The sequence below is a fragment of the Miniopterus schreibersii genome, assembly GCF_964146895.1.
Source record: "Miniopterus schreibersii genome assembly, chromosome: 18".
NCBI classification, from domain to species: Eukaryota; Metazoa; Chordata; class Mammalia; order Chiroptera; family Miniopteridae; genus Miniopterus; species Miniopterus schreibersii.
This window is the reverse complement of record NC_138121.1, coordinates 31,142,786-31,281,670: the sequence shown is the minus strand read 5'-3', so window position 1 is coordinate 31,281,670 and position 138,885 is coordinate 31,142,786. Positions and strand designations below refer to the sequence as shown.

The window sequence follows — 138,885 nt, the reverse complement described above, 5'->3', positions numbered from 1 at the left end:
AACATAAGGACATAGAAAGTTTGAAAGTAAAAGTGTGGACAAAGATGTGCTAGGCAAAAACTAACGGCAAAAAATGCAACAAAAACCAGATTGTGGTTACATTAAATATCAGACAAAATAGTTTTTAAGGCAAAAGATAGGGCCAGAATCCTCTCTGACCATGGGTCTCCCAGCCCCAAAGCAAGGTGAACCCATTCTCAGCATCACCGCACCTCCTCTCCCTGCTCCGCGGAGTGTTTATTGCTAACCCTTCAAACTGAATGCTATTTTGCTTCCTGAGTGTCACAGGGAAAGATGGCCTCCTTGCTTCCCAAGCAAATTACTTCTTTAGTATCTTCTTCCTCTCCATTTCCAGCTGAGAGAGAGAGAGGGAATGAATTAGTCTCCTAGGAATTTTGATGTCTCAGAAGCTCCTATAGGAAAAGTTCTGAAGTCTCCATGTCCCCACTGGACAGGGCACTTTGTGAGGACAGTGACATTATCTGTCTTGTCCACCATTGTGTCCCTAGCACCTAGAACTGTGCCTGACACATGGTAGATGCTCAACAAATATTTGACAGTGAGTGAATGGCTATATAGACTGGAAGGAGAGAGCCAGCCTGCTTCATCACAGAGAGAGGAAGCCTGAGCCTGCCTCTGAGCGTCTCTAAATCCTGCTCAGCCTGGTTGTGGCCTTTCTCCTCAGCGTATCTTTGCATCTTTTCTTTTTTTTTCTCTTGCCTTAAGACATTGGCTTGAACACAAGTTTCTCAGCTCCACTTTTGCAAATGGGAATTTGATTAGGCCTGAGGGGAAAGCAGGTCAAGCCCAAGGTGAATTCTAGACGTCCAGTTCCTTGATACCATGCTGAGCCATTCAAAGAAAACCTGTCGTTTGGGGTGTGGTAACAGAAGGGGCCTGACCTGGGCCAGGTAACTAGGATTCCAGGCCCAGCCATGCTTCGGATCAGTGTGACTCTGGGAAAATCACTCCAAGTCCTCTCAGCATCAGCATGATTTCTTCTGCACCGCATACAACCAGCGATCTCACCAGAACTTCCACAATTCCCAGTGTGCTGCTTGCAGATTCACCTTTTCTCTCCCCCTGAAGAAAGCATATGTACATGAGATTTATGCCGCTCAAGAGTCACCTTTCATCTCCTCTAACTTATCATTAAGGTTGACATTTAAAATAAAGCTTTGAGTAGTTAACCTGCTACTGGTAACAAATGACTGGCGCCCATCTGTGCAGCTCACTCCTGAACTGGAGGATTTCGTAGAGGGCCAAGGGAAGTGGGGGGGCTCCCACCCGGGTGGGACTGAGCTCACCCTTGTTTTTCTCCTGCTCTCGCCTGCGCCCGGCCCTCACCAGCAGCATCTCTCCATTGCCTTGTCCTTGCCACTTGCCAGTTCCTATGACCCCTTCCCTCCCATCTTTGAGAGTAAACCCCACACTCTGCTCCCCCTTCCTACATGCGTTCCTTCTATCCCAACTCTTCCTAGGGTCGTAATCCCAATGGCCAAGGTCTTCCCTAAGCACAGGCCAAACTGGGTACCTTGTCTTTTCCTGGAGGCAGACAGATGACATTTCAGATACACCAGGTCTCAGAAGCAAGTGGAACCTTGGCCAACTGGACCACCTTTTCTTTCCATGAACAATAGGCTTTTATACTCAGAAGAGTAACCTGTTCAAAAAGAGGAAGGTCAATAGTTGAGCTCTTTACAAGGAAGCTTAACCCTCCAGGTCTCCCTCCAACTTTTGTCCCCACCAAACTTATTTCTTCCAGAATCCGATCACAATGGTTCCTTTGGGCTTCTTCCTTCTTCTGTGTTCCAAGTAATCCGTTCTGTTTCCTTCCCCTGGGCAGCTATGTCAAACAAGTTTGCACATGCATCAACTTTCTGCCCCCTCTGCTTTCGTCTCCTGTCCCTCCCCCATCTTTTCCTTCAAGGCCCCTGGCTTCTCCCTGGTCCGCATTGTTCCCTGAGGGTGTCTCGAGGCAGACACTTGAAGATACAGAGGCTGCTTTGTCTCTCCTCAGGGAATGTGTGTGTCTTGCCGCTGGTTGCCTGACCCCGCCAACAGAGACTCTTGCTCTTTTCCTTGGAGGAGTGACCCTCAGCCCAATTTCTCCAGAAGAAATGATGTCATCTCACTTAGCTCATCACTCCCCACCCTGGTACCCAAGTGGTCTCTCGACATTCCTGCAGCCTGGCCCTTCCGAACCCGCAGAGGGCCTGTCCTAAAATGGGCACTCAGGGAAGTGGTTTTGATATACATGGCTTGAAAGCAACCTAATAATCTTGTCCTCTACCAAATGACCGTGCCGTTTTACTGCCTGCATTTGATTGAGGAACAGAAACTTAATGGAAAGACAAAGATTGCTGGAGAGCGCGGCTCTTATCTTAAAACCCTAGGGGCGGGGCCTCTCTTCTCCATCACCATCCACAGCCATGCAGAGCTGATTCCCAGGTCAGGAACAGAGCTGCAGAACCCTCTCTTCTGGCAGGTTCCAGGACCATGGGCAATCTCTAAGACTAGGGAATCTCTCATGAAGTCCCCTTTCAGCCTGGAAAAGGGCAGTGCCTCCTGCGGTGGCCCACCCCTTCTCAGGGGGTGCTAGTGTTGAGTCTAGGTAAGATTGGCTCTTCTGGAAGTATTTAGAAATTTGTCCTTAGAAAAAACCTAGCATAGTCCCTTGCATATAATAGGCACCTGAATACATGGTGTGAAAGGACAAAAGTTGAATGTACCTGTCAGAGCTGAGCTACCTGATGATACAAGCAAAGAGTAGGTCAGAGCCTGTACCATCTGACCCAACAAGTTGACCTCTATGAGTTTATTGCATAGATACACTTTCCTGTGTTCACCAAGAAGAATGTTTATCACAGGGTTTTCTCTTGGTTTGTTTTGCAATAATAAAAGACCGGGAACAACTTATATTCATCAATAAAGGGATTGCTTAAATAAAAATTATGGGGCATCCAATAGTGGAAATACTATGCATTTGTTAAAAGAATGAGGCAGAGCCCGGCCGGGCGTGGCTCAGCGGTTGAGCATCGACCTAGGATCCAGGCCATCGGGGTTCGATTCCCGGTCAGGGCACATGCCCGGGTTGCGGGCTCAATCAATGACTCTCTCATCATTGATGTTTTTCTCTCTCTCTCTCCCTCTCCTTTCCTCTCTCTGAGATCAATAAAGATATATTTTAAAAAAAGAAAAAGAAAAAAAAAATGAGGCAGATCTACATATGCCAGTGGAGATCAAACTCTGAGTTGTATTGTTAAATGAAAAAAGCAAAGTATAAGAATAGTGAGTTGTAAGAGAAGGGGACTCATCCCCGCACATGCCCTCAGCGAGTGCTTGCAGAGCAGCCCCCAGGGGACAGCACTCACTGATGCTGGGCAATCAGCGGTGAGCAGGCCTTGCTGCTTGAAACCGATGTTCACTGAGGCAAGACAGGCAATAAATTGAGGAACAGATACATAACATCAGGCCAAGGGCTAGGCCAGAGCTATGAAGGAAGACAGAGACTGGAAAAACAGAGTAAGGGTTGAAAGTGAGGGCAGTCCTAGGAGGCCTCTCAAGGGAGGTGATGTTTGAGCAGAGACCTGCAAGAAAGAAGAATACTAAGTGTGAGGCTGTTACGGGCATTCAAGCAAGGGACAGCAGGCCTGAGATGAGCCACAGTGTGTCAGAGGAGGTCAGGGAGGCCAGAGTGACTACAAGGGGACTGAGTGAGGGGAGAGTCATGGAAATGAGGTCAGGGCAGTCAGCAGGGCCCAGATTGTGAGGCCTTGTGGCCATGTCAGGATGTAGAGTGACATCCGGAGTGCAATGGGCAGAGGTGTGCTGTAGCCGGTCGGCTTCACATGTCCAAAGGATCCCTCTGGATGCTGGGTGAGGAGTTGATAGGGGAAGGAATATCCAGAAAACTATTAGCAGCCTGTCTTTGTATAGCCTGTTAAAATTTTTTTTCTGAGTGTGAGTAATTTGCTCAAAAAGTAAGTTAAAAGCAAGAAAAAATATTCACAGCTAACATTTATTGACCACTTATTATGAGCTATGTTGCTCATCACAGTGAACACCTGGAATTAAGGGGAGATAATTTGTGAAAGTGGTAAGCAGTGTGGCCCACGCGGCCCAGCCACAGCCTTTCTTTTGCTGGGTGGCCCAGAAGGGAGGGTGGATGGGACTCAAGTAGACAGAAAAAGGAAAAAGGGCAGAGCCGGCAGCCTCACAGACATTGGAAATCTGAGCCACACTCCCACCCATACTTGGCATTGTCTAGCTTCTCGGGTCTTTGCCAGCTGAATGGACATCAAGCATTGCCTCTTTGCTGTTTTAATGCAGCAAAGAAATTACTAATGGGTTGAGCATCTCTCATTAGAATGCAGGTTTTCTTGACTCATAATCATTACTATGGGTCTTAATTGCAGCAAGAGAGGCCAACTCTGGCTAATTTAAGGATTATATGATGAAAATGTTAGATGGCTCAGAGGTTTTTCAAGGAAAGCTGGGGAACCAGGAAGATATTTTAAAATGCTAAAGATAAGAAGGTAAAGGAAGATAAAGGAAAATAAAGGAAGACAAAGGAAGATAAAGGAAGCTGCGCAGCCAGGGCCCAGAAAAGACAGGCCACTGACCCGCTCCAATGGGGAAGCAGGAGCCTCTCCCCGCAAACACCCCAAACACGCACACGCTGAACACCGGACCCCAGAGCCGTGTTCTATCGGCGCTACTACTGCCACCACCGGAATTCATTCTCCACTGTCCCACCTTCTTGCACCATTCTGTGGCTTCAGATTTAGAATTTGGGCAGGTGCACTGGGTTGCATAGACATAGGAGGGATGCACAGAAAACGAAGTCCCAGCCTTATCAGCTTCTCTCGTGGGAGCTGAGCTCTGCTTACCACCAAGATTCAGACTTCATACTTGGGTGGTTCCCTAAACACGGGATGTGAGGCAACCAAAGGATGACCGATGTCTTAGAGCAGGGCCTCCCAGAGGTCAGGCCAGGCCAGGCCAGACCACTTCCATTTTTCGAGGTTCCTAGTATATGAAAAAAAGTGATGAAATGCCAAAATGGGGTTATAAGAGTAGAGCAGCATTCCCTAACATGAAATAAGAAACGTTATTATATTGTTCTCAAAGTAGTTTTAGGATTTTATTTGTTTGTGTTTGACAGAATTCGTTGAAATGTAAAGTCAGAAATGAGCCACGGGTTTAAAGTTGGGTTCTGGCAAGATATGTCTGCAAAGTTGTATGTTCAACCTTATCTGGTGGCCAGGCCCAAAGAGTAATTGTGAGACTGGGCCTGATGCCCTCGGGCCTGTGCTGAGCTGCCATGCTCCCCTCCACCCTCGGGCAGCACCCTCTACATCTGTCTCTCAAGGGCCAAGAGCTGCCCTGGATGTCATGCAGATGCTAAAAGCTAAAGAGGCCAATGCCTGCTCCCTGAGGCTGTCCAGAATGGAATATAATCTTGCTATTGAGTGAGCTGACTTGATAAGATTCAAGTACACCCTAGTCTTTCTGCAGCTTGCGTGGCTCCCGTGGAGCCATGGCTTCTTCAGACACTCTTTAGACAACAAGAAGTCCTCCTCAGTTTAATAATCACACAGCTCCAGGCCAGTGTTATATCCAAATTCCCAATTCTATGTGGTTGTAATTCTCCCTTCCAGCCCTGCAATGGCTCAGGCTCACAGCCTGCAGAGGAGGGCCTGCCACTGGGGTTTCTCTTTCTTGGTTCCATCTCATCTCATCTCTCCCACTCCTTAGCTTTTATTTTGAACCCACCTAGGGCCCCACCCTATGGGCAGAGAGTAGGTGTGAGGGGTGGCAAATGTCTAGCTGGCCCGGTGCAGTTATGACCTGAAGCCGAAGTCCTCTGGTTGAGGCAGACATCTAGTGCCGGCTTATTCTTCCACGGGAACCTTTTGCAGGCTCTTGGCCTTCCCACCCGCACCTGTCTCTGTGCCCCCATGGATGTGGAGTGCCTCCTCTGCTCGGCCACATTTGGCCCTCTCAGCCCTGGGCATCCCCTCTTTTGGATTGCATTGCTCCTCCAGGCTGACCTTGGGTGGTACTATTTTTAAAATTACTCTAGGCTGACTCCTCAGCAAAGGAGCCACGCACCTTGTCCCATTGCTGGTGGACCAGCGGCTGGCTCACTCCCAATGTAACCTTCGCTCTTATTTTGTTCGGCCAGGCCCAGAGAGCCACGTTCTGATTTCTCCCAGCAAGCATCTGGCACCAGCCTGTGTCCTCTAAACTTCAGGGCCATGTCAAGCCGTCCCAGCTGCTATCTTGGAGTCCCTCTACTGTGCTCTCCTCGCCTTCCCACTGGGTCGGAACACAGTGCACTGCAGAACAGTCCTCAGTGTCTGCCTCTTCCACTTTTCAGCTCCTTGTATTTGGCCTAAAGGGGGTCTGGTGTGAGAGCTGACAGAACTAGTTTTCGAGCCTGCACGGATTGTCTAACACCTCCGAGTGGGTCAGGCTGCGGTGGAGCTTGGTATCTATCAATTGTTCTTGGCTGCAACTAAACAGCAAAGGCCCCCTTTTTATACCCTGTATAAAATATCATTTCACAGATGTTATCCTCAGTGCTGTCGTCCATAAAGTCAGCAGAATGATGCCAACCCCTCGAGATTATTTCACAAGTGAAAGAGATCATCTACGGGAAAAACCTTTGCCAAATTGAAAGCACTCTCCCAGCTCTGCTGCTGTGCTGTCTCAGGCCAGTGCAATGGTCTCCATGTGTGTCAGCCATACCAGGCAGGAGGAATGGCGCTCCCACGTAGGATGCTGGCCTTCACAGACACCAGTTTTGAGCAACTCCTAGTGCACTAGGTAGAACTTCCCCTCCTCTCCCTTGCTGAAGAAAGCTTAGGAGCCAGACTCCGTGCTGTAGGGACAGCCTGGGCTCTGTGCCATTTTTCTCTAAGTTACCATTTTTAAAATATAATTAATGTATTATTTAAAAATATATATATATATATATATATGTTTTTATTGATTTCAGAGAGGAAGGGAGAGGGGGAGATAGAAACATCAATGATGAAAGAGCCATTGATCGGCTGCCTCCCTCACCCCCCTGCCGGGGATCGAGTCCTGAAACCCAAGCATGTGCCCTGACCAGAAATTGAACTGTGATCTCCTGGATCCTGGGTCGATGCTCAACCACTGAGCCACACCAGCTGGTCTCTAAGTTACCATTTTTAAATTTCTCCCTAGCTGTTATGATAGGAGGCTCCTCACAAAAGAGTATGACACTGTAGCTCAAAGGCTGTTGTCATGTGTCTCAAGGGTCACAGGAGCCCTTTAATTTGGGGAAAATCCTGTGCCTGCTTTTGGGGATATCTAGAGACCAGTGCGGGAGAGACTGAGAGCATAGCCAGAAATCTGATCATGTTTTGAACTCATTGCTGATGATTCCATGTGACTGGCTCGCAAAAGACCGGTCAGACAGGGCTCTGTCTGCGTGTGATTCTCCTGATAGTCACTCTTTGGGTATGTTTTTTGTTAACCCTCACCTGAGGCTATTTTTCTATTGATTTTTAGAGAGAGTGGAAGGGAGGAAGGTGGGGAGAGAGAAAACACTGATGTGAGACACGTCTATTGGTTGTCTGCTGCATGCACCCTGACTGGAGCCGGGACTGACCCTGCAACCCAGCTGTGTGCCCTTGACCGGAAATCGAACCTGCAACCCTCTAACCACTGAGCACACCAGCCAGGGCTAGGGCACCTTTTTGGCCTTATATCAGGGAGAGAAATGGCAGTGTCCAAGGGCATGTGCTAGCCCCCCTTGAGGGGGAGGCGGGGGTGGTGAGACCCTCCCACACGTCTCCTGCACATCTGCCATGACGGTCATCCCTTGATGGCTCGTCCTGCCCCCATGCCCCCATCTCCCAGTGACACCACCCTCCTTTTCCGTAGGGGAGCCCTGCCTCCTGTTTTCAGTGCCTGAGGTTTGAGGGTTGGGCACTTGGAGGCCGGCTGGTGTTAAGTGATTTACCCTCTTTATTCCAGGGAACCTTCCAGCATCCCTCTGGTGTTTCAGGCAACTTGAATTGCTGTGCCCTCTGCTCAAGCTCGGTCCGAATCGAGGGGGTGAATGTTCTTCCATTATCAGTGCTTTAATTTTTAAAAGTTGTGTGATAGTGCGCGACGATATCGCTATTATCAAGCTTACAGCAATAGAAAGGGAGCTGTGAGCGCCACTTTGCTTCTCCCTTCCGAGAGACGAGCTCTCTTTCCTTATACCCATATGTGCGCACCATAAATCCACAGTTTTTCAATAGGCATAACTGGAATAATGCTGCATATATTGTTTTGAAACTTAATTTTTCACCTGGAAGTGATCTTTCCATGTCAGAATTTACAGATCCACTGTATTCTTCCTAATAGCTACATGGCACTTTATTTTAGGACCATCTTATAATTTATGCAAACATTTAGGGTCCATTTTCATAGTTCCCAGTTCTTTTGCTATAATAAACAGTGCTTCAGAGAATATCCATCTATCATCTATCTATCTATCTATCTATCTATCTATCTATCTATCTATCTATCCATCTATCTATCTATCTATCTATCTATCTATCTATCTATCTATCTATCCTCTATCTATCTATCTATCTATCTATCTATCTATCTATCTATCATCTGTCTGTGTATCTATCTATCTAATCTACATGTGAGAATTTTGGTTAGATGGATTTTTACATATGTAATTGATATCATTCCTGGATCAAAGAGATGTACTTTAAAAATTTTGCTAGATATTTCCATATTACTTTCCTGAAAATGTTCAGTAATTTACATTCCCACCAATTGTGCATGAGAGTATCATTTCTATGCACCTTCTCCAACACTGGATATTTTGAATCTTTAATGTTTTTGTTGATAAGATAGGTAAAATGATGCCTTGTTGTAGAAACATTTCAAAGATTCTTTCTAATTAAATGATCCAGGTCTATTTCAGCCAATGTGGGAAAGGATGGATTATTCAATAAATAATGTTGGGATAGTTGCCTCTTCATTTAGAAAAGTTGTAATTAAATAATAAAAGTAAAATCCAGGGGTATTAAAGGTCAAACATATTTTTTAAAACTATAGAAGTTGTATAGGTATTATATAAAGTTACTTTTCAGTGTTATAAATGAGAAGCTTTTTTTCTAGCATGACGTACATGTAGAAGTCATGAAAGAAATAACAATTTTGGGCATATAAAAATATAATGTTATGGAAAGACTATTATTAACAAAGTGAAAGACCACTCTCTTTCTACAAATATAACTGATAAAAGGTTTACATATTAATATTCAAAGAACTCCAGCAAATCAAATAAGAAAGAGGCAAAGTATAGGAAAAAACATAAATGACCATATACAATATGCAAATATTTTCTACCTCACTTCTTATCTGAGAAATTAAAGGTGAAATAATACTGAGTGCATGGCTAATTTTCTGTGTCAACTTGGCTGGGCCCCAGCGCCCATATATTTGGTCAAACATTATTCCAGATGTTCCTGTGAGGATGTTTTGGATGAGATTGACATCCGAGTTAGTAGACTTTGAGTAAAACAGATTTCCCTCCAAAGTGTGGGTGGGCCTCCTCTCATCAGTTAAAGACCTGAATAGAACAAAGGCTGACATCCTCCGAGCAAGAGGGATCGCCCAGCAGAGCCCCTCAGGCTTCATAGGCAACAACGGCCCTTCGGAGTTTGCCAGCAGGCTGCCTTTGGACTTGAACTGCAGCTCCTTTGCGTCTCCAGCCTGCCGGCCTCCTCCATCAGATTTTGGACTCACCAAACCACCACAGGGACGTGACACAAGTCTCTGTCTATGTATATACACATCCTACCTGTTCTGTTTCCCTGGGGGACTCTGACGAATACACCGAGATACTAAATTTTAAATATCAACTTAAAAAAATTAAAATATGATATTTTCCCTGGTTGGCAGAGTTATGGGGTTTCTTATAGACTGTTAAGGGAGAGATGGTTGATTTCGTGGGGAGGGTAATTTGTCAGCCTTTTTACTATTTCAAATGTATGTACCATTTAGTACAGCAGCACCACTTTTAGGAAATGTTCAAGTGCACAAGCATTTATGTAAAAGGGTGTTCCTGTAGCATTTCTAGTGAAAAATAAGAGATGTTTTTTGTTGTTGTTGTTAATCTTCACCCCAGGCTATTTTTTCCATTGCTTTTTACAGAGAGTGGAAGGGAGAGAGGAGGGAGGAGAAAGAGAGCGAGAGAAACATCGATGGGAGAGAGACACATCAATTGGTTGCCTCCCGCACGCAGCGGGGATCGAACCTGCAACCCAGGTATGTGCCCTTGACTGGGAATCGAGCCCGAGACCCTTTCGTTCCAAGGCTGGCGCTCTAACCACTGAGCTTTTCATTCATTTGTTTATCAGATGTCGAATGATACCCTCCTTTACGTGCTGTTTTGGAAACCTGGGTGGGTAGCAATGAATAAAACAGGCCTGGTGACTGCTGTCGGAGCCTCCCAGTCTAGAGGGACGCATCACACATTAAACAGATGGACAGACACAGGTAAATCAAACCGTCGTAGCGCAGTGTGAGATACCATCCAGGGCGAGGGCCGCTTAAGATTGGGTGGCCGGAGAAAGGCTACCTAAAGAGCGACACTGGCGGGCGACCACTTCGTAAGTTATATAAATGTCTAAGCACTATGTTGTACATCTGAAATTACTGTATCTAAACTGGAATTGAAATAAAAAGATTATTTAGCCCTGCCGGGCGTGGCTCAGTGGTTGAGCATCAACCTAGGATCCAGGAGATCACGGTTCGATTCCCGGTCAGGACATGTGCCCGGGTTGTGGGCTCGATCTCCAGCGGGGGGGGGGGGGGTGTGTGTGTCAAGAGACAGCCGATCAATGACCCTCTCATCATTGATGTTTCTATTGCCCTCTCTTCCTCTCCCTTCTTCTCTCTGAAATCAATAAAGATATATTTTTAAAATTATTTAAAAATATATATATATTTTAAATAAATATATATATGTTTTCAAAAGAGAGAGAAGCAGTAAAGGAGAGGCACCAGGAGTGGCTTTCTCACCCCTATAACCCCTCAGAATGGCTGGAATCAAAACACTAACACCATCAAGTGCCCACGAGAATGGGGGGCAACTGAACCCCTTGTTTGTGCTAGAAGGCCGGCAGATTGGCACAGCCGCTCTGGCAGGCAGATGGGCGGCATCTTAGAGAGCCCAGCATATGATAACCTGTGACCCCACCATCCCTCCCCTGGATGTGTGACCTAGAGAAATAAAAGCTTATGTCACGCAGAGACCTGCGCGTGGCCGTCTAGAGCGGCTGCTCGTAACCGCCCCAAACTGAGGCCCCAGTGCCCTTGGGCGGCTGTGTGCGGGCACATGTGGCCCGCACACCACGGAACGAGCTCGGCGGTGAACGGAGGCGAACTGGTGCATCTCCAGGACGTCATGCCGAGTGGGGAGCCAGTCGCCAGAGGTTCAAGACTATGATTCCAGTTATGTGACATTTTTGAAAAGATAAAACTGTCGTGAGGACGGATCTGTGGTTGTCAGCGGTTGGCGGGAGGGGCAGATGTGACTGTAACAGCTCTTTATCTTGATTGTGGTGGTGGTTACAGGAATCTATGGGTGTTTAAGTTCACAGAACTGTATTCGTGAAAAAGCGTATAACCGAGAAGCTTCCTTTTGGTTCTGTGATATTTTATTATTTATGAATTTATTTATTCTTGACAGTATTACAAATGTCCCCCATTTTTACCCCTTCTGCCCCTCTCCATAAAAAGAAATTAGATCTTTTTTTAAAAATGATGCCTGGGGCCCTGGCTAGGTGGTTCAGTTGGTTGGAGTGTCATCCTATACACCAAAAGGTTGAGGGTTCGATTCCTGGTCCAGGCATGTATGGGAGGCAGCTGACTGATATTTCTCTCACATCAATGTCTCTCTCTCTCTCTCTTAAGTCAATAAAAACATATCCTCAGGTAAGGATTGAACAAATAAAACGATGCCTCGGTTTCTGGCCTGAGCAGATAGGTAGATGGACTAGGCTGGGAAGCGAGGTCAGGTTTGGGGGAGCAAATGAAGAGTTTGGTTTCAACTTGTGAAGATGAGATGTCCCTGTACACAGGTGGATACACAAGACTCTGGGGCTGGAGATAGATATTTGGGAATCATCAATGATCAAAGCTCCTATAATGGATTGGAACACCTGGGGAGAGGGTGTAGAACAAGAGCAAAAGGGGAGAACCTTCCAGAACAATGCCTGCAGAACAGTGGGGCAGGAGGAGGAGCCAGGGTGGAGAGAGGAGGACCTGGAATTGGGGGTCCTAGAAGCTCCTCTCCTCTGCCTGGCTGTGTCCTCCAGAGACCTGCCTTGTGCCTCTTGGAGAAGGGCTGCTGGGGTGGGCCGGGACTTTGAAATTAGAAGAGGGACTGGTAAGAATGATTTTCTAAAGTCATCAAAGGTACCTGTGAGCTGTGCTTATGGCAAAATGACCCTAACTCTTGCCTCCTCCCTCTCCCATCCCAACATCTGAACCTTCCTCAGCCTCCACAGCCTGGAAGCCTGTGAGCCAATCCGCACCCCTCAGTACTTAAACCACACACAGTACTTAGACATTCTGGACTGGTCGTCAGAACATAAGATTTCAAAACGGCAGTAACAGCTGGACTTCCAACTGGGGAAACTGGGAGGTAAGGCAGCACGAGCGCGGCCTGCCGGGAGTTACACTGAGCTGTTGGCCACGGTCCCCCTGCTTCGCCTCCAGCGCCTGGAGAGCCGCTGCCATCGATCGCCCGCTGGCTCCATGGTTTCTGCCCTCTTGCGTAACCTGGGTTATCCCACAGCAGTCCCGGCATCTGCAGAGTGGCACAGCAAGAGCAGGTACCTGCTTGGCTTGTTGAAACTTAGGAAGATTGATTGACGATTTTATGTACACCCATAGGATGGGCAGAGAAGTGAGGTGACACAGCTCTTTTTAATCAACTTTTTTTAATTGAGGCTTAATTTACATACAATCAATGCACCTGTTTAAGCATATAGTTTGATAAGTTTTGACAAATGCAGACATCTGTGCAACCCCTACCTCAATCAAGTTATAGAATATTTTTATTTCCCTAAAAGGCCCCCTGGCATCTTCCCAGACAATCCCCTCCCCTTGGCAACCACTGATCTGCTTTCTGTCAGTAAAGAAGTTCCGGCACCAATTCTAATCTGGGGTGGAGTGGTTTCCACCACACTAGCCAGTAATCCTCCAGACACCAGCTGGGTGTCCTACAATTTAATTCAGATCTGACACTGTCTACCCAGAGGCAGCATCAGGTCCCACAGGTTAAGGGTTCAGTCCTGTAAGACTGCCCCCCCCTTATACTCCAGTCCCAAGCCAAGCTGTTACCTGTGCTTCTGACTGGACTGGCTGTAACTCAGAGGTTCCCATGACCCCCTTCTCAGGTTTGATGAATTTGCTAGAAGGGCTCACCGAACTCAGGAAACATTTTACTTACTGCATCACTGGTTTATTATAAAAGAATATAATTGAAGAACAGCCAGGTGGAAGGGATGAATAAGGCAAGGTATGAGGAAAGGACACGGAGCTCCCATGCCCTCCTCAGGTGACCCACTCTCCCCAGATCTCCACGTGTTCGCCAACCCAGAAGCTCTCCGAACCCCTTCATTTTGGGTTTTTATGGAGGCTTCATTATAGAGACATGATTGATTACATCATTGGCCACAGGTGATTGATCTCAATCTCCAGCCCCTCTCCCCTCTAGAGGACTGAGGGTGGGACTAAAAGTTCCAACCCTCTAATCACTTGGTTGGCTCCACTGGCACCCAGTCCTCATCCTTAGCTGAGGTCCAAAAGTCACTTCATTAGCATAACAAAAGACAACTTTGCTGCTCTCATCGCTTAGGAAGTTTCAAGGCTTTTAGGAGCTCTGTGCTAGAGCCAGGCACAAAGACCAAATATATATTTCTTATTATAAACCACAATACCACAGTCAGAGGCTATACAGTTACCTATGTCAGCAGTTCATTATTTTTTATTGCCGAGCACTATTCCATTGCATGGCTATATCTCAAGTATCCATTCTCTCTTTTTTTTAAATATGTTTTTTGTGTGTTTTTTTCAGAGAGAGGAAGGAAGAAGGAGAGAGAGATAGAAATATCAATGATGAGAGTCATTGATCCGCTGCCCCCTGCACGCCCCCTACTGGAGGTCAAGCCTGCAACCCGGGCATGTGCCCTGACCGGGAATCGAACGGCGATCTCCTGGTCGATGCTGAACCACTGAGCAACACTGGCCAGGCAAAGCACCCATTCTCTTTTGATGGATACTTGGGCCATTTCCAGTTTTGATCTACTATGATTACAGCTGCTATTGAGACAGGCCAGTAAGCCAGGACAAGTGGAATAGGGAAACTGAGCCAGAGAGCTAGACAAACTGACAGAGCAATTTACAGCAGATACAGACAGTCACCTCCCTAGAAATAACATCTAGGTCTCAGTTGTATTTCAACCACAGACTCAGAAAAGCACCAAAACCAGGTGGGTGACACTAGGACCAGCTACAATGACTGAAGGAGCACACCCAGGAAACTGATGAATATTCTGTTGAAACCCTCCCCTGAGGCCTTGCCTAAGATACCTGCCTGCAAGAGAGAAATAAAAGCTTTAAGACAAAGGGCCCAGAGTGTGCTCTCTGTCTGGGGAGCAGCTCCCACCATTCCCTTTCTCCTCTTCTTCCCTCACTTTTCCCCCACAGGCACGCATCTCTTAAACCCTAAAGGACCCCAAGAGGCTTGCAACCAGGGGAGCAATGGGCAGCGGCCCCTTGTCCCAGGCTAACCCCTGAACCTGATCCCAAGGCCCCCTTTTCTCTGACTTCCCAGAGACCTAAGGCAGCCCAGCCTGGGCTCTCCTGTTGCTGCCTCTGTGCTAAGCCCTTTCTTGTTTTACGTCCCCAGCTTTAATAAATGTACCCTCATAGTCATCTGGACTTGTGCTGTGAAATTTTTCTGCACAAAGTCAAGAACCCACACACTACTGGCTGGCCCTAGGCAGACCCGCCAAGGTCCAGGTCCTCTCTCTGGTCACACTCTGAATATTTGCTTATAGTCTCTGTGTGTACAAGGATGATCTCAACCTCTTGAGTAATACCTAGAAGGTTATCACTGGGTCCTAAGGTCAAAAGTGCTGCCTCCACAGCCCTCTTCTGTTTCCCATTTCAGAGAAGTTGGTCTGATTTCTCACCACGTGGCTGGTATGTGGCCGCTTGCAGCAGCAGGAGCCTTGCTGGTACCCCAACCAGTGCCCCAGCTTGCTGGTTTGTTTGTTCAGTTCATTCTGCAGGGAACTTTCCTGCTTACATCTTTTCCAGTTGACCTTTTGACTCACAGCAATTTATTTATTTATTTATTTATTTATTTATTTATTTATTTATTTATTTTTGTTCAGCAGTTTATTTTGTTTATTACATTCCACATATGAGTGAGATCATGTGGGACTTGTCTTTCTCTGACTGGCTTATTTCACTTAGCATAACACTCTCCAGGTCTCTCCAAGCTGTTCCAGAGGATAAAAGATCCTTCTTTTTTACAGCTGCATAGTATTCCATGGTGTAAATGTCCCACAGCTTTTTTATCCACGCATCTACTGGACAGCAAATAATTTAATTGCTTTCCAAGGATAAACAAACAGGGAGTTATTTTAAAGGACACATCTATGGTATCAAAAAGATAAGCATAGAGAATTAAAGAAAACAGTTATTATAAAGGGGGCAGAAATGGAGGGCATCAACAAGCAGCAAGCCCTAGTTGTGTGCGTTACGCATTAGTAGTAAATTAGCATCCAGGAGCCCATATCCCATCATCATGTGGGCTTTGTGTACTTTATAGCGACTCCAAGACAAGAAGACTGGATCGAGCTCCTGTTTCCAAGAGCACTGAGGAGGGCCAAGTACCCTTCCACAGGACAACATCTCATGAGCCTCACCTCACCCATTCAACCCTCTCTTGTTTCCATGCCAATCAAGATCCCATAATAAGCATAAATATTTTCGATGGTCCTTGACCTTCAAAGGGTCCCATCCAGTAGGTTTGTTTTTTGCCTTGTAATGTTGTTGCCATGCAGCCACAAGCAGTCAGCTGTCAAACGGCCCTTTCTCAGTGAGGGGAGCCCCGGCATCTGGGCACCAGAGCTACTCACTGGAACCATAAGAAATCTCCCAAGTCCAAGCATAATAGATAAAGTGAACACTAAGATTTCATAGCTCCTACAAAGTAAATAGTCAGACTTTTAAAATTCCAGGATTGTAAAATAATTTAAATTAAGAAAAGATGTCATTAGGTAGATTCTAGTAGAACATAGGGTGCTCAGATATAGGCTTATCATTACAGTTAAGATGCATTTGGAAAAAAAAAAAGAAGAAAAAAAAAGATGCATTTGGCTGCAAGTTAGAGACTAGGCAACAGCAAGCCAAACATAAGCATGTCTATTAACAGTGAGTTGGGAGGTGGTAGTCCCAGCTCAGTAAGGTCACCAGGGCCCCGGGCCCTTCATCCTGCTCTGCCACCTTAGCTTACTAGCTTTCTTCTTCAACTTTGTGGCCTTGTGGCCCCCAAATGGCTGGTATAGCTCCAAGTATCACATACATAAAAGCTTCCAAACCAGGAAGGGAGAGGAAAATCTTTCCCAGAGACTCCTAGCAGGCCTCATACTTTTGTTGGCCAGAATAGGGCCATGTGTCCATCCTGAAACCAGTCACCTTAACAAAGGGGAACAAGATGATCATGATTAGTGGCAGTTACGATTGACCCCTGTGGCTGGGGGATATGCAGCAGGGCTGACTGATTGGGTTGTCTCGCTGTACCTTCTAGTCTAAGCCCAGGAAAATCACCCCCTTCAAGAAATATTTTTGTATCCCATTTCCTCTTCTGCAACAGTTTCTCTCCCTTGGTTCCACGGGCCCGGGGTGGGGGTGAGGGGGTGAACTCTGTGCACCTTCCACTTCCACCAGTGTTTATTAGATCCCATCCCTTCTATCCCATGCTGTTTCTGGACTGTGATCCCAGAATCCTTTTTCCAGACACGGGCCCCCATCTTGATGCCTTGATCTCCCTCCAAATGGATTGGTTTTCAGAACTGGCTTAAAGGGAAGTCAGCAGGCTTCTCACAGACCTTGCAGAGTTTTAGGGGCCACAACTACCTGTACAGCTCCGGGCTTTTTTAAAACCAAGATGAAACAGAGGCAGTGCTGTCAGGGAGATCCCGGTTAGAGAGCTGAGTGCTTCCTCACCCTGTAACACTCCATCTGCCTCCCCACCCAGACTCTGTCTCCCACCCCTCTCCCCTCTTCCAGAATCTATGGCCTGACTTTTCTTCTTTTCTGCCTTTATTGCTGTTCCGCTCCCTCCTTTTGGATGATTCTCGCAACTGATTTTGCAGACTCCCAGGCCTCTTGCTCTCTCCCCACTGTCTTCGCCTCCCTCCCTCCTCCCCCAACCTTGACCTGCTCCAGTGTTTGCTCTTCCCAGGAGCCAGCTGAAGCAGACTTACCTCTTTTGCTCTGCATACAGCTTCCCCACCAGGCACATATGCAGGCGGAGAGGCCACTTGCTAAGGTATCCAAAGGCCCAGACCACAGGTGACATATTCAACTTGTGTCACCAGGAGGCATCAAGCGGCCTGCCTCCTGGCTGAGCTTCCTCTCTGCCTCCTGCTAGCTGCTTTATGAACAGTCTGAGCTTGTCAGGGCACAAGCCTGTAGTGGTCTCACAGCTCACTGCCTGCAGCCAGGCCGCAGTGAGCCACCTCTGCCAGGTTCCTCAATGACTTCCTGGGTAGCTTTACTAGGTTTCTGGTCACATTTCGTGATTTAAAACTTCTAGCCACCTCCCTGTTCTCCTATAAGCTGAGACTTGACCTGTGGCCCAGGGAACCTGTGGCAGGGTTGAGTTAAGGCTGCCCTTCCTCCTGTCCTTCTGGGTTGTGCTGCTCTAGCTTTTAATGAAGGGAGACCCTTCCTTCTAGAAAGGAAAGCTCCTCCTACTTCAGGGCCATCAATGAGTTCATTTGATAAACCTTTATAAACTGACTTTATTAATTAACAAAATCATATTGCTGGGCAACCTTGACTGCTTGAAATCAGATCAGTAAGAATGAAACACCCCACTGCTGCAGTCCCAGAACACACCCCCATTCTCTGAGCACCCCTTTCCCTTGGCTTCTGAGAGACACGGGAAATGTTATCACACTCCCTCCCCACCACCCAGGCAACTGCCTGAGCCTCTGATGACATCTGCGCCCCGCTCAGCCTTTTGCTTACACCGACTGCCTCTTATTCCCCATTATAAGCCCCGGGGAAGGGTCAGACTGTGTTGTCCGTGGCTCTCTTTAGAACATAAGGTTTCATTTCCTCTCAGTCTTGGGTCCTTGTTACCAATTCTGGAGTCGCAGGACTCACCCTGGTTCCATTTGTTCCCACGTCATCTTTGTTGCTTTTCTGAACCACACAGACCCATGTTCACAGTCATTTTTAGCAACCACCAGGCCTGAGCCTTGGGACAGATAGATGAGCCATGGGACAGAGAGACAACTCATGCCTTCATCTCCACACACAGTAGGTGCACAGTAAATGTTTCTGACCTGAAGCTGAGCGCGTTTCTCGGTTGCCTTGCTGGCAGAGGAGGCCCTGAGCGACTGTTCCTCCTGTACCGCCCATCAGTGGCAAAGGAAGAGTTACTAAATGATTACATCTCAATAAAAATAGCTCTTGAGAACACACATCTGTCCTTCAGGTCAACTGTGCTGAGTAATCTCAATTTATTTTTTCAAGAAGCTTTCTTTACTGGGAAGAGGCTATATCAATAGACAGTCCATCTGTTTTGCATGTCGTTTTTTCTCACTGTGGCCTGTTGCCTTTTGTCCTGGCCAGGCTGCCTCACTGACTCTGGAAGGTGGACTGGCTCGGTCACTGCAGATAACACACAGCTGGAGGCAGAACAGCAGAGTGGGTGAGGGGCACAGGTTCCAGAGTCAGCTAATCCCACCTCCAGGTCTTGTTTTAATCACTTACTGGCTAGAGGATCTCAGGTAAGAGACTTCACCTCTCTGGGCCCATTCCCTCCTCTGTGAAATAGAAATATTGCTCGCCACGTGGTATTGAGAGGGTCGAAGCAGACAACACGCAGCTATTATTGTCACCCCCAACCCAGAGCCTCTCCCGGCATCCAGGCCTCTCCCTGTTTGGTTGTCACCCTTCAGGGCTGAGGGGTTTTGCCCTTCCATCCACACATACACCCTAAGGAAACAGAACAAGAAAAGACCATCGCTTTTTGCTTGTTATCAAATGTATTTCGGTAAATTTGTTCTGTCATTTTTCATAAATGTCCCTAAAAATCTGAATTTATTGAACAATGGAAACTTTCTGGAAAAGTCCCCGTGAGAGCAGGATGCTCCTTCGTGCCTGGAGTCCTGACCAGGCCAGCCTGTTGCCGGGTCAGTGGCTCTGAACGATACATTCTTCTGTCCTATCCTGAGTCACTGGGCAGCTCCCTCGGACCCTGGACACTGCTCTCAACTCCTCTTTCACACTCAGAAAAGCACAGCCCAGCCGGGGGTAGCTCAGAGGTTGAGTGTCGACCTAGGATCCAGGCCATCGGGGTTCGATTCCAGGTCAGGGCACATGCCCGGGTTGCGGGCTAAGCAGCTGATCAATGACCCTCTCATCATTGATGTTTCTCTCTCTCTCCCCCTCTCCTCTCTCTGAAATCAATAAAGATATATTTAAAAAAGAAAAAAAAAAGAAAAGAAAAGCACAGGAGCTGGCCTGCTGCCGTGGGCTGCTCGTTTTTCTCAGGAGCGCTCTCGCCCAGGGCCTAATGCACAGCGTGACGGAAGGTGGGAAGGGAGGGCGGTGTGCGGGATGGAGAGCTGGGCTTTGGGGAGGGCTGGGTGCCTGCTCTGTCCCCGTTCTGCCACTCCCAGGTCCCTGACCTGAGCTAGGGCTGCCCTGTGGATGAGATGGCTTTCAGCTCAGGCCCCTTGGCCGCGGCTCCACAGCCCTCCCAGGGTCACTACCTGTTCTCTAGGGTGGACAGCTCCTGAACTGAGCCCTCTCTGTTCTTAGCCGTCCGGCTCCCGCAGCTGTCCCGCCCGCAGGGCCTGCAGGCCCCAGCCAGCCTCTGCAGCAGCCTCCGGAAGTCCGCCTGGAACCCCGAGGACGAGTAGTAGTAAACCAAGGGATCGACGCAAGAATTCAGGGTGCTGAGGAGCAGCACGTAGCTTCTCCACACTGGGCTTTTGTCCTGGAGGTAGCCCACGACGTGGGACACGTTGTAGGGCCCAAAGCAGACGAGGAAGTTCAGCATGGTGGCTGCCACGAGCCCCGCCACCCTCCTCCGCCGGTGGCTGGGCCCCCCGCGGAGCAGGTAGAGCAGGCGGCTGTAGCAGCAGCTGGTGATGAGCAGGGGCACCCCGAACAGGACCACAGCCATCTCCAGCCGCACGGGCAGGAGCACGGCCAGCTGCCCCTCGTGGAACTCCAGGTAGCAGGTGCTGTGCGACGAGTTGCTCGCCAGCTCGGTGACGAAGACCACGCTGCAGTGCGCCGCGGCCAGCAGCCAGCAGGCGGCGCTCACCAGGCCGGCCTGCAGCAGCCGCGGCCTCGTCTTGTACCACAGCGGGTGGGCCACGCTCAGGAAGCGCTCGACGCTCACGGCCGCCAGGAAGAGGGACGTGAGGTAGACGGTGGTGAAGAAGAAGAATTTGGAGAAGGGGCAGAGGAAGACGGGCAGCGGCCAGAGCATGCCGCTGGCCGCCTCCACCATGCGGAAGGGCAGCAGGAGCAGCAGGAGCAGGTCCGAGACCGTCAGGTTGAGCAGCAGCACGTCCACGGCCACCGGGCGGCGCTGCAGCTTGCGGGCGAAGACCACCAGGGCCATGAGGTTGAGGGGGAGCCCCACGAGGAAGGTGAAGAGGTACACGGAGAAGTACAGCCAGTGATTGCCCGGAAAGAAAGAGTCGTCCTGGAGCGCGTCCATGGGGATGGCCACTGGAGAGAGAGAGACTGTGAGAGATCGTGTGTGTGTGTGTGGAGAGAGAGAGATCGAGAGAGATTGTGAGACAGAGGGAGAGACAAAGCCTGTGGGTGGAGATCTTGCACCGGCAGCCTCTCAACAATCCACAGAGAACATGGTTCCCACTCCACTCGCCCCCTGATGCTCTCCCCCGCCTGTCTCCTGTTCCTCCCCCCGTAAAGCAAGCACCAAGCGGCTCCTCCGCGTAGTCACCGGGGGCCAGCGCTCACCTGCTTATTTGAGACCAAGTGCTTTGCAGCTCGGTACCTGGCCGGCTCCCCCAGAACAAGTGCAGTTGGCTATTAATAGGGCAGAACTGATAAAGACCTGGCTCATCCTGTGACGTCACTCATTGCTGAGCCCTAGCACAAAAGACGCCTTGAGCTCTGCGAGCAGAGCTGTCCAGTATGCAAACCGGGGAGCAAATTCCACAGCTGTGGGCCTGGCTCCTCGGGCAGCCTCCGACGGCATGCCCCAGCCAGGCCTGAACAGCCTGCATCTTTCCTCCCCAATTCTCCTCTTGCCTTTCAGCTGCTCCTCTAGGACAGCGCTCATCCAGCTTGCCTTGTACGGGCAGAAAGCGAGGTGCAGCGATGGAGAGCGTGGCCTGGGTTCAATGGCGGCTCTGTCACTTATTTATTCCAATACAGGGCAAGTGACTTAAACTTTTCGAATCTCTCTTTTCTCATCTAAAACAGAGATGATCCCAGTACCAATCTCATGTTATTGTGTAGATTAAAGCATGAAGGCATGCCAGATGCTTAGAAGGGAGCCCGGCATGTTATGATGAACACTTAACGAATGTTAGTTGCCATCATCCCAGTCGCTGGTGTGGGCTTGGGGTGATGGTAATAATAGTATTAATAATAATGCCCAGCCAGCGTGGCTCAGCTGTTGAGCACTGACCCAGGAACCAAGAGGTCCCTGGTTTGATTCCCGGTCAGGGCACATGCCTAGGTTGCGGGCTCGATCCCCAGTGGGGAGCGTGCAGGAGGCAGCTAATTGATAAAGTTTCTCTCTCATCGATGTTGCTATCTCTCTATCCCTCTCCTCTCCCTCTAAAAATCAATAAAAACATATTTTAAATAATGACTGTAATAATAAAATGATGGTGGCAATGATGACAGCAGCTACCAAGACACATAGTCTCTAGCGGATTCTCTGCGTCTCGGGGTGTCATCATTATGTGTTGAAATCCTGGCGCCTCACAGTGCAGAAGTGACTTGCTCCAGGCCACACGGCTTGTTAAGAATCACCACCAGAATTCAAACTCAAGTCCTGTCCAGCTTCAGAGATTATTTATTCATTCATTCAAATAGTTATGGAACACAACGAGATAGCATTTCATTTGGATGCCACTGGAATAGCTATACATAAAAACATCAGATAATATCAAGTGTTGGCGAGGATGTGAAAAAATGAGAATCCTCACATGCTGCTGCTGAGCACACAAAATGGCAGGGTCACTTTCACGCAGTGTGACAGTTTCCTAAAAAAGCAAACATAAACTTACCACATGAACCAATTCCTTTATAGGTAGCTACTTAAGAGAAATGAAAACATGTGTCCACACAGTCTCGCTCATAAATGTTCAAATAGCATTAGTCGTAATAGCCAAAGAAAATGGAAACCTCACTCGGTGGTCTATCAGCCAGCGGAATGGGTAAACCAGGTGGCATATCCATGGCATATGCCAGACAGTGGACCACTACCTGGTGATAGAAGGAATGGAATACCCACGTGTACTATAAAGTGGATGAACCTCAAAAACATTATGCTAAGCCAAGCAAACCAGGCAGAAAAGACTAGGCATGGTATGTTTTCATTTATATAAAATATCCAGAATGGGCAGATTTATAGAGACAGCAAGTAGGTTATTGGTTACCTGAGGAATGGGGGGTGAGGGGGGGATTCACTAGTGAGCCTGAGGGATCTTACTGGGGTGATGAAAGTGTTCTAAATTAGATTAAAGTAATAGTTGCACACCTCAGTAAATTTACTACAAATCATTCACTTGTACACACAAAATGGGTTAATTTTATGGCATGTAAATATTATTTTAAACAAGCAGTGAACAAAACAAAGTTTTTGCTGTCGCGGCGCTTCCATTTGGTAATGGAGGTGGGCGGTTGAGTGGTGGGAGGATAACGCAGAGGCAGAGAACCACTGGAGGGAGCAATGCAGGCAGAAGGAATGGCGGGGGCACAGGCTTGACCTACTGGGGAGCTGGTAGAAGGTTTAGGGCCTAGGGCGCGGATCACGCAAGGCCCACGGCCCCAGGGAGGAACTGAAATCTCCACTACAGGGAAGAGGCACAAGTAACCGGAATAAGTGGCCCAGCAGCAAGTGCTCTGGAGCAGTGGGATAGAGAAAGTCCCTGGCATTATGGGAGGGCCAGTGGGGCCACCTAAGCTTTTACCGAAATTCTCTGGTCTCACCACTGTGCAGGGAACAAACTTGTTTCTGCTTCCCGCAGAGCCTCCGGCAAGTTACTTAACTTCTCTGGCCTGTTTCCATATTTACAAAACAAATAATAAAACTATCTTGGGAGTGCTATTGTGAGCATTCAGTTATGCAGCAAACATTTACTGAGAGCCTACTGTGTGCTAGGCTCTCTTCTAGGTGCTGGGGATTATCAGAAAATGAAACAAAATTCCTTGTACACATTTAAGCATGGAAAGAGGTAACATGTATAAACCAGCTCGCACATGCCGGGCACGTAGCTACCACTTTTGATGCTCTATATGTTCACGGCATCATTGCAATCAGAGGAACAAATCTGCTTTCTACACCTGGCCTCGTCAGAGCAGATGCCCAAGTGTCTGTCCCCTCGGTGGCCTCTCTCCTCTGCCCGCTTTCTTGGGGGTTCAGGGTGCCACCATCCACCTTCATAAAATGGACCCCAAGGATAAGCATTAACCCAATACCTTAACTTTTCCAAATGTCCCCTGACCCTTGGGGTCCTGCCTTGAAAGATCACATCCCACATCTACCCCTTCCTTGCTGTAGGGCCTTGGGAAAATTTCTTTGCCCTGAAAAATAAAGATGATACCGGCTTCAGAACTGTAGCTACCTCCTGCGGCACCTTGGTGCCGATTAGGAAAAGATGCCCCCTCCAGGCGAGCACAGCCTTGCTGTGCACTAAGGGGTGCTGCTGGAGGAGTGGGTGTTGTTTCTGTTCAAATGATAATAAGACGCTGCTTCCCCTAGACGGAGGCCCCCCTGTGCCAGGCACTTGGCTTGGTGAGCAAAACACAGGCTAGAATTTAGTCAGTGTTTGCCCCTCCGCCAGGCACCCCCGGGCAGTGAACACTTGGCCACCTGTGCCGCAGCTGCACGGCTACATCAGAGGATTGTGTGGGGATGAAACGCGACACACTTGTAACGCACTTGGCCTGGTGCCTGCCAAGTACTAAAGACTCTGTATCTGTCTGCGACTATTTCTGGTGCTAGCATTTCCCTCCCGGTGCGAAGCATCCCTTCCTCCCAGCTTCGCGTTCACGGCTCCCGTGCTGCCCCCTTGTGCGTTTCCAGCGGTATCACAGTGTCACCCTTCGCTTCCTGCTTCCCGTCTCATTCAGAAATGAACTTGTTGTTTTCTAGGAAAGGACTCTGGAGTCGCATCTCCCAAAGTGTATCATCAGAGTGGCAGGTCCTCTAGATGGGAAGCGAGCTTCCCTCCTCCTTCCCCCCTAGGAAAGGGCCTCTGCCCCGAGCACCTGGCAGGCACGCAGGAAAGGCAAGGGAAGGGGGGCAGCTGTGGGGGTCGCGCTGTTTGTGCAGAGGCACCCTTACCTTGCTCGTGCGACGTGGCTCCTGGTCTCCATTCTCCTCCCGGACTGGCATGCGATCTTGTCAGGCTCGGCTCTTCCCATGAGTGGCTCCAGGGGTGCCCCCAGGCTAGGCCACCCTGCAGTTCCTTTGGAGTGGCCCCCACCAGCGGCCTAGAGAAGCAGCTGGGTTCTGCTGCACCTCCCTTCTCCCCAGCAGTGGCTACTACTTCTGAGATGTACCCGCTTTCATTCTTGCCACACATGATGGCCCCCGGCCACCCCCCCCTCCCAAGTAGCCGGTCACCAATGGGTTGAGCACCACGCTCCAAGCGCCTGTGAGGAGCCCCAGCTTCCTCCAGCGGCCTCCCATGTCGGGGTGCAGGAAGCCAGCCACATTGGAGGCATTGTAGGGTCCCAAGCAGAGCAGCAGTGTGAGCAGTGCCCCGCCGGCCACCCAGGCTGCCCTTAGCTTCCGTCTGTGACTCAGGCCCGAGCTGGCCAGGGCCCGGAGGCAGCCCACGTAGCAGAAAGCTGTGACAGCCAGGGGCAGGAAGAAGAGCAGGAGAGAGAGGCTGAGGCGAGCAGGGCCCGCTGAGGCTGGATCCCAGGCCTCCAGGCAGACTGGAGAGCCATTGACTGGGGTGTTGATGCCCAGGGAGCTGGTGGAATTGTCCATCCAGCCTCCTGGAGCCTCCAACCCAAAGACCAGCCCCAGGTGACAGAGGACAAGGGCCCATATGGCCACACACACGCCCCAGGAATAGCAGGGCCTCCTGGCGGCTTGGTAGCCCAAAGGGAAGGCGGCTCCTAGGTAGCGACCAACACTCAGGGCAGCCAGGAAGCCGCCGCCCGCATAGAGCGGAGCAAAGTGGGCCAGGGCAAAGGCAGGGCAGAGCGGGGCCGGCAGAGGCCAGGCCCCCGAGGCCAGGGCCTCCACCGCCTTCAGCGGAAGGGAGGCAGCCAGCAGCAGGTCCGAGCAGCCCAGGTGGAGGGCATAGACTAGGCTGGGGGTGAGGCGGAGCCGGGCGTGGGCCACGGCGCCCCCCACGGCCAGGGCATTGAGTGGGAAGCCCAGGGCAAAGGCGGCCACATAGAGGGCGAAGGAGAGCTGCGGGGGCAGGTCCATGGGGCCCCGTGGCCTAATTGGCTCCTGCCCTTAGATCTCAGGCCTGAGGAGGGGAGCTCTTGGAGTCACCCCAGGACATTAGAAGCCATCTGGAGACAGAGGCCCACAGAGGGGGGTGGCAGCCAGTTAGCAGGGGAGCCTGGATTAGAAGTGAGACCGCCAGCCCTCAGTCCTCTGCTTTCTTTCCACTGTATCACCTCTTAAAATGGAGTGTGGTCGCGAATGAACAGGAGATAGAAGCGAAGCCAGCAGGTCCCAGAAGAGCGAAGGCTACTTATATTCTGACCCTGGGGAGAGAAGGGGGAGAGAGAGAATTCAGAGTTGGATCCCACAGTATGTGCTTCTTTTAGTTAAGACTTCTGCTTTCACTCCCCTGCCCCCAGTTCCCTGGAAAGAGAAGTAGCTGCTCCCCCACAGTGGACCACCTGTCCAGCAGCGGAAGGTTGGCGGCAACCCCTAGCGAAGGGAAGAAGAAGTTGGGGGTTGGGTAGAGCGGAGATTGTGGCAAAGGGCAGGCAAAGGGGATCCCCAGCAGAGAGCCCAAGGGAAGCCAGGTCCCATGGTTTCTCTGGAAATGACTTTAGCTGGCTTCAAGGGCACCCTAAGCAGGGGGTTCTGGGAGTCTGGGGAATAATCATTGGTGTAGAGAAGAGCCACAGAAGGAAAGACTCACCTTTTAGTGCGGCCAGATGTCTCTGAGGCTCAGGAGTCCCGAGCTGGGCTGAGGGAGGGTGCCTGGGATGGGCAGTGAGCCGGAAGGGGGAGGAGGGTGGGGTGGCAGGGCCATTAGCCCAAGGCACTAGCAGCCTGGGTGAGCAGCTAATGGGGCATCTCCTGCTGGGGCTGAGACCAGATGGAAGGAGGTGAGGGTCATGGATGACAGGATGACACGAACACAGGAAGGGGAGAGGGCAGAACTGAGGACTTTTTCTGAGCAGAGTGAGGAGTGCAGAGCCAGCACCGTGGAGGGGCAGGACTGGTGGCATCAACCAGAACAGGGCTCTATCTCCCCTGCCCCTGCCCCAGCCTGTTCAAACCTGCTCAGGGGCCAAGTCTTCCCTAGTCCTGGAGTAGCTCCTGGGCGGGCTGCAGGCCCTGGTCACCTTAGTCACCCACACTGTCTCCTTTGGTCACTCGTACTGAGACAGTGAAATAACTCTCTCAAGGCATGGCCTGTGCCCCCCACCCCAACGTGCACAGATGCAGGCACATGTGGTGAGGAGAGCACTCCTCCCTCTCCTTTCCTTTCTGGCTTGATGGCCCTGGCTTCGGACCCTTCCAGTGTTGGCAGGAGGGCAGGAGACACAAGGTCTCGTTTGGCGGCACTGGAGTAACCAGGTTGTGGCCTCCACTCTGCCTCTCTGGGCTGCATGGATGTCATCGGGGACTCCTCCTTGGGCACTTGTAGGGACATTGGCCAGCATAGTGCTTGCCCCAGCGGCTGCTTAGCTTTTTCCTCTCAGTCTCTGTGACCTTGGCCGTTTACTTCCAGTTGGGGTCACCTTCCCTTCCAGAAAGACTGCCTCACTGAGGTTTAAAGTGGCCCGAGGTTGCCTCTGTGGTTCTCTGTCTATCTCCAAGTGTGCATGTGTCTCCCTGTCTGTCTCTATCTCTCTCTGCTGCCTCAGACTGACAGCAGACTTGACTTCAGTTTTCTTGGGCATTTATGTCGGTCACCAAGCTACCCTGCCCCTCCCACATTCCAAGTCACCCTAAATAGGTAAATAAGCTTCTCTGGGTGGTTTTCTGGGAGTGCTTCTCACCAGGCTTCAGGTGGGGCCGCATGTCAACAACCTCCTCCAAAGAAATAATCTAATTTCCTTTCTCTACCTCAGTCACTAACTTGATTCCTGGTCGCCTCCCTTCCAAGTCCCACGGATGTTGCTCAGCCCCTCTCTTGGAATGGAGAAGAATTTGCCACCTGCTGTATAGTATTTTCTCTTTGGAGAAACTGCCAGAACCAAGGGAAAAGTCAAGAGGAGTGCCATTTCACCTCCTGTGACAAGCATTTGAGAGACGAGCAAAGCTGGGTGCAAAGGAAGACAAGGGTCTTCAAGATCTCTGCTCTGGCCCTGCCCCCCCCCCCCAGGGGATCTGGCCTCTGGCCAGTGCCACTTCCTCAGGCCCCTCCATCCAAACAGGCCCCTCCCCTCTCCAGTCTGTGTGTTCCTCCTGTGTGGTGTTTTTTCAAGGCACTCAATGCTCGAGTAATCAGAGTTGCTGGCTCCTCTGCTAGAATGCTGGTCAGTGAGGGCAAGATTTCTGTCTGCTTCGTCCACTGCTTGTTGCACACATAGTAGCCGCTCAGGGAGTTGAATAGTCAATTGTCTGGGCTGGGGCGGGGGAGATCTGGGGCAGGATAGAGGGCTGGCTGCCTGTGGTCTGGAGTCTTTGGCCCCAGAGCTCCCTGGCCACCTGCTGTGCACACCTCACTGATGCCTGTTGATGGCCACATCTCTTGGTCAATTGATCATGAAGTACATTTACGTCAGCAGCCAGGCTCAGGGGCAGGATGGAAAGGAATCTACTGGTTGCCAGGAAGCCTGCGCCAGGCCGCCTCAGACTCAGGGCTGACTCCAGCCTCTTCGAGGGGAACCCTGCCCTAAAGCCCTTTGGGCACCCCAGAGATCTCCAAATGAAAACTATGTCATATCTTTTTTTGTACCCCAATAACTGGCTCTGGGCTGGATGCATTGACGTGTGCTCAGTAAATGTTTGCTGAAGGAATGGCGGAATGATACTGGATCTCGTTTTCAATTCAGAACCCCCCAAACCCTTCCTGCTCATTTAAGCAGTTCTTGGAGTCTCTTCTTCCTCCCGATGGTGCTCACAGGGAGTCAAACTTGGGACAAAGAGGACTGAGAAGAAATCAGCACCTTGCCCCCGTAATTCCGAGGATGACCAGAATCTCTTCCTTTGCAGAGCTTTCTGGTACTGAGCAGATGGGAAAGTGGAGGGGGCAGGAAAAAGGTGGATTAACCACGGTTCCTGCTCCCAAGGAGAACAGCCTTTGCCCATTGGCAGAAGCCAGAGAGTGGGGGGGGAGGGGTTCAGACCTGACAAGTGGGGGGAAAGCTGCAAGGACCTATCTGGAAAGTCGGAATTAGTGACAAAATAGGGAACTGGTGGGAGCGACAGCGCATAGTAGAAAAGCTAAGAGGTTTCTTTTTTTCCTGCTTTTACTTTTATTAGTATTTATTTTATGTTGAATTTACTCCCAGGCCACAAGGTTTTGTTTCTCCAGTTTCCTCTGGGACATCTTTTCCTTCTGTGCAGCGTCTCTTCTGGTTCAGGAGCCATCTGCTCCTTTTCAGGAGCGACCCTCTGGGTGGCAGGGGGAGCTCCCGTGGGTTACCCCGCCCATGAGCTCTGTAAGCTCCACGCGCATCTTGGGAGCTTCGTCACCTGGATGTGCTCCATGACCAGAGGATCGACATCTAAACCCTTAGGTTCAGCACTGCTCTGTGCATTTTTAAGCGTGTGCAGCAAGAATTCAGCAGTCTTTTTGGGCCACCGACCCTGTGTCCAGACCCACTGTTTTGCCTGGGCCACCTACCCAGTCTGTCACTGTAATGACGGAATGGCACACATGGCCTCTGTAAAGTGACACCCTTCAGATACTTGGTGGCTTTTTGGATATGCATACCCTTGATGGCCTGGGCAGTTTCACTAGTGTTCTTAAAGTGAACACGAAGATTTGAACCTTTTGATTTGCATGAATTTGTGGGGGTCTCTGGGCCAAGTGAACAGTGAGGCATTTTCAGAGGTCACCTCTGGCCGCTCTCGGGAAGGGGAAGCTGAGAAGTTTCTTAAGGCAGCTGGCCTTAGAGCTCTTAGACATCTGTGGATTATAAAAGAACTTGGCAGGGTCACTTTTGAGAATAGCTGTGTAATGAATTGGCTTCCCCTTTTCGCATTCTCCAAAAGATGCAAATAAGATGGGCATCTGGTTTGGGGGACTTTTGGCTATTGCATAAGGCTTCTTATAACAGAACTCCAGCAATGTGAGATTATACATCGCTTCCTACCTTGAACCACATGCACAATAGGTAGCGGCATCTCCATTTCACAGAGGAAGAAACTGAGGCTCAGATAAGCTGGTGAACTCCGCCCAAGGTGGCTCGGCTAGTTCAGTAGAAGAGGCAGACCCCGGCTCCGACCCAGTGCACTCTTTGCAACAAGCTAACAGACTCTTCAAGCCCCTTCAACCCTCTTCAAAACTCTTCCAGGCTCTTCAACCCTCCTCCCCAAGCCCCATCCATGATGTGTTCTCCAGGTCCCGGTCCTACTCTGATTCCACAGACGGGAAATAGCTGATTGATTCTTTGAGGTAACATCGAGCCATTTTTATTGTGCAACTCTGTGCTTGTTACATGTTTGTGTGCACTGGTGTATGTCTCAGACCACCAGACCCCTGAGGGTGGGGCTACAGCCTCGAGATCCCCCCCGTGGGATGCCTCTCTCACGCAGAGGAGAAACCAGTGCCAGACAGTTCCTTTTTCTACCCCATTTACGTCCCATTCTCTGGACTTTGCTCCAGAGGCAGAAATTAGGTGTAAGATTAGTGAATGGGGCTATCAGAGTGGGGTGAGAGGGGGGTGTCAAGGGGTTGGGGAGGGAAAGAAGGAAAGCTAGCGAGCAGCTGATCCCCACTGGGATAGAGACAGTGGGGAGTGGGGTTTTGGAGGGGGTGGCAGATGGCTGGGGTGGGGCAGGGGGATATGTACAGCGCAGGCTGAGTGTTTAGATGAGTTTATGGGAGGGAAGGAGCATGGGGAAAGATCAGGGCCTGGCCTTTCGGATGGTTGTGGCTACCAATGCTGAGAGGGAAGACTGTCTCTGGGCCATGCCCAAAGGTCTCTGTACCGACTGGATGCAGTAATTGTGTGTGTGCGCATGCACACGTGTGCGCATGCATGTGTATGTGTATGCATGCGTGTGTGTGTGTGCGTGTGCATGCAAGGGGAGCCTGTGCAAGTTCTCAGCTGAGCAGCAGGAGCTGCAGGGGCCATGACTATCCTGTCCCCTACAGCCCCTGGGCACCTCCACCTCAGCCAGTTGGACCCATCAGTGCTTGAGGGTCACATATTCCACTCCTTCTTCTCTCAGAGGCCGCTCCCCGAACCCCAAGTGAACCAGCTCTGAGTAATGTATCCCGTCATCTTCTGCAACACCTGGAGTCACGTTCTCATAGTCGCCCTGAGAGAGCCACATCATGGTCAGCTGGGCTCATGGTCACCAGCCTCTGCCCCTCTCTCCTTCACTCCACTGGGGGATCAAAAGCCCGAGCAGGAGCACTCTTGTCCAGAAACTGGCTGCCGCTGGCATCTCAGATTGGGAGGTGCCTGCCCTGTGCTCAAGAGGCCCCCCCACTGCCCAGCCTTTGACACCACTGAGTCCTCCCAAGTGTCCCCATCTGGGACTCAGAGCTGGGGCCAGGGCCTCCACCGCCTCCCTTCCATAGCCCTGCCCTCTTACCACTTGACGCTTCTGAACCACAGAGTAAGTGACTGTGTCGTCCCTGTTTAGGGAAGGTCTCTGTCCCTCTGAGGTCCCTGCGTCCCTGAGAGGGGGGACAGATAGATGACCACAAATGAATCATTTCTCACGAACTCCTTCCTCCCCCGTTAGCTTCCCTAGACCCCAAGAGCACCCCAGCCTCTCAGCCTAATGCTCACAGTAGGAGCTGAGGTGTCAGATGAGTGAGCACCAGTCCTACCCTCAGTGATAGAGACTGACTCTGGGCATACATTCTCCTGGCTGAAGGGGCAGCTCCAGCTCCTGAGACCATTACTTACCCAAGGGGGCGGGTAATAGGAATGTGGTGCTGCCTGGCACGGGCTTGGCACAAAGATGGCAGGTGGGACATGGGCTTTTCCTCCCTCCCACCGCACTCCCAGGGTGCAGATGTCACCGTCCTGGTCCCCTCAGTACCCAGTCCTCGGTGTGTCCCCCATAGGAAAGCGCAGAGTAGCGTAGTTGATGGTATCGTCCGCCACGGGATTGTAGCAGCCCAGGGAGTGGGGGCCTTCCGACAGGGGGGCTCTTCTAATCTGCAAGGGAGACAAGGTCTCAGCTCGTGGCCCTCCTCTCCCCACCACGGTCCCCTCCCCTGCTGCTGGCTGCAGGGCTTCTCCAGGGGCTCTCCCTCCCCCCCACTCCCACGTCACTGGGTTTCTTTGCTTGACTGAAGGTCTGCCCTCCACTCCCTCTGTCTGCCACCCTACCTTTTTATTCCTCACAAAGAAGCTCTGCCCACTGGAATTTTCCTGAAGCCCTTGCTGGCTCTGAATTCTCTTCCAGCTAAGAAAGAAAGACCCGCTCTGTGAGGAGCAAGGGAATGGGGCAGGGCCCTGTGGAGTGGCAGCTGTGGCCTGCGGGCCGGGCCAGGCCAGGCCAGGACGGAGTAACTGGAGTCACTCCCTCGAATGGGCTGAGGGCGAGCAAGAGGGGGGACAGGAGAGAAGGACGGCAGCGTCAGGAGCTCACCTTCCCTGAATCTTGAATCCCAAGATTGTCAGGAGGAGGAGGGCCAGGATGAGCCCCAGCGCCAGGCCCACTCGCCTGCCGATGGTCTCCGGGCTGTCTGAAGGAGAAAGGAGGGCCCTCCGTGGATGCCGTTGTCTCAGTCACATGCCTGCCCACTCTGCCCTGGACAGTCGCCTGGTCTCTCCGTAGAGCCCTGTCCTTTCTCCTGCATGATCTCCTCCAGTGGGGAAACGATGCAGACAAAGAGGGAGAAGCCAGTCCCTGCCCTCTGGACCTGCCCAGGAGGCCCTGCTTTGTGACAGGCAGGGGCATACACAAAGCATGTAACCCTCATAAATGGGTACAACTTCTTCAGGGGGCACTTTGACCATACTATCAGGACTTCAAAAAACTGTCCTCTGGCCCAGCTATTCCATGTAGGAATTTCTCCTACAACTATCCCTGCAAGGGTGCCCCGAGCAGGAGACTACACACACCTTGAGGAGGGCACTGGGTAGTAAGTTAGGCAGCAGATACAGCACAGCCCTTAGGAAAAGAGGCAGGTCTCCAGGGTGTCTGCAAAGTGGAGAGCCAGGGAACCTGTTCTAATACAATGTGTTACAAGCTCAGGCTAATTCCTTTTAGTGTCGAGCCTTGCAGGCAATGATCCTCTAAATTTAAAGCCATAGCTCCACTCATAAATCTGAAAAAGTATAATAAATAAATATCTTCCCTATGTTTCCAGACTCTTTAGACACCCTGAATACACACTCTCCAAGTGGTGTTACGACATGGGGTGGGGGAGCTCAGGGTGTGTGGACATAGATATATAAGTGCAGGTTGTGCACACACAGAATTCTCCGAGGAGACGTAAACAGCTGCCAGCAGGGAAGGCTCCGAAGGAGGGGGCAGAGTCCTCAGGGAGCAAGAAAGGAGAGGTGTCTTCATTTCCACTATTTACCTTTTGTGCTGTTTTAGTTCTTTACCATGCACTCGTATGGTCTTTAAAAAACATGCACTTGCCAAGCTGGCTTGGCTCAGTGGTTGAGCGTCTACCTATGATCTAGGAGATCAAGGTTTGATTCCCTGTCAGAGCGCATGCCCAGGTTGTGGGCTGGATCCCCGGGGGAGGGAGAGGGGGGGTGTAGGAGGCAGCTGATCAATGACTCTCTGTCATCACTGACATTTCTCTCTCTCTCTCTCCCTCTCCCTTCCTCTCTCTGAAATCAATTTTTAAAAACATATTTAAAATTAACATAGAGAGACAGAGAGAGAGAGGGACCCAGTGGGAGCTCAGGATGTCTGGAAGGTGGAAGCAGCCTGCGAGGGATCCTCCTGGAGAGCCAGGAGAGACTGGGCGGGAAGGAGGGGAGCCAGGGGAGCTGGTGGAGCAGGGGGTGCCTTTGAGCACACAGGTTGGGCTGGCCGGACAGGCTAGGGAGAGAGAGGGGAGGAAGAAGGGGTACGTGGTCTGAAATGCACAGCCTTGAAGGAAAACCACGGGAGTGGCCAAGGCCAGAGAAGAAGAGGAGAAGGGGCCTTACAGTAGACAGTGAGGGTGCTGGGGGGTGACCGGTCCACACCCAGTCGGTTGGCCCCCTGGCACCAATAGGCTCCCGAGTGCTGGATTGTCACGGGATCCAATCTCAGCGTCTGATGTTCATGGTGCAGGTTTTGGTTATTCCCGTCAAACCAGCTGTAGCGGGAGACGGGAGGGTCGGCGTCACTCTCGCACGTCAGGACCACCTTCCTCCCCTCCATCACACTGCCGTTGGGGCTGATGGACACCCGCAGCCTCCGCGGTGCATCTGTGAGGAGAAGCGAGGTCAGGAGCCGGGTGGCCAGTTACCTGCCCCCCTCCGCCCTCAGCTGCAGCCACTCACATAGCACTCGGAGCACCCAGGCCTCGGACGTGCTCTGTCCCAGGGAGTTGTTGACCAAGCAGTTGTAATTTCCAGCATCTTCTGGCGAGACGGAGCCAAAGCTCAGTTCTCTCCCTTCCTTCAGAAAGATGCCGTTTTTCATCCAGAAGAAGCGGACGTCAGCGGGGAGGCTGCTTGAGAAGTCGCATCGCAGGAGGACTGGGTGCCCAGAGTGGATCTCAGAATGCAGGTCGATCGGCAGGATCTTGACACCTTTGGGGGCATCTGGGGAAGCAAGGGCCTCAGTCTGACCTCCAGGGTCCCGCTCCCTCTTCCTGTCCCCAGGACTTCCTCTCCCCTTGGTGCTGACCCCTGACTCTTATCCCTCAATTTTCTGTACATTTTCTGGCCCAGGGTCCAGCCTCCTCGCCCTTAGAGCTCCATATCCCACCTGAGCCACCTCCCAGATGCCCCTGCCCGGTCACTCACACTGGACCTGCAGGCTGACAAATGGAGCCCATGAACACCACTGGTTGCAGGCTGCACATCTGAGTGGGCTGGCATCCCAGGCAACTTCTGGAATCAGCAGCACCCCAGGTGTCAGCTCTTTCCAGGGGCCTTGGGGATGCCATCTATATGTGGTAACGCTGGGGTTACTGGAAGTATAGTTACAGGACAGGGTCACACTGTCTCCTTCTTGGATTGGTGTGGGGTTTTGAATCACTATGGTGACATTCTTGGGAGAATCTGGGAGAAATGAGAGAAATCAGTGAAGAAAAGTTAGCTGTTCATAATACCTTTCCTTCCTCTTCGCCATCTACCTGTCCCCTGCATCCACACAGTCCCTAAATTAACCACAGGAAGGCTCGCACGCCCCTCTTGCCTCTGTGTGAGGACAGAAACCCTGCCCTTCTTGTTTGGCCTGGCTGTGAGAGGCAGGTGCGGCGGTGAAGGGCACAGCTCTGGCAGAGAGCACGTGGTGCTGTGCGGGGGTCTTTGCAAGGGTCTGGGGCACACCGCTGGGTGGCCGCAGCATCAGTGCTAATAACAATTCACCACCACCACCACCACCACAATAGTAAAAGCACAGCTCTGGAGCCAGGCTGCCTCTCCCTGCCACTTAAAGCTGCAGACCTCAGCTTAAAGCTGCAGCCCTGCCCTTAAAGATGCAGGCCATGGGCTGCAGACCTCAGTTTACTCATCCGTCATTGAGGTCCTAAGAGTATCTAGCCTTGTAGAATTGTTGCCAGGACAAAATAAGACGATGCCCTTAGAGCGGTGTGGTGTGTGGTAAACACTCAACAAACAGGCGTCGCTGGGGCTGTCACACATGGGGCTGTCTAGAAGCTCAGGATTTGTGCATTCCGGTCAGCCTGTCTGGCCCAGACGATAAGGTTCCAGGGTCCAAAGATGAAAACTATAGATTCTCTTTGTCCTGGGCTCGACTCGGTGACAAGATTCACTGTGTTAAACAGGGTCTGATGATGGAGAGGTAATGACACATTTTGCCCCAGTTCTCCTCGAAAACTTCAGGACCCCTCCTGGGACTCAGCCACTGCTTAGTGACGCCAGGTCTCTGTGTCCCTCATGGGGCCCTGGTATCTCGCAGTTTATTCGTTCAACAAACATCTACTGAGCACCTACCACCAGCCAGGCCCTCTTCTGGCGCTGAGAATACAACTGTGATCAACAGCACACTTGCCCCAAGGAGCTCACATGTCAGGAGATCCTGGCTTCTGCTTGCTGTCCGTCCTAGGAACCCAGGGATGCCCTGAGCTCATCTGCCTTCCTCCACCACCCAAGAGGAGGAAGGTGGAAATCTCCTCCCTCTAGAGCCCCGAGGCTCTGTGACTACTCACATTGGACATCCAACTCAGCCTCCTGGCCAACTCCTCCAGTACCTAGACTGTTTTCTGCCGTACAGGAATAACTTCCAGCATGCTTGCGGAGAACCTTTGGGATCTGGAAGGTGTTGGTTGTCCCTCTTGACACTTCAATATTATTGTGATACCAGGTATAATTGGTTGGAGGAGGATTGGCCCCTGATATACAAGTCAGCGTTACTGTATTTTCCTCCTTAGCTGGTGAGGGGGAGATCTGAACCCTGGAAGGTTCCGGAGCATCTGGAAAAAGGGGCAGAGGCAAGTGGGGGAGTTGAGCAGAGGCCTCAGCTGTTGGCCTCTTAAGGGCCTTGGCTCCACCCTGCTAACTCCCTGCCTGCCCTTCCACAGTTCCCAGGAGGCTCACAGTGCACTTGGAGGACCACTTCTGACGTTGTTGAGCCTATATAATTGTAGGCCTCACAGTGATACATTCCACTCATCTGCTTGGTCGTGCTGAACAGAGTTAGCATGAGAGTCTTCTGTTCCCTCTGCAGTGTGTCCTGCCCTCTCAGGCGCTGTCCATCCTTGAACCAAGATAAAGCCTGGGCCTCCGGGTTACTGCTGATGATCTGGCACATCACGGTCACAGGGTCACCCTCTTTTACAATGACTACTTCAGGACTGACCTTCAACTTTGGGGAGTCTGGAGGAGCAGAGGGACAGGGAGGGAGGGAGGGGACAGGCAATTCTCAGAGGGTGTAAAGCTGTAAGAAGTTGCCAGGCTTTTCTTCTGATAAAGCAGTGGCCTGCATATAGCATGTAGGGTGTGCAGCCGCTCACTGTTCTGTTCCCCTTGTCAACAAGCGTGAGATGGCAACTGTCACCGCCTCCTAACTCCTGTGTCTGCTCCTCCCAGCCCCAGTCCCCAGAGGTCTGGTCTCCATCAGCAGCCAGCAGCACTCCTAATACTGTCAATCAGGCCTTGTCATTCCTTTGCTTGAAACCATTCAGTGGAGTCGACACTTAGAATAAAATTCAAAACCCGGACTATTACTCACAAGCTCAAGTGCACTGTGTCATTCCGGAGCTGGCAGGTCAGATTCTTGCTGTGGTTAGTCCATCATCCTTTGCTACACTGAGCCCCTCAGACATGGTGCCAAGCCTCTGTGGCCCCTTGCTTGTCACAGACACACCAAGTTCCTACCTCAAAACTTGGCCCTCACTCTTGCCTCTTTCTGGAATCTTCTCAAAAATATCTGCCTGCCTCAGTCCCTCCCTTCACTCAAGTCTCAGCTCAAGTTCACCTGCCTCACGAAGTCCCCCTCTCACTTCCTCTGTCCAAGCCCTGCTTTATTCTTTTTTCAACACACTTGGCACTACCTACTGTTATGTGCTCTATTTCTTTGTTGATTTCTTTATTGTTTGTCTTTCCCACTGCAATGCTAGCTCCACGTGGGCAAGAATTTTGCTCACTGCTGTCTCCCCTGCAACCATAAATAAGGCCTGGCACCTAGTAAGTTTGCAACAAATATCTATTGAACGAATGAATGAATGATATAAAAAAGTCCTTCACCCCCTAAGCAGATGATCCCAGAATCATGTTATTGCTTGATGATAGATTAAAATATTTTATTCTGTTGGACCAAAGCAGATGCTAAAGCGAATCCGTTTCCTGACATGCCAGGGCTCACAACAGGGATGGTGGAGGAGGGAACCCAACTCAGCCTGGACCATTCCCGTTCCAGGGGCCCGTAGACGGACTGTGCTCCCTTCTGTGGAGGCTCCTGCTACCCTGGGCGCTCACTGGGGTGTTGGGAGAAGAGGCCAAGTCCCTCATCCTGCCCATAGGAGCCCTGGAGAGACTCACGCTTCACATTTAGCTGCACGGTCTTCTGAGAGAGGAGCCCGTCCCCTGTGTCGTTCAGGAGCTGGCAGGTCAGAGCCTTGCCGTGGTGAGTCCACTGAGGCTGGAAAGTGAGCCGGCTGGAGGTGGAGACCATCTTGGTGGACAGGGAAGTGGAGAGGACAGAGGAAAGTGGCTCTGATCCCTCCAGGGCCCACTGCAGTTTGATCTGGTACTTGAAGCAGGCGAAATTCAGCTTGCAGGTCATAGTGACTTCCTGGAGCTCCCAGATTTCTCCGGGAAGCTCAATGTGAGGCTGAGAAGGCGTCTCTGCAAAAGAGTAGGGAGCCTGCTGGCAGCCTGGAGGACTGAGGGCCGCCGCACACTAGCCTCTTACCCCTGGCTGCAGACGCCCTGCCCGAGTCCCCTTACCAGTCCACCCACCTCTCGCCAGGCCTGCCTTTCTCTGTTAAATCACTTTTGCTCCCCCGAAGCACCCTCTGAAAGGTCTTGTGAGTGCTGAACCTCCTTAGGACTCACACGGCATATTTTGTACTTCCTCGGTTCTCACTCCCAAATGTTTGCTTTCTAAACATTTGCAAGATGGCACTCCCCACCGCCCCTACGTGAATTTCACCATTTTCTTAGCTTTGACGACAAGCCTGCTTTGTTTAACGGCCTCACTAGTGGAGGCACCCCAAGCAGCGTTCCTTTAGGGGGTCCCTGTAGTGAGCAGGACTGGGGCAGCCAATCCCAGCTCTCCTGGGCCCAGGCCTGCAGACTGCAGGGTCCAAAGCTACATATCTTACCCCAAACACAGGGCTGCCTAGACCACCCACTGAAGAGAGGCTATAAAACCAGCGAGCATGTGCCCTGAGGTGAAGGCCCCAGCCCTGTGATTATTCCACTCCCACGCCCACGAGTGTGTCACTTAGCTGTGAAGGGCCAATTAGAATGAATCACCAGCATTAACGCATTGCAAGATTTTACTTAAACATCTAGAGTTTTATCTCCTCTTGTAAAATCAGGTACCCTGGCATTCCGATTCCAGAATGGGCAGGATCTGGTGGCAGGTGGGTTGCTCGAGGGGGAAAAGCGCTCATGCTCCAAATGCCCACAGCCTATTGTCTTGTGCTGCTCAAGTCATTCACTGGCCCCCTGCTTGCGGCCCCTGTCCCAGGAGTCGGCGTTTCCCACTTCCCTCCTTGCCTGAGCCCCAAGCAGGGGACACCCCCCCCCCCAGGGCCTTACTGGAGACTTGGAGGGACATTATCTCCATCCATTTGCCAGCCTCCGATACCATCCTCAGCCCCAGCTGACCATGGTCTTGGGCTTGGACAGGGTTGATGAGTAGGGTGCAGTTGGATGTGTCGTCTCCCAGGAATTGTACCCTTTTCTGATGGACAGGCATCTCCAACTTTGTCTTCTTGTAGAGGACTGTCCCTGTGTACTCCTTGGTTTTTTCGTCAAATGTAGAATTGTGGTACACAGTCAGGTTTTTCAGGGTATTTTTATTCCCTGGGATTGTGTAGCGGCAGGGAATCCAGAAGCAGCTCCCCTCCCAGGCGTAGAGGGTGGCCGGGTGCTCAACCTTCCAAATTTGTGAGTCAGAAAGAGCCAAGTATTCTGGAACCCACCACAGTGATCAGAAAGCATTATTGAGGGGCATGGAGAGCTTTCAGAGGTGTAAAGAATCCCCTCTGAAGAGAGAGGGAGACACACACACACACAAAGAAAGCAGCACATATACACGTGCCCACTGCCTGTCCCTCCCCTACCCCACATTTGCTCTTCTCTGCCCCAGATCTTTCCTCCTCCCCCAGCCCCACAGTCACCCCAGAACCCAAGCACCAGCCCAGGCCACAGTCCTTACCGAGGAGCAGGAGCCAGGGGCTGAGGAGACGCATGGTGATGTATCTAGGTGGGAGCCTGGGGTGGAGAGAGTGTGTCTGAGCCACCTGGTCGCTTACTTCTTCCAGATGGCTTTTCTTGCTCACCCACTGAGCTCCGACCCCTTGCCCCTGATCCTGGGAAGCCCACGTCTGGCTGCGTGGTGGGATGCAGGGCTCTGGATGCACATGGGCTTCCCTGGTATCCAGGCCTCTCGCATCAGCCTGCACGCCCTGCTGGGCTGGCCTCTCTTCCAGCGCTCCTTCTGTTCTCCCATCCATCCACCCATCCACGACGATAAACATCCTGCCCAGCTCTCAGGCTTTGAGTCGCACCAGACGACAGCACCGCAAGTGCCTGGCCCTGGGAAACTTGGAGCTCGCCTTGGGGGCAACTAGTGAAGGGTTTTACATAGGGGAGAGACATGGCCAAAACTTGATTTCAAAGACTAGGAAAAAATAACTGTAAAACCAATAATTAAGCATGATATAAGGAGAACATTTAAAGGGGTCTGAAAGGACTTAGGAAAAAGATGCTTCCAGGGGCTGGGTAGGTGGTCCTGGGTCTAGCCAATTGCTGCCCAGTGGGAATGTGGGCTCAGCACTGCCTGATCTTCCACTGTTTTAGGAGAAATAAGAAGCCAGATTGCCCTGTGAAATGCCCTGCTTTCAAACAAATGAACAAGCATCCTGTCTGTGGACCTGAGACAGTCCAAGGGCTGCCAATGTGCAACTGCTTCTCTCTCTTCTCCGCCCCCATGCCCCCCCCCCCCCCCCCAGCGAGCTGGCCCACCACCTTACTATACTTTTACAAAGTTACATTTACATAGAGTTAAATTTAAGTCCCAATTTGCATGGCTGTGCCCTCAGTGCCATCCCCTGGGAGCCAGGCAGGATGTGTTCACAGAGTGTGTCTCCGTTCTCAGCACAGATCCGTGCCCCTCCCACCCGCCCTGCAGACATTTCCCATGCATCAGTGTCCCCACCCACCCACCAGCTGTGTGGCTCCTGCCAAAGGCTGTTGTGTATCCAGTACCTGGTGTGGGGAAAGCTAAGCTGCTTGCTGAGAGCAGGAAAGGGTCTGTCCCCAGGCGTAGTGGCTGTGCTGGCCTGGCCCAGGCAGGGAGTAGGGTCTTATAAGAGGTCTGAACTGGGGCAGTCTCTCCACGCAGAGCCGACACCAGCAGGCTCTGCAGGTGTTACACACAAAAAAGTCTCCAAGGTCAGATCCATTTGAGAGAAGCTGGGTTTAAAGAAGTTCAATAAGACACTTCGCTGCAGGTCTTTTCAGACCCTTCAGTTATGGTCACTGGATGCCCAAGAGGGAAGAATGAACTACTGGAGACTAGTCTTTGCAGGAATGGACTACTGGAGTCTAGTCTTTGCATCTTTGCTCACCAAGCCCAGCAAGAGAGATGCTCAAAGGCAAGTTTCTACAACCTGCTGTAACACAGCAAGAGAGGGAGGGGGTCCCCACTGTACTACCAGCCCCAAGAATTGTGCCTGGAACACAGTAGCTGCTCCATACTTGCTTCTTAAATGCAAAAGAAAACAAAATAGTTTTTACCTGTTTCCTGGTGTCTTCCCTCTTCAGAGATCCTGGCAGCATCTGAGAGTGAAAGGAGAAGCACAGCAAAACCTCCAATAACTGATTTTCACCCTCTTTGGCCACACCTCCTGCCTCTCTGTGGCCCTGAGGTTGACAGAGGCCTGGCGATCTGCGGAGTGGGGGAAAGGGGCAATGAGGGGGATATGGGCTTGGCGTCAGGTCAGTCGAATATCTAGGGTGAGTTTTTTTGCCTCAGTGTATGGAGTTTCTCCATCAGATGAGTTTCAGAGGGGGCTCTTCCACGACTTCCCCTCCATCCAGCTCTTAGGTAACTCTAATGACTCAATCCAAGCAGATTAGAACTGCCAGGCTGCTGAAAAAGGCACAGGTCAACTTGGAAGTATTTGTTGTTTAGTTTTACCATCCAATTGTTCTCATTCCAGTTACTTTCCCTCCGTAGGCTTGAAAAGTGGGGAATCTGACCCTGACATTGACGTCTCAGCAGCCCCCAGGGGTTGAGAAAGAGCCCAGGGATATCAGAAAGGAAGAAGGTAACTATGTGAAGCCTTATTAAACCGGCCGGTGTTGAAACTAAAACCTCACTGCTTTTATCAGATGTCTAGTGTGCGAGTGTTTGAGACCAGAGCCGGACAGCAGGCAAGCCACGCAAAGCCTCCAGATGATAAGGGAAGCTTCTGAGAAATCTGCACTCTGGCCCTTTCATATTCTACTGACTGCTGGGCATTAAGAAGGAAATAGAGAGAGCGAGGGACAAGTTCTTCAAAAAGCAGTGATGTTCTGAGAGGTCCTAGCTACCCTCGCTGCAGCAGCTTTGCTGCAAGAACTTTTGCCACAAATGTTTTTGCCACATAACTACTAAGGCAATTTTGCCATAAAAAAAGATAAAATCATGAAAAATAAACGAGAAATATTAAAAATAAAATGAAGCATAAGAAAATTAAGACTTTATTAAGAAATACAAAACATTTGAATACATTTAAAATATATGTAGATTCATAGCCACACTATGCAAATAACTGACTTTATTTTGTACCTAAGCACTTGTCATTGTTTTGTGGGAAATGTGGGTTCAATTCTGTGCCCTCAAAGAGAGTCCTTGGCCTCCTTTTTCCTCCTAGTGTAGCGTGTTTCAAAACAGGAAACCAACTTTTGTGGCAAATTATCTCCTGGAAGAATTGTTAACTATTTTAAGACCAGCACCATGTTTCCTCATCACTGTACAGACCACTGTGAGAGCTAAGATTTATTTATAATACAGAAATGTGAGTAATTATGAAAACTTTGTCAATGGAGAAATGAAACCAAACAAACAAATAAAAACACCAACTGTCAATCAGTTACTTATTTTTTTTTACAATGCTTGATTGATTAGTCAATAAAGAAATGAAACCAAACACACACACACACACAAACTGTCAGCCAATTATTTTATCTTTTTATGGCAAAACTGCCTTATGGTCAATTAGTTATGCGGCGAAGATAGTATGGCAAAAATACCGGACACAGTTCTGGGAAGATGGGGTAGGTGTACTTTCCCCTATTTCTTCTTCTAAGTACAACTAGAAACCCCGGGCATTATAAAACAGTCATGGGAAGACTGAAGGGTAGAAAGAAAGCACACTGGTTAGGGACCCCAGGACCTGAGGAATGATATGGCAGCGAATCCCATGGGTTTTCTCTTTGCTTCATATATCCCAGACTGAATTCTGGAGAAGCCAGCAACTGGAAATACCAACGGGCACAGACCAAAAAAGTTTCAGCAAAATCTCGCCCTTCTAGCCAAAGAGCCAGGAAAGGGGCAGTGTAGACAGAAATCTTTCAGGCAATAACTGCTCGACTCCAGGAAAACCTGAAGCCTCACCCCCACCCCCTGACAGCAAAGGCTGAGTGGGGAGCCTAGACTTCTGTAGCCCAGATCCTCAGGCCACCCCCTTGTACCCCACCTAAGTGGTGCCAGAGGGGGCTGAGGTGAGTCTGGAGCTGGGCCCTCATCTCCACTGGGCTCACCCGCCCCACAGTGTCAGTGGGGACCCCATGGGGAGCCTGAACTTCCACCGCCCTCTGTGGTGATGAAACATTCCTCCCCTCCTCGCTGGAGCGGTGTGGGAGGCCTAGTGGGCAGTCAGGGCTCCCACCTCCTACGGTGGAATCTGTGTGGGAGCCACATGGTCGCCCTAATAAAGTACACCTCCCCCTCCCAACTAGGGCGATAATAGCGGGGAACCTGAACTCCCACCCCTGTCCAACAATAACAAGGAACCTTCACCCGCCGAGGCCAAGGGAGGCTGAATGGAGAATCTGGGCTTCTCCCCTAGTGATGGGGCCCCACTTCATTCCACTGGAGCCGTGCCCGGGACGCTGGCTATAGCACAGATTTAAGACCCAGTCCTATAACATAATGCCCCAAATTCCAGGTTTCAATCGAAAAATCACTTGTCATACTAAGAAACAGGAAAGTTCTCACACTGAATGAAAAAAGATGACCAACAGACACGAATGCCAAGCTGATGCAGATGTTAAAATTATCTGACACAGATTTTGAAGCAGCCATCATAAAAATGCTTCCGTGAGCAATTGCAAACATGCTTGAAACAAATGAAAAACCAGAAAGTCTCAGCAAAGAAACAGAAAATATAAAGAGAGCTAAAAGGAAATTTTAGAACTAAAAAATGTATTAACTGAAATAAAAACCTTAACCAATGGCTCCACAGCAGAACGGAGAATATAGAAGAAAGAATCAGTGAAATGGAACATAGAATAATAGATAGTACCCAATTTGAACAACTGAGGACAAATAGACAGAAAAAAATGAACAGAGCCTCAGGGACATGTGTGATTATAAGATCTAATATTCATGTCACTGGAGTCTCATAAAGAGAAGAGAAAGAAGGTGGGGCTGAGAAAGTATTCAAAGAAACAATGGCTAAAAATGTCCATAATTTAAAGGACACAAGCAAACAAAATCATATCTACAAATTCAAGAAGCTGAGAGAATCCCAAATAGGATAATCCCAAAGAAATCCATGCCCAGACACACGAGACAAAGAATCTCGAAAGCAGCCACAAAGGACTGACACGACACCTATAGGGAGAAAGCCCCTTCAAGTGATGGTAGTTTTCACATCAAAAACCAAGGAGGCCACAAGGAAGTGAAACAACATTTTTTGGGTATTGAAAGAAATTAACCATCCACCCAGAAACCGGTACCTATGAAAACTATCCCTCAGGAAGGAGGGGAAATCAAGATATTCTCAGACGAAAGAAAAGTAACAGAATTGTTAACCAAAAGAGACCTACTTTTAAAAAATGCTAAAAGGCCCAGCCGGGCGTGGCTCAGCAGTTGAGCATCGACCTAGGATCCAGGCGATCGGGGTTCGATTCCCGGTCAGGGCACATGCCCGGGTTGCGGGCTGCATCCCCAGGAGAGGGCCTGCAGGAGGCAGCCGATCAGTGACTCTCATCATTGATGCTTCTCTCTCTCTCTCCCTCTCCCTTCCTCTCTCTAAAATCAATAAAGACATATATTTTTTTAAATGCTTAAAGAAATTCTGTAAACATAAAGAAAATGATTTTTTTTTTAAAGAATCTGGGAACATCAGAAAGGGAAGCGAGAACATGGAAAGACAAACCTATGGGTAAAGACAATAGACTTTTCTTCTTGAGTTTTCTAAATTGTGTTTGACAGTCAGAGAAAAACCTTTAACACTGTGTAATGCTGTCCTCAGTGTATGTAGAGGGAATATTTGAGACAATTATATTAGAAGCAAGAAAGGGTAAAGGGATGTAAAGGGAGGTAAGGTTTCTACACTCCACTTGAACTGGTAAATGTTGAAACCAGTAGACTGATTAGTAATATATAATGTAATAGAGCAACCACTAAAAAAGCTATATGATGTGACATACTAAAAAGCACTATAGAGGAATAAAAATGGAAGTTTAAAAATTGCTTGAGGAATCCATAAGAAGGTGGGAAGAGAGAAATTAAAAACAGAGAAAACAGGAAGTAAAGTGGCAGACTTAAGCCTTAGCATTAAGTAATCGCATTAAATGTAGAAAGTGTCCAAATACAGAAGTGAAAAGACAGAGATTGACAGAGTGGATGAAAAACATGACCCAACTATATGCTGTCTATAAGAAAATAATTATAAATATAATTATGTAGGTAAGATAAAATAATATTATATAAAAGGTATACCATGCAAACATTATTGAAAAGAAAGTAAGAGTGGCTATATTAATAACAGATAAAGAAGACTGCAGAACAAGGAAAATTACCAAAGCCAGAGAAGGATATTTTATAATAAGGAAGAGTCAATCCTAAATGTCTACGCACCAAACAACGGAACTGCAAAATATGTGAACAAAGACCAATAGCAATGAATGGAGAAACAGACAAATTTGCAGTTATAGTTGGAAATTTTAACACTCCTCCCTCAACAATTGACAGACCAACTAGACCAAACAATCAACAAGGATACATAAGAGCCCAACACCACCCTCAACCAACGGGGTCTAATTGGCATTTGTAGAAGAAAGTAACCATGAAGTTCAAAATCTCCAAACACTTGGAAACTAAACAACATACTTCATAATAAGCTATGGGTCAAAGAGAGAATCTCAAGGGAAATAAAAATACATTGAGCTAAAAGAAACTGAAAATAGAACTTATCACAATCTGTGGGACAGGACAAAGCACTTGAGGGGAATGAATAGTAGTAAATGCTTACAGTAAACGAAGAAAAGTTTCAAATCAATAATATAAGATTCCATCTCCAGGAACTAGAAAAGTAAGAGGAAAAAAAAAAACCACACAAGCATAACAAAGAAAATCATAAATATAAAAACAGAAATCAATGAAACAGAAAACAAAAGTAATAGAGAAGAGAAAATATCTGGTTCACTGAAAAGATCAACAAAATTGACAAACGTCTAGCAAGACTGACAAATTTAAAAAAGAGAGAAGACGAATTGCTCATATTAAGAATGAAGCAGGTTGTTATCACTACAGACCCTGTAAACATCAAAAAGATAATAAGGAACATTCTCCACCCACATAAATTTGACAATTTAGTTTATATGGATCAATTCATCGAAACGTACAAACTACCACAATTCACTTAATATGAATTAGACAACTTGAATAGCCCTATAACTACTAAAGTAATTTAAAGCCTGAAAAAAAACCTCTAGGCCCATATATTCTACTCAACATTTACAGAACACCAATTCTACATAATCTCTTCCAGAAAATAGTAGAGGGAATGCTTGTCAGCTCATTCTATGAAACCAGTATTACCATGAAGCCAAAAAAGAAAAAAAAGCACCCAACCAAACAAAGATAGTACAAAAAAAAAAGACTGACAGACATTCCTCATAAATATAGATGTAGAAATCCTTAACAAAATATTAGCAAATAGAATCCAGTAATGTATAAAAAGAATTATACACTCTCACCAAGTGTATTATTCCAGGGATGCGGGGCTGGTCCAATATTTGGAAAGCAGTTAATGTAATCTCATGTTAATAGGGAAAAGGGAAAAAAATCACATGATTATATAAATTGTTGCAGAAAATAAATTTGGTAATATTCAACACCCATTCATGATTAGAACTCTCTGAAAACCACAGCACTGAAAGATCGAACACTGTCTCCCCTAAGACTGAGAACAAGGCACCGATGTTCACTTCTCACCATTCCTATCCGAGATAGTACTGGAACTTCTAGACAACACAGTTAGGTAAAGAAGGTAATAAAAAGCGTATAGATCTGAAAGGAAGAAATAAAACCATCCCTATCTGCAGATAACACAATGTTCTATGTAGAAAATCCCAAGGAACCTACACAAAAATTCTCAAACTAATCAGTGAGTTCAGCAAAGTTGCAGAATGCAAGTTCAACACAAAAATCAGTCACATTGTTTGTACTAACAACGAACATATAGAAACTGAAATTTAAAATACAATTCCATTTATAATGGCTTAACAGAGAAATACTTAGGTGTAATCAGTCCAATAAAGCACATATAAGATTTGCATACTGAAAAAAAAAGATTTGCATACTGAAAACTACAAAATATTGCTGAAAAAATCAAAGAAGACCTAAATAAATACCATGTTAGTGAACTGGAAGACTAAACATAGTAAAGCTGTGATTTTCCCCCAAATTTCTATATGATTTAATCCAATTACTGTCAGAACCCCAGAAAGATTTTTTTTGTAGTTATGAACAAGATTATTCTAAAGTTATACAGAAAGACAAAAGAACTAGAATAGAAAATATTTCTGAAAAAGAAAAATAAAGGGGGAGGAATCACTGCCTGATTTCTAGGCTTAGTATGGAGTAATATACGGTACTCAAAGCTGTGTGATCTTGGGGGGGGTGGTATAAACATATAGATCAACTGAACAGACTAGAGAACCCAGAAACAACCCCACACAAGAATGGCCAACTGATTTTTGATAAAGGATCAAAAGCAATCCAGAGGATGAAAGATAGTGTTTTCTTTTTCATTTATTTTATTGTTGAGAGTATTACAGATGTCCCCCATTTCCCCCTCTTTGCCCCCCTCCACCCATCTCCCCCCCACCCCAGACCTTCACCTGTCTGTCTGTGCCCATGGGCTATGCGCATATGCTTGTAAGTTCTTTGGTTAATCTGAAGGATAGTCTTTTCAACAAGCCGTGGCCAGCAATTGGATATCCATAGGCAAAACACGAACCTCAACCTAAACCTCACACTTTATACAAAAATCAACTCAAAGTGGATCCTAGATTCACATGTGAGACATTAAATTATAAACTTTAGAAGGTAACACGGGAGAACATTTTGGGGCTTGGGCCTGATAAAGTGCTCTTAGACATGTGACCAAAAGCATGACCTCTAAAAATCAATAAATTGGACTTCATCAAAAGGAATCTTTCCTTTTTTGCTCTGTGAAAAACCTTTTTAAGAGAATGAAAAGATAAACTACAGACTAGGAGAAAAATATTTGCACACCACGTATCTGACGAAGGACTCAGAATGAGTATATAAAGAACCCTCGAAACTTAACATTAAATTTAAAAAATCAAGCCATCCAGTCAGAAGATGGGCAAAAGACATGAAGAGACATTTCGTGGGCGAGAATATACAAATTGCAAATAAGTACCTGAAAAGGTGTTTAACATCACTAGTTATTTCTGAAATGCAAATCAAGACCATGATAAGATATCACTACATACCTATTAGAAAAACAGCTACAATAAAAAATAATGACACCACCGAACGCTGGTGAGAATGCGGTAAAACTGAATCAACAATACATGACTGAGGGGACTGTATACGGCAGAGCCACTCTGAAAAATAGTTTGTGAGTTTCTTGAAAAACCAACAAAATACTCCTACCACATGATTCAACAATTGCACTCCTAGGCATTTATCCCCAAGACATGAAATCTTACGTCCACCCAAAAACCTGTGCACGATTGTTCATGGCAGCTTTATTTGTAATAGCCTCAAACTGGAAACAACAGACATGCTCCTCACTATAATCCATCCAGGGAGCGCCACGGAGCAGGAACAAGGAGCAGAGCAATACATGCAGCAACCTGGGCGATTCTGAAGGGCATTGTACTGAGTAAAAAAAGCCAATCTCAAAGGGTCCCAGAGCGAATGATTCCTTTTATGTAATATTCTTGAAATGACAAAATGACAGAGATGGAGAACAGATTACTGGATGCCAGGGGTTATGGATAGTGAGGGAAAGGGAAGTGCATGTGACTACAGGGAGATCTTTTGTGGTAACAAAATGGTTTTGTAACCTTTAAAATATATATATATATATATATATATATATATATATATATATATATGTTTTTATTAATTTTAGAGAGAGGAAATGAGAGGGATAGCGATAGAAACATCAGTGAGAGAGAGAGAGACATCAATCGGCTGCCTCCTGCACCCCCCTTCTGGGAATCAAGCCAGAAGCCCAGGCATGTGCTCTGACCGGGAATCGAACTGGTGACGTCCAGGTTCATGGGTCAAAGTTCAACCACTGAGCCACACTGTCCTGTCTGGTTCTGTATCATGATTGCAGCGGCGGTTCCACGCATTTAGATGTGTGATAAAAGGACTGACAACTACACACATACATTGGACCAATGCCAAATTCCTGGTTTTGATTTTTTTCACTATAATTATGTAAGAAATGACCATGGGAGGAAGCTGGGTGGAGGACACATCGGGCCTGTTTTCTTTGCAACTTCCTGTGCCTATAATTATTTCAAAATGAGAAGTTAAAAAATGAGACAGCCATCCCAATGGGGGCTTCAGGCTGGGGGACAGGGTTCCAAAGGTTCTTCAGCGGAGGACCCACTGGGGACTTAAATCCCCACTCATCACCACGAAGGAGTGTCTGAGGCCCCTGCTGGCACAGCTCCAGGCTTTCCTCACTGTCCTGTAACAGGAGGAAACCGGGCAATAGGCCCATGAATGTGCCTTGATTTCTGGAGGCCTAGGGCTGCTTGAAGAAGGTAAGGGTGGGGGAGCAGAATTCCCGAGAACAGCAGCTTTGGCGCCTTCGCTCTTCCTTCCAAAGGGGTAGATGAGCTCCGTTTGGGGTGACTTGACTCTCACCACTCCACCCCCACCAAGGAAGCGATGGGGCCAGGCAACTAGGCCACTGAGAGGCCTGGGCTCTCACCCTCTCCTGGCTGTGTGGCCCTCTGAGCTCCCTGCTCAAGACTGAAAGATGGAGATAATGATAGCGCCTTCCTCACAGGGTCGGTCAGGTCACACTCGTGATGCCGCACGCACAGCATATGACCAGCACATGGTAAGCAGGCCCGGGTTCAAATTCTGGTCCTGCCACTTGTCAGTTTCCTTCCTAATGGTGATGCTGATATGGGCAGTACTGACTTCACGGGCGTGCTGTGAGAAGTCACCTGAAGTGCTTTCAGGGTTGCCCGCATGGCATGAGCTCTCTGTGAAAGTGGGCTGTCACTTATTGTCAATCAAGCACATCACTTACTCTGCTTGACCCACACACTCCATCGTGACCTTGAGTCACACACTTGTGGCTTCTCAACCCTAGCCTGAGCTTCACAGAGAGGCCCTCTGAGACCAAACTGTTGTTACCCTCCCACTCCCCAGGAAGTTGGGAACCTCAGGCAGACCAAGCTCTGGGGGTGAGAAGGGGCCTTCTGCTTGGCTGCAGCCCAGCCAGCGAGCTGAGGTTGTCACCTCCTGCTCAGGGAGCAGGCTGGAGCTGAGAGTGAGGTGGGTGGAAAGAAGGCTTGGAGCTTTGCTACAGCAGTGCTGTGAGAACCCAACCCGGGCCCAGGGGAGGGCACTGAGCAGCCAGCCAGACCTGGGGCCCTTTCCCCACTGAGAATGAATGACGGAGCTGCTGCCCAGGCATGGTCCTCAGGACAAGGTCATCTCAGCCACGAGTGACCTGGGAGGGTGGTGGGAGGAGAGGGACAAAGGTCTGTGTTGCCCTGACCCTGGCCTGGTGCCTGAGTGTCCTCCCTCCTGCACCGGATGGCTTATCCCTCCCAACAGATGGGACATGAGATCTGCTCACCCCTGTTCCAGCCCGCAGACCTCATCCTGCGCGTGTGCCCTCGTCACTCTAAGTCTCTGGGTTCTGACTCTTCTTCAGCTTAGATATTCCCATGGAAGGGGTGCCATCAGGGCTTCCTGACCTTGACCATGGCCAGAATAGAGCGCGCTTGTGTTGTTCACTGGATGTGCTCCCTCTGCCTTCTTTGGCATCAATTAAGTGGCCAGTCATCTTGGACTCCTCTCTTTCCACCCCCTCCAACATTAGCAAGCCCCATGGGTTCCTCCTCCAAAACAGGCCCTGACCCTATCCCCTCTCACCGTCTCCACTTCCTCTCTTTTGGCTAACTGCCTGGCCTCCTAAGCCCTCTGTCTGTGTCTGCTGATCACCTTTGCCCACTGTCCACACAGCTGCCAGCGGGGCCTTTGAAGCCCAAGCCCCTCCATAATGCTCCAGCAGCTCCCCAATTCTCATGGAGTGAAGGCCTGAGTATGGACAGTGGCCTACGAGGCCCTCTGTGATCAGGTTCCCTTGGACAACCCCTTGGACACCATCGCCTTGCTCCAGGCATGCCGCTTTCCTTCTTGATCCATGAACGTAAGAAGTACATCCCACTGCAGGCCTTTGCACCTGATCTTGGCTCTACCTGGACCTATATTCCCCACAAATCGACAGAACTCCCTCCCTCACTTCTTTCAGTCTCCGCTCAAACAGCCTCTTTCGAAAACAGCAGCCTTGGCTGGGCCGGTGTGGCTCAGCAGTTGAGCATTGACCTAGGATCCAGGAGATTTAGGTTCCATTTCCGGCCAGGACACATACCTGGGTTTTGGGCTCGATCCCCAGCAGGGGGTGTGCAGGAGGCAGCCGATCAATGACTCATCATTGATGTTTCTATCTCTCTCTTTCCCCCTCTCCCTTCCTGTCTCTGAAATCAATAAAGATATATTTTAAAAATACAACAACACAGAAAACGGCAGCCTTGCACAGCACACTCTGTTCTATCTGTCCAGCCCTTGTTTATCCTATCATCTCTTCCACAGAATGTCAGCTCCCTGAGGTCAGAGTGTTTCTTCTTGGTCACTGTGGTGTCCCTAGAGACCAGCATGGGCCTGGCACACAGTAGGTACTCAGTAAACATGTTGACAGAGCAGAGGAATTCTGGGGTTGGGGGACTGGTGGAGGGTCCAGGGGCTAGGTGCTGTGTGACACTTGGATGCCAGTCCCACCTGTGTGTCATCACTGACTTTTAGCCTTTGTATCAGAACACTTCATTATCTCCTAGAGTTTATTTTATTTTATTTTAATATATCTTTATTGATTTCAGAGAGAGGAAAGGAGAGGGAGAGAGAGAGATAGAAACATCAATGATGAGAGAGTTATTGATCAAGCCCAGAACCCAGGCATGTGCCCTGACCAGGAATCGAACCCCGATCACCTGGATCCTAGGTCGACGCTCAACCGCGGAGCCACGCCCAGCCGGGCATCTCCCAGAGTTTAGAGGTTTACCCAGGGCCTCCAGGACTTCTGCCCTATCTATGAACCACCTGAACTATTTTTATTTCATACATTTCTTTAAGTCAATTCAATCAATTGGTTTTTTTTAAAGAAGCATAGCCTTTTCCTAAGCTTTTATAGAAAAGAATCACCAGGTTAGTATGCTGGTCTCCTTTTGTTCTGATACATACTAAAGAGAACATAAATATTAATGGGAAAGTCGCTCCCAGCCCTCTCTCAAGTCACCTGGCTGTCTGGGCGGTGCTGGGGTGGGACTTCTGGCAGCAGAGGGTTACTCAGAGTTCCTCATTATTGACACTGCTCCGCTCCTCGGGGCAAAGTCCTTCGGGCCATTCCTACCAGGCCAGACCTGCTGGAGCCAGGGGCTGCTGTCAGGGAACAGGTGTGTCAGGGCGGGGCCTCTGCGTGTGCAAGAAATCTGGTCAAAATTTCCGCTGGGGCTGCCCTGAAGCCACCACTGTTCTCTGCCTCATCTCACACCGCCTGGCCTCGGTTCAGCTCCTGGAGTTTGGCCAGACACGGTCCCACTCGAGACCTTCTCGCAGGGTGGTCCCGGGGAACTTTCCTTCTACAGGGACCCCTGACCCCTGAGGCCCTAGTGCACACTTCTATCCTGGGCTCTAAAAGCACACTTTGCACTGACCTTGGGAGCGGGTGTCCCAAGTGGCAGCCGGGCACTATGCGTGAGGTTACTTCTCTGATGTCTTTCTCCCTGCGAGACTGCCAGTCCTGCGAGGAAGGCCTTGGGCAGGCCGCAGGGCAGGGGCCCTCCCCACTGCTCACAGCCTGCTGCCACCACATCTCTTCCTTTCCCCGCACAGGGGCAAAGCAGCCTCCTTCCGTCACCTTCCGACCCAGCCTGGTTTGATTATTTCTGCCTCTAGACCTTAACTTTGGCCTCTTGTATCCCCCGCCTTCTTGGAAAACCAGAGGACATCTGCCTTCTTCAGGAACCACTCAAATCTTGTGCAGCCCTGAAGCTCTTTTTACTGCTCCCTTAGCACCTTTGGGCCCTGGGGTTCCTGGGGCTTCTCGCCAAAGCTGCAGTGGAGCACAGTGGTAAGGGCATGGACTGAGGAGCCAGGGCTCTGGGTTCAAATCAGAGATGCACCGTTACCAGCTGGGGGACCCCAAAGAAGTGATTTAACTTCTCTATGCCTCACTCCTCCAAGCACCTGGAGCCCTCATTAAAACAGCGTGCTGGGCCCACTCCAGAGTCTTTCATTCCTGCAGTCTTGTACGGGGCCTAAGAATTTGCCTTCCAGACAAGGGCCCTGGTGATGCTGTTGCTGCTGGTGCAGGGACCCCACTCTGAGAACCATTTCATAGTTGTCACGGAACGTAGGTGGAGATGAATGAATGTGAATCAGGTAGAATCATGTGGCACGAAGTAAGTGCTCAACGACTGTTAGTTATTAATACCATTTATACCAGAGGATCTGGCCCTTTGTATTTTTTATTTTTCTTGTTTATTTATTTATGTATTTATTTTTAAAAGAACTTTATATTTTTCAATCACAGTTTACATTCAATATTATTTTGTATTAGTCTCCAGTGTAGACTAATTAGCCGTGTGAAGGGAGGGCTCTGCACAGAACAGTAGTGCTGTTCGGGCGTGCGTGCGAGGGGAAAATGGCCCAGCCCTGGAGCCACACAACTGTCTCCTCCCCAGTCTGCCCAGACCTCCTCAAGAGTCCACAGGCCCAGGCTGTCCACAGCCAGCTGACAATTTTGCAAAGTGCAACCTCGACAGAGCGGGGCCCCCGGGAAGTAGGGAGGGAAAATGGGTCTAGTAAATCTCCTGTGAGGGTGCCGCTCAGGGTCTTAAATTCTTAACAGATATTATAGAAAAAGAAGATCTGGGTCCAGAGCCTGGCCACACCCTTTCCTAGCTCTGGGACCCTGGAAAAATCACCTAGCTTCTCCTAGCGCCAGTGTTTCCATCCTCACGGGGTTGTCCTGGGGTCTCTTCCCAGGGTAGCCTGAGCCTCAACACACAGCTGGTGCCTAAATAATGTTTCTTGAACCAAATGAACTGAAGTTTGAAGACCGAAGTTGCACAATGCAGCATGAATATGAAGGATGGCAGTCAAATCAACACAGGCTCATGAAAAGACCTGGGGTCCTCCCTGACCTGCAGGGCACAGGAGGGCATGTCAGTCAGTGAGTGAAGCCAGCCAGGTGTGGGACAATAGGGAATGGTGGGAACTGTGGCAACCAGGGAGCCCGTGCCCTTTAAGAAGGGGCAGCCACCCTCTCTTGCAGAGTGTCACAGCTGTGGTCAAGTGCCAGCGCAGGACTGTTAGACGCTCTGACCGTGGCAGAGGCAGGAATGAGGGTTGTTATGTGAAATCAACCAGAAGTCAAATAAGGCATGTGGGGGCCGGGGCCAGGGCCAGCCCCAGCTCCGAGTGGGAGCAACTGAATAGTGGTTGGCCTGGGCTCAGGGCTAGAATCCCCGGACCTTGCCCACACACAGGCCCAGCAGAGGGTAAGGGGGGGATGCAAGGCTCCGGCAGGGACAGGTCAGAAATCATCAGGACCTAGACAGGCATTTGGCTTCGGGGCATTTATTTCATGTCCCTTCAGCACAGACCCTGGGGCTAGGTGTCGGGGAGGAGACCAGGCAGGGGATAGCAATAAATAACACGGACAGACGGAACTCCCCTCCAGACAATGAGGTTAAAGGAGGTTAGAGGGGAGCCACACTGTGAGGGTGCGGTGGTGGCAGGGCGGGGACAGCTGGGAAGATCGGGGAGGCCAGGCCCCCAGGACCTCACTGTCACCTGTCCCATCCCTTTCCTGCCTCAGGCCCCTCTACTTTGGGGAGGAAGGGAGCCCGCAGCCAGTGGGGGCCAGCAAGGGTCCTGAGGGGGTGGTGGCCATGTAGACTGTCCCCAGCTCCCTCACTTGACACGGATTTCAGCATACTCGGCCAGCTCCTCTGTCAGGGTGTAGCTGTCCTTGGTGGGTCGTTTTCCCAGGTCCGAGTGAGAAAAGCTCAGGTCCAGCTCTGGGTGCTCCCCTCGAAGGCCCAGAAGCCTCCTCTCAGATCCTAGGCGCCTCTCACTCTACGAAGGGAACCAACCCATTAGAAGGGTCCCGTTCCACCTTTTCCAGATGCAAAGGCTGGAGTTGCTGGCACCTCACAGCTCCAGAGTTGAGTCCCAAAGCCCCGTGTGAAACTCTTTTCTCAAGGACCCCCAGCCCAGTCAGCCCCACAGTCCCCACGTCCCACTCTGGGGCCTTTGCCCATGCTGATCCCCCTTTGCCACACGCTCCTCATTGCTTAGCCTGAAAGCTGCCTACACATTCAATGTCTCAGGAAGCCTGCTTCAACATAGGAATTGGGGGGCACACAATTCAATCCATAAAACTTTCCCAAAGTAAAGCCACCTGGTCGGATCCCACCTTTCCAAAGATTTGTTCATGTCACCCCTCAATCTTGGTGATCCTGCAGGTGTGACTTTGGCTTCCCCTTCAGGCTTTCCACCCCCCACCCCCACCACCCACCTATACACACGAGTCTTTGGACAGACACATAGAACAGTGGCCACGGACAGACAGAAGGGAGCAGCAGTGGGACAGAATAGACAGGCCAGGAGTGCTGGGCAGGGAAGACTTAACCAGGGACAATCCTGGACTTCTGACAGGGACGCACACACATGTATGACAGCCCCAAGGCCCACCGAGGGCCCAGAGGCGGGGACACTGAGCGCGCCCCCAACCTACCTCCTGGGGTGCTCATTCCAGGGTAGAGACCTCTTTGGACTATTAGAGAAGGAAATGTGGTCATAGACCCAGATGCGGGCTTCCCCTGGGCCTGAGCCCCATAGCCCTCTTCACAGGCTCAGCCTCGGCGCCCCTCCCAGCCCAGGTCTAAGCCAGCCCTCTGCACTCCCTCCTTTTCAAGCCTCCTGAGGGGCATGGCCTCCCTTCTGCCCCTTGGGCCAGGCCCCTCCCAGGCTCCCAGTGTCCCTGACATTTAGGTTCTCCAACTAGCCTGGAGCCGCAGGGATCTGGCCCTCACCTCATACTTCTCAGGTGCCCCAGAGATGCGGAAGTCGCTGCTGAACAGGACTGGGGGGTTGTCCCCTGCCGAGAAGCTGGGGCTCTCTGTCACATTCTTTCTGCAGGTCAGGACAGACGTGGCAGCCCCAGTGAGACTCCCAGGCTTCCCTCCCCTCTCCCTTTCTGTACCCTCATCTGCCTTAGGAATTTGGTCCAAGGGCCCCCAGAGTTGTCCCCAACCATCTCTCTAAGTGGAGGAGATGAGCTCTTCGAATGACCAGCCTCTGTCCATCCCTCCCTGCTTTGTGGCTGAGGAGGAGCCACCCAGCCCCTGGTCTCTGCCACTTTTCTAGACCCCAGCTTGGCTTCTCCGGTTCTGTTCCTATGCTCTGGGTCTATCTGTCCCTCCTGCTGCCAAGATGTGAAGCAGGGAGATTAATTCATTTTCAGGAGAGCCACAAGGAAGAAAAATAGCAGCACAGTGTGGCAGGTGGGTGTGGTTTGGGGCTGGGGGGCGTTTTTGTTGCCACAGATGTGCGTAGGCATGGGCACACCTGGAACCAACTGTGACGGATGCTGTAGCTGCAAGCCAGGGGCAGTTGGCTATCCCCACCCCACCTCCTGGAGGGCAGGAGGGCACAGCAGAGAGACAGGAAAGACTGGTGGAAAGTGCTTGGCCCAGGCCCTGGCACCTGCTGACCTACAGGGGCTCACCTTAGCACTGCATCCAGTTGTTCTCCATCCAGCTGAGCCTTCTCAGAGCAGAGTCCACCCTCCCACATACACACAGGGCTGCCCTTCCTTGCCTGCCCTTCAGCCCCCCCTCCCCACCTTTGGAGCCTCCCCACCCCAGGTCAGCCCTGGCGGGGCACTCACTTTCTGCGTGTCTGGGTAATGTAGCAGACGATGGCAATTAGGATGGCAAAGGCGACCACAGCTCCCACGGGCCCGATCTTGGCCCACATCAGGCGGTCTGAGGACAGAGAAAACCCAGGTGCCCTCAGGGCTGCTGGTGGGAGTGAAGTCGCCTGGTTTCTTAGGAGATGGCCTGGGGCATTAGTGATAGTGCAAATATCTGCACAGCTGGCACATCCTTGCACTGAGGGCCTGGGGAGGGTCTAGTGCAGTCTGGCAAACTCAGGGCAGCCTCCCCTTCCTGCCCAGAGGGCCTCTGTACCATTTGACCAGCCTGCGTAGCCCAGCCCATGCTCGGTGACTGATGGTCAGGCAGCCTTGGGGAGAGGAGCCTGGATCCCAGAGGAGCCCCCTCTGTTCCTGTGGCTCCCAGCCCCAGGCCACACCACTCACGGGCTCCCTGGAAGGGCAGCTCCAGGCTCTTGGTGCCATAGAGGTTGCGGGAGGTGCAGATGACCCGAGGTGGGGCCTGGGCCTGTCCCCGAAGTGTGAGAATGCTCGTGAGCAGGAGGCCACTGCGCTCCGAGTACACGAACTCCCGCTCCGTCTCATTCACGGTCACGTTGCGCGAGGGCAGCTCGAAGGCCACAGAGGGCTCTGGGTTGGACTTCACCACGCACAGGCACTGCACCGTGTCCCGGGCCGCCGCGCAGTGGGACTCCAGAAGGATCACTGGGGCAACTGCAGGGGCAAAACCAAGACTGAGTGGGCTGGAGACAAACAGTAGCCAGGCCTTCTCCGCTGAGGGCCAAGAGCAGGGTTCAGCTGCAATAGAGGTGAGCTGCAGTCTCTCCTTCGCTCGATCCCTTTATACCCTCTCTAAGTTTGTTCACCTTGTAAAACACAAATCACATCCTGGGGCTCCCTGCTCAAACCTATTCTCCAGTCGCTCTGTGTCACTGAGGATAAAATCCAACTTCTTTGCCTTGGTTTGCGGGACCCTGTGGGACTGAGCCACACTCTATCTCCTTCCCCTACCCTGAAAGACTCATTCCTCCCCAGTCACACTGGCCTCCTTGCTGTTTCTCAAGTTTACGGAGCTTTTTCCCAGCCAGGTATTTGTGTTTCTCCCCCAGCCTGGAACACGCCCTGAAGGTACCTTCCCAACTCGCTCCCTCGCTCCATGAAGGTTCTTCTCACTCACACACTCTCTCCTCCTGCCACCTCGCTTCACTAACGTCACTCCTGCCCCGCTAAGTTTCCTGCCCAGCACTCATGCCTACCCGTGCTATATATTGATACTGCTTGTCTCTCTTTTCCATCAAGACAGGCTCTCATCCTGTCTCCACTCTGTTGCCCACAATTAAAACGTGCCTTTCGTGCAGCAGAGCTCTGGGAAGGTTTATGGAGCAAGCTTTCGAATTCTGCCCGCTCGCCTTTCAGGCCGTCCTGCAGGTGGCCCTGTTGACTCCCCAGAACCCCCTTGCATCTGACCCTCCCTCCCTCCCGGGACTCCCCAGTGCCACTAGAACCAAGCACCACCCTCCACCCAAGGTCATTCCGTTGAACTTTGCTTTGTTGCCATTTGTATTTTTTAAAGTGGTACAGGGATGATGATTTTCTTTCATTTCCCAAAATATAAATTATAATCGAACTTTGCATGCTGCTTTTTAAAGCTATATTTTCTTTCCCTCCTGGAGAGGCCAGCACTCCCCTCTGCTCACTCTAGTCTGAGTTCTGCTTCTCAGTTCTGACCAAAACCCACATACACACGGGGAACAGACCCTCGCCAGCTCACCAACCCCACTTATTTTCAATTTCCAACAAAAGAGAATATGTAGGTGACAGTGATGGGCCAGGGAATCACGTGACCGGGTATATTCATAATAGAGATCATTCTAACCAGAACCTCAATGTGTACATGTATCTAAGTCTAGTAAATTAAAAGTTATATACCCCAATTCTGTTCCAGCAGACATACACCATGCTCGCTGTGGTGTTAACTAATTAACACACCACAGAGTAAATCAATAACGACAAACCCAAACTGACAGCAATTAAATTTTTTAAAAACCCTTTTGTTGAAGACCGGGCACTGCTGGTGCTCCGGTGACAATGTCTGCCCTACATGCTGGGGAACGCCAGCACCCTGCCTGCATGTGCTCAGCATTTTCGAAGCTTTGCAGGAAGCTTGGGAGACCTATGACACCCCAATTGACACCCGACAAACCTCAAGTGGCCATCTGCTGGCTGGTGGCCCCGATCAGGCCCTCAGCTTCCTTGGGCCTCCAAAATGGAGTTCTCATCTGTGCAAACAGGGGCAGTGTTCCTAAACTCACCAGGGGCTACAGGAATTCGGAAGATAGGCACATGAGTGCGCTGTCGAGGCTTAAATTAGCATCCACCCGAGGACCGGTTAGAAAAATAGAATCATTCCAGCAGAGGGAGCATGTGAGCAAAGCCTTGGCTCAGACGCAGGGCAGGCATCCAGCCCCGAGTCCGAAAGAAAGATGGTTGGGAAATGATGAGGGCACCTGAGCCACGTGGGAAGCGCCAGGCGCTGTGGGCCCTCACCAGAATTTCCTTAGTCTTCACACCCATCTTTGGAGTAAGGTACTGTTATCACACTCGTTTTTCAGAGGAAATAATTTAGGCTCAGCCAAGGTGAAGTCACTTGTGCAGCAAGACACAGAGAGAGCTAGCAGATTGACCCAGGTTGGTTCAGCTATGTCCGGTACTCAACACCAGTAACACTTCTGTTTCCTTCTCTTAAACTGGTTTGGGGTGAAGAACAACAGTCCCCTCCCCCAATCACAATGAAATAGGGCAATACATGCAAGAAGTTCAGACTCAGCGCTTGCATGTTGCAAGCACTCTGTAAGGGTGAGAGCCTCCTGCAGTGCCCACACCATGCCAGGCTCTGGGGTGGGCAGGTAAGACAGGGGTCCCTGCTCCAGGAATATCCACCATTGTCAGTGAGAACTAAAGCCAGGTGCTAGGGGACATAGACTGTAGGGACAGAGCGGAGCTGAGGCTGCACTCCCAGAGGGAAAGCACTGAGATGAAGGCCATGGAGAAGCTTCAGGAGCTTAGCAGGTGGGGCGGGGGTGACAGAAATGCCATAGCCTCATAGCTGCTCCTCTACTCCAGTGGATTGAAGGCTTTATATTTCAAATCTGTTTGTTTTTCAGAGAAGCCAGATTGAGTCCTTGGGTTCTAAGGCCTGTGGGGGAGGTGAAGCTGCCAGAGGTTTAACAGCTGGGGCAGATAGGAGTCCAGAAGAATCCTGGCTCTGACCAACCTTCCTAGCCACACGGCCATGGGGGAATTCTGACCTTCCTTTCTACTTAGTTAAGGATTAATGATAACACACACCTGCTTCACAGGGCCCCAGAAGGGGGCAGAACAACATCTGTAGAGAATGTGATCATGACCCAGAGTCAGCCCTTAATGACCATTTGCTGCAACCACTCTTACTAGGCAGGGGGTTCCATGACTGACAATGTAGGAGAGATGGTGTATGTTCAGGGGCTGCTATCAGATTCTCAGAGGGTTCTGACTCTTAAATTTAAGAGCTACTGGTGTGGGGTGTGACAGGGAAAAGGGGAGAGTGGAAGAGGGAAGCTGGGCTCAGGAGGGCGCACATGGGGAAGAGAGAGTACCACACAGCCCATACGCACTGATCACATTGGATGCTGTGAGTGACAAGAGACCAGAGGAAACGTGGCCAAAGATAAAAGGTTAGCGAAGGAGTGGATGGCCATGGCACTGCCCTGCAAGATGGCACTCCAGAATAATCTATAGCTACCGTGTACTGATTATCACCATAAATACAAAATATTGAGTATGGACCGTGCTCAGTACCTTCTGGCAAGCTCGTGTGGTGGGGACTGTTATAGTAAAGCAATTGAGTCTGGGAGTAGTGGAGTTTGGAGACTAGTGCCACAGGTGAGATCAGAGCTGAGGAGGGAGCAAGAGAAATGGAAGTATTGAGGTGACAGTCCAGAAGGAGTGGCTGGAGGATGGGGAGTCAGAACTGTGACTTGGGAGCTACAACCCAGGATGGTGACCAGGGTGGGTGTCCGGGTGCTGGTGGTGCTGTCCATAGAGAGGATGCCTGGAGAGGCGCTAGCTGGCAGTAGAAAAAGGAGTTTCATTTCCAAGGCTGTTAGCTTTTTATGTGCTTCTATCTCGTCCCTCTGGCTATATATCTGTCACTAAGCTTGGTGTCCTCGTGGGCCTCTCCCTCACCTCCCACAGAGCCACACAGCCCTTTGCACGTAACAACTACTAGACCACTGACTGTGTGCTGATGTAGTAACACAGGATGAAGTCAACTTTGGGCAGTACTGAAGAGTGGGACCAGACCTCCTAGACTTGAATCTTAACATTCTGCTTAAAATTTTCTAGCTGTGTGACCTTGAGCAGCTGCATGTCTCTGGGCCTCAGCTTCCTTCTCTAGAAACTAAGGACAGTAACCCTGCCTCATAGGGATGTCATAAGGATGAAATGAGTGGGTCCCCGTACAGAGCTTCCAACAATGCCCGGTACATAGTGATGTGCCACAGGGTTGGATGTCGTTGTTATTATTTTAGTTAATGCAAAGGGGCAGTGGCCACAGGATCCAGAATCGCCCTGGTTAAAAGCACACTCCAGGATGTGGAGACACAGTGTTCTCAGGTGGGACTTGCATTTCCTTGCTGTGGATTACGCTTCCCTTCCTTCCCCATCCTCACCTGCTGGAGCAGAGCTGACCCTTGGTTGGGATCCGTGGGTGCCTCCAGCTACCCAGATGTCCCCTAGTGAGCCATCCACCTCAGGTGGAGGGGAGACAAGTGTCACCACTCTCAGTGAGGGAAGGGAAGTGAGGGGGCGTACTCACACTCCACGGATAGGTTAAAGGCGGTGCCTCTCTGGCCATACTGGTTCTCGGCCACACACCAGTACTCCCCGTCATCCTCAGGTGTGACAGCAGGCAGCTCCAGCTGCAGCTCACTCTCATAGATGACTGTGGCCAGGATCTGCTTCTCTTTGAAGATGGTGAGGATAGGATCCGGGTTGCTCTGTGTGGAGCACAAGATGGAGACAGTCTCCCCCTCCACAGCCACCACTGTCCCGTTCACTGTCGGCTTCCAGGGTGCATCTGGGGGGCAGAACAGGGGACGATGGTCAGAAGCCAGGAGGTACCCCCTCTGCCAGCCAACTCCCACCCCCAAATGTAACCCCAGACACCTCAATCCAAGTACACCACTTCAGGATGGCTCGGGTAACCCCAGGCCTGCCTGTCCCTTTCATAAGAACAGGGGCTCTGCAGCCAGAATGCCTGTGTGTGAATCCAGACCCTGCTCCTTCCAGCTGTGGGTGGACCCATGTCTTAACCTCTTCTGGACCTCATTTGTTCTTATCTGGGAAATGGGTTTAAAAATAGTCCCAACTTCACAGGGGTGACCGAGAACTTAAGTGACAGGCACTGTTCTAGCTGGAACGAAGTAGATGAAGATCCTGCCCATGTGGGTAGATGCTATGTAAGCAAATAAAATATATCCTTGGCAAATTGGGGATAAGCGCTTTGGAGAAAAGTAAAGGGAGGGATGGGAATCAGGATAGTTACTGTTTTGACTAGGATGGTGATGGAAGGCTACAGTGAGAGTAGAGGAGGTGGGAGGAGCCAGCCTCTGGGATGCCTGGGGGAAGAGCATTTGTGTAAAGCAGTCAGAAACTGCTGAGTAAATGTTGGCTGGAGCTGTCATTATTATTACCCCCAGCCCTGGCATTTTGCCTCAATAAGTATTTGTGAATGAATAAATGAATGAATGACCTCTCCTGGGTTCCTAGCTAAGAATGCTGTCTGACTAGCCCCTTCCTCCGGGGCCCCATAACTTACAGGTGCACACAAAAGGCTGGGTGAGACCTAGGGTTCCCCCAACCCTCCCATTACAACTGCAATGGGACTCGTTTTAAAATGCAGCTTTCTAAGGCCAGGCCCTGATCTACTCCTAGATCAGTCAGGGCTGCCCAGGAAACTGAATATAATCAGCTTTCTTGTGTGACAGGGGCGCACCTGTCTTCTGCTCCTGTCCTAGAGATTAGAGTGGTGCAGAGTAGGTGTTCACTAGATATTTGTGCAGAAAATGAAGGAGTGAATGCCTTGACCCACAACCCTCCTCTCCACCCTCCCCTCAGCCGTGGTTCTGATCCTGACCCACCCTGGCCAGCCCAGCCCCACCCTGGGCCAGGTCCCTTTCCCTCATCCCTCCACCGCAGGGCCAGTGCCAGGCGAGTGTGCGCCCAGGCAGGCCACTCACACATGACGCTGAGCCCCACAGTGCGGTTGTCCTGGCCATAGGCGTTCTCTGCCAGGCAGGTGTAGACGCCATCCTCCCCGGGGGTCACCTCGTCCAGCTCCAGGAACAGGCTCTCGGCCACGGCCTCCCGCAGCACCGTGCCATCCCGCAGCCAGGCCAGCAGCGGCAGTGGGTTGCTGTCAGCCCCACAGAGCAGGCTGACGTGGGAGCCCTCGATGGCCTCCACCGAGGAGTTCATCTCCACAATCACAGGGGGATCTGAGGCCGGCGACACAGTGGGGTCAGCGGGCAGGTGCCGTGTGCCCCACCCCCGCCCCCAGGACCGCCCCCAGGCTCACACTTGACGTCCAGACTGGCATAGCCCTCGAACTGCAGGCTGGTGTTGGGGAAGGCAGCCTGGCAGCCCAGCCGATGGCCGTTGGCCTCCCTAGTGGGCACGAAGTGTAGCAGCGACACCTGCACCCATGTCCCCTCGTCCTCACGCAGCCGGCCCAGCACAGCTGGCTCCCCCAGCCCGTCGTGGCCCAGCCAGCTCAGCTCCGGGCGCAGCTCTGGGCAGTTGTCAGGCACCATGCAGCTGACCTCCACTTCCGTGCCTGCCACCACCTCCACGGGGACCACGATGTTGGGGGTGTCTGCGTGGGAGGAGTATTGAGGAAGCAGGCGTCCCCACCTTGACCAGCTCCAGTCCTGGTACCTGGTCCCCTCCCCTTGGACATAGAAGCCCCGTGCAGGTCCAAGCACAGGAGAAATTGTAATGAAAATAACAATATACTGGCCTGAGTACGGTCCAGTGTTGAACTAGCCGGTCCTCCCAGCCACACTGGCAGGTGGGTAATATTACTATCCTCATCCTGCTGTTGAGGAAACTGAGGCCACAGCTGGTAAGCCTGTCACTCGGGCTTCATCACCCGTGTCCTGACACTACAACATATTCCTTAAGGAACCTGCCCCTCCCCCATGATCGATTTGGTTGACTGCCTCGTGTGTGTGTGTGTGTGTGTGTGTGTGTGTGTGTGTGTGTGTGTGTGTGGTGGGAGGAGTCTCTTTCTCCATCAGGGCTGAAACCTGGCTCCTCTTCTAGACTCGATGCTGATAGGGGGCGTGAATCTAAGAGCTCCAGGCAGTGGGGCTTCTCAGAAACTAGGCAGTAGGAATGCCCCAAATCAAGCAGCGGGCCCTACTCCGATGGTCAAATTTGGCCCAGAGATGCATTTTATTTGGCCTAAATTTAGGAATTTAAAAAATATATATCTGAGCCTGCAGCAAATGTTTAGGAATTAGGAGACCACAGGAAAATACACCATTCCGGTTTCTTTTTAAATCAGCCTGCCTGCCACGGCCCTGCATTCTCCCAGCACCAGTTAGCAGTGCTGGTGCCGCTGAGCACTTGACATCCATTCGCTCACTGAGCTTTAAGTGCTGCTCTTATCCCCATTGAAGAAGAGGAAACCAAGGCTCAGAGAAGTTCAGTAACTTGCACACAGTTGCCCAGCAAATGCAGCAATCAAAAGGCCTTACCCCTAACCCCGAGGCCCACTGCCTTTCCCCAGATGTTTCCAGAAGAGTAAGAGCACTCCTTTCCCTCTGGGGGTGGCAACACTGCTTGGGCCCGCTTTGCTCATTTCTGTCATCTACCCGGTCCCTGTGGGCGCCGGGCTCTGCACCTCCCAGCCTAACAAACAAGTCCCTGGACCTGTGCTGGGAGGACTTCCTCTGCCCCCCTGCTGCCCCGGGGGTGCCCCTGCCCCACTGTCCTGCAGCCCGCGGGGAACTCACTGATGATGTCCAGGACGCTGTGCTCGGAGAAGGTGTACTGGTTGTAGCCCCCTAAGTCCCCGCGGAAGTAGTACTTGCCGCCCAGCTCGGGGCTGAGGTTGCTGAGCAGCAGGGTGCAGTTGCGCAGGCCCAGGTCCCCCAGGAGGCGGCTGCGGCCCTGGAAGCTCTCGTGGACGACTTGGGTGCGGGACTTGAAGACCACTGGGGGGTAGTTTTTCGGGTAGGGGCTATTGAAGTACCAGACGCCATGTACAACGGCAGGCCGCAGCTCGTCAGGGAAGTCAAAGCGGCAGGGGATGGAGACGCATGTGCCCTCGAAGGCAGAGATGGATGAGGGCATCCAGGCTCCCCAGTGACCCCCTCGAGAGGCTGTGGGTGAGTAGGACAGCTGAGCCAAGGGATGCGTTCTCACTGAACCACCTCCCCCACTCCCGTCCCCTTCCTGAGGGATCCAGGGGCCCACAGAAATAACCCCAGCCCACTTGGGGCCGAGGCTCCAGGATCCCCAGCCCCCCTTCTCCAGCCATTACCTGCGATCATAATCCAGAACAGGGGCAGTGCTGTGAGGAATATCATTTTGTACAGCGAGTGACGACAGCTGGAGGAGGGAGAGGGGTTAAGTTAAGGGTTAGGGGAAGTGAAAGGGGATCTCAGGAGGGGGCTTTTTCAGACATAGGCGCTGCTCTTAATATTTGTAATGACAAACATTTATGTGGCATTGATCAGGCACCCGTCCTCAGGGCTTTACTTGGCTCAATTAATTCATCTGTTCCCTTTGAGGAAGGCGCAATTATTATCCTCATTTTACAATGGAAGTCCAGAGAGGTTAGGTAACGTGTCCATGCCACACAGCTGGTAAGTATCAACTAGGACAAGCCCTATCTACCTGGCCCCGGGTCTGCAGACTTAACCACCCAACTGTCCTGTCTCTACATGGTAGTGAGATGCTGACAATGATCTTCATCATCACTGTGCCCCTGGGGATCCCCAGGAAGTAATGAGAGAGCCAAGGCTGGACCAGCAGCAGGAAGAGGGGGAGCCAGGAGGAAGGTACCCTGCCCCTCACCTCAGTCTCCCTGAGTTGAGAATGTCTTTTGGTCCCACTTGAAGATGTCAGCCAGCCAACCTGGAACAAGAGTCAGACAGGTGCAAGGGGTCAGGGCCTGAGCACCCCCGTCCCTCTCTTTCAGCATCTGCCATGAGTTGCTGCCTATTGTGAGGCTGCCCATGGATGCTCGGGACCCTCCCACACAGCCTGGGAGCTACTCTACATAGCCCCCCCCCCCCAAAACTGCCGTGGAGAACTGTGGGGAAGGAAAGGGGGTGACCGAGCATCGTGGGGGGAGAGGGGTGTGGTGAGTGGGGTGCGGCCTGGGGGTGGTAGGCAGGGACCCAGTGCCATCAATGACCGGGTTTCACAGCATCAGCATTCCCAACATGCCGTGTGAATTCCTGCCGCCCGCTCCCACCCCACAGACGGCCCCTGCTGTCCCCACCCTCAGCAGAGGCCAGTGCCCAGCACAAAAGAGCCCTGTTCCCTCAGGGGGAGGGTGCTACATCTTGGGGGACTCCTGGAGTAGGTGGGGTGAGAGGAGAGTCTCACACTCCTGGCTGGGCTCTACATGGGGCCAAGAAAGACCCAGGGTTGGGAGGTAGGGAGACCTTGGCACCCGGCCGCTCTGTGGGTCCCCTCGGGGTTGGAGCCAGGGTTTCCAAGCGACTGCCTTTCCCAGCCTTCAGCACCCTCTTCCCACGGACACAGACGCACACACAGCCAGACACATGCAAATGCTGCCTTGAAATCTGATAGATCTAGACCCAGCCAGAGGAGCAGGCTTGTGCAGTAGAGGCTCATGCGGACACCCGTAAGGATCCTGCAACACGAACAGGTGCTGCGCCCCCTGTGCCCGCAGAATGTGCCGGCACACACAGCTGGTAAGCACACCTGCACCACCCTCCCTCTGCTCCCCTCACACCTACGCTGACATGGCACAGCATCCAGGCCTGCACACCATGCTCCTGAAGACACAAGGACCTGCACACTCACACCGAGGTGTAGCCAGGACAGACCTGCCCAGGCACATGCTGGCGGACACCGGGCAGATGCCACCCTCACGCCTGTGACGGGAAGGTTCAGGAGACAGACACAGGGCCTGAGCAGACATGTGAAAAAATCATATAGACCAGGCACTCTTAATGGGGGTGAACCCTGGTGGTTGGGGTGGCAGCCGGGAAAGTCTTAGCTATGACTGATCGTGACCCTCTCCAGGCTGCAGTACATAAACACACGCACAGCATATCTGCAGCAGTGAGATTCATACGGGGGCTGAGATTTAGGAAAAACGGGTCTGAAATGTTTCCTTAGTGGGGTGTAATGAAAAAGAGTTTGACAAGCACTGATGCAAATTAAGACCCACCCAGGGGAGGTACACACACACACACACACACACACACACACCCCTTGTTGTGCTCGGCAGGTGCAGGAACTTGCTCACTCAAAGCCCACTGCCCCACCCCCTCCCAGAGGGCAGGATGCAGGTGTCTAATCACCTGGGCATTAGTCAGCTCTTCACCCAGCCCCGGGCCCTTTCCACCACATCTGCCCCAAACTTGGAAGCCCCAGGGCACGTTCCTGCAGAACCTCCACCAGGAGGGGTGCCGAGGAGGCCCTTAGTTCTCTCTCTCTGCAGTTCCTTCCCAAAGCCCTGTCACTGTCCTGCCATGGTCCCCCCTCATTCCAAAGTCCTAAGGAACACCCTCCCCATCGTAATGAGTGGCGGTTCACAGCGACCATCCTCATCTTGCACGTACTATACTTTGGGTGCCCCTGCTCTACCTTCTCACCCTGGCCCTCTGCTCCCACCCTGTCCCCGGCCCCTCTCGGCTGCTGCATACTCACCAGGATGCTCCTGTGTCTGCACCCTCTGCTCCTCACCCCTGCTCACAGTCCCCTGGCCTCCCAGGGTCTAGGCCCCCACTTGCCGGCCCCTCCCCTCCCCCCGGGTGCCAGGGGCCGCCTGCCTCCAGGGCCCAGCTCCTCCCTGTCCCCCGGGGGAGGGGGGCACAAAGGGGCCCTTGTCACCACTGCTGGACTGGGCAGCCTGATGCCTGGGTTCTACTAGCTCCTTCCTGGAGGGGATGGGGGGCTGCCTCACTCGTTCCCCCTCCTCCATCGCTGTGCACCCTCGTTCGGAGTCCCTGGGAGGGCGTTCTAATATCTCTGAACGTCTCAGACTGAGAGACAGAAGGCGTTGTCCTCAGCGGCCAGGGAACCTTGGTGGCAACGACAGGTATAGCCTGGTCACGAAAGGCAACAGAGGCAGGTGTGGGCGGGAGAGGGGACAGGACCCTACCATTCTAGGCTTCGCTGTCACCTCCTCCCTCCATTACAGTCACTTCTCTGGGTCACATTTGGGACCTGCATCCTGGTCTATTTTCTTCTAGGCTCTTCTTGTCATCAGAAATGACTTAGGTATGACTGTCTCCTCTCATGCAAACATGACCTCCAGGAGGACAGGGACTTGGCCGGCTTGTAGAACCGCCCCCGGAGCCGCCACGCTTCCTAAATGCCCAGCGGAGCAGGAATGCGTCTTTCCAGGGCCCGGGCACCCTCTCACCGGGGCCAGAGCTCTGCCAGGGCCCCGCTGCCCGCCGCTGCCCGCTTCTCACCCCGCGGCCCTCAGCCCCTCTGCTCACTTGCACTGCAGGCGAGCTCCTTCCCCTCCAGCCAGGAGCTTCCCCAGGGCAGCGTTTCCATCTGTCTGTCTCTCCGTCTCATTCACCCCGTGTCTCCTAGAACAGAGCCTGTGCCCAGAGGGTGCTCGGTGAGGGCTGTGCTGACTCTGAGCTGGGTGGGGACCCTCTGTGGGCAGATTCCGCCATATCCCCCTGCCACCCCAGACCCTCCCATTGGTCATGATCTTTGCAAAGTGGTGGCGGGAGCTGGCCGGGGTTTCATTAAGTGTAGTTAGTAGTGGTTTGACCATGAGCTGCTCGGTCACGGTCACGCTGGGGCATCTTCTGGGGGGGGGGGGGGGCAGTGTCCTTTCCCCTAGGGGAGAACCTGGGTGGGTGGGGGGCTGAGGGGTGGGAAATCCCTCAGACTGGGAATTGAGGAGTTGGAGGAGGCTGGATGGAGGGGGCAGGGAAAGTCCCATCCCCACCTCAGGCTTCATGAGGTCAGACTCTGCCCGTGCCTTTCCCAGTCAGGGACAAAGGCCCATTGAGAGTGGGGTGGGGCTTGAACGCCTGGGTCCCTGAGAAGAGAGGGGCCTAGTGCCTGGGCTTTGGGGGAGGACACAGAGACCCTGGGGTACTCACATGTTACAGCCTTCGGTGTCAGCACCAGCCCCTTGGGTTCATGCGCCTGTGCCGTTTTGGGGGTACATCTTTCTGGGTGTGACCTGAAGGCTGTCCCACAGGTGAGCAAGCCCCATAGACAGCACTGGCACCTATCACCGAAATCTGAAAACTCCGGTGTCCAGGTGGCAGGAGGACTGGGGGGCTGGAGAGCATGTGCCAGTCTAAAGGGGAGCACTGCCACTCACACCCAGCTACCAGCTCTGCCAGGCCATGCCGTCCTTCCACACAGGCAGGTGTTAGTTTGCTGGGGCTACTGGACAAAGCACCACAAAACGAATGGCTTAAAAACAGTTTATTATATCACAGTGCTGGAGGGTAGGTCTGAAGTCGATGTTGGCATTGGTTCCTTCTGAGGCTGTGGGGAAAGTAACTGCTCCTTTCCTGCAGGCCTCTCCCCTTCGCTCGTCGCTGGCCACCTCCACGTTCCCCAGGCCTTCTGGTGTGAGGGTCTCTGTCCAAATTACCCCTTTTATAAGGACACCAGTCCTATTGGATTGGGACCCACCCTAATGACCTCATTTTAACTTGACTATCTCCCTAAAGACCCCCTCTCCAAATGAGGTCACAATCTGAGGGACTGGGATTTAAAGCTTCAACTTACAAATTTGAAGGAAGGGGACACAGTTCAACCCATAACATCAGCAGTTCAGATTTTTAAACAATATATACCTGTATTGATTCAGAGAGAGGAAGGAAGAAGGAGAGAGAAAAAAACATTAATAATGAGAGAGCCATTGATCGGCTGCCTCCTGCATGCCCCCTACTGGGGATGGAGCCCGCAACCCGGGCATGTGCCCTGACCGGGAATGGAACCGCCATCTCCTGGATCCTAGGTGGATGCTCAACTGCTGAGCCACGCCGGCTGGGCAGCAGTTCAGATTTTTATGTGAAATACCTTGCTTTTTTAGGTGTTAGCCCAATTTTATCTAACATGCTGTGCAGGCCAAGCAAAACTCAGGCCACCTGCTTAAAGCTCTCTTGAGTGGGAGCTGGGGCTTGGTCCAACCAAGAGGCATGGGCTGCCCTCAGCCAGAGGTGGCAGCTTTGTACCGGGAGTCCTCAAAGTGTGGTCCCCAGGCCAGCAGCATCAGTATCACCTGGGAGCTTGTTAGAAATGCAAGTTCAGGCCCCATCCCAGACCTGTCGCTCAGGAGCTCTGGCAATCAGCATTTCCACAGGCCCTCCGGGAGACTCTGGTGCACGCTGACGCCTGAGTACCTCTGCCTCTCATCTCCAGGCCACCTGGAGAACCTGCTAAGATGGCAAAGAGTCCTCAATGTTATTAAATGTATTTAGTAATTCCAGGTTTCCCACCTCCCATGCATTTATTGAGGGGGTCTGAGAGTCCTCTCCTTTCCCATCAATACTGATGCTTTACATGGATGAGGCATCTGACAGTTTCCAAAACCATTTCACACTCATTCCTTGCTGAGCATCTCCACAGCCCAATCAGCTGAGAACTGTAGAGCCACTTCTGTCCTTTTACACGTGAGGAGGCGGAGTTTCAGAGCCTGTAGACCCGCCTGCTCCATCCCCCAGCCAGTAGGAGGCCAGGCTCTCCAGCTTGCGCCTCTGTCCCCACCCCTCAGTCCCCTTTCAGAATCCTCTCTCGAAGTCGTGGCTTCCAAGGCAGAAGGCAGAAGTTTGTGGGTTACCAGGCTAACTGAACTCCAAAGTTGGGCTTAGTTTTGCTTACAGAGTGTTGATTTTAAAAAATCAAATTCCTTTAATCAGTTGCCAACATTTTAAAAATCAGGAAATTTCACATAAAAATAAGGACTGCCACCTTCTCTTGGAAAGAAGCTCTAGCCATGTTTGGCCTGCCTCCGAGCATGGCAGCCATCACCGGGAGCCCTCTTTAGATGGGATCCAGGCCTCCCCACTTCCTGTTCATACACAACATTGAAGCCAAACGGCCATGGCCCTTTATCATCACACTACTGCTGACGTTTTCTTATGGGCTAAGAAGATAGTGACATGCACCTCTATTTCTATCACAAGTAGGGAAACCAGATAAATTGAGAGGGATATCGTTTTCTAAAATGGGAGCGACCTTAATTCCTGGTGGATGCAAACAGTATTCTCTATGTGTCTCATGTGCAAAGTGTGTCCTTATTGAGATTACAACCTAATATGCTCCTATGAAACAAACCCACACCTCACTCATTTACTGCATCTGTCTAGAAGGCCAGTGGTTCTGAAAAAGTATTGAGGACTCCAAATAATTTTCACTTTAAGTGGGTTATATGTGTAGTTGCTTAACATATTAGAAACTGAAACTGGGAATTTTTAATCCTCACTAGAGGATATTTTTTCCATTTCTTTTCAGAGAGAGGGGAAGGGGGGGAGAGAAAGAGAGAGAGAGAGAGAGAGGAATATCGATGTGAGAGAGACACATCAATTGGTTGTCTCCCACACCCACCCTGACCAAGGACAGATCGAGCCTGCAACCGAGGTACAGGACTCAAACCCCCAACCCTTCAGTCCACGGGCCAATGCTCTAACCACTGAGCAAAACCAGCCAGGGCAAAACTGGAACATTTTTAAAGCACAGCCACAATCCATTAGCCATCAGAGTGATGATGTCATCATCTGCCACCGAGCTTCTGGAAAACCCCATTGTACACTCATATGAGAATGAGAGTGAAAGAGACTAGTAACATCTTAGTGGTGGCTGCCTGTGGAGCCTTAAGTGGAGCCCCAGACCTCACTTTGAGAACCCTTGTGAGGCATTTGAGTTTGTCACCACTTCAAGACTTTAAGGAGAAGAAACTTTGTCTAGTTTTCATTCCTTGCTGTGGCAACAAAAATTCTAGGTCTTATGAGGTGGGGCTTAAACAAGGGAAAGAACAGAAAACATTTCCTTCACCGAGCTTCCTTGCAACCCTAGGACACCCCAACCCCACACATCCCGCCGCGGACTGGCCCTTACAAGACACAGGCCTTTGGCAGGGAGAAAGGGCAACAGACACTCCGGTTTGGAAAATAAAAGCTAGAACCAGCCATTTTATTCCGACACCATTCACCAAGTGTTGGAGGGCGGCAGGAATAAATAAGGAAGGGGCGGGGCGCAGGGAGGCTCTACGTCTTGCAGCAGATCCCGCACTTGGAGGGGTGGCAGCAGCCGCAGCAGAAGATGCAGATGGGGAAGTGGGTGTCTCGCCTCCACAGCCTCTGCAGCCCGGGCTGTGGAAAGGAAGGAGGGTGAGCGGGTGTCGGCCCAGGGAAGGCTGTGGAGGCTCTGGAGGGAGGCCCAGGTGTTCTCACCGTCAAGCCAGCCGTGGCTCCAGCTGCGGCTCCAGCTGTGTCCTGCGTCTGGAGGTCTGCAAGCTGTTTTGTCTGTGGAAGCAGAAGGGGTATTGAGAATGGCAGGGGGCCCAGCAGAGCTCTCAGATTTGCCCCCGCCAACCCATTCCTCCCCAAGGGGTTGTGTCCAGTGCTCAGCTGGAAGTCTTGCTCTCTGGCCTTTTCTCACCTTCCCACAGGCAGTCTCCTTCCTACAAATACCCCCACGTCTCCTACTCTCTCCACAGCTGCTGCTCTTCTTTGGGACATTGCCCTCCCTGGCCTGGATGCCACCCCTCACTCTAAAATGTCTCCCTCCATCTTGCCCCTACAACCCGTTCCCCACCAGAAAGTCCACAGGGCTCTTCCTGCACTTGGAGGAAAATCAGTGTTTGGCACAATTGCCTGAAAGACTCAGCATGTCCACCCCTCAATCTCATCTCCCAGCACCATCACCTCCACTTCCTACAGCGTCTGGCCACCAAGTGCTCCACACTTGCCCCCACCTCAGGTCTTTGCTTGCAGTCCTGTCTCTTATCTCCAAGTCATAGGTCAAATAACATTTTCTCACAAAACACTCCTGCTTGACTGCCAGCTCTTGATCCCACCTAAAGCCCTCCCACCCCCTCCCCCTATCACCATGGTCACTCCACTTTAGTAACATGTACTAAACACCATGATCTTGTTTTGTTAACTAATTCCCTGACCAGCTAGCAAGCACCATGACAGAAAAATCTCTCATCTACCGTGTTCCTTGCTTGATCCCATTTAGAACTGGACTTTACATAGAGTGACACTCAATGAATAACTACAGAATTAGTTTGGGACCCCCAGTCCCTGCCACTTGTCCCTTTCTCTGAGCTTTAAGCAGCTGCCCAGACCCCCTTGCGCTCTGCCCAGTTCTGGGGGGGTCTCCAGCTGCCCTCAGCAGTCCCCTCCCAGGGCCTGGCTCTCCAGTCCTGGCTGCCTGCAGGGCCCAGGCCCTGTGGGCTCTCACCTGGTGCAGGACTGAGGCACTGGCCAGGCTGGTCAGGAGGAGCAGCAGGAGACAGGCAGCCTGGGTCCGCGTGTTCAGTGCCATTGTGCCGTCTGGCTGTCCTGCTGTTGAGTCTAGGACTGCTCTGGTGTTGGGCTGAGTTACATGGCTTTTATGGGGCTGCTGGGGGAGGCGGGGGTACTAAGCCCCCTCCCCTTTGTCCTCACTCATTTCCAAGAAGGTGGTGGCGCCGAAAAGGCGGGAGATAAGCGGGAACAGAGTGACAGGGAACAGGGTTGTGTCACCCTCAACCACCAGAGGTGTGTACAGGGGGTGGGGCAGATGGGGCCACAGACACCCGCCTCCAGCCAGCCACCTGGGGAACATTTTCCCCAACATGACATCACCTTGTTGATCTCAGAAAAAATTCCCCCTTTTGCCCCAGAGGTTGAACAGATCGATGAGCAGGAGCAAGGTGTCCTTGTCCCCTACCCTTCCCTGATGTTCTCATTCACATGGGGGATGACTGTCACTTACCAGGCCCCTCGGGGGTGCCTGGTACGACTCCAGCTTTGGGTTCTGTTCTGTAGGGAACACGGCAACAGCTGGATGCAGGAGTTTGAGTCGGTACAAGCTCCCAGCATGTGCGTGATCTTTTACGAGCATCAAAACCTTAGGATGTGGCCCTGCAACCTGAAAAAGGTTCCTGGAAACTTCTGACCATGAAAGAGCAGTAATAGTAGTGACTGCACCTCACAAGCCACAGTAGATGTATCGACTCACTTTTGTGTTAAACCAGCCAGGACCACCTGTCCTCGAAGCAATGCCTGCTGCCCCACTGTGGGCTCTGCACTGTATTCAGGGGCCCTAGCTGCCTACTTGGCCCATCCCCAAGGACCTGGCTTCCCAGCTGCTGCTCCCTCTTAGGAGCCCACCATGCCCACCCATCCTGTCCTCCTCGCTTGACAGGAGAGGAACTGAAGGCAAAGACTGGGGCTCTGCCCGAGCCGGAGGCAGAGCTGGCATTCCAGATTAGGCAGCCTGACTCTGGCGCCTGTGCTCTTACCACCAGGCTTTCCTGCCTCCCCCAACAGAGGGCACAGTGGACTGTGCTAGACCTGGCTCAGACTGGCTCAATGGAGCCACTGTGCACATCTCATCCCACCCCCACATTCAGTGGCATCGTGTTGGTACCTGGACACCAGCAGTAGGTTATGCACACCACAGACATCAACCAACATTACAAACCAGGGCTTTTTGTTGGAGAGGTGGTCGCTTAGACCACCACCGGATGGGGAGGTGAACCAAGTCTGCCCGACTGTCCCGGCCACTATGTGAACCACAGGGAGCAGACGCACATAGCCACGGAAACAAACTTGATTCCAGACGGGGCTTTGCCACTTTGCCTGACTCATTCTAGGATCACCCAGCGTCAACCCTACCACTGGAACCTGGAGGTACTGCTGCCAGTGAAGGAAAACTTCTCCCCTGCCCTGAACTATAGCCAAGCTCACTCAAACCCCAAGAATGGGGGCCCCGGGAAGTAAAGGCTGCTCCCTGCTATCCCGTCGCTCCATGTTAGGCTCTTCCTGCTGCACACACCCTCTCACAAAGATGGCCTCAAACAGAGGAATGGCCCGGAAAAGGGAGACAGGGATCTCAGAGGGAAAAACCAGTTGGGGGCATTTGGGACGCACGCAGGGTGAACTCAGCAAGGTGGCAACTGGCAGGCCTAGACTGTGGGAGTGGAGTTGCATGGGGGCTGCACACTCAAACACAGGGAGACACCAAAGCATCCCCCAGCACTGCCTGGTGTCACTGCATCTCCACTCAGGCCAGGTTTCATCATCAGCCAGGGGCAGGGGTCACAACACAGGCGCCAGAGCCACAGAGCAAGGCGACAGACTGACGGGCCAAGCTTGGCTTCCTGGCCATTTGCCTTCCTTGGGGGTGGGGGGCTCAAGGCCAGGCCCCACCATTGGCTGGTGCAGAGGGAAGGGCTTCAGCCCAGAAGGGCAGAGCCAGGAGCCAGTCCTGTTTTTAGGAGGGTGACACAGGAGACCCCAGCCTCTCCTCCAAAAACACAGGTCCTTGACCCAACCTCTCCCAGCCCCCACACCACATACACATACCTGGGGCCTCAAAGAGGATATTCGTTCCTTAATTCCTCTAACCAGCCCAGCCAACAGACTGGGTAACATGTAGAGAATGGCAGGGACTAGCAGAGCTACCAATACAACAACCGAGGCCCTGCCCTGATAGAGCTCTGCACAGACCCCAGGGCCCCTGCCCGCACCTGAGATGGACAGACACACAAACAGACAAGGCGGGGCCACATGGGGCCAGTTTATTGCAGTTAAATACCTCTCTCTCTCTATCTTTTGTCCATTTTTCCATAAAGAAAATTAAAACACACACACACACCCAAAGAGGAGCAGGAATCCAGAAACAAGAGGTGGGGTGGGACATGGCCTCCCTTCTTAGGTCCAGGTCCCAGGGATGGCCCCCCAAAGGCTCTCCTCCTTCCCGTAAGCACCGTCTCAGTGCTTTAGTCTCTACCTCTAGAGACCAAAGAGGCAGCGGGATCTGGCAGGGCCCTGTCCTCCCTTCTGCTCCAGGCGAGACCACTAGAAGTGCTGGGGCTTAGTGGGGGCCGGGAGAAGGGACAAAGACAGGTGGGAGGGTATCATTTCCACGTTGAGGAGCGGTGGGTGCTTATCCACAGAAATGCATTACTTCTCCCCATTTTTTTGTTAAAAATCTACTATAAAAAAACGCAGCTGGGGGAGGGACATCTGTCCCTCTCTGTGCTAAGGGCTGGGGAAGGGGGCAGCAGAGGTCCGGAGAAGGGCCCCGCGCGGTGTGGTGGGCGTCACTGCCGGTTGCTCTCGCCCACCATCTCCAGGTTGTGCTGCTGCAGCTGGGCGCGAAGCACGGCGTTCTCATTCTTCAGCTCCTCGATCTGGCAGACAGGAGAGGGAACAAGGGGCCAGGGATAGCTCCCTGAGCCTTGGGGCCCTAGGCCCTCCACCAAGCCCCCAGCCCTGGCACTCACCTGTTGCCTCAGGAGCTCATTGTCCATCTGCAGCCGCTCGGCCTCCTTGAACGTCTCCTGCATGCGCTGGTTGGTCTGGCGCAGCTCCCGGATGTAGTCGCAGGCCTTTGACAGGATCCCTCCTTTACTCTGGGGGTGGACAAGAGCAATAGAGTGAATACTGTCCACTGGCCTCTGCCCACTGGCTCACCCAGGACAGCTCCCATGCCCAGTGATCAGGCAGACTTTCTGGGAGGTGCCGGGGGCACTCACCGCTCCTGTCTTGCTATTGTCTGCATTACAATCTGGAATGATTTTTGAAAGTTGGACGATCCAGTTGTTGATCTTGTCCCTCCGCCTCCGCTCCACTGCAGGAACAATAGCAGTAAGGACAGATAGGCTTACAGTACTTCCCGTGCGCCTAGGGGATCTGCCTCCTGAGGCAGGCGCGGGCGGACCCCAGCTGCCAAGGGAGAGTGCAGACCCGGGGCAGGGTCACACTGCTGGCAGATACAGGGCCAAGATCTGCAGGCAGGCAGCTGGCTTCCCCCCCTGCTTCACGCTGCTTCTCAAGAGAAAGAGAGGAAGTCTCGCTCCCAAGTACCATGTATTCCTTTAAAGCAGAATCAACAGTGGGGGCAGCAGGGTCATTTGGCCTATTTTTAAAAACTTGAGTCAACATTTAAAAATTAGATAATTTCACAAAATAGTTAACATCTTTTGAAAAGATAAGTTGTGGCTACAGTGAGCATGTTCTCTTGAGAGGCAAGAATGGGCCACAGCCCTTTACATGGGAACCGACTGCCCCTCTTGGGGCCCCATAGCCCCTGCATTTGATTCTCCACAGTCCTCAGGTCTCCCAAAAGCACTGGTCCCATGATTCTGCTTTTTCTTCATTTTTAAAATCAGTCTGACCGCCCTGGCCAGTTAGGCTCTGTGGTTAGAGCGTCGGCCTGAAGATTGAAGGGTCCTGGGTTCAATTCCGGCCAAGGGCACATATACCTCAGTTGCAGGCCTGATCCCCAGCCCCAGTCAGGGCGTGTGCAGGAGGCAACCAATCGATGTGTCTCTTTCACATCGATGTTTCTCTCTCTTTCTCCCACTCTCTGAAAAGAAATGGAAAAAATATCCTCTGGTGAGGATTAAGAAATAATAAATAATAAAATAAAATCAGTCTGACCATGTCTCATCTGTTTAAAACCCTTCTCCAGAGCCCGGGCAGCAAGTCACAAATCCCGACTGACACTTGTGGCTCCCAGGGGCCTGGCATCAGGGCATTGGTGACCCAGGAACACAAGCCCTATCTTGAAGGCCAGGGACAGCAAACTAATGGAAGATTTCACTTGAAAAAAATCCAGATTTGTGATTTTACTTCATAAAATGCCACAGTTTCACTCTGCCAACTGAGTTGAGCGACAGCTGCCCCCTTCAGACAGGGCATGTCTTCTCTCTGGCTTCTCACCTGGCCCTCACATCCTGACCTTATGACAGCTACCTGGGGTCTGCCTACATTGGAGCCTGAGACCTGTGGTTTGGGGACTAGTGAAGCAAACCTGTCCCAGCCCTTCTTTACCTTCCAACCCCAGTACTAGGCACTTGTGGGGACACATAAGAAAGCCCAGTTATCCCCCAATTCTCACCCACACTCTCAGTCCCCTACCAGGATGGCCTATGGCCAAATGCAGGCAGGGTTTGTGGAGGGGGGACTGGGCCTATAAGTAGGCTTTGGAAAGGAGGGCGAGAAGACATTTTCTCAGGGTTGGGTGGTGATGGGAAGTTGGGGAGGGGGCCAAGTGAGGGTGAGAAAGGATGGGGTGGCCAGCACCTCCTCTGAGGCCAGCTCCGCCCAACCCTGGTGTTCCCTCAAAGAACACACTTGGCCACTAACAGACAAACCCCACTGTCTTCTCTTGGCACTTGGTTTTATCCACTCATTGATGACTAGTCCTTCCCACCTCCAGGTGCTCCTGCACTTTGGCCTGTGTGACAACAACCTCCTATGTGGAGGTCTCTCCTCCTCCCTTGCTCTCCTGTCCTCAGAAATCTCCCTAATAACCACGACAAGAACGGCGCCCAGTACAAAGTTTAGTCTGACCTTGGCCCTGAGCCCCATTGCTGTGGTGGCAAGAAGAACCTTCCCTTTGAGGACAGCCTTGTCTGTCTTAGTCTCTGAGAACTCTGTGGCCAAGACCTGCAGCAGAGCCAAGAGCGCAGCCCAGGCCTGGGGGCATGGCCCACCACATCCCTCAGCAGTGTGCGTGCTCCTTTCCCGAGGTTTCAGCTGAGGAGCTCAACAGCAGATGGCTCTCGGTTTCTTTCCCTACCCTCATGCAGTCCAGCATTCATGAGCCTGGGCTCCAGGCTGCAGCTATAATCCCATGTACTCATTTCAAGCCACCAGGGGGCAGTGACAGGGGGTGTGGAACATCACCAGTTTGCAATTACTTCTTAAAAACATACTGCCAGAGTGGCTCAGTTTGTCAAGCATCATCCTGTTCACTGAAAGGTTGCTGGTTCAATTCCTGGTCAGGGCACATACCTGGGTTGTGGTTTGATCCCCGGTCAGGGCAAGTATGGAAGGCAACCAACTGATGTCTCTCTCCATATCTTTCTCTCTTTTTCTCCCTTCCTCTCTTAAGTATGTCCTCAGGTGAGGGTTAAAAACAAAAAGTATTGCTTGCCCTACTGTGTGCACAGCACTGAGAGGCTGGGGTCCATGGTAAACTCAATCTCTGTCCTGCTGGCACTCACTGCAAAGTGCACGTGACCAGGTGACAGTGATACCAACACTATAGGATATGTTATAAATGAAGACTGTGCCAAGTACCCCAAGTACCTGGGAGCCCCAGGGTAGAGCAATGATTTCTGCAGCCTCAAAGACTTAGAGAGGAAATATCTGGGCTAGTTTCTAGGGGAGAAGCATCAGGCAGACAGGTGTCAAGATCCCAAAAATGGTGACATGGAAATACTTGGGTGAGGGTGGCACGTGGAACAGGGTGATAGGAAAACGCTGTAAAAATAGGCTGTGAAAGCCTTGAATGCCTGATAATGGGTCTGGACCTCATCTCTTACTCTAGGGGTCCAGGCTCTTGAGTCTGGGCCTTTTGTTAAGCAGGTAATGATGCCGTCAGACCTGTGGCTTGGGAAGACCATTTTGGCACATTTGAAATGGAGGAAGACCAGTTAAGACCAAGGCCACATGTATTCCACAAAAGTGCTTCAGTTACACCCACACAACATTGAAAACAATTTAGAAGTAAAATCTGCCAGACTAAAGGGAGAAAGGGACAAACTCCCAAATACACTTGGAGACGTCGACACTCCTCTCTCAGGAATTAATAGAACAAGTAGACAAAGAAACCAGGACAGGAAACCTGAACAGTCAACCAACTTGACCTAGCGGACACTGAGGGAGCACTCACCACAGCAGCAAGTTCACGTGGAAACTTGCACCAAGACAGACCAGATTCGGCGACACATAGATAAGTCTTAATAAATTTCAAAGAACTAAAGTTATATGGAGTATAAAAAAACTAAATTAAAAATCAATAACAAGAAGACATCCAGAAAACCTACAAATATCTGGAAATTAAGCAACACATTTCTAAATAACCCATGAGTCAAAGAAAAAAATCACAATCACAAGGAAAACTGGAAAATATTTTTAACTGAATGATAATAAAAACACAACACATCCAAATGGGAGGTAGCTAAAGCAAGTGTTAGAGCAAAATTTGTAAGTAGAGAGGTTTGTGTTAGGAAAGAAGGAAGGTTTAAAATAATCTTTAAAAAGCAGAAAAAAATACCCCAGCAAATTAAACCCTAAATAAGTAGAAGGAATGAATTAGTAACATTAAGAGTAGAAACTAATGAAATAGAAAAAGCAATTCCATCTGGCATTTAAAAATCAGATTTCACATAAAGATCTGGATTTCGGGCTACTCAAGAGTTTCTCGCAACAGTGGACCCAAATTCTGACATGGCAGCAATGGGCTGGTGCTACAGAGGCCACCCTTCGGCAGGACACATCCCAGTTCACTAAGGGGCCCAGAGATGGGTTCCTGCAGTCCTAAGAACTGGTGGGAAAGATGTAAAAGGGAGAAGGAGAAGCTGATCTGAAATCTACTTCAGCACACAATTTCAGGTTCAGGGATGTGAGGGAAGAGGGCAGAGCTGAAGGTGGCCTGGCTTTCAGTTCTGGACTGGATACTTGTGACAGGGGTGCCTTTTGCTGCAGTGGAAAAAGAAATGTTGCATGGGAGCCTTTGGGGAGGAGAGACAGCAGGCTCTGTTTGGACACACTGAGTTTGAGGTGTCTCAAGGACATCCAGAAATGGGTATTTTGAACGAGCAGCTCAAAATGAGTCTGGAGTTCAAGGAAGCTCCAGAGGGACATCGAGGAGGGGGCAGGTCTGACCTTTTGGAGTCACATAGGAGAAAGTCAACAGAACCCCTCCTCAGAAAAATAATAAACACCTACAACTAGGGATGGGGCTTTGGGAAAATTGGCAATTCCTGAGCCTAACATTTCACCCTCCTGAGGCTAAGCTGAGAGGGGACCAGACCTTAAGAAACACCATGAGCAGAAGCAGTTTCCCAGCCTTGCCCAATGTGAAGAATCACTTGGGGAAACTTGTCAAAACAGCCTCCTGGGCCTCCCTCTGACCTGCCCATTCAGAACTGTGAGGACAGCCCTGGAGAGCATGATTGTTAACAAGCTTCCTGGAACATCTGTGAAGCCCTGCTCTAAGGAGCAGGCTGGGAAAGAGAGGCAAAGAGTACAGGAGATTCAGAGCAGGTAGAGCAGAAAGGATCTTTAGCAAAAGGAGGGGAACAGGCAGGGTCAGATGCATTGAGCGCAGACAGGAAAGGATGCCAACGTGTTTGGCAATGAAGTTGTCATGGATGACCTTAAATGGAGTCATTCTGATAGAGAAAAGAGCCAGACTGCCAAGGGTACAGGATGGGTAAAAGGTGGCCCAAATACTCTGCAGATTAGGTGAGGGCAGGACACAGCTGGAGAGTAAAGACAAGGTTATGAAAAAGACTTTTATGTAGGAGAAAGATTCCAGACTTTTTGCAGGTGAACTGACCCAGTGAGAGGCAGAGAATGAGAGTGAGGTAGAGGGTGGCTGGATGGTATTCCAAGAGTGGTTTGCTGCAGTCTCATTGGGGGACACACCATACTGCAGGGGGCCTCACATGTCTCAGCTGGTCCTTCCTCCTCTGAACCTCTGCAGGAGTCGGGTTAACATCACCTTACAAACAGGACTAAATAGGCACAGAGATTAAGAACCAGACTGAGGTCATATGATGGAAGCAGTAGAAGCAGAACTGCTAGGTAGCTTACAGGAGGCCCCTCAAACTTGCCGTACCCAGAAACCAAGCTCAGACTCACTCCCTCCCTTTTCAAATCAACCTGATCCCATCATGAAACCCTGATTCCTGAAATCCTGATTCTTCAGCCTTGGACTCCTCTCCCCATGCCTCCAGCCTCCATGCCCTGCCTTGTCTCAGGTCAGACATCTGCAGTCATCTAGTTTCCTAGCCTCTGGTATCCTTACTATACCAGATTTTATTTCCTCTCAAACTAAAATAAAAATCCAAGAGCAGGGACACTGGGAGGGCCTTACAAGGCCCCTTATGATCTGGCCTTGACCAACCGTCCTGCAACTCTGCCAACTTCCTCTTTCCTTTGCTGAAGTCTGCTCTGGCTCAGGCCTGGGTGTTTGCTCTTGCTTGTCCCTATGCCTGGGACTCTCCCCCAGTACCTGGCTGGCCCATTCCTTAAGATCCGTTCAGGCCTCTGCTCAAATGTCACCTCTCAGAGGCCTACACTGCCACCATTACCCTCTATCTCCTTACCCAGCTTTATCTTCTTTCATGCCATCTGACGTCATATTGTAGCTTTGTGCAATTTCTGTTTTTTCTACCAGAATAAACACTGTGAGAGCCAAGACTTCATCTGTTTGATTATACACTTTATCTGAAAATCTAAAATGGGCTGGCACATAGGATGTACGCGCTAAACAAATGCCTCAACTTAGTGAGCTGCTGAGATCACAGCTGCAAAGGCCCATCCCCAATCGAAGACTGTTAGGACTGTGGGGCCTCACCCTGGCTCTCAGGGACTTCCTCGACTCTCCTGGCTCCCTTCCCAAGCACTCGACAAGGGACCTCTGCAACAACCAAACCAGCACCCTCCAAAGCAATTGACTCCTCTCTGCCTTCCCCCTTCCAGCCTGTGCTCCCCTCTGACAGGACTTCCAGGACTTCCACCTGCTGGGGAAGCATCACCTGATCTGTCATCAGTGTTCACTCAGACACTAGCCTGAACTCCTAAGCTTCCCTGACACTCCACACCATGCCCCACCACCATAGTGGCTACTGACTGGGAACAGGGGTTAGGGTGAGAAACTAGGGGACAGCAGAGAGAGCCAAAATGACCTTAGGGTGGATTTGGTGTTTATAAGAATAGCAGGGTGCTCCAGCCTCGGCTAGCCAGAGGCACAACTTCCTGCATTCATCCTCAGATGTGCTCCCTATCAGACCAGAGTTAGTTTTGGAAGCCAGGCGGGCAGGGGAATAATGAACTCAAACACAACAACTGACAATGGAAACGTAGGTCCAGAGGAGCAGGAAATCAATATGTGAATGTGAAACCTGCCATTTTAGATGCTGGCCATTAATTCAAAATCACTACCCAGGATGACAAAACACATTCCAGCCCATGCATACTGCCTATCTGTTCCAGACAATAAACTTCCTCCACCTGTTTCTACTTTTCCAGCTTTCAACAAACACCTCTCACACTTGAAGCATGCCCAGTGATCTGTGACTCCAAACCCCAGGCCTGGCAGTGCCTGTGAGGCCGAGGTGAGGGCTGGCCCAGGGGCTCCACTTTGACTTTACCTTCATTGTGCTGAGCTCTCCTTCTCTCATCCCGTGGGGTTCTAGTTCCATCAATTTTCCTAGAAGAGGGATAAAATGGGCACGTGTTACCTCAGGCCTCATTCATCCAAGCATTTACCAAGGAGTCAGATTTTAAAATGACCTTTGTGCGATATAGCAAAATGTAGACAGAAAGAGGAAATGATACTTTCTTTATACTAAAGAAACAAAAACAGACCAAAAAATACACCAAGTGTCTGCTGTGTGCTCAACCGCCTGACTTGTATTCCAGGAAACCTTCCCTTCCTTCAGCCCCACACTAGGCCCTCCCAGTGTGCCCTGCTCCTGGGCCCAGATCTCCTGCACATACGGGGAGTAGGGGTGTGTCCGGGGTGCAATCGTCCTTTGCGTTCCTGTCTGAAGCACGTCCTGGGGCGTCATCATGACATAGAACTGGCCTGTAGGAAAAGCGGGGGTTAGTGCTAAAACTGGGAGCAGAGTCAGAAATGGCTGAGGGATCCCTCCCTGCTAGGCCTGTTGCCTCCCCTGCCTTCCACCTCTGCCCCTTCCTCCCTTTACCTCCGGCCTGTAAGCTCTGGTCTGTAGTCTGTACCGACACAGCCGTGGTATCTCCCACACTGGACGCTGGGAAATAGGCAAATCGTGCCTCCCCACTGACAGCCTCAGCTGCTGGGCTGCCGCCATTGCTGAAGGGATTTTGGATTACAGCCTGGGGAGTAGGACACAGAGGCCACCCTTAGCCATCTTGTTCCCCAACCCATCCCCTTGTTGCCCTGTTTGATGGGTACTGAATCCTCTATGGAGGGTGGGGAATCCCTCTGTATGTGTCACTCTGCCTATGTCTCAGATGGTCCTGGAACTTGCAGACACTCAGCAATCACTTGGTGAAGCAACCAGTTTTTACCTCTAAGAGACTTTATGGTAATCATCCCTAACTTACAGAGAGAAAAAACGATGTTCCAAAGATCTTGCCCAAGGTTTCACTGTGCAGAACAGGAATTTAACCCACACAGTCTGACAGCCTGAAGGCAGCACCTGTGTTGCACGTGCCCCACCCACTGGGAACTCCCTCAAAACAGAGCTAGTGTCCCCTCTCCATCCCCCCAGGCATTGCTGAGCACCTACCAGTGGGAAGGGTGCAGCGGGACCTGGGGGCACAGAGGCAGCAGCGGGACCAGGGCGCTGGGCTGCCCCATCCACACCCACCTGGGTCACAGCCTGCTGCCCCCCAGCAAAGGCAGCCGTAGACACGACGCTGACGGCGCCTGCTGTGTCGCCCTGGCCATCCAGCTGACCATCAGTCACCTGGACTACGCGGTATGTCACCTGCAGGGGGCGGCAGAGCAACGAGACAGCGCTAGGGCCCAGGCGGGGGCCAGGTCTGAGCCCCTCCCAGCCCTCCCAACCCTCCTCTCTGCTCAACCCTCCGCTTGCCCACCCGGCTCCGGCCCTCAGCCTCACCTGTCCTCCATTATTCTCTGTGCGGAACTGGTACTGGATGTTGTGGTCGCCGAACGCCGCCTGCTGGACGCTGGCGATAGCCACCGCCGTCTGCTCCTCTGCCCCAGGGCCGTCCCCGCCTACGGTCGAAGGAGAGTAGGGGCGATGGTCAGCGGTCGCGTGGATCTGGGCGGCCCCGGTGCCCTCCCCGGGCGCAGGCCGCAGCCCCCGCGGGCCTCGCGAGCACTCACCTTCCTGCAGCTCGACGCCCTCCTCTGCCTCGGGTCCTTTGTCGTGGCTGCGGGGAGGGCGGGTAGAGGGGGTCAGGGCCGCCCGCACCCCCGCCCCTTTGCTCAGGTGCAGGGTCCCCATCCTGCCCGGCCCCTTCTGGGGCTGGGGCACCGCCAGGACCCGGGGCTGGGGGCATTTGCACGGTCCCCCTCCCTCGCGGCCTCCATTTTGAGCTGGGCCCGGCGGTCGCTCCGGATCATGGCGGCCCAGCCGTCAGGCCGAAGGGCCGGAGCCAGGGGGCACGGGCCGGCCGGCACCCTTACCTGGCAGCGGTAGCAGCGGTGGCCGAGGCAGCGGGATCCAGACCCGGGTCCAGCATGTCCATGGGGGGGGTGGGGGCGAGGGGGGGGGCGCGGGGCCCGGGGGGAGGGGTGGGGTGGGGTGGGGAGGGGAGGGAAGGGAGGGGAGGGGGCGGGCGGCCGGGGGGGCCCCCGAGCCCGGCGCTCACGCCGCGCGGCAGGAGGGGACGGAGGAGACACGGGAGCCGCTCGCGCTGATCACGGGGACAAACAGTGGGGTCATGTGAGGAGGAGATGCCGCCGCCGCCGCCGCCGCCGCCGCTGCTGCTTTTCCTGCAGCCGCTGCCTCCGCCCGCCCTCCTGCCGGCTCGCGGCGGCTCTAGGCTCCGGGACGCAGCGCAGTCGCCCCCCGCCCGCTGCACGCGGCCCTCGGGCCTCCTTCCCGGAGCCGCCGCCGCCGCCGCGACTTTTTTTTTTTTAACCCGGTCTGCCCTAGACGGCCGCCGCCTCTCCCTTGGATCGCCGGCTCGAGCGTCAGCCGCCCGGCCTGGCCCAGTCCGGCGGCGGATCGCTGCTGCAGCGGCCGCCGCTTTCTATTTTTTCCTCTTTTTTTTCCTCCTTTACTTGAGCTGCGCGCGCGCGGCGGCGGCTGCAGCGCGAGCCCCGGGCCGACGCGCGCGCGGGGGGGGCAGCCCCCGGGGAACGCGCACGCTGTTTGTCTACGATGGCGGGCGGGCGCGCGCCGGCCTGGGTCTCGGCCGGGCGCGGGGTCGCCGCCACCACTCCCGGGGCCGCCTGACACTTGCCAGCGGGTCGCCCGGGTGGAACGCGGGCCCGGATGGAACGCCGGAGAACGAGACAGGCTGCGGGGTTTGGAGACTGTAGTCGGGCAGGGGTGGGGGTGGGTGCGTGTGAATGGAGTGGAACAGGAGAGGCGCGCGGAGGCGCGCTCCCGGCGTTTTGGCTGAAGTGCGCGAAGGTGGAGGCCGGGGCGCATGCGCACGCCGGGGCGGGGCTGAGGCGCGCACGCAGGGCGGGGCGGGGCCTGTGCGGGTACGTACCCCCCGCCTAGGGGAGGGAGAAGGCAGCGCTGGTCCCCTCCCGGCCAGGGCGCGAGTCCCGAGAGAGAAGGGGACACGCGGCCTTGTGCTGCCACAGGCGGCAGCTCTCCGGGGTCCCCACTTCACGCAGCAAAACAAACGCTTCCCTACACATTTAGGCCTTGTGATCATATATTTTATTGGACTTAGGAATATCAACAGTTCCTCAAATTAAAAAAAAAGTACAAAACTACATACAAAACATGAGATCAGACGACTAAACTTTCCCGACTCAGGGCCAAGGTCTGCAAAGAAGAAAGAAAAGGGTGTGAGCTCAGGAGGACTGGAGGGAGAGGACCCAGGAAGGGCCTTAAAGCCAGGGAAGGTTGTTCACTCACCTTCTTAAGCCTCCGCTCCCGTGAGGCCTGGGAGTCGGTCTCAGAGTAAGGGGGAGGCGCTGGAGGGTAATAGGCTTCCTCTTCCTCCCTGTAAGGTCTCCTCTCCACCGGCCCCTTTTTCCTCAAGGCCTCTTCCAGCAGCCGCCCATCATACTGGGGGTCCCTGGGCCGGGAGTCGTCATTCCGAGCATCCCGGGAGCGGTGGGAGCGGTTCCTAGGGTCGGCATGAGGGCGGTCTCTAGACCTGAAGTCATCGAAGTGGGGTTCCTGGGAGTGTGGAAAGCCCCTTGGGTCTTCTTGGTCGTACAGGTCATCACGGCTGCGGCTTCGGGGGGGTGCATAAGCTCGGCCTCTCTTCCCACTGCTTGGGGGAGACCTCCCTGATTCAGCAGAGCCTGGCCGGGTGAGGTCATCCAGAGCATCCACAGAGCGGGCCCGGGGCCGCCCCGCCCCCCAGCCACTCCTGGGCCGTTCGGCGAGGGGCTCTTGCTCCCACCTCCTGGGACTCCGAGGGGAGTGGCGACCCCATTCCTCATCCTGGATTGGAGTGAGGGCAGGGCCGCGGGAAGGCCGAGATCTCCAATCATCTTCGTGGAGGGAGGTGACTTCACTCATGGCTGTAGGGCAGAGAAGTATCACCGACTGCTGGGAGGTCAGGACTTAATGCCAGGAGCTTGTGGTCCAGCAGTGTTGCCACTTGGCTCCTACACTCTCCACAGGGCCCTAGGCCTCTCTGTGTTAAAGGACAATGTGCCACGTCCCAGGCACTTCTCACTGTGGCCATGGTAGGGAAGGAGGTACTATGTCCAGGATCTGGAGCAGGCATCCCTGGGACAGGTAATCAGGGAGACATGCTCCCCACCCCCCCCACCTCTGGAACCCCTCAAACCCCAAGGCTCCTTACCCCTCTCTACACGGCTGTTCGGGGGGCCTGGTCGAGAAGGGTCGAAGTTGGCCAGTTCTTTCTCCATGTAGTACAGGACTCGCATGGAGTCATCCTGTTGGCTGGCCTGAATCCTGTAGCCACTCCGAACTTCTAGGGACAGGAGATGGAGGTGATCGGTCTGGGTGCTGACCCAGCCCCCCTCCTTTACAGGACATCCAACTTCGTAACAAGTTCTTACCAGAGGGTACACTGCTATCTGCATCACGAAGCAGGGGCACCTGGGAGCTATAACCACCTACTGGAGGAGATTGGCTGTAAGTGGTTGCCCCCTGGAGCAAAGCCCTGCACCCAGCCCCCTCCCCTGCCCCTAATCCCCTCTTTCAGCCCCATACCCCTTAGTGCCCAAATGCCTAGCCTATTCCTGCCCCCACGTGCTCCTGGCTCCCCCAGACCTCACCTGAGCTATTCTTGTCGAAGTCTCCAGAGTACCCGTTGTAGACCGTGCCCATGGGAATCATGGCAGCTGCCGGTGGGGTCTTGGCAGGGGCAAGGTAAGCATAGGTGCTGGGGGCATAGATGCTCGGGACACCTGAGGTGGCTGCTTTGCCAGCAGCATACACTGGTAAGACACACACAGCATGAGACGGTGGCCAGGGGCCATACTGCCCTTCCCTGTGATAAAAGGTCCTGAGGGACATGTGCCTGGACCTTCTCCCCATTCCCCCAGTTGTGGAGCTTCCCTGGGGACGTGGTTGGTTTCTGCAGGTCCATCATCTTCACTGAGTCCACACCTCCTGTGTGATTCCTTAGAGAGCTTTGAGGACGGGTGCATACTGGCAGCCTGGGGCCCCAGTCTGGCAGACCAATGTTTTAACAGTGTGATGTTTACCAACATTTGTCGAGGTTTTACATAAAATCCCAATTCTCTAGCTACCTTATCAGAAGATATGGCCACCTGGGGCCTGCATTCTTACAGGGCAACTGGGCAAAGATGCCGCTTTAGATAAAGCCGATGTGCTGAACCCACAGGCCGAAATATTCCTGTTGGCAGCTGAGCTCCAGCTTTAGAAAACAAATCATCTGGAGGATGTAGGAGGATCCCATACCTGCTCCCCTCCCAGGCCTGCTGGGTCCTACCCATGGCATCTTCCAGACCTAGATGCCACAGGAAGTATCTCTAGTGTTTACAACTCCCAGGCTGCACCCACTCTTACTCTGCCTTCTGCCTTCACTCCCTCCTGGTTCTAGGCTTGACAGCTCAAGGCAAATCCTTGAGCCTTTCCCCCAGGCAAGAGGCTGGGTTATGGTGGCTGCTCTTGCAGCAAAGTCACTGTGCCTAGGCAAGTTGCCTCTTCCCTGGGACTCTAACAGAAAGGGGGCGGGGGGAGATAAGCTCAGAAAGGTCCCTTCACCACTGATTCAGTCTGAAGCAAAAGGCTCAGTGGTCCCCCCAGGAAAAGCCCCTCAGTAGCTCAGGTGATTGGCTGTTTTATTACTTGCTGTGGGAGCTGCAGCTTTCAGATGGCCTGGGAGGACTGTGGCTATCTCCATGGCTGTGGAGTAATGCAGTCTCTGGTAGGGAGTTAATGGGGCCTCAGTTTGGGGCAATAGGGATTCAGGATGAAGGGAATTTGCAGTCCTGGCCCCAGCCCTAGCCTATTTGTGGGGTAACTGCAAATTTGGTTATAACCCTTGGGGGTCCCTTCCCACCTGTGAAATGGACTAACACCCACCACCTGAGTCAGAGGTTCTCAAATAAAACTGACAAGAAAGGTGATGGCTAGCATAATCCCCCAGAGAGCAGCAGATTTTTTCAGGGGAGTGCTATTTTGAGGAACCAGTTTGCCCACCACTGAGCTCAGTGACCACAGAATTAGCCAGCATGGATTGAGCCACAGCCCTGTGCTGGGCACTCACAGTCTTCCCTTAATGCTCACAACACCCCTTGAGGTAGGAGAAATGAGCCCTCGGTCACTGCCGATGCTGAGAGCAGCAATGTCCAATGGCTACTGGGTGTAGGCTGAACTCTGCTCTAAATGCCGGACACACCAGTTTCCCACATTGACCCTGTACGGTGGGCTCTGCCGTAGCCCATTCTACAGAAGAGGAGACTAAGAATGAGAGGGGGACTCACTGGGCTTCCAGGCAGGTAAGGAGGCAAGCCAGGCCTCAGACCTCCACCTTGCAAAAATTGCTTGTGATTCAACTGTTAACGCTGCGTTACACTGGAATGGCAGGCGTGTAGGCTTTAAATCCAAGTACACAAACATGCATCTATCTGGAGTACGTGGGTCCTTCTTTCCATCACCTGTTCAACTACTGGCCTGGAAGTGGGCAGGTGCCATGAGAGGAGCAGCTTTATCCCTCCTTTGGTCTCAGGTTCAAGTTGCTTCTCACATGTAGTTATGTTTCTAGCTGTCCAGGGCACCTGCTCATCAACCAAAGACCCGGTGACTTTACCACGACTAGGGAGAAGGTGGAAGTATTGAACCGACTAAGGGCTAGTAGAGAAGTATGCTTTCATGGCCAATTTTCAGTGCAAGCGACTAGGTACACATACGTATGAATACAAGAAAGCGGCCCCGTTAACATGCATGTCAAAGTTGATGAAAATGGCTATGAAAACTTCGAAAGAACTGAGTGCAGAGGTGCTGGTTCACCCAGACAATCCATGCGGAGGGGTGGAGGGGCAGCGGGGCAGCGGGAGGAGGGAGACTCACTTTCTCCCTCCTTCCCCTCCTATCTTATTTGCTTCCTTCCCCACTTCCATCCCCAACCTTGCAGGTGCCACTCTGACGGGCTAGATATGTCTTTAAACATTGTGTCTGTGTAAAACCCAAGTGGTTGTGTGAGTGAGGTTTTTTTAATTTGCTTAATTATGTGATGCTTTAAACCTTGTTTGGTTTCTTACCTTTTTCAGTTAAGATTTTGTTTTTAAAGGGAGATTTACTTTCTAGTGATTGTTTTGTACTATTTGAATAGTACTATTTGAAAACATGGTTTTTACCATGTTTATAGGTTATACTTTCAAAAAGAGAAACTCGAACAAAGATTCAAAATAAATGAAAAGTTGAAGTATGTAAATAAAAATCTAAATCAGCTGGTCCTCCTTGGCCCACTTTCTCCCAAATCGCTCACCTCGTATCCTCCAGACAAGTGGCACCGCCTCCCCTTGGACCCAGGCAAATTGCCAAGTAGGGGTGGTCACTCGAGGGGCACTTACAAGCCTCTGGGCAGCAGCACCTGTCTGGGCAGCAGGGGCACCTGACGTAACAGCAGCAGGTGTGTGGGCAGCATTGACACCAGCAGATGCCCAGGAGGAGGAAGACAAGGAAGACAGCCAGGCAGACAACCACCACGAACAGCCAGTCTGCAGAGAGATGGGAACAGGCCCTGAGCCAGGAGGCCTGATGGGAACAGGGACACAGGCACAGAAGGGCAGTGCAGAGACAGGTGGGGCAAAGCTATCTGCAAAGCTTGTCAGGGAAACTGCAGCCCTTGCTGGAGTCTCCATGCCAGAAGCTGGGGTATAGCAGCAGAGGGATGCCCACTCCTCTCCAACCCAGGCCAGTCCCAAAGGAACTCGCCCTGGGCTCACCAGGGCAAGGCAGAAAAGGAGAGGGGACCTGGCCAGAGCAAGATAGGCCATAGCCTCAGAGAGGGGACAGAGAGCCAGCTGCCCAGATCCCAAAGCCCGGAAGAGCACTACAGGCACCAGTCACAGGAGCTTCCTGCCTACACCCCAGGCCCATCCTCAGCCATCCCTGCCCACCCCAAAGCCCAGAGCCAGGTCACTAGATGCCATGAGTTAAGAGTCAGGCAAGGTTAGTGGGGGTCCACAGCGCGTGGTGTTTAGGGTGGGGGAGAATACTTAGAAGCAATAAATAGTGTGGGGGGGGCTCTGCCCCCGTACCTTCCATGGGCCCCGCCTGAAAACCAGGTAAGAGCTCAGCCACCCCTGAGGTCCTGCCTGGAGGGACAAAAGAGAGACATATTATGCTGGCAAGAGCCAGCCCAGGCTGCCCCTCCCCAGAAGTCCAGCTCCTGGCTTATCAGGGTGAAGGTGTGCCCCGAAGCAACAGACTGGACGGTGGCCCAGGAAGGTCACTGCACATTGTTCCTGCCCCCCACCTCCCCTACCCACATGGGGGCTCTTTTCCAGAAGGGCTTCCATCACATAATTTACCCTCTCTCATGCTTCAGGGGATTCTGTTGCCCAGAAGGGTCCCAGTACATTTCCCATGGGTTCCAAAGGCACAACCTCAATTAGGACACCGTCTTTTCCACATACATAGGTCCTGCTGCCCCAAAGGGTTGGATCCCATGTGATGAGGACAGTACTGTTCCATCAGGCATAGTAGGCACAGTATCCTAGGGCCCTTGAAAATGTTTTTATTTTATTTTAAAATCTGAAGAAAAAATATAATAACACTAAATATATAATAACGGTCTTTATAGCAAGGTAATCATAAAATATATATATATATTTTTGAATGCAGAGGAAGAGGCCCATGAAGGCAAAAGTGCCTACAGTCACTGAAAGTCGTAGTGTGGCTGATTCTTTGGCCCACAAGGGTGCCACCTTGGTCCATGTGTTCTGTCCCATCTGCAAGTCTTGTGGCCCAACTAGTGCCTTCCCTCAGGTAACAGGGCTGCTCTGCGCCCACAAGCGTATCACGGGGGAATCCACACACCCAGCTCTCTGCCCACCTTCTACCCAGAGCTTACGCACTCTGTGCCACGTGCCCCATCAAGGGGCTTTCCACCATCCAAACCAGCAGTTCTCACAGTGCCATACACTTAGCCATTACTGGCCCTTTTCTCTCTCATTCTATCATGGGTGTACAGTGGAGTTTTCCAGAGAATGTGCAACATATGACATGTCATCGCTTTGATGGTAATGGCTTGTGTCTTTGTGTACCTTGCTTTAAAAGTTTTCCGGTTTCAACTTCTAAGATGTTAACCAACTATAGATATAACCCACAAAAACATAAACAAAAACTCTTTTGAGATCCTCAGTAATTTTTCAGAGCATAAGTAGGTCCTGAGACTGCATGTTGAGACCTGCTAATGCAGACTGTGCATTTTACCAAGGACATGCAGAGGTTCTCCGGGTCACTGGTATATGCATTCTGTCGCCCGTGTTTGAACTGTTGCACGTGCTCATTCACACACGCATTTCCTTGCATCATGCGTATGACGATGGTAGCGTACGGCCTGGCAGCATCTCGCATGCAGCACGTCGCACAAGGCTTTATGTGTTGGGTGAGAACAGAGCATCTGGCTGGCTACAGGCAACATCCCTTCCACACGTGGCAGGGGGGCCTCATGGCTGGACAGGGGTTGCTGGCGGCTACCCTACCCTGTCCCTGGGCATTTGGAGGGGCCTGGCCTGAGGAAGCACTCACTGTGTAAGCCACAAACACCACCCCAGCAGGACAGAGCTTGGGCAAGGTTCCTGTGCTTTGGCAAAGGCCTCTGGGGTCAGATGTGGCCCTGGAGATGTGACAGGTGGGTCCAGCTCCCTCTCAATTATACACACATCAACTCTGACCATTTCTGTATTTTTTTAAAAATTAAACGATATGAGGTCGAGTCCCCAATTCTTTCCACTCTTAGTTTGGCTCTGGCTTACTTGAAATGTTGTTGGGGGAGGGGTCTCTGCCTAGGGTGCAGGGCACAGATAAGCCCAAGTGACTGATGGTGCCGTGAGGGGAGAGCAAAGCAGCTGAGAGAGCCAGAGAATTAGCTGGAGAGAGGGAGACACAGAAACAGGAGAAGAGACCCCTTTCCCCTCCCCATCCCAGGCCCTCAGGGCCCAGCCCACTCACCCAGGACGATGAGCTCTGCGTAGGCCTCGTTGTTCCCCTGGAGGTCCTGGGCCGAGACTACAGAGCAGTAATACACACCACTGTCCCCCCAAGCCGTCTGGTCAAAGGTCAGGTCAGCATCTGTACCAGGAGGAGAGTGTGAGGCCACTGTGGGGGATGGGGGAGGCCAGAGCCTCCCACCATGGGGACATCAGGAATCAGGGAAAGAGGTAAGGGAACGGGGCTGCAGATAGACCAAGTGACAATGAAATAATTCATACCAGGCAGTGCTTCCTCAGGCTCTGTATTAAACACTTGACATGGGGTATTTCAAAAAAGTCTGTGAGGCGGGCAGTGTTACCTTCCCAGTTTATAGATGAGATGACCTCACCCGTCCAGGGTTGTCCAGCTCATCAGTGGTCTTGAATCCAGAGCCGGTGCCTCAAACTTACAACCATTTTCTGTACCACCTCTCAAAGCAAAAGTAACCTCCCCCAATGAAAAACTTCCAGGGAGCCTGGTGTAGGCCCAGGGCGTGGGGACAGGGTGAGGAGGCAAAGATAGGTAGCTTGGATTCCAGAAATCAGGACACGCGTGGGCATGAGAAATAGTGGAGTGTGCATGTGTGTGAGGGAGAAAGAATTGGACCGTCTCAGTTCCCTAATCCATCCACCCATCAGCCCCCACAATCCAGGTCAGGCCCAGGGCTTGGGGACGCTCAGGTCCGAGGCTGCCCCGGGCAAGGAGCCTGTTAATTACACCAGTAAAGACAGTCTTCCAGCATTTCCAGTTTCCTCTCTACACCCCAGGCCCTAATTAATTAAATCCCTTCAGCCATCCACCAGTGTGGGGCAGGGTGGACCCCAGCGGGCAACCCCACCTGAGGCCCGTGGAGAACAGGAGACAGGAAGGAACACTCCACAGCGGCCCAGCCAGTTTCTTCCCCACTAACCTGCCCCACATACCCGCTGCCCTTCTCCATGAGACCAGCAACCGTGTGTGCCCGTCTGCAGCACCTGGCACCCACCAGGGCATCAGCTAATTGCCACAGGAATAAAACACTGGAGTCTTCCTCCTTTAGAAAGAAAACCTCACGTCCACAGAAAAACCCTCCTCTCAACAATGTCTACCTCCAACTCCAAAAGCCTTACCCTGGCCCACAAGGCCCTTGGCATGACCTGGCTACCAGTTACGCCAGCCTCAGCCCCACCACTCTCCTTCAGTCGCTGCTCTGGACACTCCAGCCTCCTCACTGTGCCCCAACACGCTGGGCCCACACCTGCCTCGGCCTGCACTTGTGCCAGTACTTCTGCCTGGCACTGTGTTCTCAGACCCTCGCAGGGCTGGTTCCCTTCTGCTCCCACAACTGCCCTACCCCACTGCTAGCTTAGGAGCTGAGCACCCCAATCCTACCCAGAACAATGTGGGCCCCACGCAAGCAGAACCTGGTCTGTCTGTCACTGCTCAGTCCCCAGTGCATAAAACACAGGGCCTGGCCAGGACCCAGAAATGAACCCCTTCCCTCCTCACTAGCCTTTGCAGTCTGTTCCAGAATTCTAGGTACATGGTTGTATTCAAATAGGCCCTTGATACATTCAATATTCAGCATAATTACTGAAAGCATCCCATGTTCCGGGCAGTATCTGAGGCATGTGGTATACTTAAGAGCAACAGTTCTCAAAGTGTGATCTGTGGATCCTGGGTTTCCCCAAGGCCTTTGCAGAGGGTCCCAGAGGCCAAAGTTACTTACATAATACTAAGATGTTATTTACCTTTTCCACTTAATCTCTGAAAGTACTGTGGAGTTTTCCAGAGGCGACATGGTATGCACAATCCCAATTTCTACTCAGCCAGACTTCAAGGAGATAAAGCAACGATGCCATTTTCATTCAAGTTTTTTGTTTTGTTTTGGAAAATACAGTAGTATTTTCATTAAAACTATGTTATCCATATTAACCTATAAGGAGTGTATCACTGTCATTTTAAATAGTTTTTTAAACTTCTCTCAGTTTGCTACCTATAAAAAAAAAATTCTGTGAGGACCTCAGTAACTAAGAGTGTAGAGGCCCTAAGACTAACAGTTGGAGAACCCCTGCTATGGACCGCAGACATAAACCCCTGAACAGCAGACCTTAACTGGGGAAGAGAGACAAGTAAAAAAGTTAAATATCTGGCATATCAGATGGCGGTAAGCAATATAGAGAAAGCCAATCAAGGAAGGCAGACAGAAAGTGCCCGTGGGGATGGAGGGATGTGCAAGTTTAAGTACGGTGGCCTTCAGAGCGGACATGAAGGAATGGAAACGGCACCTCTCCATGGTCATGTATCTAGCCACCAGTTACTGAGTTCCTACTATGCACTGGGTCCCTTTGCATCTATTCTTTCACTGAATCCTCATAAAACTCTTAACTACATTCTCCCTAACCCTCTGGACTCTCCAGAAAACCATCATTTCCCCACCCTATCTTTAAACCAGACTCTGACCACACCTCTCCAAAACCAGAGCTCCAGGGCAGGTCCCTGCCCAACGCTGAAGAGGTGAACAGGAACTCCTGCCACAGCAAAAGTTTATGGGCCTCCCTGTGTTTTGTTTGGCCTGCACAATGTTTCCAAAACCCACGAAAACTACGGATTTCCAGCTGCTTTTGATCAATTCTAAGGCCTGGGCCCACCTCCTTCCTGCAAGGCGCGCCCTGTTCCCGGTCTGTACTATGGTCCTGACACACTGGGTTGGGCACTGCTCCAACTGTTTTAGGTACAGGGTGAAGATACCAGTATACAGTTGGGAAAAGAAGCTGGGCCTCCTCCAGACCTCTGGGCCTCTGGTTCTGTGTCCCCACACAGCAGAGGCGGCCCTCATGATCTCAGGGGTCCCATGGGCTCTCTGGTTATGTTACTGAGTGGGGGGGGGGCACATGAACCCCAAGCAGCCTGAGATAGAAACAGGGCTCCTATCCAAGTACCCACCACCATCCAAAGCAGGGAAAATGGAAGGGGGTGCAGGCCCCACCCACCTGAGGGACTCTGAGGGTGAGCCACAGAACTACTTTCACTTAGAACATGATGCTGGTGACGCTTAGGACACCACAGGGAAGTCCACTTTTCTCCATTCTCAAGGCTGAAACAGAGGAAGCTCCCATGGCTACTGGGTTTCCTGAAAGGACGTACATACAATGGATGCTCACAGCCTGTATCGAACACAGGCTCGGATCAAGGCAGCTTGAAAGACCTGGGCCTGTGAGACCCCCAGAGCATGAAGACGGCCCCAGCCTGAGTCTGGGGGTCACTCTGGAGATCTGGACTCAGCAGAGGATGCCCTTCAAGGGCATCTCAGTACTTAGGCTGTCCTGACAGGGCTGCCAATCAGTCACGGCTGGTCCTGGCGGGAGAGGTCCCTGGGATATGGGGGAAGGGGCCAGGACAGGTTAACCCCCAAGAAGCCCTCTGTCCTCAGGAATAGCAGGATGCTTTGGGTTGAGCTGCCCATGGAAATTCAGGGCAAGTAGGTCAGGTCCCTCCTAGAAACAGGAACAACAGGCTCAGTCCCTGGAACCTTGCCTTTCGTCCATGGTCCAGACAGAGTGAGGGAAGGAGTGTGCCCATGCCCTGGTCTCTTGGGGTATGCAAAGGGATGCTCCCTTCACCCCTCTGCCCCCGTGCCCAAGATTAAAACTAATCTTCTTGAAGAGAGTGAAAGGATAAATCCATTAAGTGGGTGAGCCTTCATGCCTCACCCACTGCTGCCCATCACCTTCCTCCCTGCCCTCTAGATTCTTAGGACCTAGTCCTACTCCCTCCTCAAATCACATTTGCAGAGCTCTTAGGGTGTACACCCGAGTCACTTCACACAGCATAGTACCCTAGTCTATTATATTATAGCACTTAGTACTCTCAAATATTCTCTTACTCTTTATCTGCTGTTTACTGCCTACCTCATCCCACTAGCCCATCACCTCAAGGGCACGGATATCGGATGTCCTGATCACCACTCCATCCCCAGCGCCTGGCACTTAGTAAATCCTCAATAAATACCAAATGAATGAATAAATGAATGAACAACTTCCCCACTACCCCTTACTTAGTCCCAATAGGTGCTTCCCTTCATTAGGCAGCATCAAGATTATGGACAAGGGCTCTCAGGGCTGCCTGGATTCAAATTCCAGCTCCAGCTCTGTGCGCCTAGATGAGCTACTTAACCTCTCTGTGCATCAGTTTTCAAGTGTAAAATGTGGACATAAGGACGCAGTGGGAGAATGTGTAAAGTGCCTGGCAAGTCATAGACTTTCTCCATTAAAATCACTCAGCCCACCCTGGTGGTCAAGCAAAGTGGTTACCAGCTTAGAGACTAGACCCAAAGTGGCTGACTTAGAATCCCAGTTCTGTTACCAGCTGTGTGACCCTGAATAAGTGACTTTGCCTCTCTGGGTCTCTGTAAAATAACAATAACAGGATCTACTTACACAATTACTGTGTGGTCTAAATGAGTTAATCCACATAAACTGGATTAAAGCCTGGCATATAGGAGGTCCTTTATAAGTTGTTACTTACAGAAATTTTACTTACTATTGCCAGTAGTATTAGTATTATAGAACCCGGCCTCTCTCTCCATTACCTAACTCTTCTTTATTTCCATGCACTTAACAGTACGTATTGTGTTTATCTTGTCTCTCTCACTGGATTAAAAACTCCACAAGGGAAAGCATTTGGTAATTTTTTTTGCTACTGTGAAATTTCCAGGGCCTCAAACACCTGGTGTATGTTAGATGCTCAATAAATTTTTGCTGTAAATAAAGAAATGGATGGATGGAAAGAAGGAAGGATCCTCCCTTTGTCAGTCATTTCAGACACTGGCTCTGACGAGCTTCCAGTGGGGACTCCAGGTTGCAAACAAGGGAGCCTGCATAAGCAGTCCCCAACCCCATCCCCTGCCTTCTCCCTTGCCCCACCCAACATACTTCCTGTTATGGTGATCCTCCGGCCCTGGTAGTAGTCTCCCAGGGTCACAGCATTGCCCTGCTTGGTGGCCACAACCCTGACGGTGCGCGCACTGTCCTGACACTCCACATAGGGGTTGAAGCCCGGGTTACCAGCCGCCAGCTGGGCATTGAGCTGGTTGTCTACACTGGCTGGAGAAAAGGCGTCAGCGATGCGGTCCCGGCAGAAGGACTTGTACTTCCAAATCACTATGGGTGCTGTGGGGGTTGTGGTCAACTGGTAGGTGCAGGGCAGGGTCACCGGCTGGAACAGGATCACCACGTGGTAGGGGTCTGACACAGTCACCTGGATGGCACTGGCAGGAGCTGAGGGCAAGAGGAGAGTCAGTAGGGACCACTATGAACTCTGGACGGTGCTTCAGCAGAAATAAGCAACATCACTTGTCCCAACTTGACACTTAACAAGTGTATGGTTTTACACAATGTTCCTTAATCCTCAGGACTAGTGAGGCAGCTCCACTAATCATGCCCAATTTGTAGACCCATGAGGCTGAAGTGGCAGGTACAAGATCAGACAGCCAGATTTCTTGGAACATCCTGTCCATCTCTCTTCCCAGAGTGTGTCCTCTGAACCACCCCAGTCCCTCTTCCCTTGGCCATTCTCTCAAAGGGCTCCTCTCAGTGGCTGGTACAGACAAGTCTGAATGGCCACCACCAAGTGCTGGAGGCCCCACTTCAAAAGCCACCACCATTGTTCCAAATTACCCCGACTTTTGTGGATTGGGGGTTAATTTTGGAGTTCTTTGACTGAACTGCTTTGTCATGAAGTAGCTAAAGCCCCACAATGTCTCCATCAGTCTCCCACCCCACCTTACCCAAAGGCATCTGAAATAAACATGCCAAAAGTGCTTGCAGAAAGATAAAATTCCCCCCACGCCCCCACCCAAACAAACATCCGATCCAGTGAAAACTTGACAGCAGAAGATGGTTTCAAACCAAGTCCAGAAGTCCATCCCATCAGACCCTTACGCACAGATACCTCGAAGCCCCAGGGACATGGGTAGAGAGTCCCCAATCCACACCCACCGGAGGCCTGGGCACTGTTTCTTGATCTCTCCCTCCAGGAAGTGTCGGATCCAGCCCTCGAGTGCCCGCTCCCCGTTACCCTAGGCCTTAGAAATGTCCGCGTGCGCCCAAGTGCCCATCCCGGCCTTTCCTAGTGATCAGGTGGGCCCTCAACCCTGCCCCACAAAGAGTCCCATTCTCCTCGCCGCTCCAGGGTTTGCGGTCCCGGAGTTTCACTTCCTGCTGTCTGTGAACGAGGGCGAGCGAGCGCTTCCAACGCCAACGGGGGGAACTCCCCTCACACTGGCACGCAGGGATCTCCGCAGACCCTGGGGATCGGAAGGTCTGGTCTTCCCGATCCCCCTCCCCCAGCTCCCCTGCCTCCTCGGCGGTGTAGAACTTCAGCCATCCCCCTTCCATAAAGCCCTCCCGCCCTTCCGCGGCACGAAGGGCCCCGCTCTCCGTACCTGTGCACAAAGTGCCAAGAAAGAACCACACGAAGACGACCGCGCCCCAACCCGGGCTACCCGGGTAGGAGCCCAGCGGCGCGGTCACCGAGCGAGCCGCTGGCGCCATCGCGGCCGTCTGGGCTCGTCCAGCCCGCGCGTCCCCTGCTGGGTACCCAGAGAGTAGGGGGCGCGGCGCGCACTAAGGCTGGGAGGGGTGCCTGCTCCTCCCCTTCCCGGTTCCGTCCTTTGTCCCTACTCCAAGCCCACCCTGCCCGGTGCTAGGATTTTAATGAGCGGAAGCAGAGTGGATGGAGAACGCTTCCAGCTATCGGGGAGAAACTTGCTTGACGCACTGTGGTTCTCCCAGTCACTGCACCCCCTGTGCGTTCCGGGGAATGGATCGGCCCAGGTACACAGGGCGCGTGCAGAGGGCTGGGCAAGGGGGTGGGCGGCGGAAGGGGCTCTGCCACCGCCCTGCCCGGAAGTGGGCTGGCCCAGGTGCGCTCCGGCCCCTAGGGTCGGAACCAAGTAGCCAGCCCGCCGGGAGGCGCCTAGGGACCTGGGATCCGGTCCCGCCCCTCCTGCTGGTGCCTTGCTGAGCGGAGTGTGACTCACGGGGACCGAGACTCGACTGCGGTGATTCACCTGTTGAGGGGGGCGGGATCCCGGTGCGCACCTGTCCCGCTCGCCCCTCTCCCAGGCTGGCGATGGACCCGCCTAGATACACCCCGCCGGGCGGGGCGGGGCCAGTCCCTCCGGGTGGACAGCGCGGTGCGGGCCTCTTGTGTCTTTCACTAAGTTTTTTCAATGTATATTGATTGACAGAGAGAGACAGGGAGACAGAGAAGGTGGGAGAGAGAGGGGAAAAAGGAAAATAATAGCATCGGCCTGTTGTCCCAGTGATTTATGCATTCACTTCTTGATCCCTGTTTGTTCCCTGACTGCGGATCAAACCGCAACCTTGGCTTATGGGGAGGACGCTCTAACCAACTGAGCTACCCGGCCAGGGCCGTGTGTTTCACTTGAACAGCTAAGGCTTAAACAACTAAGTGACGTTCCTGGAAGGGACGCTCTGCCCCTTTGAGAAGCCCAAAGGAATCGGGCCCAGGAAAAGTTGGAATTCTGCTTCCGAAGTTTTCTCCGCCGCCCTCCATTCCCAGCTCGCGGTTTGGCCCCGGCGCAGCCCTCGCCCCAGGTCAGGCCTCCGGAAACTGGCTCTTAAAGGGGCCCAGCGGAGGTGCTGGACTGAAAGGCCAGTTTTCGGCTGATTCCGAGGACTGGGTCACCTGCGCGCGGGCGCGGGGAGGGGCGGGGACGCGGGGCTCTCGGCGCGGCTCTGCTGCCCCGCCACGGCGGGTCGGGGAAGCGCGCCCTGGGAACGCTGCGCTCCCGACCGGACTCTGGAAGTCGCAAACTGCCCGCGCTGGTGACCGGTTCGATAACCAGGGACGTTTTGTTTTGATGTTGTTAAAACTCAAGTAGGATCGCGTACATCTACTCAAAACCTTCCTGTGGCGCCCCCTCCCAGCAGAAACCAAATACTTCACTGTGGCCCGCTCCCTCTCTGACCTCGCGCCCTCTCCGTCACCCTGGCCTCCCCTGTTCCAGAGCGTGCCTCCCACACTCCCACTTCACGCTCATTGCCCTTACAGCTGTCTCCGAGGGGACACCCTGATGGAAGGTGGCCACATGATCCTCCACCTCCTTTAGGGCTTTACTTAAAGGTCACCTTTGCAGTGACATCTCCCCTGGCCACTTTCTATGAAATTTCAATATCCCTCCCCAACTTTCACATCCACTTCTTTAAAAAAATTTTTTTCTTGTGGCAAAATATACATACCAAAATATGTACGTATCATTTTAACCATTTGTAAGTGTACAATTCAGCATTAATTACATTCACAATGTTGTGTACTCATCACCACTATATACTAATCACCCTGAACTTTTTCATCATTCCCAATATAAACTCTGTACCAATTACACACTAATTCCCATTTCTGTCTATCCCCTTCCCCTGGTTAACTCTATTCTATTTTCTTTATCAAATTGCTGTTTTAGGTACCGCATATAAGTGGAATCACATAGCATTTGTCCTTCAGTTTCTGGCTTATTCACTAAGCATGTCCATCCATGTTGTAGTATATGTCACAATCAAACCTTCATGCTTCCGGATCTCTCAACTGGTTTTGAAAAAAACACCAAAAACATCAGTCCTTTTTATGGCTGAATAGTATTTCACTGTATGTATGTGCCACATTTTTTGCATCTGTTTATCTGTTGTTAGACACTTAGGTTGTTTCCACCTTTTTGGTTACTTATTGTAAATAATGCTGCTGTGAATGTTGCTATAGAGATACCTGCTTTTCTTTTTTTGGATATTTACCTAGGAGTGGAATTCTCTAGATCATATCTGTAGGGGAGCTCAGAGATGCAATATGTCTCCAGCAGTAAAGGTGTCTGGCAAGTGCTGGACTCTCTGTTTAACTTTCTGTGACTGTTTAACTCTCTGTGGCCTCAGGTTTGGCTGAGCACCCAGAAAACTGGAATGACACCCAAAGATAAATGTCATGCCCCAGGAAGGAGGTGAATTGTTCTTTCTGGTGGTCTATGTGACTACCTACCATATGGCTTATAAAAAAGAGACCCTGTCTTGGAAGGGTGGGTGAATATCTTCTGGGCTGCCACCACTGTTTTGCCCCTGTTTAAAGCTCTTATGAATTTGAGTAAGGTTACATGTCAGTTCTTCAGAATCGATCCTGAATTTAGACTTTTGGGGCTTTCTCCCAACAGTATCATAGTTTTATTTTTTATCCTGAGGAACTGCCAAACTGTTTTCCACATTACTGCACCTTTTACATTACATTACAGCAATGCAGGAGGGTTCCAAACTCCACATCCTCACCAACACTTGTCATTTCCCGTTTTCTTGAGTAGAGCTATCCCAGGGGATGTGAAGTGGCATCTCATCATGGTTTTCATTTTCATTTCATGGACAACTAATGATGTTGACCATATTATATGTAGTTACTGGCCATTTGTATATCTTCTTTGGAGAAAAGTCTATTCAAATCTTTGCCCATTTTTGAATTGGGTTGTTCTGGTTTTGGTTTTTTGTTGTTGAGTTGTAGTTATTTTTATATTCTGAATATTAATCCCTTGTCCAGTACACAGACTGCAAATATTTTCCCTATTCTGTAGGTTATCGTTTCACTTTCTTGGTAGTGTTCTTTGATGCATAAAGTTCTTAATTTGATGAAGTTCAGTTTATCTATGTTTCCTTTTGTTGCCTGTGCTTTTGGTATTATATCTATGAAATCATTGCTAAATCTGAGGTCGTTAAGATTTCCCCCAACATTTTCTTCTAAGAGTTTTATAGTTTTAACTCTTAAGTTAGATCTTTGATCAATTTTGAGTTACTATTTGTATATAGTATAAGGAAAGGGTTCAACTTCATTCTTTTGCATGTAGTCATCCAGTTTTCCCATCACCATTTGTTGAAAAGACTCCTTTACTCATTGAATGATATTGGCATCCTTGTCAAAAATCAATTGGCCATATATGTAAGGGTTTATTTCTGGGTTCTCCATATATCTGCCCTTCTGACAGCACCATACTGTTGTAATAATTAAGCTTTTAGTAAGTTTTGAAGTTGGGAAATGTAAGTCCTCTAACTTTATTCTTCTTTTTTTTAAGGTTGTTTGGCTATTCAGGGTTCATTACAACTTCATATGAATATGAAGATTTGCTTCCATTTCTTTGAAAAAGGTTGTTGGAATTTTGATAGGCATTGTGTTGAATCTGTATACACTTTGGGTGGTGTTGACATCTTAACAATGTTAAGTCTTCCTATCCATGAACATGGAATATCTTTCCATTTATTTAAATATTCTTTAATTTCTTTCAGCAATTTTCTTTAGTTTTAACATACAAGTTTTTCGTGTCCTTGGTTAGATTTATTCCTAAGTATTTAATTATTTTAGATGCTATTGTAAATGGAATTTTAAAAAGTTTTCTCTTCAAATTGTTCAGTGCTGTTGTGTAGAAACACAACTGATTTTTGTGTGTTGATCTCATACTCTGCAAGTTTGCTGGATTCATTAATTAGCTCTGGCGTCTTTCTTGTGGATTCTTTTGGATTTTTTTGTTTCTATATAGGATCCTGTCATCTTCAAATCGGGGTAGTTTTACTTCTTCCTTTCCAATTTGGATGCCTTTTACTATATTTCTTGTCTGATTGCTGTGGGTAGGACTTCCAGTACAATGTTGAATAGCAGTGGTGAAAATGGACATCCTTGTCTTGTGCCTGACCTTACAGGGAAAGCTTTCAGTCTTTCAACACTGAGTATGATGTTAGCTGTGGATTTTCTGTAATACCCTTTATCAGGTTGAGGAATTTTCCCTCTATTCTTAGTTTTCTGAGAGTTTTTATCATAAAAAGATTGGATTTTGTTAAATGCCATTTTTCATCGATTGAGATAACCATGTGGGGTTATTTTCCTTTCATTCTATTAATGTAATGTATTACTTTTATTGATTTTCTTATGTTGGACCACCCTTATATTCTTGGATAAATTCCACTTGGTAATGGTGAATAATCTTTTAATATGCTATTGGATTCACATTGCTAATATTTGGTTGTGGATTTTTGTATCTATATTCATAAGGGGCATTGATCTGTAATTTTCTTTTCTTGTGATGTTTGAGAAAGACTGATGTTAATTCTTCTTTAAATGTTCCCTTGAATTAATCTGTGAACCATCTGTTCCAGGATTTTTCTTTGCTGGGAGGTTTTAAATTACTGATACAATTTCTTTATTTGTCATAGTCTTTTGAGATTTCTCTATTTCTTCTTCAGTCAGTTTAGGTAAGTGCATGTTTCAAGTAATATGTCCATTTCTTCTAGATTATCTAATTTGTTGGCATATACAATTTTTCCTAGCATTCTCTTATGATATTATTTCTGTAAGGTTAATAGTAATGTCCCTACTTTCATTTCTGATTTTAGTTATTTCTATCTGCTATCTTTTTTTTTTTTTTTTTTTGGTTAGGTCTAGCCAAAGGTTTGTCAATTTTATTGTTATTTTCAAAAAAACAATTTTTGGTTTCATTGATTTTCTCCATTATCTTTTTTTTTTTTTTTTTACTTTATTTATTTATTGTTATTTTTTTTTCTTAATATATCTTTATTGTTGAGAATATTACAGGTGTCCCATTTTTCCCCCCAATTGACCCCCTCCACCTCACTCCCACCCCTTCCCTAGGCCTTCACCCCGTTATTAACTGTGTCCATGGGTTATGCATATATGCATATAACTTCTTTGGTTAATCTCTTCCCACCCTCCACCCCCCTTCCCTCTTCCCTCTTCCCTCTGAAATATGATTGTCTGTTGCATGCGTCAGTGTCTCTGGATCTATTCAGTTCGTCAGTTTCTTTTGTTCATTAGCTTCTTCTTAAAGAAGACCCTTCAACATTTCCTGTAGTGCTGGTCTGGTGGTGATGAACTCCTTTAGCTTTTTCTTATCAGTGAAGCTCTTTATTTGACCTTGAATTCTAAATGATAGCTTTGCTGGGTAGAGCAATCTTGGTTGTAGTTCCATGTTTTTCATCACTTTGAATATTTCTTGCCACTCCCTTCTGGCCTGCAAAGTTTCTGTTGAGAAATCAGCTGACAGTCGTATGGGTGCTCCCTTGTAGGTAACTAACTGCTTTTCTCTTGCTGCTTTTAAGATTCTCTCTTTGCCTTTAACCTTTGGCATTTTAATTATGATGTGTCTTGCTGTGGGCCTCTTTGGGTTCCTCTTGTTTGGGACCCTCTGTGCTTCCTGGACTTGTAAGTCTATTTCTTTCCCCAGGTAGGGGAAGTTTTCTGTAATTATTTTTTCAAATAGGTTTTCAATTTCTTGGTCTCTTCTTCCCTTTCTGGCACCCCAATAATACAAATGTTGGGCCTCTTGAAGTTGTCCCAGAGGCTCCTTATACTATCTTCATATTTCTGGATTCTTTTTTCTTTTTGCCCTTCTGGTTGGGTGTTTTTTGTTTCCTCATGTTCCAAATTGCTGATTTGATTCTCAGAGTCCTCTACTCTACTGTTGATTCCATGTAAATTCTTCTTCATTTCAGTTCGTGTAGCCTTCATTTCAAATTGGTACTTTATTATGTTACCGATTTTCTCAGTTATTTCCCTAATAGTCTGCTTAAACATCCTTATAACCAAAATTCTGGACTCTGTATTTGTTAGCTTGCTTGGATCTATTTCATTTAGTTCCTCTTCTACAGATTTCTTCTGTTCTTTCCTTTGTGACATGTTTCTTTGCCTCCACATTTTGACTGCTTCCAGGTGTTTGTTTCTATGTATTAGGTAGAGCTGCTATGTCTCCTGGAATTGGTAGAGTGGCTTTGTGTAGTAGGTGTCCTGTAGGGTCCAGTGGCTCAGCCTCCCCAGTCACCTGAGCTGGGCCTTCTAGGTGCTCTCCTGTGTGGGCTGTGTGCACTGTCCTGTTGTAGTTGAGCCTTGGTTGCTGTTGGCATCCCTGGGAGGAACTGACTCCCAGGCCAATCAGCTGTGAGGACCAGCTGCAACTACAGCCAAAGAGCTGCTGTGCTGGAGACACCCCTATGGAGCAGGATTTATTTCAGTGGAGCTTTGGTGTTCACCAAGTGCGCCCCTTAAGCGTGTCACTCGTGGATGTGGCAGGGTTGTTAATCCAGCGTGGTCGAGTTTGACCACCAGGTGCACTGTCTCTGGGGCCTCTGAGGAGGTGCAAAGTCAGCCTGTGCCAGTTCCTTGCCCAGGGCCACCCAGCATGAGCTACACAGCAAACCATAGTTGGCTGCTACTTGTGCTGGGCTTGGCGGTGTCCAGGAGAGGCCAAGCTATGAGCCAGTGCAGGCTGCCGCTAGTGCCAGGCCTGGGGCCGCTTATCAAGCCACATGGGGCAGCTGCTACTTGTTTGAGAGGTTTTAGGAAAACCCTAAGCATGAGGCTCGAGAGGCCACTTGTACAGAAAAGCCCCTGGAAACGGCCTGGATGAGCTGCAGGTGGGGAGGGGCGGGGCCAAAGGTGTGAGTCAGGTGCTGGCAATTCAAACATGGCGCCTGCCTGCCGGCTGTGTGCGGGGAGGACTCGCCAAAGGAGCCAGGGCCTCCGCCATCTCTTCTGCCTGGGAGGAAGCTGCCCTCCAGCTCTCGCCCCGACTTCAGGCAGGTTAGTTCCTCCCCGAGTGTCCCAGGTCCTCTCAGGCTGCTGCCCGGCGCTGGGCTCAGAGGGAGCGTCCGAGTGAGTCCGTGCCGGGCCCTTTAGAGGAGCTGCTGGGGCTCCCGCAGCCTCCGCGACCCTCAGCGACAGTCCCGCTGGTTTCACAGTCTGGAGTTGTGGGGACATCTCTTCCCGGCCTGGAGCCCTGGCCTGGGGGCCTGCTGTGGGGCTGGGACCGCTCGCTCCTCTGGGAAACCCCCACCGCCGAGATTCCCTCCCGGGTTTAACCCGTGGCACCGGGTGTGGGCCCGCGGCCGCGTCTCTGTAATTCAGCCCCGACCCGCCCGCGTCTCCGCCCCTCCTACCGTCTCAGTGCTTCTTCAGTTCCCTGGTTGTGGGGCTTCCGTTCAGCCGGATCTCAGGAGGCTCTGGGTGCTGGTGGTTCTGAATTTTAGTTGTAATTTTGATGTGGTTGCGGGAGGCGGCGGGTGCAGCTGTGACCTACCCGCCATCTTGTTTCTCTTTCCATTATCTTCTATTCTCTATTTTATCTCTATGCTACCCTTCACCACTTTCGTCCTTCTGCTGGTTTTGAATTTAATTTGCTGTTCTTTTTCTAGGTTTTTAAGGTGTACATTTTGGTTACTAGTTTGAGATATCTCTTCCTTTTTGATGTAGACATTAAAAGCTATAAGTTTCTCTCTGCATCCCACAATTTCAGCATATTGTATTTCCATTTTCATTTGTCTCTAAGTATTTTTAAATTCCCTATGTGGTTTCTTCTTTGACCTATTGATTGTGTAAGAGAGTGTTGTTTAGTTACCACATAGTTGTAAATTTTCCAGTTTGTTTTCGGTTACTGTTTTCTAACTTTATCCCATTGTGGTTGGAGAAGATACCTTTTTCATTATCCTAAATACTATCTCTTTTTAAAATAAATAAATAAACATATTTTTATTGGTTTTTTTGAGAGAGAGAGAGAGAGAGAGAGAGAGAGAGAGAGACATCGATATGAGGGAAATACATTGATTGGTTGCCTACTGTGCACACCCTGACTGGGGATCAAACCCACAACCTGGGTATGTGCCCTGACAGGGAATCGAACCTGCAACTTTTCGGTGCATGGAACAATGCTTAACCAAATGAGCCACACCAGCCAGGGCCTGACCACTGTCTTATTCCAAATCCAGACTGTGCCACAAATTTGACATGAATTTCTTGGAAGCTTTATAATAATCATAGTTTGTGATGGAAAGTTCTAACGTCCCTATTTTACAGATGGGGAAATTGAGGCTTAGCAGTTTCAGCAACTTTCCTAAGGTCATGTAACTCATACAATGCCTACCACAATTCCATCAGTGGATGCTGTGACAGACATGGTTGGTTACACCAAATAAGCATTTTCTTCTACATCTCTCTGCATACAAAGTCCTGATTTTGTTTGGGTCTTCAATGACTTCTGTGATCAGGGAAGATTGTCCTTCCTTAGTCCTAGAGAACAAATACTATTTGGCTTAAGTCAATCATGAAAATTTCATTTCCTTTTAGAGATTGCTTTAGATCTGCACATGGGACCTAATCCTGGCCAATGGAACTTTAGGAGAGATCTGATGGAAGGATTTTGAAAATGGTTTTAAGTTTATGATGTAAAGGGATGTTCCTTTTAGTAGACATTAGCTGTGGTAATCATTACTAACTGGCATTTGCCAAGTGTTTCAGAGACATGTAGAATTCCATTTCCTATGTTCAGTTGGTGAATTGGTGATGCTATGTAACTGTTTCTGGCCAATGGTTTGTGAGCAAGTGACATGTATAATTTAAGGCCAGAACATTTAATTGTAGGCATTAAAATACTACAGAGCTCTCTTTCTTCCTTCTCTGGCACGAAATTGGAAATGTTATAGACGGCACTTGCTCCATCATCCTGGATTCCTGATGATTATAATGCCAACCCACAGTGAACATGGAGCATGAGTGAGAAATAACCTTTGTTTTTGTAAGTCATTGAGATTTGGGAGAAGTTCATTACTGTATAGTAACAAATAGCCTATCTGGAGTAGCACAGAAATTAGCATCAGGTGTGGGGTGCTGCTGTCACCAAAAATAAAAACACATGGCATTGGCTTAGAGAAAGAGCAAAGGGAACAAGAAAACTTATTGAAACCAGAAGGATGGAAACTGTTGCCTGAGATACCTTGGAAGACAGATAACATATGAAATAAACTGGCAGCCTTAGGGGAAGCAGTTGAAACACAGAACATTAGGAATGAATGTTGGCCAAAGCTGGCCCAAAACTGGCAAGGCCTTTGCAAAACAAAGTCCAATTAAAATTCAGCTTTTGCCCTGGCTGGTTTGGCTCAGTGGTTAGAGCGTCGGCCTGCGGACCGAAAGGTCCAAGGTTTGATTCCAGCCAAAGGCACGTACCTCGTTCGCAGGCTCGATCCCTGGTCCCCATCGGTCCTCGTGTGGGAGGCAACCAGTTGATGTGTCTCTCTCACATTAATGTTTCTCTCTCTCTCTCCCTTCCATGGTCTCTGAAAAGCAATGGAAAAAATATCCTCCGGTGAGGATTCAAAACAAACTCAGCTTTTATCAAGGATAAAATCAAGGCTATATCACTAATTACATAATTGTCAGTCATTGTTAAAATCTCTGAATGAATTAAGGTGTTCCCAGAAAATCCTTAAGATATTCCCGGGTAGACAAAATGGCTCAGTGAATGAGAAGTGAAGAATATGGCTCTCCCTGGATGCCTGATAGACTTTAAGTTTCTTGCAATGAGAGAGAGGGGGAGGAAGGGGGGAGTAGAAAGAGAGTGGAGGAGGGGGAACAGGGGGAGGGGAATATCTTGAACAGAACTGTGGATGTGGGTCTTTCTGCACATGGAGTTGACTGAGAATCCTTAGGTCCCAAACTCTGAGAGACAACAAGCAGGCTGAGAAAAATGCTCATGTGCCAAGGAGGGCACATCTTCCAGTGCCACCTCAGCTGTAGCAAGGAGGATAATGGAAAAGGAGATATCTCCGTGGAGAGTGGAGACATGACCACAGAGAGCAAAGGGTTCAAGAACCGCTCCCCCAAGTAACTGATTCAATGCTAATTAAAGAATGCTCCCCATCTACAAGATAGGAGGCTCTTGCAGAACCTTCTCACTGGATTTTAGAAATGTTACAGATCAGTGATTTGTGTGTGTCTCCCCTTCTTCCCCTTCCTGTTGTGCATGAAGCCACTTTGCCCCATTTCACAACTGTCTGTTGGGTATGTGGGGGACATACTTTGGTAGTGTTGTAGTCAGACAAAGTATGTCCATCTTATAGTTGCTTGCCAGCAAAGATCAGTCTTTGCTGATCAGGAGGAAGTCCTACCTTATCCTAGATCTTGGCCTTTACATTTTCTATTGTGTCTGAGGGTTCAACCTCAAGAATGATGATCTTCACTATACGGGTTTTCATGAAAATCTTCATTTAGGCAGCTGTTCCACCGAAAATAGCTGAAGACCTTCTTGAATTTATGGCTTATTGTCTTTTATCAGTCCTGGAGAGTTTTAATTCAGTATCTCTTCAAATATTGCTTATGCTTCTGTCTCTCTTTTTCTTCTGAGCCTCCATATACATAAGTGTTAGAATTTTTTACCATGTCTCATAAGTCTCTTCCACTCTTTTCTGTATTTTTTTCTATCTTTTTCCTTTGCATGCTTCAGTACAGATATTTTTCTATGGACCCATCTTTCATTCTCTTAATTCTATCTTCTGTTGTGTCTAATAGATTGTTACCCTTCCCAGTGAATTATTAATTTCACAAATTTTATTTTTTAATTCTAGTATTTTCATTTGATTCTTTCATATAGATTCAAAATCCTCATCTTGTCATCTCTTAGACATATTAATCATGTTATCCTAAATTCTACAGTTGTTGTAATCAAGAGGATTAATCTGACATAAGCTACTCAATTGTAGTAGGAAGCAGAAATATCACCTACGTCATTTAAAGAATAGCAGGGAATCTGGATTCTTATATGAAATCTCTTGGATTTTACATGTTGGTCATTGATTTAAATATTCTTAAAACACCTTATGAGGCCAATTAAGAGACTTTTTTCAGCCAGTTTGTGACTTCTCACCTAGACAAAATAAAAGTTAGAAGTAGGCTTTCTCACAGTCCCCCCATAGCCTTGCTTACCTGTTTAGAAAAGATTCCCTGGGCTGAGGAGAAAGCCAAAGAGAGAGGGAGGGAGATGGAAGGGAAGCAATAGGGGTATAGATGTTAATGTCTGAGATAGAGGGACTTTATAAGGTCCTAGAAAGCAGACCAAAAAAAGTCTAGATAGTTTTGTCTAGATAGCTCTGAGCAGAGGAGATGTGAGAGCAGAGAGGATATGCTACTCTGGGGTGGGGTTGGCAGCAATATACCATAAAAGCAACAGTTCCAGAGAGTAAGTGTAAAGCTTATGCCAAATACAACCTGTAGAGGTCCCCACATGGGCCAGGTGCATTAACTAAGAGAGCCCCCAACCTTAAGGAGCCAGGTAAAGAGGAAGGCAGGATGTCTTAGCAAAGAACCCTGACCTCACCCCCACACCACTCTCCCCTTATCTAATCCTCCAGCTACTCTGGCCTCCACATCCCTTAGCCAGGCAGCCATGTCAGGGTCTAGCTTTCTCCTAGGAATAATCTTCCTTCAAATATCCACATGGCTCTTTATCTCAATTTATTCAGGTGTTTATGAAACTTAACCTTCTCAGGAAGTGCTCAGACAAGCTGGTCATCTTCCCTAAGATAGCTTACACCCACACACCACCACTATTTACTTTCTAGCCCCATTTCCCTGCTCAATTTTTTTCTGTAGCAATTATTATAGTTGGTTCTCATTATTCGATGATTCCATACTTGTGAATTCACTTACTAAAATTTATTTGTAACACCCAAATCAATACCCACAGTGCTTTCATAGACATTTACAGACACACACAGAGTGGCAAAAAAATTGAGTCACCTAACAATGCACATTCCTAGCTGAGGTTGAACAAGGTGACTGACAGTCTGCCTTCTTGTTTATCTCTCATACTATTAATAAGTACCCTTTTCACAGTCTATTTGGTGCCATTTTTTTTTGAATTTTTGTGGTTTTTGTTGGAGGGGTGATTTTGCTGTTTAAAATGGCTCCCAAAATGCTGAGGTGCTGTCTCATGTTTCTAAGTGCAAAAAGCGTGTGATGTGCCATATGAAGAAAGTACATGTGTTAGATAAGCTTTATTCAGGCATGAGTTATAACTGTTGGCTACAAGTTCAATTTTAATGAATTAATAATATGTATTAAGTAAGGTGCCTTTAAACAGAAACACACCTAAAGCAAGGTTATATGTTGATCTGAGGACCAAAAACTTACACCAAAAGCTTGTAGTACCCTAACCCTGTATTTCTCCTAGGAGCAGTGTTTCAGTATTTGCTAATTCAGTGATTTTAAAACAATAAAGTTTTTATTTTCTAAAAATAAAATACTACTGTGAATGACAAGAATCTGCTGTATCTGACATTATGAATTACATATTTATTTTTTCTCTGTCTCTTCCACTAGAAGGTAAGCTCAAGGAGGGCAGAGGCTTTGTCTAATCTGTTCACTGCTGTGATTAGAATAGTGGCCAGCACATGGTAGGCATTCAGTAAACATTTGTGAAATGAGTAAATGAAGGAAGATCAAGCCTGCACAATATTTATTTTAAATTTCAAGACTAAGAAGGGGTTTAGGAAACGGTTTGGGAAGGGGGAAATGAGAAAAATATTTATTTGTTTAAAATGAATTGAGACTCAAATCCTCCCACAACCACATAGAAATTATAATTAAACTACAGAACAATCATCATTCAAAACCACCTGAAATCTGGGTGAATAGAAGTCCTACAACTAGGTTTTAAAGAAGACACCACGTCTATTTTTTTTAAATATGTTTTCATTGATTTCAGGGAGAGAAAGGGAGAGGGAGAGAGAGAAACATCAATGATGAGAGAGATTCATTGATTGGCTGCCTCCTGCATGCAACCTACTGGGATCGAGCTCGCAACCCAGGCATGTGCCCTGACTAGGAATCGAACCATGACCTCCTGGTTCATAGGTCAATGCTCAACCACTGAGCTGTGCTGGCCAGGCAAGAAGCTACTTCTAGACTGGTAGGAGGGGAACAGACACAGAATGGGCTGGTCCCACACCCACATGTGCCAGATAAAAGTCAGGAGGGATATTTCAGCTGTGGAGGTCCCTCTTGAGGAGCAAGGGGTCCCAGCTCCACACCAGGCCCCTCAGTCCAGGGTTCCAGTGGCTGTAAATATCAGCAGGGAGTGTGACTGAGTGAGACAGTGGCTGCTGGAGAGCTTAGTGAGAACTTCAACAGCATGAAAAACAACAAAGAAACCATAAAAAAGAACAAGTCAGAAATTAAGGATACACTAACTGAAATGAAGAATAATTTACAATGACTTGACAGTAGAGTAGATGAAGCCAGAATCAAACCAGAAATTTGGAATATAAGGAAACAAAAAACAATCAGAACAGCAAAAAGAAAAAGGAACCCAAAAAAATGAAGATAGTGTAAGGAGCCTCTGAGACAATGTCAAGGTTACCAACATTTGCTTCATGGGGGTGCCAGAAGGAAAAGAGAGAAAGAAACGGAAATGATATTTGAAAAAACAGTGACAGAAAACTTCCCTAACCTAGTGAAGGAAATAGACAAACAAGTCCAGGAAGTACAGAGTCCCAAACAAGATGAACCCAAAGAGACCCACACCAAGACACATCATAATTAAAATGCCAAAGGTTAAAGACAAAGAGAAAATTTTAAAAACATCAAGAGAAAAGCAGTTAGTTACCTACAAAGGAGCTCCCATAGGCTGTCAGCTTATTTCTCAACAGAAACTTTGCAGGTCAGAAGGAATTAGCAAGAAATATTCAAAGTGATAAAAAGCAAGAACCTACAACCAAGGTTACTCTAGCCAGCAAAGCTATCATTTAGAATTGAAGGACAGATAAAGAGCTTCCCAGACAAGAAAAAGTTAAAGGAGGTCATCACCACCAAACCAGTATTACAAGAAATGTTAAAGGGTCTTCTTTAAGAACAAAAACAGGTTAAAAATATGATCAATAAAATGGCAATGAATACATATCTATCAATAATTGAATCTAAAAAAACAAAACAAAATAAACTAACAAGCAGAACAGACTCAGATACAGAGAACATTTTGATGGTTGCCCGATGGGAGGCAGGTTGGCAAATGGGTGAAAAAGGTGAAGTGATTAAGAAGCACAAAATGGTTGTTAGATAATAGTCATGGGATGCAAAGCATGGCATAGGCAATATAGTTTGTAATACTCTAATAACTACGTATGGTGTCAGATGGGTACAAGATTTATCAGGATGATCACTTAGTAAGTTGTATAATGTCAAATCACTGGGCTGTACACTAATATAATATTGTATGTCAACTGTAATTGAAAAATAAAAAATGATTAAATGGCAAAAAAAAAACCAAAACAACTAAAATGAATTGAGTCACGCAGATATCTGTGGGAAGAGCCAGAAACTAGCATTGCAAAGGTCCTAAGACAGGCGCCCTTTGCTTTGTTTCAGGGGACGGCAGGGAGGCCAACATGGCGGGAAGGGGTAGGAGGTCAGAATGGTAACCAGAGGATTTATTCACCTCTCCACCCCCAGTACTAAGAAGAATGCCCAGAACATAGTAGGTGTTCAGGGAAAATGTGCTGAATGTTTACATGTGACACTTTAATGCCAAAGCATGAGGGTGATAGTGAAAATCCTGAATAGACAAATTAAGTTTCCTTCTATCCCAGCAGAGTAGAGGACTTGGAAGAGAAAATAAATAGGGTTGTTAATTTGTCACAAAATAAATGGGGATTGTGACCTTACATACCCATGGGGTGTACTCTAGTTCATTCTGCTATTACACAGGGCTGACGCCTGAGCTTCATGGGTGACCTCACAATGTCCAGGGTGGTGCCTGGCCCACTGCCACAGTCCCAGTCCACCATGATGATAACCTTGTGGCTGCTGCTCAGCTTTGCTGTCCCACTGCTGGGGTTTTATGTTTCCATCAGCTGTCCCCCTGGCAAGAAATGTCAACAGGCCCTACTTTCCAACAACGATATCTTTCTGTACTGCAACTCCTCTAAGTCACAGTGGTACTACTACTTCCTGCAAGGTGGGGCCAGATGGTCCAAGCACCCCACCAGTGTTTCCAACATAGAAACAATGCCTGGAGGCAGCATTCTCATTAGAAGGCCATTACCATCCCAGACGGGCTTCTACAGCTGTCTAGATGAGAAAAACTTCCAAGTGGTGCAGTATGAGATTGACTTCCAGGACGTCAGCACCTTGCACATTACTCATAGAGGCCTGGGCCAGAAGCCCTTGCAGAATGAGACCCTGAGTCTGGGCAGCAAGGAGATTATCTTCACCAACTGGGAGCCCTGGCAGGACTGTAACAGCTGCGGGAAGCCGGGTGAGCGCAAACGCCTGGGGTACTGCTACATCCAAGAACCTCAGGAGAAACCCATGCCCTGCTCACTTTACCTGGGAAGTTCTAGGCTGTGGTCCAGCCGCATGCGACCTGAGATGCAGATAGAAGCCTGCCATGTCCAGTGTCAATTAAATATTGAGGACATTACTTTTGATGACTTCAAGCTCAATGAGGAGTCAGGATATGCATGGCTCACCTGCCCATTAGGATCCATCTACAGGTAATGGAAGAGTGCGCTAGCCCTGCCCTGGGACCCTAGCCAGGCTCTCTTGGTCTAGGAGCCTTCATGGTTAATCCGTGCAGAGAAGGGAGGTTCTACATGGGTGAATCCCAAGGTCTCTCTTCACTGGCTTCTTCAGATGTTCCTTTGGTAAGAATCCCCTGGTGCCCACACACTATTACTTCACACAGCAGAAGGACAACTAACACTCGGAGGGCTCGGCTGACTGTGCCCGGCCCTGTGCTGGGCAGTGCTGTGGATATGGTAGTTGTCAGACTTCCTGCCCTCGGGAGGCAACCAGCCCAGCAGTGAGGCAGCTCAGAGTGGTCAGGGTGGGGATGGGAGAAGCCCGGGTGAGTGGATGGGCTGTACTGGGGGAAGCCTGGAAAGCTGTGGGGCTCTGAGGCCTCTGACTCATCTGGGAGAGTCAGCAGGCTCCAGAGGAGAGGACAATGCCCCAGGCATACCCTTCAGGGCCTGCCTCCTGCAACTCACACTCATGTTCTTGTCTTCCTTCCTGGAGCCCCTGGGAAGTCTACCCATTTGCCTCCTCTTTCCCAACTCACCTGCCCCTACCCAGTAATAAGAGCTACAACCACTCATGGTTTCACTGGGGGCCAGCCCTGAGCAAACTCTCTTCAGAAGCCGCACCCTCTCTCATCAACTCCTCCCTGGCCTCAGGAGCTTTGGACCCCAAGGAAGTCCATTGATAGATGGGGAGACTGCAGCTGGGAGGGATGCAGTCCTGGCCCAAGGAGACTTGTGGGAGGTGGCAGTGCAGACCCTTAATCTCACATATACCATGGGGTCCCCTTGCCCTCCTTCCGACGCACCCCAGTAGCAGCCCGTCCCTTGCAAGGGGAGAGCCCGCACAGCCTCTTGGGGCCTCTGCAGCTATGCGCTCTGTGGAGTCTGGCCTCCCACTCCACCTGGCTTTCTTTTCCTCATATATTCCAGCTGTGACTTCTGTTTCTCTCTTTTTTTCAGTCACATCATTTTGTCTCCTCCTTTTTTCCTCCCCCATTAAGTATAAAATAACACCTACTCCCTAAAAAATACCACAGTTCACCCCAGATAGTTTGGCTCGGTGGCTGGAGCGTCGGCCCTCGGACTGAAGGGTCCCAGGTTCGATTCCAGCCAAGGGCACATACTTTGGTTGCAGGCTCCGTCCAGTGGGCGCTTGAGAGGGAGGCAGCCAATCAATGTGTGTCTCTCTCTCTCCCTCTCTCTCTCTCTCCCCCTTCCACTCTCTCTGAAAAAGCAATGGGAAAAATATCCTCGGGTGAGAATTAAATAAATAATAAAAAATACCACAGTTCAGAATTGCAGGAAAGTGCACTATGAATCCCTCCTCCCATCTAGACTGGGACACCTACTCTGTGTCCAGACAAGGAGTCCTCGAGTTCCAGTCATTGGGAACTTCCGGAAGAATCAGAGAGGTCACTGAGGCTACAAGAATTGCCCCTGTCTGTAGGGAGCCAAGTGGAGTGGCACTTCATGGGAGGTTTTGTCGCAAGCTCTGGGTTCCAATCCCAGCTCTACCATTTTCCAGCCGTGTGACTTTGGCCCATGGCGTCTCTTTATGCCTCAGTTTCTGCATCTGTAAAATAGGGGTTGTATTAGTTTGCTAGGTCTGCCATTGCAAAATATCCCAAACTGGGTGGCTTAAAACCACAGGAACTTATTCTCATAGAGCTCTGAAGGCTAGAAGCCCAGGATCAAGGTGTCAGCAGGGCCATGTGCTGTCTGAGATGCTGGGTAGGATCCTTGCTCCTTGCTGGCTTCTAGTGGTGGCTGGCACTCCTGGGCCTTCCTTGGTTTATAGCTGCACCACTCCAATCTCTGCCTCCAGCATCACTTGGCATTAGACCCATGTGTCTGTATCTCTGTGTGTCTTCCCCTTTCCTTTCTTTTTCTCACAGGGCTGGAGGGCACCCGCGGGTCTGGAACTACCCTCACTAGCAAGAGTGGTTGGCAAGGGAAGGCTCGACTCGAAGGAACCACTGAGCTAAAGCCTTTTCTTATAAGGACTAAGGTCCTACTGGATTTAGGACCCACCCTACTATAGTCTGACCTCATCTTAACTAATTACATCTGCAATGACCCTATTTCCAAATAAGGTCCCAATCTGAGGTCCAATTAAAACCTCACTATCCAACTCAGTACAGAGGTCTTGCTAGCCCTGCCCTCATGGGGCAATTGTGATTTCTAAGGGGGCAAATGCCTGGGAAGAAACAGGGTCTGAGAAACTGTTCCACGCTGATAGATGTTAGCTATTGTTTGTATAACTGTTGGCCTTGCCAATGCTGTCTTTTGAGTGGGTCCCCTCCATTCCTCAGCCCAGTGGGCGCGTTACATGCATAACCACGTACTTTCCACATCACTCACTACATGCCACTCAGTTACAATTGACCATGTGTAAGTCAAGCGCTGTTCTAGGGACCTGGCATGCAGTGCAAACCAGAACTGAAAATGATTCCTGCCATCGCGGAGCAATAACCAACCACGTGAACAAAATATCCAGGATCTTAGGTGGTGAGAAGGCCAGTGAGGGAGAATGGGAGTGGACAAGGTAGAAGTTCCACATGAGGTCAGGGAAGGTGTCTCTGAGAAGGTGCCACAGCAGCCGAGACTGAAGGAAAGGGAGGGAGCCCAGTGCGCTGAGGGCAAGCGTTCCAGGCGGAGGGAGCAGCAGGGCAAAGGCCCTGAGGCGGACAGTGTCCAGCACGCCAGAGGAGCAGGAAGGAGGCCAGTGTGGCTGGGGCAGACAGGAGGGGGCGAGGGGGGGAACGAGGCCAGGCAGGTAAAGGGGGCACAAACAATTTAGAGAGCATTCTTGCTAATCCCTCCGAATAACCTCTGAGGTAGGTACAATTACCACACCCCAGTGTTCAGATCGGGGAATGGAAGCCCAGGGAGCTGGAGGCCTCTGGCCAAGTGGCCCGCTCAGTAGGGGTAGGCTCCAAAACTCCCAGCTGTCCTGCCCCCCCCCCTTGCTCACCGCCGCGTAGTGCTCCTCAGAAGGGGCCCTATTTGCTGTTCCCCAGGGAGGAGGGTGCTGCTGTCTCTTCCTCCCTCAGACATTTGTCCCTTTTCTCCCTTGGGGGCTGCGGCTGACCTTGTACTCCTCTGCAGGACCATCATCTGGGAAGCTGACAAAACGCCCCTGACCTGGCAGGGCCAGCTCTCTGGCAAGAACGTGAGTGCCCACCTGGACCCGTCCAGCGGGGGCAGTCAGCTGCAGGTCTTCCGGCCGGCCGTTTACACGTGCTTCGTGCAGCACAGGTTCGCAGCTCGATTCAACCCCAGGCCCGAACTGGATGCGCTGGAGGTACTGCTGAGAGAGAAAGCCAGACAGCAGAAGGAGGCACGAGAGGCCCAGAAGGGGAAGAATATCCTCACGGCGCTGAAGCTGATGCTGGTGGTGGCCACCGTCCTGGGCCCGCTCGGGTTGCTGCTCAAGCTCCTCTGCCCTTCACGGAGTAGAAGAAGAAACCGGCTGCTACTGGTGAAATAAAGTGAGCCTGCAGTGCTCAGGAGGCCTGGCCTCCTGTGCCTCCGTCGCCTCCTGTCCTTTCCGCAGCCTCGGCCCTGTGCCTGCCCCACACCACACTCCGAATGCCTATGGGCCAAATACCCATGGCCACAGCTAAGGGCGACTGTTCTGGTCCCTGTTCCAGGTTCACCTCTGTAAACTCATTAGCAATCCCCATTCCACAGATGAGAAAACTAAGGCAAAGACTACCTGTCTAGTAACTGGAGGGGGCTCCAGTTCAAACCCAGGTTGCCTGGCTCAAGCCCAGTGTTCCTCACAAGGAGAAAAGGAGGGGTGGGGTGAGGCCATCTTGGGGGTTAACATCTGGGCTTGGTAAACTGTAGCCACCTAACTCATTGCACTCTCCTAGGGACAAGGACTGTCAGGGATGGGAGTGGGTTACCCCCAGGTCCCCCCAGAGCTGCACTGTTCCACTGCCTTTCCTTGCCCGCCCTTGCCCCACCCTGCCCTAGTTGTGCCTACGGCCTTTGGACTTAGCTGTATCTCCCCAAGTCAGAAGGTGCTGCCAGAGTGGTGGTCTGGGACAGTGGGACACATACCACTCTTCCTGTCTTGTAGTGGAAAAAGCCCCCTCAGACCTCGAGAAAGGGAGACAGATCCCTCCACCAGGACAAGGAACCAGGCCTGGTCCAGGCAGCCCAAGGAAATCCCCAGGACTGTCCCAGATATTATATACACTGTTTAGCAGAGTGGAGGAGTGTGAAATAAAATATTAATGCCTGTGAAGTTCATTGCCCTGACACTTCATTGTGAAGCAACTACAGAACAGACCTGAAACTTCCAGGACAGAGCTTCTGTCAAGGAGGAGAGTGCAGAGCTCACCCCTCGCATACCAGGCACTGTTACCCAAACACATAAGGGTTCACGAGGTGCCCAGAGACCCAAAGGGTCTTGTAGACTGGGAAATGTTCCTGGAAACGTAAAAGGGACCCACTGGGAAGCAGAGGCAGAGGATAACCATGATCATAATAGCAAATATTTGTGGGCCTCCTGGCGTGGTCAGAACTCATACCCTTCACAAACACTATGTCCTCACAGCCACCCATGAGGCTGGGGTTTCTATGAACCTCATTTGTAGCTGAGAACACCTAGGCACAGAGGGCTCAGGTAACCTGCCTAAAGTCACACAGTGGACTTGGGGAGGGGCCCGCCCTGGGAAAGTGAAAGATACCTGAGCTCCCACTCCTACTGCCCCCAGGAAACCCCTGGTGTCCCGCACCCACAGCAGCCCCTGGAATGTAGTGGCTGGAGGGGGAGCAGCCCGAGCCAAGCCTGGGTCTGCTGCCCAGGCTTATGACTGAAGGTCACATAATCCATATCCGAAGCTGTTGGTGCCCCACTGTGGCACACAAACTCTAAGGTGACACTAATGATTTCCACCTCCCAGAGTCCCCCCTCTGTGTGATTCCCTCTCCTTCAGTGTGGACATCTGTGACTCACTTCTAACCAATAGAATATGGAGAAGGTATTGGAATGTCGCTCCCTTGACTGGGTTGCACTGTCTAAGCCTCTGTTTTAGCCAACCTTGAGTGAGAGAGGCTGGCCCGACGGAGTAAGCAGCATGTTGAGGAAGCCCACTTGGCAGGAGCTGTGGGCAACCTCTAGGAGCTGCAAGTGGCCTCTAGAACCTGAGGGTGACAGTCAGCAGAAAGCCAGGGTCTCAGTCACATAGCTACAAGGAAATGAATTCTGCAGACAACTGGAATGAGATCAGAAGCCGATTCTTTTCCAGTCAGCCTCCAGAGGAGAATACAGCCTGGCCAACACCTTGGCTGCGGCCTTAGGAGACCCTTAGCAGAGGACTCCTGACACACAGGAACTGAGGATGAATGTGTGTTGTTTTAAGCTCCTAAATGTGTAGCAATTTGTTATGTGGCATTAGGTAACTAATACACCCACTCATATCCCTCAGCCCACTCTGAAGGCCCCTACGGCTTCAGCAGTTACATGGATGGTTCCCATAGGCACTGATGGTTCCCTAACTCCCTTCACGAGCTTGCTGGGCCAGGCATTTGGTGGGGGAGACACTGGCAGCCAAGCAGATGGTCCTCCCAGGAGCAGTCCTTGCCCACAAGGACTGGGAATGTAGGATAGACATCCAGCTTCTCTAGCCCTGGATGGTACAACTCTGAGGTACACTTCACACATTCTCTCATAGGATCCCCAACAGCACTGAGCTTCAGGTGGGTACAGCTGCAACCAGCTCATTAAAGCACCATTATCAGCTTACCCCCCTTCCCACCTCACTTTCCCTCACTTCAGCTTCCCAAAATTATATTCTTCAAATATTTTTCAGCCCCACATTCCCTTTCTATTTCCTGGGACTCTGAGAACATAAATGTTAAGCCTGTTGCTGTCTCATGCATGGGTGGGTCCCTGAGACTTTGTTAATTTTCCTCCAGTCTTCTCTGTTGTTCCGGTTAGAGAATGCCTACTGATCTGTCTTCAAGTTCACTGAGTCCTTCCTCTGTCATCTCCACTCTGTTAATCAGTCCATCCAGTGAACCTTCAACTTTGGTTATTATATTGTTTAGTTCTAAAATTTTCATCTGGTTGTTCTGTATACCTTCTATCTCCTTGTTGACACTTTCTATTTTCATATTTGCTTTTAGGGGAACCCTAACTGAGATACCAGGGTTCCTAACTCAATGGTCTCCATGGGCCAAGTGGAAAACAAAAATAAAGGGAGGTTCTTATTCTGGGTTGAGGGGAAGGGATACTATGGAACTATGCCATAGTTCTTGCTGATTAGTGCCATGCACAAATGCAGGCCTCAGAAAGTCTTGAACAATTCTGGAAATTCAGATGTTTGATTGAAACTGTCCAATTTATGAATGTTGGCTCAAAAGAGTTTTCAAACACAATGCCAACCAAATAGAACATATCTGCAGGCTGAATTCAGCCCACAGGTGTTTCTGAGCTCCTGCTTCAAACTTTATTGGGATCAAGTACACATATCTATTTCTTTTCTTTTTTTTCTTTTTTGTTTTGTTGTGTTTATTTTTTAAAATATTACAGATGTCCGTTTTCCTCCCCAATGACCCATTCCACCCTGTCCCATCCCCCTTCCCAGTCCCTCTCCCCACCATTGTTCGTGTCTTTGGGTTGTGCATATATGCATATAAATTCTTTGGTTAATCTCTCCCCCTCCACCCACCCGCCCTCCTCCATCCCTCTGACATTCATCAGTCTCATCTATGCTTCCATGTCATTGAATCTATTCTGTTCATCAGTTTATTAAGTTCTTTAGGTTCCACATATAAGCAAGATCATGTGATGTTTGTCTTTCTCTGCCTGGCTTATTTCACTTAGCATAATATTCTCCAGGTCCATCCATACTGTCCCAAAGGGTACGAGATCCTTCTTCCTTACAGCTGTGTAGTATTCCATGGTGTGAATGTCCCACAGCTTTTTTATCCACTCATCTGCTGATGGGCACTTGGGCTGTTTCCAGATCTTAGCTACTGCACATATCTATTTCAATTATTCAGTCAATGAATATTTATTGAGCTGGAGTAGCCAGGGACAGACAGCTTCTCTAAAGAGGTGACATTTCAGATAAGCCTGAATGTGTTATTAGTTTTCTGTAACTATTGTAACAAATTACCACAAATTTAACGACCTAAAACAATGCAAATTTATAACCTTACTGTACTAAGGATCAGAAGTCCAAAATGAATCATATTTGGGTCTTAAATGGATTTAAGCAGGACTGGATTCCTCTGGAGGCTCAACATGGTTATGCAGTCATGACTGTCGTTGAAATCTTACAGTATGTCACCTTTCAGACTGGCTTCTTTCACTTAAGCCATATGCATTTAAGGTCCCTCCATGTCTTTTCATAGCTTGCTAGTTCATTTCTTTGTAGCACTAAATAATATGCCATTATCTGGATGTTGCTTCCAAGTTTGGGCAATTATGAATGAGACTGCTATGAACATCAGTGTGCAGGTTTTTGTACGAATATAAGTTTTCAACTCCTTTGGATAAATACCAAGGGGTGTGATTGTTTGATTGTATGATAAGAGAATGTTTAGTTTTGAAAGAAATTGCCAAACTGTCTTTCAAAATGGCTGATGGGAGTGAAGCCACAGGAACTTACAATGAATGGGAGTTCCTGTGGCTTCACACTCTTGTCAGCATTTAGTTTTGTCAGTGTTTCAGATTTTAGCCATTCTGATAGGGGCGTAATGGTACCTCATTATCACTTTAATTTTCATTTCCCTGGTGACATATGATGTGGAGCATCTTTTCACATGCTTATTTGCCATCTGTATATCTTCTTTGGTGAGGTGTCTCATATTGTAAACTTTTAACTCCTTAGGCCTGCTTTTTGAAAACTATAATTGCTAAAAAATGCAGTTTTAGCACTTGGCTTTGCTGTAGCCCCTTCTATCTGCTAGAGAAAGAAATGAGATTAAGAGGAAATATTCCTTTCTTTTTCTTGATGCTGCAGAAAGTCAGACAAGGCTGCCACTAGCCTATATGTCTTAGTGCAAATTTTAAAAAGGCTTCCCTCACATGGACATAGCCCCATCCCAGTGTGTGACTTGGTGAATAGGGCATGGAGTAGATCTCCACTTGCCCCTTGGATGGCCACTTTGCGTAGCACTCTACCTGCACAACTCCACGTGCTAACTCTGACTATAGACACTTTCTGCATCATGAAATTGTCCTTGCAAATGTTATTTCTATTGGAGGAGTCCTACAAGTCTTAGTCAGGATAGAATAAACTGCTACGATAACAAACCACAGAATAAACACAAGGGTTTATTTCCTTCTCACACCATAATCAGATGCAGCTCAGGGCTTTCTTCCACGAGGTGACTCAGATGTATAGGCTGCCATCTGAAGTATAGTTTCCAAGGTCATCACAGAACAAACAGAGAGAACACGGAACCAGGTATAGGGGTTAGGGCCAAGCTTAGAAGTGTCATTCATTTTGTCCACACCCCATTGGCCAGAACTCAGTCACAGAGTCCCCACTTATCTGCAAAAAGAGTTTGAAAGTGTGGCCGTCTGTGTGCCTAGGGAGAGGAGTTAAATTATTGGACGCCTGGCCAATTCCTGCCAATCCAGGCTCCAGAGATTGTGGCCATGTTCTCTGATGCAATTTTAACCCTTATAAAAATCCGTAATTCTGATTCCTTTGTACTAATTTTTTGGCCTCAGAGTAACATTTAAATTGACACCGCTGAATTCCTAAAACTTATACATACTCATCGTCTCTTTGTTCAGACATAAGAGGATCATTGGCACCTATCTCTTTTCCCGCATTTAGATAAAAATCGCTTTGAATCAGCCAGTCTTATTAGACAAAAAGTTCCAGAGGGTCCACATCCTTCAGCAACAGCTTGGCACACACCGTGTTAGCCTTCTTGTGGGTTCCTGGCCATGTGCTCCCTGAATTCTCAAGCAAATCCAAGAAGATCTTACACCTGCCTACAGCCGCAGCAGTGCTCTTTTGGGGCCCCTCCTCTTAGCGGATTCCTCACATCATTCAGGCCTCAGCTCAAGCATCACTGCTTCATGGAAGCCTTCTCACCACATATAAATTTTCAGAATGGCCATTGGTGCTGCTCACCAAATCTCCCTGGGTCTCCATCTTCCAGGCACAAGGTAGGATGGTGCTCCTGGGCCTCCTTATGTTTGGGTGGGGCTATATAAGTAATTCTGGCCAATGAGGTGTGAGCAGAAGTAATCCAAGTAATCCGAGTTACTTCGGGGCTAGAGAAGTTAATTGCCAGAGCGAGACACTCTAGAGCCCTCTTTCTTCTGTGCAGAACCCACAATGCCTGAGAGGGAGGCTGTTCTGCCAGGCCAGGTTAAGGAGTGAGCAGAGCTCCAACTGACCCACAATAGGCATGGCAGATAAGTAAGAAATAAACTTAGGTATTATAAGCCAGAGATTTGGGGGATGTTTGTAACCTCAGGGTAATCCAGCCCATGTTGACTTACACACTCCTTCCAAAACACTTGTCACTTTTGCATTTTTTGATGTGTTTCTGTGGCTATTGTATTAATTTTTTTTTTAACCCACTGAGCTGAGAGCTCCATGAGGTCAGGGATATTTTTGTTGTTGTTTCCCCCACCGTATCCCCACCTCCTGGAAGAGCTGGAATATAATAAGAGCTCAATAAATGTATGTCTGCTGATTAAAGGAAGGAAGGAATGAACAATAATTCTTGGAGGTATGTACAATTAGCTCTGTTTTGCAGGGATGAAATGGAAGCTCAGAATGGGTGCATTGGTTGTTCAATGTCTCTTGGCAAGAAAGTGGCAGAGATTGGATCAGAATCTAGGTCTGACTGAGTCCAGAATTTGTTATAACTAGTGTTACAACTTTTCCTAAACAGGAAGGCCTTGGGGTACCAGGTACACCTCTTTCCAAGGGTCTTCACCTCTCCCACCAAAGAATGTCTCTGTTTTTGTGACACTAAAGGCTAAAGGGCTTGGGAATCCATTGGACACCTACTCTGGAATGAATAATCCAAAACTGGCCAGACAAAGCAAGGAGATTCAGAGTGGGAGGGGTGTTTGCCAGATAGCTCTTTGTCCTTCATTTCACCTCTTTTTAAAACAACTTCCATTATTAAGTGAGTGCTCATTCTCTGCCAGGCTCTATGCCAAGAGTTTTAGGACCATGAGCTCACAGCATCTTCATGACCATTCCAAATGATTCCTGAGGGCCAGAGAGGTGAATTCACTTGCCCATGGATACAAAATTAGTGTATCAGTTGTGGCTATGAAATAAAACACACCCCAAATCAGAGATTTAAAATAGTAAGCATTTATTGTTTATGAGTCCATGAACCAGCGGGGTAGTTCTGGTCTCATCCGGAACCATCCATGCTTCTCTGATCAACAGTGGGTTAGGGCTGGATCTGCTGATCATGGCTGAGCTCTCTCACACATTCAAGAATTGTCTGTCTGCAGGCTGAACCAGGTGTTATCAGCTGGGGCAACTGGGTTCTCTTACGCGTGGTCTCTCATTCTGCAGCAGATCAACCCAGGCTTATCTAAAAGGTGGTAGTAGGGGCCCAAGAAAGTGAATGGATGCTGTAAGGCCTCTTGAGGCCCAGGCTCAGATCTAGAGGCAGAGACAGGGAGGCCTCGGCTTGCCGTATGTGTCCTGAAGTTCAGGAAAGGCCTTAGATAAGTTGGGTTAAGCCAGATGTATCAGTTATCTACTGCTGCATAAGAAACCACCCCAAACTCAGTGGCCTAATGCAGCAATTATTTCTTTTTCTCTCTGTTCTTTAGGTTGGTAATATAGGCTGGGCTCAGGTGAGTACTTCTTTAAGTTTTGACTGGGCTCATTCATGAACCTGTGGTCGGCTCTGGGTGGCTAGGTGGCTCTGCTTCAGGGGTCTGGGTAGTTGGCTGGGAAGCCTCTAGTCTCTTACCCTCCAGCAAGCTAGCCCAAGCATGTCCACGAGGTCCTGGCAAGGCTCCAACAGAGCAAGCAGAAGCTGCAAGGCTTCTTGAAGTGTAAGCTTGAAGCTAGAATGGCATCACTTTCACCATGTCCTGTTGGCCAAAACAAGCTAAAGGTCAGCCCAGATTCAAGGGGTGGGGAAAAAGACTCCATCTCTTGATGGAAACAGTTGCAAAATCACATTGTAAGAATTTATACAGGGAGGAGTCAAGGATTCCATCCATTCTGTAATCACTTTACCAAAGGCAGTAAGTAACAGAGCTGGGATTCTCACCCAGGAGCCACACTGCCTCCACACAGCCTTCTCTTCTCAAGGTTTATCACTTCTGTTCCTGTCCTTGGCTTTCTCACCTCACATATCTTCCCTGTTATTTGAACACCCCACTAGCTTTCTGCATTAGACAGAACACATGTGGCTGCAAGTAACAGAACTCCAAGCAGAGTGGTTTAACCTATGAAGGAATTTATTAGCTCCTGGATTTGGGGCATCCAAGAGAGAAGGTTCTGCTTCAGCCACAGTTAAATCCAGGTGCTCATAGGATATCCTCTGAGTTGTCTTTCTACTCCACTTTGTTTGTGTTGTCTGAATCCCCAGCAGCTCCTTCCCAGGAGGAGATGAGAGCAGCCCAAGGATTATATCACAGCAGCTTAGCAACCTCAATGGAAAGAGAGCACACCTATCGTAACAACAATAGCAACAGCAGAGTGCTCACTGTGTTCCAGGCACTTAGTAGGTGTTAACTTACTTAGTTCTCACAATACCCTCTGAGCTTTAAGTAATCATCATCCCCATTACACAGATGAGGGAACTGGAACCCACAAAGGTTAAGATCTATGTCTACGGTTACATAGGTAATAAGTGGTGATTCTGGGAGTTGAACCCAACTAGGCTGGCCCCAGAGTCCTTGCTCTTAACTATTTAACTAGTTCGAACAGAAAAGTAGGAATAATAGCACACCTTATTTGGAGAAGATAGTCTGCCTGACACTGTCACAGCATCAGGGTATAGCAACAGCAATAAAATAATATTCATTTAGTCATTCCAGCAGCCTTATAAGGTAGGCCTTGTTATTGTCTCCATTTTACAGATGGGAAAATTGAGGCAATGAGAGGGTAGATGAGCCTAAGGTTGCATGTGGGGCAGCTGGGACTTGAATCCAAACAGTAGGGCCTCTAGAATCTGCATCTGTTGCCCCCAGGGTCCCACTCCTGAGCCAGGGGTGAGGTCAGCCTCTGAGAACTTCATGAAGTGAGATGGAGGGAGGCCACAGCACAGCACAGCGCTCTCACCGGCCATGCGTCCACCCCTCCCTCCTCTCCCCACCCTGCTGCCTGGCACAGCCTTCCCAGAGCCCACTTGTGAACAAACTTACCTAATGCAGTCTGGGTCCCACAGCTGAGTCCAAGCAAGTAGGCAGAGGCCCAGCCTAGGTCACCAGGCAGGGCTCGCCTGTGTGGCTGGTGTGAGCCTGTGCCAAAGAGGGTGTTGGGTGGTAGGGACAACACCTGGTGCCACGGAGAAGCTGGGGTTCCTTTGAGCCAATGACCTTGGCACTCACTAGACCTCTGCGAAACAGTCCCACCACCTTGACAGGGAGCCTGGGCAAGATGCCAAGTCATATTTCATGCCTTTAGGAGAAACCAAGAAGTGGCTATTTCTAGCCTTTGGATTTGTCTGCTAAGTGAGAACTGGGTAAATATAATGGCACCACAGGAACAGAACCCAGACGATGGCACCTGCCCCAACACAGGCAGCAAGCGCCATTGGCCACATGACTCCTCAGGTTCTCACGGCAACCTGTGGGCGTGGGGAAACTGAGGCTCAGAGAGCCAGATGTGGCAGGGCTGGTCATGTAACGCAGGCGGACTCTTAACCCACCCAGCAGAGTGCCTCGCTGCATGGCCAGGATCTTTAAGAACCAACGTTTATTTTCAGTTGTTTGCTGGCGCTATTGTCATTCAACTGCGGCTTTGGAGAAGGGGATAGGACTCTGGGCGAAGCCCCTGTGGTGTGCCCCCAGGCACTGCTCCTGGCCTCAGCCTCCATGCCCGGCCTTGCCTGCAGGCGGGCTGTCCAGGCTCCAAGAGCAACCTCCAAACCTCCACCACCCACTGTGATTTCGTTACCCTTCTTCCAAGATCTCATCAGTGGGGGTGCAGACACTTGGGATCCGGGGAGGGGAGCCCGCCAGGTTCCTAGATTCACGCCGCCCAGCCTCACATCCCCGCGGCTGTTGTGCTGATGTGGCAACGCGCCTCGGGGCCAGCTCCCCCCCCCCACTTCCTCCCTCCGGAGACCGGCAACAGCCACGGCTTCTGCTGTTACATTTCTGTCACAATTGCCACATCTCGTCGCAAGATGTTTATGCCTCTGGTTTTTGATTCATCAGTGTTAGTCACAAAACCGTCCTCTGGTGACTTCCTGCCACGGAAGATGGGGCTTCGAATCACCCCAGGCCCCTTCGGAGGTAACAGTGCCACCCAGCCTACCTGGGCCCCACTCTCCAGCCATAAGTGGGGATCTTAACAGTCCCTACCTCCTACGGTTGTCGTTAGGACTAAATAAATTCATTCCTGGGAAGCCCTTAGAACAGGGCCTTGCCTATAAGTAGGGGTGATATGTTGGCCATCGTTGTCGTTAAAATTATCATTTTTGGTTTCTGATTTAGACACCTTTGTAACTTTCAGTCACAGGCAGGTCCCCATTCTTTCTTCCTGCCTTTCCCTCCCGGGGCCTGAAATGCGAGCCTGGGGGCCACGAGCTGCTGAGGGCAGGAGCCGCGTGGCGCTGCGGCAGGAGGAAAGGGCCAGCCGCCCTGTCACGGAGAAAGAGCCAGGCTTCTGGCTGGCGTGAGCCACCATAATTGCATGTATCTTCCGAAGCAGTGGTCCCAATTTCCTAACTATACATAGATTTTTATTTCTCTTCGAACATTTAATTATGAAAATTTTCAAACCTAAGGAAAAGTTGAGTGAATTTTCCCAAAGTACCCACATGCCCATCATTTACATTCTACAGTTGTTAACATTTTTCTGTATTTGCTTTATCATATACCTAACAGTCCTTCCTCTATTTATTCATCAATTCATATGACTTCTTTGATGGATTTTAAAATAAGCCAAAGTGAATATCAGTATTCTTAACCCCTAAACATATCAGCATTTATGTCACCAGAGTTTGGTGTTTATAGTCCTTCACTGAGTAAGATTTACATACAGTGTAATGCACACATCCTAACATGTTTGCTGAGTTTTGACTAGTGCATATACAATGTAATATAAACTCCTAGTAAGGTAAAGAACATTCCCATCATCCCATACATTTCTCTTCTACCCTTTCCCATGTTATCCCTATTCGTACTCCACCCCCAGAAGCAATCGTGGTTCTGATATTTTTATACATTTGCTGTTAAATTACCAGGATTGATGACATGTATGTTCTGGGAATGATCTTAATTAAATTTTGAGGGTTGGTGGCTAGAGTTGAAAAAAAATTCACTCTTCTCTTCTACAGAGTATAGGGGCTTTGATCGACACTATGAGGCCAGCAGCGACTGGGCCTGGAGAAGATGAGGGTCTCTCCGTGCTGACAGCCAGGGCTTGATTGGTGCGAGCACCAGTCTGAGCACTTAACTGGCCATACTGTTTAAGTTCCTCCACCATCACTCACCCTGGGTGTAATACATAGCATGCTGTTGGCTGCAAGTAAAGGAAGAACAAATCCCAAACATCTTAAAAAATACGGGCCTTTATTATTTTATAAAACAACTAATCTCATCAGGGTAGAGAAGTTCTTCAATGGTCAATGCATCAGCTGAATGGTGTCCTCATGGACTAGGAATCCCTGGCACGATGGTAGCGTATGTCATCCCTCAAGGTGGTAACATAGCTGCCACAGCTCCAGCCATCATTTCCTATAGATGCAAAGCATGACAACCTTACACTTCCTAACCCTAACCCTCATCTCCGCCATATTTTAAGTATTTAGCCTCTCTGATTTGCTCTTGGTACTAACTAGTGGAATTCCTGCTCTTGGCTTTGAGGATTAAAGACTCTTCCAAGTGTTGGTGAAAAAAAATTGTAGAAAGATAAGTAGAAAAAGTATCTTTCTTTGCAACTGCAAAAAGTTAGGCATTCCTCAACATCACAAAACTCCTTTTGCAAACATTAGATAGGACAAGGGTCTCAAAGTCTGGACAGTTCTAAATGTTGTGGGTTTTTTTGCCAAATGTTAAAATATAGTGCAGTATTTTGCAGATGCAACAATGAACAGGATGAGCTGACAGGAACTCAAATGGAAAAAAGTAGCCAACTGCAAAGAAGAAATCAACATGTAATTGACCAAATAGTGTATATAAGCAACCGCTAAGCCTCCCTCTGGGAGACAGAACTTTCCATGGGAGGCCTCTATCTCCTTGACTCGCTGCAAGTAAATAAATCTACCTTGGAACAACCATGTCTTTTTTTCTTTTTAAATAACTTTATTTGTTGACACTATTACAGATGTCCCCATTTCCTCCCCCACCTTAGCCCACCTCCCCCCAGCCCCTGCCCCCCATTCCGTCTGGTCATCACCACACTGTTGTCTGTGTCCATGAGTTATGCATATGTGTTCTTTGGTGTGTTTTTAAATAGAGCACCCCAAGTGGCACAAATATTCTTTGTAGGCCACAGGGGCCTCAGAGACCATTGGCACATCTTGAGAAAGGAAACTTTAACCTTACAAATCTGTAATTCTGATTTGTTGTCTTACTTAGTAATTTATTACCCTGGGACTAATACTTAACTTGGCATGTAGATTATGAAAGGGATAAATATTTGCGAAATTTTTCTTTGTTAAACCAGAAGAATGTTATTACCTCCCCCTCTTCTCCCACATGGATGGAGGGGAAAACAAAACATAGACACTGTTATGAATTACGATTCTGCTTTAGACTGAGTTTGAGAGTCAAATTCCATGTCTGTGAATGCCTCTGCACAAGGCCACACTTTGTGGGAGGCAGGAACGGGAGGTTTCTTTCCCCTGCACTATAGCAGCCCCCCTTATTGAAGGGGGGTACTTCCAAAACCCCCACTGGATGCCCGAAACTGTTACCAGGCGGGGACCGGCCAGGAGCAGGTCTGCCCAGGCTGGTCTGTAGTGTGTGGTACCTTGACTTTCGTGTAAGAAAGATTTTGTAACACGAGTCCAGATGGGTTTGAGAGTATGTTTATTAATGCTGGGGACAGTGAAACAAAGGAAGAAATTAGGGCAGAAGAGACAACAGGGGAGAGCCTAGGCGGTTCTCTGCTTTGGCTCCCTAGAAACGTTATTGGAAAAAAGTGAGCCTTTTGACCCAGTGATTCCATTCCTAGGAATGTATCCCAAGAATCCTGAAACACTAGTCAGAAAGAATATATGTACCCCTGTGTTCATAGCAGCAGAGTTTACAATAGCTAAGATCTGGAAACAGCCCAAGTGCCCATCAGCAGCTGAGTGGATAAAAAGCTGTGGGACATTCACACCATGGAATACGACGCAGCTGTAAAGAAGGAGGATCTCGTACCCTTTGGGACAGCATGGAGGGACCTGGAGAAAATTATGCTAAGTGAAATAAGCCAGGCAGAGAAAGACAAACATCACATGATCTCGCATATACGTGGACTCTAAAGAACTTAATAAACTGATGGACAGAATAGATTCAATGACATGGAAGCATGGGTCAGACTGACGAATGTCAGATGGATGGAGGAGTGAGGGTGGGTGGAGGGGGAGAGAGCAGCCAAAGAATTTCTATGCAGATATGCACAACCCAGGGACACTGACGACGGTGGGGAGAGGGACTGGGGAGGGGGGTGGGACGAGGTGGAACAGGTCATTGGGGAGTAAAAGGGACATCTGTAATATTTTAAACAAAAATAAAATTTAAAAATTAAAAGAAAAAAAGAAGTGAGCCGAGGCGGGGCTGCCATAGCTCACTGGGAAGTGAAGGTCACAGTGACAGAAGTGAGCCTGGGCGGGCTGCGTTAGCTCGCTGGGAAGTCAGAGAAAAGGGTGTTGGAGGCAGGATCGGGGGTGAGCCCAGGACGAGGTGCTGCTGCCCGCTGCTCCCTGGCTGCAAGTCTCGTGGGGACCCTTAGAAATTAGGAAGAAATAAAGAGTTCATGCCCAGGAAGGGGCCTGGGCGTGCTCTAGAGGGCTTTTTCTCCATCTTTTTCTCTGCCGGCCAGACTCTTAGGGGAGGGTTTCAGTAGAATATTCATCAGCTTTCCAGGTGCATTTTTAATATGCTGAGGCATCAAAATGAGTGTAGAGGGCAGTTTTGAGTAATTCTTTGGTCTGTATTACTGTTTTACTTTTGTCTTAGGTCTGTCTGGCTTTACTGGGGTTTTTATTATTTGTTCCCAATTTCATCTGTCCTTGGGTTTGGCTGGCACAAATGGCATTAATTGGATCTTTCTTCTCTATTTTCCCAGCCCAGGGGACTTAAGCTGTGTATTAGCTGGTTCAGGAGAAGGGTGTATGTCATTTGCTCTCGAGTGTCCTTGGTTGGGGAAGATTAGGTCTTGCAGTTCATAAGCCTGCTGCAAGCTGCACAAACTGTTTGGCCTTGTTTGATTGCCTCAGTTTCCCCATTCCACTTGCCCAGGGATTTTCCCAGCTTCTTACTGTTCTGCTACAAAACCACGGGTAGTACCAAATCCTGTGTATACTATGTTTTTTCCTATTATACATATGTATAATGTTTAGTTTATAAATTGGGCAGCATAAGAGTTTAACAATAACTAATTTAAAAAAATAGAACAATTATAACTGTACTCTAATAAAAGTTAGGTGATGCAGTCTCTCTCTCACAGTATCTCCCTGTACTGTACTCACCTTTCTTGTGATGTGAGATGACAAAACACCTACGTGATGAGATGAGGTGAGGTGAATGGCACAGGCGTTGTGACTTAGCTACAGGTGACACTCTGACTGTACACAACAAGCACTTTACGGCTTTTCTCGGGCATACCCGAATCGCCAGCGTCACTCTCGTGCTTTGGGGCCATTATTAAGTAACATAAGGATGCCCTGAACATAGGCCCTGTGAGACCACACAGTCCACCTGATAACCGAGACGGCTCCTAAGTGACTATTGGGCAGGTAGCGTATGAAGTGTGGACACTGTGGACAAAGGGATGATTCACGTACCGGGCGGGAAGGAGCAGGAAGGCAGATTTCATCAGATCACTCAGAATGACGGGCAATTTAAACCTTAAAAATTGTTTATTTCTGGAATTTTCCATTTAATATTTTTGGGCTGTGGGTAACTAAAACCATAAAAACCAAAACTGCAGATAAGGGGGACTATTTACTTTAAAAAAAAAAATTTTTTTTCGTTTTTATTGATTTCAGAGAGAGGAAAGAAGATGGAGACAGATAGAAACATCAATAATTAGTCATTGATTGACTGCCTCTTGCACACCCCCTACTGGGAATCAAGCCTGTGACCTCCTGGTTCACGGGTTGCTGCTCAACCACTGAGCCATGGACGCTGGGCTTGGGCTTTAAGAGCAAAAACGTTTTACCTCAGAAGCCTCCCAGTCACTCTCCAGTGACTTCCTCTCACATCTTCTCCGCCAAGAGCGTGTCACAGCCCTTTCTAGAACCAGTCACCAACAAGGAAACTAGGGAGCTATGACTGGCTTAGTAGACCACTTTTCCTGAGCACATGGCTGGAGCTAATAAACAAGCAAATAAAATCAGGGTTCTGCCTACAAAGAAGAAGGAAACTGGATTTGCTTATTTTAAAAGTGGATTGCTAGTCCTGCTGCTAGTTCCACAGTCATCCTGCGCCAGCTGCCAGCTGCCAGCTGCGGGGCTGCTGCTGTAGGTGCCCTGTGTCAGCTGCTAGCTGCAGGGCTGCAGGGCTGCAGGGCTGCTGCTGTGGTTGCCCTGTGCCAGCTGCTAGCTGCCAGCTGTGGGGCTGCTGCTATAGGTGCCCTGTGCCAGCTGCTAGCTGCAGGGCTGCGGGGCTGCTGCTGTAGTTGCCCTGTGCCAGCTGCCAGCTGCAGGGCTGCGGGGCTGCCACTGTAGTTGCCCTGTGCCAGCTGCTAGCTGCAGGGCTGCAGGGCTGCGGCTGTAGCTGTCCTGTGCCAGCCTGGCACTTTGGTTCTGCTTTTCTGCTTTAGGTTGAAGAAATCCACTCAGGCCCCTTAGAGTAGGAGCCTCTGGGGCATGGGGGGGGGGGGCTTCTGAGTGAGGGAAGCGCCTGCCCACATCCCTCAAGGGGAAAGTACCTAAGCTTGACTGCCTGCATATCTTTGAGGCTTTCTTACCCATCAGGCTTCTATTTACAAGTTACTGAAACCCAAACTGGGTTAAGCACAAGGGCATTTATTGGTTCTTATAACGGAAAAGTCCCGGTGGACTCTGGATTTCAGGTATGGCTGCAGCCAGGTGTTCAGACACACTGAGGACAGTGGCCCTCTCCCTGTCTCACTCCTGCTTCCCTCAATACTGAGTTCCTCTTCAGCGGTTCCAGTGTAGCCAAGGCAGTGGCGGAACAAAAACTCGGTGTCCCAGGACTTCCAGCACAGGTCCTGCGGCTGCCTCTAACTGACTGACTTTACCTGAATGACTTTACCAGAGCTGGAAAATGGGGTTGGCCCATCCAAAGCAGCACTAAGAGAGGCGAAGGATGGTTCCCAAAGAAAACTGAGAAGGGGAAATGGATGCCCATCATGTTAATATACCTCAGATAGAGAGAGACGACCCCTGGGAGCACTAACCTGTCCTGTTTTATCTCTAAGAGCAGCTCAGCTGCTAGCAGGGCGACAGGGGCCAAACTGGGTTGGGGGGGTCGGGAAAGGCGTCTAGGAAAAGTCAACTTTGGAAGCTGAGTCCTGAGGGATAAAAAACAGTGTTCCAAGCAAAGGAAACTGCAAGGGCAAAATACCTGAGGCAAATGAGTACTTGATGGCTGGGTGGATGGAAGGCTGCAGGAATCAATGAGCCAATGCCTGCAGAAGGGACTGTGGAGGGAGATCCATCTTCCTACTGGGGAGGAACCCACGAGCCCTGGTAGCAATGGGGGAGCTGGGGTTGGACTGCAGACCTCACCGTGGAAGTGGGGAGTGCAGACAGGGCCTGAGAGGAGAAGGGGATGGGGGTGGACTTCTCTAGAGACCATGCCCCACCTCCCTCCCTCCCTGGGCTCTCTGGGCTGCCTGGAAACCCTCCCCCAGTCTAAAGCTTCCTCTCTAATCTCTCTCACTCTCCCATCTCATTCTCACTTCCTCTTTTCTGTTTTTCATACACATAAAGCTTGACCCCACCTCAGGGCCTTGATGCTTGCTGGTGCCTGGAACACCCTTCCCCAAGGACTTTTCTTAGCAATCAGGTCTCAGCCAAGTACCCCCTCCTCAGTGCAGCCCTCCCTGCCCACCCCACTGAATTCCCCATGCCCCCGGTCCTGCAACCCTTCCTGATCACACCACCCTGCTTCACTTCCTTTCTCTGAAACTTCGATGTTTGTGAGCCTGTTTGCCGTCACAGCTGTCACCCCTGTGCCCAGCTGTGTCACCCACACACAGCTATGGTGCAGGTCAGCATAAGCCCTGACCCAGAGTAGGTACTCAGAGAGCTCGAGATCCAGCAGCCCGGAGTCCTGCAGTGCCAAGAACCTAATTCCAGTTATGCTGTTCTTCCTATCGGGGCAACGCCCTCTGTGTGCCTCAGTTCCCTCCTCTGTTAAATGGGCATAATAACAGACACAACTTCTGAAGACAACCTCTCTAAGGCATGTGGAGCACATGGAGCTTAGATTACAGTAGGTGCCCTATGAAAGTCAGCACTAAGTTAGTATTATCACCACCCAGGGTTATCGTGAAGTCTTTTGGAGGAAGTTTGGGTACGGTCGTTACATGCCCACGACCCTCCTGTGTCCAGATTCCATCCATGACTGTGCTTCCTGGCTGTATGACCTTGTTCACATGACTTCCCTGCTCTGGGGCTCTCTTTCTGTGAAATGGGACTCACTGGAGCACCACCAAGCTTCTCCACTCCCCCGACACACACACACACACACACACACACACACACACACACACTCTCGCACATACAGCTGTGGTGCAGGTTTAATGAGCTCATGCAGATAAATGTGCCTGGAGTTGGGCTCCAGGCAACAAATGAAAATCGATTTATGATGTAATTTGTTCAGCCAACTACAATCTAGAGAGGGGTTTCTTGGCAGGACATGTGTCTTCACCAATGGCCTGGATCTGGCTTTACCTCTAACCCTTCCCCACCTTACTTCAGCTCTCTGGGATCAACTAGGGGCTGTCCCCTGCATGTGCCTTGCCCCAAGGTGCTCCCTACCTTGCTCACGCTGTCCCATAACTCTGGAATGGGCACCTGCAGCCAGGGGAACTGGGGGTGGTGTGGGGTAGACTGGATCAGAAATTCCCTGCCCCTGAGCCAGACACCTCCCTCTCTCTCTCTCTCTCTCTCACTTTCTCCCTCCCTCTTTCAAAGTCTCTCAGAGGTCAGTGGTCTCAACCCTTTAGATCACTGGGGGATGGAAGACAGAGACTTTGGAAAGCTGGTTTTTCAAATTTAGACTTTGGCATTTATTTGTTTGTTTGTTTGTTTGTTTGTTTGTTTCACAAACTGGTAAAGTGTGCAACAAAAATGTGAAATCTGATATAGTGTTCTTGCTTTTTAAAAAAATATGTATCTTTATTGTCTTCAGAGAGAGGAAGGGAGAGGGAGAGAGAGAGAGAAACATCAGTGATGAGACAGTCATTGATCGGCTGCCTCCAGCACACCCCCGACTGGGGATTGAGCTGCAACCCGGGCATGTGCCCTGACCGGGAATCAAACCTCAATCTCCTGGATCCTAGGTCAATGCTCAAATGCTGAGCCACGCCAGCTGGGCTAGTGTTCTTGCTTTTGAAAAATATTTGCAAGTAAGGACATGGAAAATAAAATTACTAAACAAAAAAGTATTGCTACCCAATTTTAAAAAATGGGCAAAAGGCCTGAAAAGACACTTCACCGAAGAAGCTATACAGATGGCAAATAAGCATAGGAAAAGATGCCTCACATCATATGTCACCAGAGAAATGCAAATTCAAAGCACAATGAGATACCACTACACACCTATTAGAATGGCCGAAGTCCCAAACCGGCCAGGATGTGGAGCCACAGGAACTCGCACTCAGTGCTGGGGGGTGCAAAAACGGCACAGCCATTCTGGAAGCCAGCCTGCTCATTTCTTTCAAAACTCAACATTCTCTTACCGTACAGTCCAGCAATCACACCCGTAGCAGCTTTATTCATAATTACCAAAACTTGGGAGTAAAAGCAAGATGTCCTTCGGTAGGTGACTGGGTTGACAAACTGTGGTACGTGCAGG

General features: G+C 50.2%; 8 protein-coding genes across 25 annotated transcripts; 1 reads left to right on the top strand and 7 right to left on the bottom strand.

Annotated features, from left to right (window-relative positions):
* Nucleotides 1–20,080: 20,080 nt before the first annotated feature.
* LOC308548063 (free fatty acid receptor 3-like) lies at nt 20,081–21,046 on the bottom strand (the record flags this gene model as incomplete). The annotated part of the gene is made up of 1 exon (XM_081119075.1): nt 20,081–21,046. The coding sequence occupies one exon, from the start codon at nt 21,044–21,046 to the stop codon at nt 20,081–20,083; it is 966 nt and encodes a 321-aa protein (XP_080975201.1).
* Nucleotides 21,047–25,051: 4,005 nt separating this feature from the next.
* Nucleotides 25,052–25,981, bottom strand: FFAR1 (free fatty acid receptor 1; the record flags this gene model as incomplete). Its single annotated transcript, XM_081118629.1, has 1 exon — nt 25,052–25,981. The coding sequence occupies one exon, from the start codon at nt 25,979–25,981 to the stop codon at nt 25,079–25,081; it is 903 nt and encodes a 300-aa protein (XP_080974755.1). The 3' UTR covers nt 25,052–25,078.
* Nucleotides 25,982–30,728: 4,747 nt separating this feature from the next.
* On the bottom strand, nt 30,729–51,149 carry CD22 (CD22 molecule). Of its 2 annotated transcripts, XM_081119535.1 has the most exons (15): nt 51,003–51,149; nt 41,434–41,475; nt 39,851–39,906; nt 39,229–39,430; nt 38,002–38,307; nt 36,559–36,837; nt 36,171–36,434; nt 34,801–35,058; nt 34,333–34,596; nt 33,994–34,257; nt 32,471–32,567; nt 32,209–32,284; nt 31,916–32,034; nt 31,460–31,544; nt 30,729–31,180 (listed from the first exon to the last, which is right to left on the bottom strand). In XM_081119535.1, exons 1-15 carry the CDS (start codon nt 51,025–51,027, stop codon nt 31,049–31,051), a joined length of 2,469 nt encoding a protein of 822 aa, XP_080975661.1. In that variant the 5' UTR covers nt 51,028–51,149; the 3' UTR covers nt 30,729–31,048. The 2 variants fall into 2 exon arrangements, with proteins under 2 accessions (XP_080975661.1, XP_080975660.1); XM_081119534.1 differs by lacking the exon at nt 51,003–51,149 and having other exon boundaries at nt 39,229–39,603; nt 41,434–41,528.
* A 2,764-nt stretch (nt 51,150–53,913) lies between these two features.
* MAG (myelin associated glycoprotein) lies at nt 53,914–68,399 on the bottom strand. 4 transcript variants are annotated; one of them, XM_081119531.1, is made up of 12 exons: nt 68,346–68,392; nt 66,513–66,572; nt 65,977–66,044; nt 65,447–65,815; nt 64,006–64,302; nt 63,668–63,925; nt 62,245–62,505; nt 57,816–58,103; nt 57,384–57,480; nt 56,527–56,626; nt 56,229–56,267; nt 55,054–55,567 (listed from the first exon to the last, which is right to left on the bottom strand). In XM_081119531.1, the coding sequence occupies exons 3-11, from the start codon at nt 66,020–66,022 to the stop codon at nt 56,241–56,243; spliced, it is 1,743 nt and encodes a 580-aa protein (XP_080975657.1). In that variant the 5' UTR covers nt 66,023–66,044; nt 66,513–66,572; nt 68,346–68,392; the 3' UTR covers nt 55,054–55,567; nt 56,229–56,240. The 4 variants fall into 4 exon arrangements, with proteins under 4 accessions (XP_080975656.1, XP_080975658.1, XP_080975659.1 ...); XM_081119530.1 differs by lacking the exon at nt 56,229–56,267 and having other exon boundaries at nt 53,914–55,567; nt 68,346–68,399; XM_081119532.1 differs by lacking the exons at nt 56,229–56,267; nt 56,527–56,626 and having other exon boundaries at nt 53,990–55,567; nt 68,346–68,399.
* A 4,397-nt stretch (nt 68,400–72,796) lies between these two features.
* On the bottom strand, nt 72,797–76,392 carry HAMP (hepcidin antimicrobial peptide). Its single transcript, XM_081119276.1, has 3 exons — nt 74,091–76,392; nt 73,076–73,147; nt 72,797–72,994 (listed from the first exon to the last, which is right to left on the bottom strand). The coding sequence occupies exons 1-3, from the start codon at nt 74,172–74,174 to the stop codon at nt 72,890–72,892; spliced, it is 261 nt and encodes an 86-aa protein (XP_080975402.1). The 5' UTR covers nt 74,175–76,392; the 3' UTR covers nt 72,797–72,889.
* USF2 (upstream transcription factor 2, c-fos interacting) lies at nt 76,388–86,572 on the bottom strand. 2 transcript variants are annotated; one of them, XM_081119275.1, is made up of 10 exons: nt 86,010–86,572; nt 85,707–85,753; nt 85,477–85,595; nt 85,141–85,341; nt 84,574–84,724; nt 84,365–84,452; nt 84,016–84,074; nt 77,377–77,471; nt 77,125–77,253; nt 76,388–77,031 (listed from the first exon to the last, which is right to left on the bottom strand). In XM_081119275.1, exons 1-10 carry the CDS (start codon nt 86,069–86,071, stop codon nt 76,942–76,944), a joined length of 1,041 nt encoding a protein of 346 aa, XP_080975401.1. In that variant the 5' UTR covers nt 86,072–86,572; the 3' UTR covers nt 76,388–76,941. The 2 variants fall into 2 exon arrangements, with proteins under 2 accessions (XP_080975401.1, XP_080975400.1); XM_081119274.1 differs by having other exon boundaries at nt 85,222–85,341; nt 86,010–86,219.
* Nucleotides 86,573–87,199: 627 nt separating this feature from the next.
* On the bottom strand, nt 87,200–101,047 carry LSR (lipolysis stimulated lipoprotein receptor). Of its 13 annotated transcripts, none has more exons than XM_081118930.1 (11): nt 100,586–100,921; nt 99,075–99,419; nt 94,141–94,260; nt 92,223–92,279; nt 91,533–91,679; nt 88,767–88,928; nt 88,548–88,607; nt 88,328–88,456; nt 87,920–88,040; nt 87,424–87,784; nt 87,200–87,330 (listed from the first exon to the last, which is right to left on the bottom strand). In XM_081118930.1, the coding sequence occupies exons 1-11, from the start codon at nt 100,692–100,694 to the stop codon at nt 87,295–87,297; spliced, it is 1,647 nt and encodes a 548-aa protein (XP_080975056.1). In that variant the 5' UTR covers nt 100,695–100,921; the 3' UTR covers nt 87,200–87,294. The 13 variants fall into 13 exon arrangements, with proteins under 13 accessions (XP_080975056.1, XP_080975067.1, XP_080975057.1 ...); XM_081118941.1 differs by having other exon boundaries at nt 88,328–88,459; nt 88,548–88,604; XM_081118931.1 differs by having other exon boundaries at nt 88,548–88,604.
* Nucleotides 100,903–120,789, top strand: FAM187B (family with sequence similarity 187 member B). The gene is made up of 3 exons (XM_081118942.1): nt 100,903–100,976; nt 115,723–116,510; nt 119,646–120,789. The coding sequence occupies exons 2-3, from the start codon at nt 115,741–115,743 to the stop codon at nt 120,025–120,027; spliced, it is 1,152 nt and encodes a 383-aa protein (XP_080975068.1). The 5' UTR covers nt 100,903–100,976; nt 115,723–115,740; the 3' UTR covers nt 120,028–120,789.
* The last annotated feature ends 18,096 nt before the right edge of the window (nt 120,790–138,885 follow it).

Bases quoted from the DNA above. Each gene is read 5' to 3' on its own strand.
- MAG (XM_081119530.1), bottom strand. From the start codon at position 66,022: ATGATATTCCTCACAGCACTGCCCCTGTTCTGGATTATGATCGCAG. The intron at 65,816-65,976 runs GTAATGGCTGGA...ACTCACCCACAG, and splicing joins GTTCTGGATTATGATCGCAG to CCTCTCGAGGGGGTCACTGG. The intron at 64,303-65,446 runs GTGAGTTCCCCG...CCTCCCACGCAG, and splicing joins CAGCGTCCTGGACATCATCA to ACACCCCCAACATCGTGGTC.
- FAM187B (XM_081118942.1), top strand. From the start codon at position 115,741: ATGGGTGACCTCACAATGTCCAGGGTGGTGCCTGGCCCACTGCCACAG. The intron at 116,511-119,645 runs GTAATGGAAGAG...ACTCCTCTGCAG, and splicing joins CCATTAGGATCCATCTACAG to GACCATCATCTGGGAAGCTG.
- HAMP (XM_081119276.1), bottom strand. From the start codon at position 74,174: ATGGCACTGAACACGCGGACCCAGGCTGCCTGTCTCCTGCTGCTCCTC. The intron at 73,148-74,090 runs GTGAGAGCCCAC...CTGCTTCCACAG, and splicing joins GTGCCTCAGTCCTGCACCAG to ACAAAACAGCTTGCAGACCT. The intron at 72,995-73,075 runs GTGAGAACACCT...TCCTTTCCACAG, and splicing joins GAGCCACGGCTGGCTTGACG to CCCGGGCTGCAGAGGCTGTG.
- LSR (XM_081118929.1), bottom strand. From the start codon at position 100,694: ATGGCGCCAGCGGCTCGCTCGGTGACCGCGCCGCTGGGCTCCTACCCG. The intron at 88,460-88,547 runs GTAAGAACTTGT...TCCTGTCCCTAG, and splicing joins AGATAGCAGTGTACCCTCTG to AAGTTCGGAGTGGCTACAGG. The intron at 88,041-88,327 runs GTAAGGAGCCTT...TCTGCCCTACAG, and splicing joins GAACAGCCGTGTAGAGAGGG to CCATGAGTGAAGTCACCTCC.
- USF2 (XM_081119275.1), bottom strand. From the start codon at position 86,071: ATGGACATGCTGGACCCGGGTCTGGATCCCGCTGCCTCGGCCACCGCT. The intron at 84,453-84,573 runs GTAAAGGGAGGA...CTTTTCCTACAG, and splicing joins CCAGAGCTTACAGGCCGGAG to GCCAGTTCTATGTCATGATG. The intron at 84,075-84,364 runs GTATGTGCAGGA...TCCCTCTTCTAG, and splicing joins CGGACACACCCCTACTCCCC to GAAAATTGATGGAACTAGAA.
- CD22 (XM_081119534.1), bottom strand. From the start codon at position 39,884: ATGCGTCTCCTCAGCCCCTGGCTCCTGCTCCTCG. The intron at 38,308-39,228 runs GTAAGGCCCTGG...ACTCTTTTGCAG, and splicing joins AATGTCCCTCCAAGTCTCCA to AGACGCCTTCTCAGCCTCAC. The intron at 32,035-32,208 runs GTAGGGTGGCAG...TCTCCCTTGCAG, and splicing joins TCTTTGTGAGGAATAAAAAG to ATTAGAAGAGCCCCCCTGTC.